Source organism: Talpa occidentalis, unplaced genomic scaffold (genome assembly GCF_014898055.3).
Source record: "Talpa occidentalis isolate TD23 unplaced genomic scaffold, MPIMG_talOcc4v2.1 talOcc4.3, whole genome shotgun sequence".
Classification (NCBI taxonomy): Eukaryota; Metazoa; Chordata; class Mammalia; order Eulipotyphla; family Talpidae; genus Talpa; species Talpa occidentalis.
The window spans coordinates 26,158,705-26,302,883 of record NW_023603184.1 but is presented as its reverse complement, the minus strand read 5'-3'; the positions used below and the strand labels follow the sequence as shown (position 1 = coordinate 26,302,883).

The 144,179-nt window shown below is 41.5% G+C and overlaps 2 protein-coding genes, 1 long non-coding RNA gene and 1 other non-coding gene across 7 annotated transcripts in view; 1 reads left to right on the top strand and 3 right to left on the bottom strand.

The window, feature by feature from the left end:
• Nucleotides 1–6,432, bottom strand: part of LOC129146588 (uncharacterized) — a 10,277-nt gene extending 3,845 nt beyond the window's left edge. The window contains exons 1-2 of the long non-coding RNA XR_008553475.1: nucleotides 6,383–6,432; nucleotides 369–418 (exon numbers count right to left, since the gene is read on the bottom strand). This is a non-coding gene — a long non-coding RNA (uncharacterized LOC129146588). The remainder of the gene's footprint in view (nucleotides 1–368; nucleotides 419–6,382) is intronic.
• Nucleotides 1–49,867, top strand: part of SBF2 (SET binding factor 2) — a 388,242-nt gene extending 338,375 nt beyond the window's left edge. For 2 of the 3 annotated variants that reach the window (XM_037522653.2, XM_054699369.1), the window contains 12 exons: nucleotides 2,463–2,647; nucleotides 5,517–5,693; nucleotides 7,582–7,683; nucleotides 8,221–8,406; nucleotides 34,544–34,670; nucleotides 37,578–37,705; nucleotides 38,824–39,057; nucleotides 40,019–40,123; nucleotides 41,083–41,276; nucleotides 41,910–41,997; nucleotides 45,386–45,517; nucleotides 46,493–49,867. In XM_037522653.2, coding sequence (XP_037378550.1) covers nucleotides 2,463–2,647; nucleotides 5,517–5,693; nucleotides 7,582–7,683; nucleotides 8,221–8,406; nucleotides 34,544–34,670; nucleotides 37,578–37,705; nucleotides 38,824–39,057; nucleotides 40,019–40,123; nucleotides 41,083–41,276; nucleotides 41,910–41,997; nucleotides 45,386–45,517; nucleotides 46,493–46,591 — 1,757 coding nt within the window. In that variant the 3' untranslated portion in view covers nucleotides 46,592–49,867. The remainder of the gene's footprint in view (nucleotides 1–2,462; nucleotides 2,648–5,516; nucleotides 5,694–7,581; nucleotides 7,684–8,220; nucleotides 8,407–34,543; nucleotides 34,671–37,577; nucleotides 37,706–38,823; nucleotides 39,058–40,018; nucleotides 40,124–41,082; nucleotides 41,277–41,909; nucleotides 41,998–45,385; nucleotides 45,518–46,492) is intronic. The other variant, XM_037522656.2, reaches the window with a different exon arrangement.
• Nucleotides 49,868–68,631: 18,764 nt separating this feature from the next.
• Nucleotides 68,632–138,932, bottom strand: SWAP70 (switching B cell complex subunit SWAP70). Of its 2 annotated transcripts, XM_037522651.2 has the most exons (12): nucleotides 138,736–138,905; nucleotides 121,358–121,498; nucleotides 107,128–107,301; nucleotides 98,273–98,500; nucleotides 96,253–96,399; nucleotides 94,700–94,808; nucleotides 92,343–92,524; nucleotides 82,604–82,711; nucleotides 80,890–81,056; nucleotides 74,790–74,988; nucleotides 72,211–72,307; nucleotides 68,632–71,898 (listed from the first exon to the last, which is right to left on the bottom strand). In XM_037522651.2, the coding sequence occupies exons 1-12, from the start codon at nucleotides 138,832–138,834 to the stop codon at nucleotides 71,792–71,794; spliced, it is 1,758 nt and encodes a 585-aa protein (XP_037378548.1). In that variant the 5' UTR covers nucleotides 138,835–138,905; the 3' UTR covers nucleotides 68,632–71,791. The 2 variants fall into 2 exon arrangements, with proteins under 2 accessions (XP_037378548.1, XP_054555343.1); XM_054699368.1 differs by lacking the exon at nucleotides 107,128–107,301 and having other exon boundaries at nucleotides 138,736–138,932.
• On the bottom strand, nucleotides 93,694–93,831 carry LOC119256447 (small nucleolar RNA SNORA8). Its single transcript, XR_005127777.1, has one exon. It is a non-coding gene; the product is annotated as a small nucleolar RNA SNORA8 (small nucleolar RNA).
• Nucleotides 138,933–144,179: the final 5,247 nt, after the last annotated feature.

The window sequence follows — 144,179 nt, the reverse complement described above, 5'->3', positions numbered from 1 at the left end:
TGTGCCATATTCCAATAGGAAAATTCAAAACCTTGGCAGGAAGAGGAGCAGTCAGCTAGCACAGAAGAGGCCTTGTGTCTTTGCCATGTCTTTGTTCTGTCTTGCTAGTTTTTGCATTCTTTGTGCATTCAGCCAGTGCTGTGCAACCCCTTGCTTTCTGGCTTACCTTGACCTCTAAAGTCATCAATGTCCTTCATTTCCTGCTTCCAAAGGAGTAAGGCAAATCATGTCATATTTTACGTAATTTTGGAATGTATAGCTTACTAATACCACCTTCAAAGTTTTAATCCTGAATATGGAATCATTTTCCTTAATTGACAAGAGCAATTCCTTTGCTCAGAAAATAAGCTGACTAACTTTCTGCTCACCATTTTGTTATTACCAGGTAAATTTGCCATATTCATGAAGCAATTTCTTTCTGTTGGGGAAAAAAATCAATATTACTCAAATTACAAAAATATCATCTCTAATACTGCCGATCATTTTGGTGCAAGTAGGAATTTTAGAAGAAATCATCACTTCAATCATCACAAGCTATATTTTTAGTGGCATTGGGTATTGTCACAGGGTCATGAATTTTTGCTGCTTGTTACTATGTAATTATATATAATAAATGTAATTTTTAAGGAAAAAGGAAAATAGTGTGGCAATGCTTAATGCTCTACTGCAAAAACTGCCCTTAGTTATTCCAAATGGTTGCTAGAGCTTCATTGTTTCCTGGTGTGATGGCTGAACAAGTGTGTTGTATAATACGTAGCATTTACCAACCAATCTGCCTCCTTAACTACTAGGGCCAGTGTATTCCTAACATTAACCCTCCCCAATTTCTTAATTTTATTATATAAATTTGCTTCTCATCAAATGATAATCTATAAAAGCTTAGTCCATTTGGTATAATTTTTTAGTGGCACTCTGCTGTGCTGTCCATTTCATTGTGCTTGTAATATTTATAAACTGGTGCTGAAATTTCATTTAACAGGCACTCAGTTCATCTTTTTGTGTGTGACTGTGTAATAACATTTTTGTTAAATTGTTTACTTTTATTACATTTACATTTTCCCCTATGCTAACTTAATTTACAAAATGATATAACCTATTCTTCTGTTCCACAATTTACTCTGATGTTTGCTGCTGTATACATTTCATCCCTCCTTCTGTCTTTAATCTTACCAACCAGTGCATGGGTACAGAGATAAATGTTTTACTCAGTCAAATTCCAAATCTTCAACTAAGGGAAGAGTCCATAATGAAGGTACTGTATTATCTGTCCTGATATGTCACTCTTTTTAACCATTTTCATATGTGATACAGGTGACTGTTTTCACATTTGTCAAATTTTTATTTTCATCTACATTCTGAATTTTCTGATTCCATTTACAAAAAATAAAACACCATAATATTTAAGAAAAGTTCATGTGTTATATAGAAAGATTCATCCATGTTAAGCAGATATCACCTACAAACCTTTTCTAGGGAACTGGTCTCTTGACCCTATAAGTGCTTATAGAGAGAGAAGCAAATGTGACATTATGGTGATTTCTAGTCACCTAGAAACATGGCTTCATTTAACATTTAGCAAACATTAAAATTTTTCAAAGACCCTTTCCAAATGTGGAGAAGAAAACCCTCTTTAGGGAAGCAGTTGGCAAAGTGTGAACCTTGTTCACTGGGATGAGCACTACAACCTACAGGCTCTTTATAAGAGGCTCTGTTTTGAGTGTGCTGTGGGACTTGTCAAATTCAAGACTTATTAAATATCCAGACATAAAGATATATACTATTTAAGTTTCATTTACATATAAAAATCTATTTTTCTAATTAATATAATTAAGGTAAATTTATAACATGAGATTCTTATTTTGGCCTTTCCCTTAGAAAACATTTGCTTTTGACTATAAATTTTAAATAAAACTTCCTAAGATGCAATGAAATATGCATTGTTAACATAATTTCTCTCTATTTTTCATGGATGGGGGGGGGGAACTATAATAGACTCGAGTTCAAAATTACATCATTTTGGCCTACACTTTAATTCTTAATCCAACCTCAGATTTTAGTAGGTTTAGTACATTTCTAGTTTATTTCTTGGGAAATTATTGAATTAAGTGAATAAAGCCCTGAGAAATTGAGTTACTGCTGCTATTCCCCTCTCTACCACTGTCAGTGAACTCTATAGGATTTCTTATTTACTAAAAAAAACTGAATTTACATCAATACAAAAATAGAAGTGACATGGGTGACTTCTTAGGTACCTCTGAGCCTAAGATGATGTGATTTTGAAATTCATTATTGAAAAATGCTTTTAATATTGCAAAAGTAAATATCAAGTGAGCGGTATGATCAATTACTTTAACTAACTTGCTAGTACCTCTAAAACTATCTAAGGAGCATGCATCTTTTTCCCTACTCACCGGTCTTTTCAAATCAGATTATCTCACTCAGTTATTTTGACTTTTGTAAAGGTGTCTGGGCAAGTCTCCGCTCCAGCACTCGCTTAATCAGCTCTCCAACATCCTTCATTGATGTTGGTGCCCGGCTGGCAGGCAAGGATCACTCAGCCTCCATTAGTAACAACGCCTATCTGCAAAACCAGCTCTTGAAACGCCAAGCCACCCTTTATATATTTGGTGAAAAGTCACAAATTAGGGTAAGATTTCTTTTTCTTACTTAGAAACTTTGTGGATACACAGAGGCAATTTATAAAACTTGTCTCATAAACTAGTTTTCCTAGAAATATTTTTTTGCAGCCTGGATTCCTAACCTAGAGTTAATAATCCAAAAAAAATTTTAACTTGTATGTATATGTTTGCTGCATATATTTATATGTACATATACATGCATATACATATATGCATATTTATTAGCCATGAATATAAGAACTTAATCATAATGGTTAAAAAAATCAGCATAAACATCACGAGTATTAAGACTTGTACATACAAAAAAGAAATAAAGTTTATTCAGGCTATGTTTTCCACTGTTCTAGTTCAGCTTCTCTATGAATCTGTGCTCTTGACAAAACAGATGGTTCTGTTACTATAAATCTACTGTGGTACTACATGTAAAGGCAAGGGAAGGCCAAGGCTATGTTTTCTAAGTTACATTTTTTAAAACTTTGTTAAGACTGTATATGCATGTGGTAATACCTGTCAGAAAATTCAAAATATTAGATGCTGATCAACTTTATCCTTAATTATAAGTAATTATGCCAAAGAACTTCACTATGCTGAAATCCCATAGTCTCTTTGTCCAAAATCATCATTGTTTTTGCAACTCGCACATTCCAAAATATCAATGTTTCATTACTACTGATAGGTGTGTAAGAAATAAAAGTATTTAACTCAGAAAGCTCCACAAGGTTTAGTCCATTGATCCAGTCAGCACTGGACAATCTAGACCTTCAGCTGAACTGTGGAGTTCAAGGCTGTGAACAGGATCCCACATGCTTGGCCCTGAAGAGGCCAGTGAATGAGCCAACTCTCTATGGCATACTGGTTTTGCTAGCTCTGCATAGCAAACACTGCCGCAGTCACTTAGTCACCAACATTTAGGGCAAAGGGCATGAAACTGCTAGGCAGTGCTTATTTCTTTAATATGCACACTTGTCTTCTGATACAGCAAATAATTTTATATAAAGAAAATAGGAACACTTTGCAATAGCAACCCAGGGCTGCCTACACAGCTGCCTTAGCACCAGTGTCTTTTCCAGAACACAGACTTTCCACATTTCAGCATACCACTTATTTGTGATCTGAATCACTCCCTGAGATTTATCGCCTGAATATTCATCTCGCCATTCCTTTCACACCTAAGTCCTCAGATTAGCTCTTTGATCATGTATAGAGGAGTAAGAAAGATAGACCACTTTGGGACACACCCCCTCCCTTTCTTTCATCCAATAAAGTATTAGCTACATTATAAAAGTGTGCTATATTATAGCTAGCACAGTATTCTCTAATTGCAACGCTACTGCTTTTATCCCAGTAGGAATGCAAGTAATTAACTTATTCTAAGTAATCTTGAATTAGCCTTTTTTTTAATCTACACTCTTGAATACTTATACTGAATAACAAATTCCTATGACCTAACATTGTGTCTCAACACTGATTGCTGACTCCTGGTTTTATAAGATAGTCACACCAGCTCATATATAGCTGGGAAATAGAAGGGAACCTAGTTTTCCTGAAACACACATCTTTTATGTGTTATGAGTTTAAAAAAAAGAAAGAACTTATATATTCTCCTAAGTTCTTTGTCTCATAACCACATTTTTCCATGTGTAGAATAGTCTTCATAATTACTTTAATACATAATGATTACCTTTTATCAGTATTATACAGAAGATAAAACTACAGTCACATTTTCAAGCATATAGTTTTATTATTTTTTTATTGAGATACAACTCTCTAGGTTTTTTCCCCCTACATTTTAGATTACTACTTCAGGTTAGCTTCCTACAAGTAGAATTACTAAGAAAAACTTTTCTTGATACTTATAATTTTTTTAAAAAACTTGAGTTTTCACACATTCTTTTGAAACTTTAGTAGACCTTTTTTAAAAATACTCTAAAATAACCACTATAAAACATAAAACAGACCTGACATATAAGTCCAGTCCTTGGTAGGTTGGTTATATTGTGCTAAAACAAATCTCATAACATCTTAACATGTACAGGTCAGTAGTGTTATGTGCATTCACATTATTTTGCAAATAATCTCCAGGAAACAGTTTTATTAGAAAAGTGTACGATGCAATAATTTGGGAAGAATGAGAAGAAAGTGGTAAGAAGATGAGAAAATTCATTTTTTGGCAGGAGAAGTTACAGAACTTCAGGCATCCAGATTTTCAAAATGCGTTGTTTAATTACAAATGTAACCTCAACATAGAAAAAAATGCATATGGATTAAAGATATAATGCTAAAAGTATTAAAATAAGTATACGTGTCATATTGCATGAAAAAAATATTGTCTCAAAGCTAGAATTTGCTTAAAAGAGTTACTATAGTGTTAGTACTGTGAAATATTGATTTTTATTTCCTTCCCAGTGGTTATCTCTTTTTCTTCATTTTTATAACGAATGTTTTACTTAAATAATAAATATTTGTGTATCAAAAAATTTTTCTTAAAATGTGCATCTTAGGGAGACTTTAGTCTAGAAAGCATGATTAATACATGATATATTATGTATCAGTATATTTTATTATATTTTAATCATGCTTTCTAGACTTCCAGGTTTATGGCCTATCATTATATAAATCCCATCAGTTCCCAGCCTACCTATACACCCTTAAAGTTCTATCAGAGTAGCAGCTAGCCAAGTCAAACTACTACACCTATTGCCTGACTTCTTCCAGCAATACTGACACATTTACCACACAAGATTGACCTTCATATCCACTGGGAGCCTCTACAGTTATTTGGTTTCAAATAATTATATATCACTAAATATATTGCCCTGTTGAAAATAATGTTCTGTAGCTCTTCATCTACCTGATTCTCTGCATTTTCACCCATAGAACTTCAAGTTAGAGTTTGCTTTAAATTGTGAATTTGTTCCTGTTGAATTTCATGACATCCGACAAGTGAAAGCCAGTTTTAAAAAGCTAATGAGGGCTTGTGTCCCAAGTACCATCCCTACTGATTCAGAAGTGACCTTCCTGAAAGCCCTGGGAGACTCTGAGTGGTTCCCACAGGTAATGTCTGGAGGAATTTGTCTTATAATTCAAGGAAAGAGAAGCCCAACTGGATACACAGAATTGATATTTGAGATAAAAATGTGTTTCCCCTATTACCTGGTTCTTCCCTTTATTGTGTGCCCTCTTTGAAGGCCTTTCAGTTCCAAGAAATTGTACGATACAAGAGATGAGATGGTAGAATTTCTAATCCCTGGATTTTTATCTTTCTGTAATTGAAAGGTTGGTCTTTACAGGATGCTACAGAGGAGATATTTTTAGATGGAACCTTTTAGAAATATATGGTCTCTGCTCTGTTGTCAGCAAAGTAAGGATCTAGAACAGAATGTGATTTTTAGATGACCCCAAGTCTTTCCCTTACTTTCTCACGTATTTGTTTTGCCTAGAATGTCTGAATATCTTAAAAGTTATCCAAATTCAGGAAAAACCATAGTCATCATCTTTCAGCTAAGTCAAGCTTGGGATGTTTTTAATTGGACTTCTAATGAAAAATTAAGGGGAAATGGATATGCCAGCAACACACACATTTCTTACAAACCACAGAAAGAAAAATATGATATGCATGTTTCAGAATTTGACGAAGAACACTTTGGTAGTATATCCCTGTCTTTAGGCCACTCATGCTATGTCCATTATTCCTTCTCCCCCTGTAGAACCTCCCACCTCCTTTAGCCCCTGCCCCTATGTACCTCCAAGTCTTCGGCCTCTCTTGAGGAAAAGGGGTTGTTTTCCACAAGAGTAAAAGGCACTAAAACAAACAGAAAATTATATGACTACCCAGGGCAATGACTTGTCTCAAGGTACTTAAACTATGGAAAAACACAGCCACATATACAATTAACTGTAAGTCTGTATCAGGGTAAGTTAATTACCACTAAAAGGAATTTAGGACACTTTACTCATGGAAGGAGCTGATCAATACCTTCTTCTGTCCCTAAGTTGTGGATGAGCTCCAACCCCAGACTATCCCCACCACCCATCCTATGTGTTTTTCGTATATTCTGTGCTCTACTCTTTCTCCAAAGTAGTAGACCCATATCACAAGTTAGGGACCAAAAATAGTTGAAAATATTGCTCCACTTGGGCTATTGGCATTTTAAAAGTTAATTCTTAGAGCAAATGCTGAGCCCAGGGGAATTAAGATCTGAAAATACTGTGCTATAGAAACAACAGGAGATCCCCATTGCTGGAGAGGACCTCTGCTTTGTTCCTGTGTGTAAAATAGCCTTGCTCTGCTTAAAATATGAGAGGGAGGAATAGTTTTCAGTTCAGAAATAAATCTGTTCTACAGATTATATCATATGATACTTAATACTAGAACAATACACACTTAGGGTGTAAGCAAAGCATATAAACTTACAAACTAATTGTTCAATGGGGACTTGAGTTCATTTACTTGACTTTAAAAGTTCAGCACAAATACAAGTTTTCTTCCTATTTAATAAAATCTCTAAAATTTTTTCTTTTTAAAAAGTGTAATTCAGTGGTTTCTAGTATATTCACAAAGTTGTGCAACCAGCCATACTATCTAATTCCAGATAATATATCTGAAATAGAACTTAATACATTATAGAAAAACAATTTTTAAGCCAAATAACCATGTTTGGAGACCACTTAGAATCTGTCTTTTCCATTCTATGGAGTTACAACTCTTCTACTTTTGGGACAGTTATATAAGGTCTATTTCATTGTGTCACATGAACACTTAAAATGGGCATTGGTCTAATTTTTACAAAGAACTTCTAAGTACTTTAAAACATTATGTGGTCATTTTTGCCAGAATACTCTATTCCTAACTTGTTTAATTCTCTAAGGTTGATAGCAAGTCTCTGTTCTTGATGCTCAGAGAGCACTTGGCCTAATTGTGACCTCCTTTCATTTTTCTTAGCTTCACAGGATAATGCAGCTGGCTTTGGTTGTGTCAGAAGTGCTTGAAAATGGTTCCTCAGCTTTGGTCTGTTTGGAAGAAGGCTGGGACATCACTGCACAAGTAAACTGTTACATATATTTTCACATTTAGCTTTATATTTGTATTTCAATTTAGTTAAGATTTGCAGGTAAAATTTTCTATATAACAATAAATGTATTGACAGACAGTCCTATGTTAAACATAGGACTTCTTTTGTCCTTTGTCACTTCTTTCCCTGGCTCTCTATAAGCCCCTCTTTTATTCCAGTGTGAAAAGAAAAATGTGTGTATAAAGTACAGTAAGGCCTACTGAAGAAAAGACGTAGGTTTGAACTGATCCTCTCGGCCTCATTAATTAGACTAGAAGGCCACAGTCATCAAACTGGCAAGGTAAAGATTAAAATCTTAATTCCCTGAAAGAAACACATGTTTTTGTGGCCAAAATGAATTTGAGATTAAATTTTACTGGATAGTGTGAAGAATTTGATTGGCTGAGCAAATTTCCTGCTCTGGTAACTTGCTTGTAAATTAGCTATTATCAAAAGGAAGTGTTTTGTCTTAGCAATGGGATTTTTTTCAGGACAAAAAGTAAGAAGATTCCATTCTGTTTGTGCCCTAGGTGACATCCCTGGTTCAGTTACTTAGTGATCCCTTTTATAGGACCATTGAAGGCTTCCAGATGTTGGTTGAAAAAGAGTGGCTCTCTTTTGGTCATAAATTCAGTCAGCGGAGCAGTTTGACCCTCAGCTGTCAGGGTAGCGGTTTTGCTCCAGTTTTCCTACAATTCTTAGACTGTGTACACCAGGTAAGTAGAGCAACTTAAACTGACTTGATATGAATGAATGAAACTAGCTTTATTGTCATATTGTATCTTCCTGTCATAATTCTGATGGATTCATCTGAAAGACTTGCTGAAATCATAGCAGTAGATTGCTAGGAATAGAGAAGAAAAAGAGCTTGTTGGCTTCAGAAACTAGGACAGATGAACTGCTACTGGACTGGCCCCCATGTGAAGTGCCAGCTCTCTAAATTGCCAACAAGAAGTATTGACCTAGGATAGAGAAAATCCCGACATATTAGGAGTGCCTGAAATCCAGCACATGATCTTCCCAGTTTGAGAGAAACCTAGCTTGTGCTTAGGAATACAGGAGGTAGAGTTTAACCCCTGGAGAAAGAATAAGGGTCTAACCAGGCAAGTTATGTGGTTGAAAACACTGACTTAGTTCAACTGGATGACCTAGTCAGGGCTAATCAAGAGACCAAACAGAAACCTAGTATAAATCTAGTCAAACCTAATAGGGGATAGGGTGTGGAGATGTGAGTACTCTAGACTTATTCCTACCTTCATCTCAGGCATCAAACATTTACTTCCTCGTAGGGCCTTGGGCTTGAGAATTGGATGGCCTGGGTATGCAAATTGAAGGTATTGGTTCCAGTGACTAAATTGGCCTAGGAAAAGGAGGACTGATAATTCCATCTGTTTCATCTGTACCACAACAATGAATGGGTTCTGATGGGGTCTGATGTAACAAACATATTTGTGGGAACAGGGAGCCTCTGAAATACATGGCCCCCCCAGATAACTGTTGGAAGAAAAGATGGAAAATGTTTTCAAGAGCTAGAATTGGAACTAGGTCTGCTGGCAAGTTGGTATATGGTTATATTGTTTGTTAATCACTTGATCTCTGTGTTTAAAGTATGTGATTCAATAGTTTTTATTATATTTAGCTGTGCAGTTACCACTATCAATTTAAAACATTTCATCACTCAAAAAAACCACTCCATTCCTATTAGCAAAGACTACACATACATCCCAATAGTTATGTTTTTGATTGCACCAAATAGCTTCTTAAAGAAAAGACCCATTGATTAACCTCAGTTGATCCTCTCTGAGCAGCATGTGGAGAAGATAGGCACAAGGTTGATCTTACACTTTTAAACTCTTGGCAGCAAGTAATCTTATTTGTTTCCTCTTAGAATATTAAGGGAGAAGCTTAGAGACCATGGTCTCAGAAAAAAGAAACCTTAACTGAGAACAAAAAAGGGAAACAAGCATCTTTTCTCACTTCTAGATAGGTGAAAGCATAAGTTCTTCATGAAAGCACTTACTGTCTGGCTTACTGTTGTTGTATTATGCTGACCAACTGCACTAGGCCATTTCCTGCCTCCATGCTTGTATATACATACACCACAACAGAACAATCATTACCAATATTTATTGACTCAGTATGGACCAGGAACTATTCTTAGAATTATTAAATAGAATATAGTGTGCTAAGTAACCTTTTTCTGACCCTGTTACTTATATTTATAATGAGAAACAAACTAAATGATCAAATTTTGGTATAGCCATACAATTGAATACTAAACAAGCAAAAGGAATGATTAATATACACAACACCGCAGATGAATCTTATGATCATTGTGATCAGTGAAGAAAATAGATAAAAAGACTACATACTAGATAATTTCATTTACATGTATTTTACAAAAAGCAAAACTACAGTGACAAAACAAATTAGTGGTTGCCTAGAATGAGTGGTCAGGGAAAGGACATGAGCAAATGTTTTAGGGTGAGAGAACTGTTCTGAATCCTGACTGTGGTGGTGGCTACACAACTATATACAATGACCAAATCTAGTAAATTTATATGCTTAAAATACTAAGGCTCAGTAAATTGGAGTTTCAGAAAAAAAGAACAGCAGCTATCTCATTTTCCAGAGAAGAATTTGTTAGTCAGGTGCCCAGAAAGTACTTAATAGCCTGGCTCCCTACTTTCTGGAAGAAGGACAAGCAATGGTTCCAGGGAATAGTTAAAAATGTGGAGATTTTTAACTTTTTCTATTGCTGTTTTCAGTCTCAAGCCTCATAAGTCACACAGTTGTGTTGATGTTAGAAGAATAGCTAGCTAATAAGTAATCACTAACTTCAAAAAGTTACTGAATTTTCTTGGCTTGCTACTGTTTCCCCTTCTATTCCCCCGACCTCCTTTTGTGTTTTCTTTTGTTGTTGTTTCTTACCTTTTAAACGTTTCTTTAATTGGGGCAGAGTAGCAAGGACTGAGTCTAGTTGGATAAATTTAGCTTCAGTGAAATGCTCTGTTAAATATGTTAAGTACCTGTGTTCATCATACAGATTTATATACAACAAAAGAATCCACTCACAATCAGCAAGGGTAGAAGATTCTCATATAAATCATACTGTCCTTACCAATGGGAATATAGTATATACGTTCAGCAGTGTGTCCCAAGTATAAAAAATAATTACTTGGAATGTAATACTTTTATTTTATTGGGTGGGTGGGATGAGGTGTGTGGGAGAGTGAGTAGTTTAAAATGTTGGAAAGTAACCTGTATTCTGTGAGTACCTCTTAAGTGGTATGAACATAGAAGCAGTTAAATGTAAATGAAGTATAAATTACATTCCTGTTATCTTTAGAATACATTATCATAGATGGTAAAACAATGTAAAATATATATGAAAAGCAATTTTGAGTTTCTTTAATTTCTTGTTTATCTCCTTATTGAAAATAAATTTCAAATGTTCTGTGTAAACAGTTCTGAAATTGAAAGCTTACCCTTTAATGAAAGATCAGTTATTTGAGATGAATACCTCACAAACTCTAGAAAATATTGTTCAGTGTCTAAAGATCTGTTTGTGATTTCAAATCTAGTTGTACCACATTAACATTTTTTAATTAAAATATAAAATTTTAATATTTACTATATATTATGTTAACCTTCTTTGACTTAGCACCTCATCTATAATAACCTGAGTGCAGGCAAGTCAGGGCAAAACAAGCTGATGATAACCTTAATTGAAATATTTAAGGATACTTGACTATGTATGATAGGTATCAGCTTTGGTGAAGCAAATTATTTCGTGCTAAAGAGTGATGATTGTTCATTCAAAAACAAGACCACAGTTAAATCGTGTTTCTCACTCTTATGACTTAATTATAAAAGGTAGAGTTTCCTCATCTCCTGCATACTGGTTTTAGGCATCAGAAAATCCCTTCCTTGAATACTTTTCAAGTTGAACAGTGGTGCTTTTGTGAAGCAATTCGAATTAGTGCTATCCTCAGTCTCTCAGGGGCACAGAAGACAGCCAGACCCAACAACGTTAAAAATAAGTGCTAAATTGCACAGCAGCAATCAAAATTTTCTTTGGTGGACTGTGTTCACTCCTTATTAACTGTTTCAAACATGCTGAATGCCGAAAAGCAGTCCATGAACTATGCCTAGACTTGTCTAGGAGTACTAATAGAGTTACAAAGAAAACAGATGAAGCACTGAACTTAAATTAGAACTGCCTCATGATATAAAAAGTCATTGTTTATGCCAGTGTATCCAGGTGTCAGATGAATTATAAATGCTAGCTCATTGTTTCATAATAGCAACATCTGGCAGATTTTTTGTTGCTTCTAAAAGAAATTGGCTTAGCTCAAATGATATCATTAGAGGATATTTCCTTTTCTTAAAATAGTTGAACCAAATTCAAAAGGATAATCCATCCAAAATGCAAAGATGAAACCTTTACCTAAAATTTCTTTTGGGGGAAAAATGCATGCAATATGACTGAAAACATGAAGTATACGAAAGCACCTCCTTTATTTCAGCATTAGAGCGAATTTTTTTTTAGGACATTCTAGAACTTTTTCATTATTCCCTACTTTGAGATAAATATTATTTTACCTTTAAAGTTTACTCATATTGTATATTGACACTCAGTCTGATCTAGCTTTGTCATGAGTCTCCTCACAGTTACTATAGGCCAGCATTATGCTTGGTCCTGTTCCAAAGGAAAAAATAGCCATCTGCCTTTTGAAGATATGAGCACATGTAAGGAGCTAAGCTACCCACATACAACTTGGTTTCTCTAAAATTTATCCATGAATATTGGCAAAACAGTTGCAGTTAATGGAATCACAGTATAGCCAGGAGTTTATGGTCTCTGCCTGCTTTCCGTTTAGCTGAAAACTGACAAAATATGACATAATCGCAGCTCTTTTATAACAAATATGTGTTGCATTAAAGCTTTTAATATTTAAGCCCATAAAATAAATCTCAATTTGCATAGCAGTCTTATTTTTGATCTTTAACAAAGTGCTTCTGTGTGGGTCCACTTATGTGTGGATTGTTTTCAATCCACATTAACGACAGTTGACCCTCCATACCCACAGGTTCACATACATGAATTCTACCAGCCACAGCTGTTGGTCTTAAACCCATTCCCCAACAGATTCCAAGGGATAACTGTAGTTCATTTCTGGGGAGGAAATCAGAAGTTATACATGTATTCCAAATGCATGGGAGGGCACCAGTGGTGTTCAAGGGTCACTGTATATGTGTAATCTCAGAGAAATTTATTTTGTCTAAAGTGACTAGCACAGTACAAGGTGCACAATTGTTTATTAAATCAGTCTGTAAAATAATAAAAACTAAGCTGCTTATTTTTCAAGGATGTGTTTATAACCTATGATTGTAATTCCTGAAAACAAAATCCAATTTTAATTTGTTACATTTTATTCCCAAAATGTTGCTCTTCCCTGAGATTTGAGTCATAGCTTACTTTTATAGGCCTTTAAATTTTACAAAGTACTTAATGGCATATGGGCAAAAAATAAGATCCTATAAATTCATGTTTCTCTAAATTCCATTTCAGATTGTCTTCTTGTAAATAAATGAAATTGGCAAGTTTCACTCCATAAAGGAAAATAAAACTAAAATGCCTCATACAACTTAGTTTTTTAAAATCTGTATACTCTTGGTCTTCATCAGAGAAATACAGAACAGAATCCAGATGATGTGTGAGAGCTCTAAAACTCTAGTCATCAGCCAATTTCAGGAAATTCCCATAGACTTAATTTATTGCCTGAGATGCCTATCACTCTGAGACTTTGCCTTATTATGTAAAACTATTTGAAGCAGACTTTGCCTTTAGACTCCCAAAATCTTGTGGCCATCAACAACAAAAATAATGACCCCAAAAGCTGTACTTTGAGAAGACCAGTAAGATTAATAAACCTGCAACCAAACTGATTAACAAAAGAAGGCACAAATTACCAATACTAAAAATGAGAAAGGGTGACATCAGCATTATGGCAGCATGAGATGCTCCCTTTGTCGCTCCAATTCAACCTACAAATACACATCTCTAGCTCATCTAAGGTTCCTCTGCTCAACATACAAGGATGACCGAGAGCTCCACACACTTGTACATCTGAAGGTAGGTGGATTGAAACATACAGAGGCAGCAGAAACCAGGGAACAGTGAGGGTAGTGTTCATGACCCCAACCTCCCAGCCTCAGCCATCCTGCAGCTCCAGTGAGCCCAGTAACAGAAACAGTAGGACTTGCAACTGCAGACTGTGGCCCCAGAGGAAAAAAGTACAGCATTGGCACCCAGAACTACCTCTCTGCCACCTGACCTGTCACAGAGCCCTTGGCCCTAATAAAGTAACCAGCGGTGGCAGTAGGACTTGTAATTCCAAAACCCTCACCATAGCTGCAGTGGTGCTTGTGCTTCAGCTGTGGCAGAAGGGTGCTTGATCATAGCCCACATCCTCAACATAAAAGGCAGCAGCAGAGACAGTGCCTATAACTCCAACCACCCCCCTCACCTTACCACAGCAACTATAGCAGCAGCAGCAAGTCACCAGCAACCCTGGAGGTAGGTCAGAAACAGTGCCAATGAGCTCACTGATGACACCTCTGGCAGAGGCATTAAAAGGTGAAAAGTCCAACTCATATACCCAGAAGCAGCTCAGATAAAACAAAATTTGCATTATACTGTCATTTACTAAAAAAAGAAAGGCCTCTAATTATCAACCTATTGAACAGTTAGAGTCAAAGGAAATAAAGCTTTACCTTAGTAAGAATGGTTCTTGCTACTTCATATGTACCTGCAGAGGAACCACCCATCAAACAACATGAAAAATCATGGTTAACCTGAGAGCACAAAAAGAAACTAACACACAGAGAAATCAATCTATAAATTCAGAAATCAGTATATAAAGTCAGAAAAGATGTAAATAATAGAGAATTCAAAATAGCTGTTAGGAAGAAATTCAGTATGCTACAAAAAAACTCAAAAACAATTCAAGCAACTCAGGGATAAAATTAGCGAACAGAAATACTATACTGAAGAGATTAAACTGTAAAAACAACCAATTGTGGAGCTAAAACATTCAATAAGAAAGATGCATAATGTATTAGAAACCACTGAAAATAGAGTGGACCATATGAAACAGAAAATTAGTGAGATTGAAGAAAAAAAAACTAAGAATTATTCATGTGGGAGAGAAGTTTTTTTTTTTAAATAAACCCTATTAAGAACCCATTAGGAGGGCCTCCCCAGTGGCGCAGCGGTTGAGCGCCGGGTTGCGAAGCTGCCCGCGGCCTCTGCAGCGCTGGTTCGATCCCCGGCTGCTCCCCGGCCACCGAAGGAGGGTCCCACATGGCGCACAGACCTCTCCTGCCGCCCACTGCTCCCCTCAGCGGTGTACTTCGGTCCTTCTGCCTGCTCTGCTCCCCGCTCTGGTGAATTCTCTCACCCCCCGCGCTTCTGACTGTACCCACTGCTTATATGAATAAATAAATAAATCTTTTAAAAAAAAAAAAAAAAAGCTAAGCTGCACTCAAGTCAAATGTTAAAAAAAAAAAAAAAAAAAAAGAAAGAACCCATTAGGAAAGACATAAGGATAATGGACATCCCAATGGGAGAATGGAGCATCGAACTTATAGAAATAATAGCTCTCAGGTGTTCCCAAACTTGAGTAAGAAAGTTTATATGCAAATTCATAAATCTAATATAACATCTAAATTATCTAATTGCAAAAATACCTTCTCCAAAACATTGTATCAAAACTGTCAAGAGTCAATGATAAAGACTATAAAAGGTAAGGGGTGGAGGGAGGAGGAAGATAGTAACCTACAAAAGTCCCCTCATTGCTGTTAGCAAATGTCTCAGCTAAAACTCTACAGTCCAAGAAAGAATGCAATGATATATTCAAAATAGCGAAAGAGAAAAACTGTCTGCTAACCGTACTCTATCCAGTAAAGTTATCTTTGAGATAGGGATGAGAAATGAAGGCAAAAAAGTACATAAAACTTTGAGTGAGGTGATTGATAGGCAAACAGAATTAGTGAATTGCAACTATTTCAGAATAGAGCACTAAACAGTTATACCATAAAAGTTAAATAAACATTAAAAACAGTAGCTACTGGGCCTCCCTGGTGGTGCAGGTGGTTGAGCGCCACACTGTGAAGCTGTCCGCAGTCTCTGCAGTGTGGGTTCGATCCCAGTGGGCCGGCGAGGGTCCCACGTGGCGCAGCAGACCTTTCCTGTCTCTTCCACTGCTCCCCTCAGCAGTGTGTTTCTGCCTCTTCTGTTCCCCGCTCTGTCTCTGGTGAATCCTCTCACCCTCCCGCGCATCTGGCCTGTACCCCAGTTTTTGCATAAATAAATCTTAAAAAAAAATAGCTACTTCAATTTGTAACAGACTCACAGCATTAAAAGGGATAATTTGCATGACAACAAAACATAAAAGGGGAGGAGGAGAAGGGCAGAAGATAAATGAAAAGATGTCATCAACAGAAAAAGGACTGTTTTCTATGAGATAGTTTTAATAAATCTCATGGTAACCATAAAACAAAAATCTAGAGTGAGGACATGAAATAAAAAAGGGGATACTGAGAAAAGCATAGAAAATCATCAATGTAAAATATCAGAGACATGAGGAAAAAGGAGCAATGGTGATATAGAGCAACCAGAAAACTAAAGAAAATGGCAGTATTTAAGTCTTCCTATATCAGTAATCATAAGTGTAAATGAAAGAGTGGCTGAATGAATCAAAAAATAACACCCAACTATATGTTGCCTTCAGGAGACTCATTTTCAAGCCAAACGTAGGCTCAAAGTGAAAAGGTACAATATGATACTTAAAGCAAGTGGTAGCCAAAAGAAATCAGGTATAGCTATACTTATATCAAACAAAATAGACTTCCAGTCAACCTAGATAATGAGACAAAGGTGAACATTATATAGTGATCAAAGGAAAATCTATCAAGCACGCTTACCTCTTAACTATTATATATATGTACCCAACATAGAAACACGAAAATATATAAAGCAGATATCAACAGACCTAAAGGGGAAAATTGATAATAGAGGAATTTGACGCTGTGCTTGTATCAATGAATAAATAATCCAGACAGATGTCAACAAGGAAACACTGGCTTTAAATGACACATTAGATCAGATAGACTTAATAGATGCATGTACAGAACATTCATTCTTTTTTTTTTTTTTTTTTTTTTTTAAATAGAGGCATGTTTTTTTATTTATTTATTTATTTGTTTGTTTATACAAGCACTGGGTACAGTCAGAAGCGCGGGAGGGTGAGAGAATTCACCAGAGCCAGAGCGGGGAGCAGAACAGGCAGAAGGACCGAAGTACACTGCTGAGGGGAGCAGAGGCCGGCAGGAGAGGTCTGTGCGCCATGTGGGACCCTCCTCCGGTGGCCGGGGAGCAGCCGGGGATCGAACTGGCGCCGCAGAGGCCGCGGGCAGCTTCGCAACCCAGCGCTCAACCACTGCGCCACCGGGGAGGCCCCAGAACATTCATTCTGAAGTGCACATGGAATGTTCTCCAGGATCAGTTATATATGGGGACACAAACTAATTCTCAACAATTTAAAGAAGATTAAATATCAAGCATTTTTATCCAACCACAAAGGCATGAAACTAGAAGTTAACTATAAGAACAAAGCTAGAAATTTAACAAATAAGATTAAACATGCTGCTGAACAGCTGTTGGATCAAAGAAATCAGAGAAAATAAAAAATACTTGAAGATATGAAAACACAACATACATAAGTCTATGGGATGCCAGAAAGATAGTACGCAGAGGGAAGTTTCTAGCAATACAGGCCTACTTCAAAACAAGATAAATTTCAAACTAATCCAACACCTAAAGGAACTAAAAAAAGAACAAATTAAACCTAAAATGAGTAGAAAGAAGGAAATAGTGGAAATGAATGTATTTCAGAATTAAAACCTCTTAGATCAATGAAACTAAAAGCAAATTCATTGAACCAGTAAATATTTAGCTAGACTTAGCAAGAAAAAGAGAAGGCTCAAGTATATAAATTAAGAAACCAAAGAGGAGAATTTACAGTGAATGCCATAGAAATACAAAGGATTGTGAGAAAGTAGCCTGGATATCTATATAGAGCAAAGTGGACAACCTAGAAGAATTGTATAAATTTATAGACGTATACAACCTTCCAAGACTGAATCAGGAAGAAATAGAAAATCTGAATAGACTGATTATTAAGAAGATCGAAACAGCAATCAAAAACCTCACAAAAAATCAAATATCGATTGGGGGGCGGAGCAACATGGCGGCGAGGAGACGCTGCGAGTAAGATCTCCCATTAAAAAAAGTTAATAGGGAGGAAAAGCGGCAGGTCCCAGTGAGAACCGGGACACGGAAGATAAACGGGTGACGCCAGCAAACTGCCCGAAGAAGAAAGAAGCCATAAAAGAGGACCAGAAGGGAGGGAAGGGCAGAACCCTGCTCCCCTCCCCCGCCCACAGAGGCGGCACTCTCCGACCGGCAGAGAGGAGGAAAACAACAAACCAAAACGGCCAACAAGAACAAAGGACGCAGCAAGCGGGACTGTGAGTGGAAAGGAACTATTGCAGCCACCACACCCCGTGAACGGGAGCTGTGGAGAACCCTGCAGGATCCGCCGCGGAGGCGGGCTCCAGGCGCCATTAAAGAGAGCCCCGCCCCCCAGGAGGAGACCAGCACCAGCACACAGCCCCGGCCGCCCGGTAAGCTTGCGCGGAAAGCGGCGCGCTGGAAAAGCAGACGTGGAGCGGGATTGCGCGGAAAGCGGCGCGGATCGCGCTGAAAAGCAGTGCGGTTGAAAAGCAAACGCGGATCCGGATCGGATCGCAGCTGCCCAGGTCCCCGCACCTGCGACCTAGGCTTGCGGGGAGACGCGCGGAGGCCCTCCCTGAGTGAGCAGGAACCAGGCGCCCAGGCAGGGGAGCGGGATTCAAAAGGCGCCATTCCCGCGCCACTGAACTGAGCTACAGCCCGCGTCCTGGAACTGAGGGCTTTGGAACTGAGACCCGGGGCACGAAATTAGGGGCGTGCGTTCCCCACGACGGTGGGGCACAAGGCAGACACAGCACCCCAAAGCCGTTGAGGTGTACCCTACCATCCCTGCTCTGCTCCCTGTCCCACGGGGTGGAAAATCAGCTCCCCAAGGGCTCTAGGAGAGATCTCTGGCGCCACCTAGCGACTTGAAGCCAGCACAGGCTCCTGAAGGAGCTAGTGGCCAGCTGGGGAGTTAGCCCACACCGGGCCCCTTCCGAACAAGTAGTCTGAGCCCACAGGGAGAGCGAGCACCCACAGCCGGGGCAGACCAAGCGCGCAGAAGAGTGTGCCTGAGACCGGACGCGCAGGGAGTGTGTCCCACATCGCCATTATAGAATAGGGACATTTCTTCAGTAAAGACTACCTGCAGAAGGCTTCCTCAGGAGCCAGAGGTGAGCGGGGGAAGTTCGCCCACGCCAGAACCCCTCTGGCCTGCAGTCCAAGCCCAGAGGGGGAGCAGGAACCCACCGCCGGGGCAGACCAGGCGCACAGGGGAGTGTGTCCCCACATCGGCATTTTAGAACAGGGACCTTTCTCCAGTAAAGACTGCTTGAAACTGACAGATGACTCCTGGAGGAACCAGAGGGGAGCAGAGAAGCCCACCCAAGATGCCGGCCAGTCCCAACAACACAGTGTCCCAACGCATACGGCAAATTAGAAAACAGACAGTAGGGAGGAGAAGAACCACACGCAACCTAGCAACTCTCCAGAGAAAAAGCACACCACAAAAAGAAAACCAGCCCCCAGATGGCAACGACAGTAACTTGGAAGAACTTCTGAGCCTTCCAGAAAGAGAATTTAAAATTGCCGTGATTAAAAAACTGACAGAAGTCATAAAGGAAAACAATGATAAGGGAAAAATAATCAACGATCAGAAGAATGAAATTGAGTCCCTAAAGAGGGAAGTAAAAGAAATGCAGGAGATCAAAGAATTAATGGAAGAACTAAAGAATTCTGGGAAAAGCAATGAAAGCAGAATTGATGAAATGGAAGAACGAATAAGTACTCTTGAAGACACAGAAATAAAAAGAACCAAAACAGAAAAGGAAAGAGAAGTACGAAGGAAAAAGAATGAAGAAAGACTTCGGGAACTATCTGACTCCATGAGGAAAGGAAATATAAGAGTTATAGGAATACCAGAAGGAGAGGAGAGAGAAGTAGGAACAGAGAAAATATTCAAAGAGATAATTGAAGAGAACTTCCCAAATGTGAAGAAGGAGCTGAAAATTGATATACAAGAAGCAAGAAGAACACCAAACTTCCACGACGAAAGGAAAAATACAGCAAGACACATAATAGTAAAGCTCCCAAGAATCCAGGACAAGGAAAAAATAATGAAGCTGACAAGAGGGAAGAAACAGATAACATTCAAAGGAAAGCCAATCAGGCTGACATCAGACTTCTCCGAAGAAACACTACGGGCAAGGAGAGAGTGGAGGGACATAGTCAACAGACTCCAAGAAAACAGATGCCAACCAAGAATACTCTATCCCGCAAAGCTCTCCTTCCTCTTTGAAGAAAGAATATGGACCTTCCCAGACAAACAGAAACTCCAGAATTTCATTGCAACTAAACCCCCACTCCAAAAAATACTACAAGGAGTCCTAAAGCCAGAACCTCAGAGGGACGAATAACAATGAAAGAAGGCCAAAAAAAAAAAAAGTTATTAAAAGAATAAATAAATAAAATCAAAGGAAAGACAAACACAATGGCAAATACAGATGTTAACATATCAATATTAACTCTAAATGTAAATGGACTAAACTCTTCAATAAAAAGACACAGAGTTGCAGCCTGGATTAAGAAACAAAACCCAACCTTTTGCTGTCTCCAGGAAACACATTTAGCTACAAAAGATAAAAATAGGCTCAAAGTTAAAGGATGGAAAACAATCCTACAAGCAAATGGACCAAAAAAGAAAGCAGGAACAGCTATACTTATATCAGATAAAACAGATTTCAAACTCAAAAAGATAAAAAGAGACCCCAATGGTCACTACATTATGATCAAGGGGACAATACTTCAAGAAGAAATAACACTCATTAACATATACTCACCAAACGAAGGAGCACCAAAATATATCAGACAACTGTTGTCCTCTCTGAAAACAGACATCAGAGAAAACACATACGTAGTGGGAGACTTCAACACACCACTATCAACAATGGATAGATCAACAAGACAAAAAATAAGTAAAGAAACCAAAGCTCTAAATAAAGACCTAGAGCAATTGGGCTTAACAGACATCTATAGAACACTAAACCCCAAAAAAACGGAGTACACATTTTTCTCAAGCGCACACGGATCATTCTCCAGGATCGATCACATACTGGGGCACAAGACAAACATCAACAGATACACCAAGATTGAAATCATATCAACCATCTTTTCTGACCATGAAGGCATCAAACTAGAAATAAACCATAAAAAGAAGGCAAGGAACTTTCCTACCTCATGGAGATTAAAAACCACACTACTGGAAGACCACTGGACTAATGAGGAGATCAAAGAAGAAATTAAAAAATTTTTTGAATTGAACGACAAGGAGGACACCAATATCCTAAATGTATGGGATGCAGCAAAAGCAGTAATAAGAGGAAAATATATAGCAATAGAAGCTCACATCAAGAAACAAGAAAGAACTCAAACAACCTAATCTCGAAGCTCAAAGATCTAGAAAAAGAACAACAAAAACACCCCAAAACCAGTAGAAGAAAAGAAATAATAAAAACCAAAGCAGAAATAAATGAAATTGAAACTAAAAAAACAATCCAAAAGATCAATGAAACCAAGAGCTGGTTCTTTGAAAAAAATCAATAAAATAGACAAACCCCTAGCCAGGCTCACAAAGGAAAAAAGGGAGAAAGCACAAATAAACAGGATCATCAATGAAAGAGGAGAAATCACAACGGACACAGCAGAAATCAAAAGAATAATCAGTAACTATTATGAACAGTTATATGGAAACAAGTTTAACAATCTAGAGGAGATGGACAAATTCCTACAACTCTACAATCACCCAAAGCTAGATAAAGAAGAAATAGAGCACCTAAACAGACCAATTACAATTAGCGAAATTGAAATGGTAATCAAAACTCCCCAAAAACAAAAGCCCAGGACCTGATGGATTTACAAATGAATTCTACCAAACATTCAGAGACGAATTAGTGCCTATCCTTCACAAACTCTTCCAAAAAATTGAGAAGGAAGGGACAATACCAAACACATTCTATGAAGCCAACATTACACTAATACCAAAACCGAACAAGGACAACACAAAAAGGAAAACTACAGGCCAATCTCCCTAATGAACACTGATGCAAAAATCCTCAATAAAATTCTAGCCATCAGAATCCAACAATGTATCCATAAGATAATTCACCACGACCAAGTAGGATTCATTCCAGGGACACAAGGATGGTTTAACATCCGAAAATCAATCAACGTTATCCAACACATCAACAAAAAGAAATATAAAAACCATATGATAATATCAATAGATGCTGAGAAAGCTTTCAACAAAGTGCAACACCCATTCATGATAAAAGCCCTTGAAATTCTTGGGATACAAGGAACATACCTTAACATCATAAAGGCCATCTATGACAAGCCAACAGCCAGTATCATTCTCAATGGTGAAAAGCTGAAAGCAATTCCATTAAGATCTGGAACAAGACAAGGATGTCCACTCTCACCACTGCTTTTCAATATAATACTGGAAGTCCTAGCCAGGGCAATAAGACAAGAGAAAGACATCCAAGGAATCCAAATAGGAAAAGAAGAAGTCAAACTATCACTATTTGCAGACGATATGATATTATACATAGAGAACCCCAAAAACTCCACAGAAAAGCTAATTCAACTCATCAATCAGTTCAGTAAAGTGGCAGGATACAAAATCAACACGCAAAAGTCAGTAGCCTTCCTATACACAAACAATAAATCTGAAGAAGAAGAAATCAAAAAAACCATCCCTTTTGTTATTGAAACAAAAAAAATCAAATATTTGGGAATAAATCTAACAAAAGAGGTAAAGGACCTATACAAAGAAAACTATTAAACACTGTTAAAAGAAATAGAAGAAGACACAAAGAAATGGAGAGACATCCCCTGCTCATGGATTGGAAGAATAAACATTAAAATGGCCATCCTTCCAAAAGCAATATACAGATTCAATGCTATTCCAATCAAAATTACAATGTCATTCTTCAAAGAAATAGAACAATTATTGATGAAATTCATATGGAATCACAAAAACCCCGAATAGCCAAAGCTCTCCTGAAAAAAAAAGAAGGGAATGGAGGCATCACACTCCCAGACTTCAAACTCTACTACAAAGCCATAATCATCAAAACTGCATGGTATTGGAACAAGAACAGACATACAGACCAATGGAATCGAATAGAAAATCCAGAAGTAAACCCACAGATTTATGGTCAACTAATCTTTGACAAAGGAGCAAAGACTATGCATTGGAGCAAAGAAAGTTTGTTCAATAAATGGTGCTGGGAAAACTGGGTCGCTACATGCAAAAGAATGAAGCTTGACCACTACCTCACACCATACACAAAAATCAACTCAAAATGGATTAAAGAACTAGACATAAGACCTGAAACCATAAAATATATAGAAGGAAATATAGGCGAAACACTACGTGATTTGCACATCAAAGACATCTTTACAGACACATCACCCAAAGCAGTGATAGTGAAGGCGAAGATAAATAGATGGGACTACATCAAATTAAAGAGCTTCTCCACAGCAAAAGAGACAATAACAAAAACAAAGAGAAACCCCACCAACTGGGAGAACATTTTTGCACCCAACACTAATGATAAAGGACTGATCACAAAAATCTGCAAAGAGCTGATGAGACTCAACAACAACAAAGAAAATAATCCAGTCAAAAAAATGGGCAGAAGAGCTAAAAAGAAACTTCTCAGAAGAGGAAATGCAAATGGCCAACAGGCATATGAAAAAATGTTCAACATCACTTGTCATCAGGGAAATGCAAATCAAAACTACCATGAGATACCATCTTACACCAGTGAGAATGGCACATATTAAAAAAACTAGCAACAACAAATGTTGGCGAGGGTGTGGAGAAAAAGGAACTCTTCTGCACTGTTGGTGGGAGTGCAAACTGGTCCAACCACTGTGGAGAGCTGTGTGGAGATTTCTGGACCTACTAAACATAGAGCTTCCATATGATCCAGCAATTCCACTCCTAGGAATTTACCCAAAGGACACAGAAACATCAATTCCAAAGAACACCTGCACCCCTATGTTTATAGCAGCACTGTTTACAATAGCTAAGCTTTGGAAACAACCCAAATGCCCAAAAATAGATGACTGGATCAAGAAGATGTGGTACATATATACCATGGAATATTACTCAGCATTCAAAAAAGATAAACACATGCAATTTGCAGCAACATGGATGGCGCTGAAAGGGATCATGCTCAGTGAAATAAGCCAAAAAGAAAAAGAAAAATACCGGATGGTCTCACTCATAGCAGGAATCTAGAAAACTTAAATAAGGGACCAGGAAAATGAATAACTATAAGAAAGTGAAAATCAAAATCAGCAAAAAACTATGAACCAGAGACACTTTTAGGGGGGCGGGGGCGGAGGGGAGGGATTGGGGTCAGAATGGGGGGGCTGCAATTGTATGGGGAATATAACAATAAAATTTATTATCTAATAAAAAAATAAATAAAAAAAATAAAAAAGAACTGTTGACTAAAAAAAATGGGAAAAAAAAAAAAAAAAAATCAAATATCCAGGATCAGATGACTTCACTGGTATATTTGGTCAAACCAAACATGTCACTACCAAACATTTGCTGATTTAACATCTATTCTAAACAATTCACAAAACATGAAGAGGAACGATTGCTTTCTAACTCATTTTACAAGGCCAACATTATCCTGATATCTAATTACAAAAGGACATCAGAAGGAGTAAAAGTTATAGGCCAATATCCCTGAGGAACATAGCTGCAAAAAAATTCTCAGAAATATTAGCAAATTTAATTCAATATATTAAAAGAATGGAATTTCTTCTTGCAGGTGGTTCAGCATCTGAAAGTCAGTGTAATAAACAGCATTAACAAAATAAAGGATAGGGCCTCCCTAGTGTTGCAGGGGTTAAAGTCTCAGCACTATCAAGCTATAGCCAGTCACTGTAGCAGGGGTTAAATCCCCTTTTACGGAGCTGGCCCACATGGTGCAGCACACCTCTACTGTCTCACCTGCTGCTCCCCTCAGCAGTGTATTTCAGTAGATCTGCCTGTTCTGCTCCCCACTCTGTCTCTGGTATATCCTTTCACCCCCACACCTCAGGCTTATACACCAGTTCTTGTGTGCATAAATAAAAATAAATCTTTAAAAAAAAAAAGGATAAATGTCATTTCACTAGATACAGAAAAAAAATTGACAAAATACAAACAATAAAATGAGCCTATCATATAAACACAATAAAATCTTCTAAAAGAGGAACAAGTATGGCAAGACAAGGAAGACAGATTTTATTCTAGAACGTATTGGAAGTCCTGGCCAGAGCAATTAGGAAAGAAAAAGATAAAAGGGATCCTGTTGGAAAGTAACTAAAATTGTTACTACTTGTGGATGACACGATTTTATATATACATATAAAGCCTAAAGAATACACATATACACACACACAAACACCTATGCAAAATAATAAATGAATACAGTAAATTTCTGTACCTATAGAAAAGGTTCAAAATCATTATACAAAAACCAGTTGCTCTCCTATACGTTAACAATAAATGTGCAGAAAGAGAAAGAAAACAGTGCCATTTACAATTGCATCAATATGAATGAAATATCAATATGAATTAGAATAAGTATAACCAAGGAGGTAAGAGAGCTATACATTGAAAACTACAGGCACTGTTGAAAGAAATTGAAAAAGACAAATGGAAAGATAGTCCATGCTCATGAATTGGAAGAATTAATAGTTTGTTTCATTTACCAGTAGCATTCCTTCCCACCTATGTCTATGCAGGCATCTCTTTCTTACACCTAACTTCCAAACACAGCTCTCCTGGCCATATGTGACTATGCAGGTGCTTCCATTCACCAGTCTTCTGCCTTTGCAAAGCAGCAGAGGCAGCTCTCCTCCCAATCCTGCCTGCCTGTGACTATATGCAGGCCTCTCTTCACAAACCTGGCCCCTTAAGAGATAGCTCTTTTGCCTGCTTGTGTGTCTTTTCCTTTCCCTAGTCTTATTTTTTATATCCAAAAGGGCAGGTTTATTATAAAAGTAAATTTTATTTACTTAAAACATTCTTTTTTTTTTTTTGTGGGACTCTTGCCGGTGGCCGGGGATCAAACCAGCGCTGTAGAGGCTGCTGGCAGCCTTGCAACCCAGCGCTCAACCGCTGCGCCACCAGGGGAGGCCCTTATTTACTTAAAACATTCTACAGATATAATGTAATCCCTAGCAAACTTCCTTTTTTTTTCCACAGAAGTAGAACAAAAAAACCAAAATTTATGTAGACCCCAAAGAATCAAACAATCCTGAGAAAAAAAGAACCCCCCCAAAAAAAAAAATCAAAACAACCTGATTTCAAACTATATTGTAAACCTATAGCTTACTGTAATCAAAACAGAATGGTACTGATAGAAAAACAGAATCGGGAGTCCAGAAACTAAACCCATACATATATAGAAAATTAATTTACCAAAAGAAGCCAACAACATACAAGGGAAAAGGAAAATCTCTTCAGTAAATCATGTTGGAAAAGGAAAGTCCCTTCAGTAAATTATGTTGGAAAAACACATACACAAGAAACTAGACCACTGCCTTATAGGATGTACAAAAACTCAAAATGGATTTAAAGGTATGAATATAAGGCCTGAAACCATAAAATAGAAGAAAACATAAGTGGTAACTTCCTTTCCATTGGTGTTGGTGATGTTTTGTAAATTTGACTCTACCAGTAAAGGAAACAAAACCAAAAATAAACAAATTGACTAAAAAGCTTCTGCACACTGAAGGAAACGCATCAAAATGAAAAGACAACCTACTAAATGGGAACAGATATTTGTAAATCCTACATCTGATAAGGGATTAGTATCCAAAATATATAAGTATTCCTACAACTCAAAAAAAATTTATTCAATTTTAAAAATTGATCAAGGATCTATATAGACATTTCAACAGGCACATGAAAGATGTTCAACATCACTTATTATTAGGGAAATGAACCTCTTTAAGTGGCTATTTAAAAGAAAAAAGACAAGAAATAAGTGTTGGAGAGGATATAGAGAAAAGGGCACCCTCATATACTCTTGATGGAATATAAATTGGTGCAGCTACCATGGAAAATGGTATAGAGATTCCTTTAAATTTTTGAGAATAGAATTGTCCTATCATCTGGCTATTCAGCTCCGGAATATTTATCCAGAGAATAAAAAACATCCTATAAGTTCCCAATAGTTGTTGCAGCATTATTTATATGGTCAAGATACAGAAACAATCTAAATGTCTATTTATGGATAAATGGACAAAAATGTGGCATAAACCCTTTTTTACAAAGATCGTGCCAAAAGCAAAGAAAGCCCCTACCCCTACCAAAACCAAATCAAAAGCTTTGATTGCCAAGAAAACAATGCTAATAGGTGCCCACAGCCACAAAAGAATGTCTACATGTCACCCACCCTCCAACAGCCCAAAACACTGCTGCTCCAAAGGCACCCCAAATATCTCATAGTGTGCCCCCAGGAGAAACAAGCTTGACCTATACTATCCCATCATTGGTTTCCCCCAACCATTGAGTCAGCCATGAAAAAGATAGAATAACTTATTTTCATTGTGGATGTCAAGACCAATAAACACTGTGAAAAAGTTCTATGACATTGATGTGGTCAAAGTCAGCACCCTGATCAGACTGGATGGCTAGAAGGCTTATGTTCAGCTGACGTCTAACTATGATGCTTTGGATGTTGCCACCAAAATTGGCATTGTCTGAGCTGAGTTTTGCTGGTTAATTTTAAATATAAATTTTTCCCATGAAAAATGATGATACATATTGTGTGTACAGGCACAGAGGAATACAACTCAGTCATAAAAAAATATATTTTCCCATTTGCAACATAGATGGTCCTAGAAGATATTAAGTCAGATAAAGATAAATATCATATCCTTTCACTTGTGGAATTCTTTAAGTGAACAAATACAACAAAGCAAAAGCAAAGCAACCTTATAGATACAGAGGACAGATTGTTGGTTACCTCAGGGAAGGGAGAATGGGGCGTAAGTGAAATGGGTAAATGTTGCCAATTGTATGGTAATGGATAGAAACTAGACTTTTGGTGGTGATCATGTAGTTTAGCCAGATGTCAAGATTACAGTGTTGTATACTTGAAACTCAAAATGTTATAAATCAGTGTTACTTCAACTTTTTTAAAAAGTTAATGTACCATGGTCAAGTGGGGTTCAGCCCAGTAATGTACTATTCAAAATCAACCAGCGTAATTGCCATATTAACAAACTAAAAAAGAACCATATAGTCATCTCAATAGATGCAGTATTTGACAAAATATAACATCCGTTCCTTATAATCATGAAACAAGGAATGGAAGAAAACTTCCTCAAACTATGCATCTATAGCTAACATCATACTTATTGAAAGACTGAATGGAATGATTCCTCCCTTAGGTCAGGAATAAATGTGAATGTCTGATTCACAATTTCTAGTCAACTGAAGGCTCCAGCCATGCAACAAGGCAAGAAAATAATAAGGACCCCCCACATTAGAAAAATAGTAAAACTATCTTCATTCACAGACAACATGATTATCAATGGAATCTACCCAAAAAATTAGAATGAGTTTAACAAGCTGAAGATTACATATCAGTAATCTATAGAAATTAATTGTATTTCCACATAATAGCAATGAATACGTGAAAAACTGAAGTTTAAAATATTTATTTACAATAGTATCAAAAGACATGAAGGAAATCTAAAATTATGTTAAAGACCTTGACACTGAAACTTTCATTCTTCAAAAATCACTGTTAAGAAAATGAAAAGGTAAATCAAAAGTAGGAGAAAATATTTGCAAATCATATCTGCTGAAGGACTTGTAGCCAGAATGTGTAAAGAATTCTCAGAACTCAGAAGAACTTAAAAGACATTTCTCCAAAGAGGAAATGCAAATGGCCAACAGGCATATGAAAAAATGTTCAAAATCCCTTATAATCAGGGAAATGCAAGTCAAAACCACATGGAGATACCACCTTACACCAGTAAGAATGGCACATATCAAAGAAACTAGCAACAACAAATGTTGGTGAGGATGTGGTGAAAAAGGAACTCTCCTACATTGCTGGTGGGAGTGCAAATTGGTCCAACCACTATGGAAAGCTGTCTGGAGGTCCCTCAGTCTACTAAAAATGGAGCTACCATATGACCTGGCAATTCCACTCCTAGGGAGCTACCCAGGGGACACAAAAACATTGATTCAAAAGAGCACCTGTACCCCTATGGTTATTGCAGCACTAGTTACAATAGGTAAAACCTGGAAACAACCCAAATGCCCAGAAATAGATGACTGGATCAAGAAGATGTGGTATATATACACAATGGAATATTATTCAGCAATCAAAAAAGATAAACTCATGCCATTCGCAGCAACGTGAATAGAGCTAGAAGGAATTATGCTCAGTGAAATAAGTCAGACGGAAAAAAAAAAAAATCAAATGGTTTCACTTATAGGAGGAATATAGGGGAACCAAATAAGACATCAGTGTAAAGAAAAATGGTAACAATACAAAACACAACAAAGCAAAAACAGAAAATTATACATCAGAGACATCCTGCAGGGGAGGAGGGGAGAGAGGAATGAGAGGGAGGGAGGAAGGAGCACAGGGGACTGAGGTGAGGGTGCACAGGTGCACTGGTGAAGGAAATTCTGTGTGAACTACACCTGGGTGGGGGTGGGGGGAGGAGCAAATATTGTTTAAAAATGAACAATGATGTAAAAATTTTTTTTTTAATTTTAAAAGAAAAACAGAACTCAGTTATAAGAAAACAGCCAACTTTTTGGAGACTTCTCTGGTGTGGTATGACAGAGAATCTAGGGGCCCCATTAAAAGGGGGGCCAATCAATTGGACAAACTGAGTCCCTGGGATGTTGTGCTAAATGGAGAAAATGTAATTATTCTTTCTTCCTAGAAATCTTTGCACCAGATTTTGTCTTGTGAACACAAGTATTCATTTCTCATTAAAATAGACATTTCAGAAAACTCCTTGTGTTTCTTAATGTCAGATTCCAAGCATGGTATCTAGGTTGTTTGGGTCAATCTGATTTGTTTTTCCATTGAAGAAATTTTCACATGTTCTTTGCTTAAACTGTTCTTGAAATGTGAAAAACAAATTGCTCAGTATCTTCTCTTATACTTCCAACAGAATTACTAATTAACCCCAGTTTAGGAGCAGATTGTTCTTTAACCCCAAGCAGTGGGCAACTACAGGTGCCATTGTGTTACCCAGATGCAAACACACACTTGTACCCCCCCAAGCCCTCATACCCTGATGCTCTCTAAGCATCAATTCCAGTTCAAGCAGGTAAGTGCCAGACACCTTGAGAAGAGCCTGACCTTTCTAACATAATTGTAGAGTGCAAGGTTTGTGGTGAGGCTCGTCACTCAGTACAGTGGGCTACGAAAGCATTTTTCCACTTGTAAAGGAATTTTGCCTCTCGTCCTAGCATATGATTGCCCTGAAATGCCTGTAAGTTCAACTTAAGGTCACAATATCATTTTTACTCAGAAGTGGGTCTTCAAAACTGTATTCCTAAGAATATCAAGTAACAGAATCATCAAGGAAAGATACAAATATATATGAGGCAGGTGGTTTTTATGGAGAATAGTCATTGAGAGAAATGTATTATTCTGGTTATTTGTTTAAAGTTTTTATTTTATTTTTTTTAATTCCCTATTTTTTTTAAGATTTATTTATTTTATTTATATAAGCATTGGGTACAGTCAGGAGCGCGGGAGGGTGAGAGAATTCACCAGAGCCAGAGCGGGGAGCAGAACAGACAGAGTGACGAAATACACTGCTGAAGGGAGCAGCAGGTGTGGCAGGAGAGGTCTGCGCGCCATGTGGGACCCTCACCGGAGGTCAGGGATCGAACCAGCGCTGCAGAGGCTGCAGCTTCACAACCCAGCGCTCAATCGCTGCGCCACCAGGGGAGGCCCTAATTAAAGTTTTTATACTTTATTTATTTATTTTTAATAGAGGCATGTTATTTATTTATTTGTTTGTTTTTGTTTATACATGCACTGGGTACAGTCAGAAGCGTGGGAGGGTGAGAGAATTCACCAGAGCCAGAGCGGGGAGCAGAGCAGGCAGAAGGACCTAAGTACACTGCTGAGGGGAGCAGCGGGCGGCAGGAGAGGTCTGCTCGCCATGCGGGACCCTCCTCCGGTGGCCGGGGAGCAGCCGGGGATCGAACCGGGGCCGCAGAGGCACGGGCAGCTTTGCAACCCAGCGCTCAACCGCTGTGCCACCAGGGAGGCCCCCTAATTAAAGTTTTTAAAAGTTTTTAGAACCTAATGTGGACTGGATCAGTGGAAATAGCCCAGAACACTTCTACGCCTTTTCCCTAGAACAGTGAGCCAGGGGGGCATAGGGGGGCACTGGCCTCTGACTACTGAGGTTTATTCCAAGGACTCTTACAGCATGGCTGTTGTTGGAGTTTACCCTGCCCGAGCACACTTGCAGACTCTCCTCCCCGAGACTCACAGATGGTAGGGAGCCAAGTTCCATCCTCATGGGCTTGTCTCCTCTGCCCTATCACCCACGATCTGAGTCCCCTCAACCCCCATCATATACACCATTCCCCTGGGGTAGTATTGATCCCAAACCAGCAACTCAAACTAGAGAGCTTTGTGGCCTAAAAGGATAAGTCGTGAGGGAAAACACAGGAAACATTAGGTATGAACAATGCTAAAGAAAGGAACCAGGAACACCAGAAAATCAGGTCTAATAGAGTCAAACCCAGTGCCTATGTCCTCTGGTGTGCTTATGTATCAATAGGGGCAAGTTCTTGAAAAGATTGCTAAGCTGGCAGACATAGTTGATGAATGAGACAAAGACAGGGCTAACAAAACAAGGAAAGAAAAACTAATTATAATAACCACTTCCATCAACTTATGCTCATGCCTGGTTATAATGCCACAAAACAATAACTGCTGATCATTAAGTGTGTGTCAGATTGACTTAAGTTTTATTTAATTATAACTGTAAACCCTTCAGGTATGCTGTGTAATTAGTTGCTCATGTAGAGTAATCACAGGAAATCCATATTGTGTAATCCCTTCATTTTCACTGATAAGAAAATTCACAATATATATGGTTATAGGTCTAAAAACCTAGAACATGGCACATGCCCTAGTTATCCAGAGCCATGTCACAGTTCACCCGTGGAAAGCCTCCTGTCCTGTGGAGCCCAACACAAGGACAGTGGCCCGGGCCAGGGAAGCAGCTCTATTGCACGAGTAAAATGCTTTTAAAATGTCTTCCTAAAATTATTCTTATTTTGTATTACTTACAAGCTAAAAATATTAGTCCACTTAAAAAGCCAGGAAGATGTTGCATATAGAAAAACCTTTCGTAGTCACAGAAAACTAGGTTCTAATCACATGATAAATTGATAAATTAGTGGTATCCAGGTCATGACTTTAAATTCCCATGTATCTATCGGACAGTCAGCATATTACACATATGGCTCTTCACGTTGGCTGACCAAGTGTAAGTCCATATGAACAAAACACAGAAAAACTGATTTTTAGACAACCTGCCTGCGGTATTCACTTGAAGCGACTTTTTAAAGCGAGTAGTTATGTGTGGAACTTGCCTCAACCAAACGAATCTCCCTAGTTGGTTATGAGAGATTAATTGAGCAATTTGGAGGTGTGTGCTAGGTGAATTGGCAAGTGTTCCAAGTCATCAGCCTAACTTCTGCCAATGTAAGATTACTCCGCACAGCCTGCATTCAGCTTGCGAAAGTATTGCTGCCGCTCAGTTACCATTCAGTCTCTGCCTTGCTCCCTCCTTCCCAAATCATTTCCTCATCCATATTCATTTGTTCAGTGGCCTCGTTGTTTATTTTACTAATGAAAAATTAAGGTTAATGGTAAACTTCCCCTTGGCACTTGAACTTACCTTTTTAACCTGCTCTTCTATCCCTTCTCATTTTCCAAGGCTGTTCCCAATCTCTGCACCCTTTTACCCTCATTCATGCTTGCTTTCTTGGGCCTTACTTAGTTATCAGTTTTCCACAATTTGTTCCCTCTGTATTGGCTCCTTCTGCATTGCCTTCAGACAGGCACACATTTCTTTTGTCCAGAAAACATGTTTTATGATCCCCCTAAACAACCACCTTCTCAGTACTGCCAGATTTCTTTAAGTACAATTAGAGCATTACATATTATTACACCACAAGTGCCTGGAATGCAAGAACAATAACTTATGCTAATTTGTATTTGTCAGGTACCTGGAACAGTATAAGATAGTGAAAGGGGCACAGAGACCTAGGAGCCTAATCTCGCTCATCCTGTTTGTAAAATGGGGATAGTAACGCCTGTCTTGAGGATGTGAATAGATATTTTTTCCCAAAAAACACACGGGTTCCCACTAAGTATATAAAAATGTGCCCAATGTCACTAATTCCCAGGGGACATAAATCAAAGCCACAATAAGATATCATCTTAGTGTTAAAGTGGTTATTATAAAAGTGTTGGCAAGGATGTGAAGAGAATCCTGTACACTGATAGTGGGAATGATAAATTGGTATAATTACGGAAAATAGCATTAAAGTTCCTCAAAAAAAAAAAAAAAAAAACAAAAAACAGAATTGCCTCATCATTCAGCAATCCCTCTTCCGGATATCTATTCAAGGGAATGAAATCATTATCTCAAAGAGCTATCTAAATTCCCATATTCAATGCAACATTATTCACAATAACCAAGACATGGAAACAACTGTATGTGCCCTACCATTTAATAGATTGTTTTAATGTTTAAATATATATAATACCAACTGAATATTACTCTGTCATTTAAAAAAAACATGCCATCTGCAACATCATAGATGGACGTTAAGGGCTTTATACCAAGCGAAATAAATCAAAGGAAGATAAATACTGTTTAGTCTCACTTAAACAGAGAATCTGAAAAAGTCAAACTCAGATTATTTTGGCTGGTGGTAGAAGGAATGAGGATATTGGTCAGGAGGGACAGTCTTCCTGTTATAAGAGGAATAAATCCTGGGATCCAATGTAGAGCATGGTGTGGATAACAACATTATGTAATATACTTGAAATTTGCTGAGAGTAGATCTTAAATGTTCTTACCACACACACACACAAAGCAATTAGTAAGGTGATACAGGTGTTAACCTTTTTGTGGCAATCTTTTTGTAATGGGATGTTTTTCAAAGCATCACGTTGTTCATCTTAAACTTTAACAATGTACTATGTCAGTTACATCTCAAAAAACTGGGGGAAATATGCCTGTGCTGTGTTATTGTTGTGGAAATTAAATAAGATTATGTTTAGAAAAACTAGTGTGGCTCATCAAGACTCCTTCCCTTCCCTCCTCCACTCAGCAATAGGGATTCAATTGAATGAGCTACCCCATAATCTCCTGCATATTTCAAGTCAACATTTTGTGCCTTCTGCTTTTTGTTCACTTGATTCTTACTCTTTTCTTTGCCTTGTGTATTTCAGGTTCACAACCAGTACCCAACTGAGTTTGAATTCAATCTCTATTACTTAAAGTTTTTGGCTTTCCACTATGTATCTAATCGATTTAAAACGTTTCTCTTGGATTCAGACTATGAAAGACTAGAGCATGGTATGTATTTGCCTGTCCTTGTACCATCTTTTTATTTAGCTTTGCATGGACATACATACTGGAATATTACTCAGCAATCAAAAAAGATAGACTCATGCCATTCGCAGCAACATGGATGGAGCTGGAAGGGATCATGCTTAGCAAAATAAGCGAGAAAGAAAAAGAAAAATACCGAATTATCTCACTCATAGCAGGAATTCAGGAAAAAGACTAATTATAATAAAGTAAAAATCACAATCAACAGGCAGCTATAAACCAGAGACACACAGAGGGGGGAGGGAGTAGGATCAAAACAAGGGTGGGGTGGGGATTTTACAGGGATGATAACCAAGATGAAAATGCATACATTGTACAAAAATGAAAAATGATGTAAAAAAATTTATTTAAAAATATTAAAAAAAAAAACAACTCCAGTAGCATAGATATCCCCAAGTATGGCCAGGACACTTTAGGGTTTGACTTTGCACTACAAAAGTAGAATGGAGATGAATGAGTACCCAGATTCTGAGATTATATGCTATGTTAATTCTTAGGGACCAAAAGTGGTCACCCCTTTCGCACCTTTGAGCAGTTAGATCAGCTACTGTTTTAATGCCTCAAAGTGAGGAGAAATGTCTGACTCAGAATTTTTCCATCCCTGCTACACTATAGTAGGAAAGGTGCCTGCCCTTGTAGGCAATTTGAATAGCAGTAAAGGTCATGGATTTTGGAGCAAATAGCCCGGTATTAAATGCTAACACTTCCCAGTTACCCACATAAGTACACTGTGCCAGTTAGATACCTCTCAATCTCAGTAGTCTCTTCTTTACACTGAGGACAATAGCAGCATCCACCCTCTGGGGCCATGATTAGAAATATTAGCACAGTTGCTGACACATAGTAAGTACTCAATAAGTTTTAGACATCACCATCATTGTTTTAATTTTTAAATAGCAGTGATAATTGTAAGGGGTAGATTATGAAAGTCAGCCTGCCCATGTGAAAACCTCTTCCAAGGAGATTTACATTCTTTTGTTGTTAAAGAGAAAGGGGAGGGGAAATTATATATGGTTGTTAGATATTTTTTTAATTGGCTATTTTCAGTATATATACCTAAATATTTAAAGAGAACTCTTTCAGTAGCAAGAAAATATTGACTGATGTTCCCAGTTTAAAATACAAAATCAGAAAAATAACTGTTTTCCGTGCTTGCTATTAAAATTGTCTAGTATGATATTTTATACTTTTGATAAGGGAGTTGGCTCTGATGAGACCATTTCCCATTCTGTTTACACATCTAGACCTTTGTTGATTCTTAGAATTGTCATTCCACACATCATAATCAGGAACCTTAATTTCTTTTTTTTTTTTTAAGATTTATTTATGCATACAAGAACTGGGGTATAGGCCAGAGGTGTGGGGGGGTTGAGAGGACCCACCAGTGACAGAGTGGGGAACAGAACAGGCAGACTGACAGAAATGCACTACTCAAGGGTGCAGCGGTGAGACAGGAGAGGTCTGCCGCCGTGCCATATGGGCAGCTGCCTGGCCGGGGATCGAACTCATGCTGCAGTGGCTGTAAACAGCTTCCTAGGTTGTGTCTCAACCCAGGAAGGTTGTGTCGCACCACCAGGGAGGCCCAGGAACCTTAATTTCCTAAGCACTTATGTGTTGGGAAGCCATTAAGTAGAATTAGTTACATTTGAGTCACTTGGAAGACTTTTAAATTTACTGCCTGGGGCCCGGCCTCAGAGATTCTGATTTAAATTATTCTGGGTGAGGCCTCAGCATCAGGATCTTTTTTGAACTTTGGTTTTTCTATTGTATGGCCAAGGTTGAGAACTGTTGTACTGCATTCTTGCAGTTAAAAGATAGAGAAAACATATTGTTGTGTTTTTGTGCAGTACTGGACTTGAGACGTTTCGTTTCTGATAAACTGGTAAAATGCTTGTTGACTTTCACTGAATCATTTCATTCAAGGCAAGTTATAGACACACTGTATTAAAGAAATACCTTCTACCTCAACCCAGCACATCTTCCTATTAAAAAAAAATGGACTCATGTGATGGATTGACTGTTTGAAAGGTACAAAGATAGTATTAAAAAATCCCTGAATTCTCTAAGTACTACTTTAAAGTCACCCAAGGGGGCCTCCCTGGTGGCGCAAGGGGTTAAGATGCAACCTGTGAAGCTATCCGCAGCCACTGCAGCACGAGTTCAACCCGCAGGCCCGCCAGGGAGCAACCCATATGGCACAGCAGACCTCTCCTGACTCGCCCTCACCCACTGCTCCCCTCAGCAGTGTATTTCGGTCAATCTGCCTGTTCTGTTTCCCACTCTGTCTCTGGTGAATCCTCTCACCCCCGACACCTCTAGCCTATACCCCAGCTCTTGTATGCATAAATAAATAAATCTAAAAAATAAAAAAATAAAGTCACCCAAGAACACAGAGCTCACCCCCTGTCTTCCAAAGGCTCCCCAAGCATAATTTGTGGTGTATGTAAACTACTTAACAAGAAAACATTTTAAATGGTTTCATAATAATAGCCAGTGACTAAAAAAGAAATATAAAATTATGTTTGTAACTGAGTTCCATCAAATCAGCACTAAATTCTTCCACTTTCTCTTGAAAAATGTGTGGAATGTCTAATGACATGGACCTATGTGAATCTAATTACAAATGTAGAATGCAGATTGGAAGAGAGTCATGATATACTACTGCTAAATGCTTGGGAGAAACCTTACCTGATGTTTTCTATATAGCTGTGAAGTTCATTCCTGTCTTTAGCTTTGCGGTTATTATCTAAAGTTTCTGCACATACAGTGCTATTTCTAAAGCCCTAAGAAATTTTCCACTTTCTGTTCACTACATGCATATTGGTTTACTTGACTTTGGTTTTACTGGATTTTTTTTTTTTTTATTTACAGGAACTTTATTTGAGGATAAAGGAGACAAACATGCCAAAAAAGGAATTTGTATTTGGGAGTGTATTGATAGAATGCACAAAAGGAGTCCTATTTTCTTTAATTATTTATATTCTCCAGTGGAAATAGAGGTACAATAAGAAAGCATTTTCTGAACAATTTGTGTTAAATTTTCTTTACTTCTAGTGTTTATAAGCTTGTTGAAGCTTTTTATAAATATTTGCTAGGTATACTGTTGATTTATGTCATGATGGAATAAACTGTTCTCCAAAATCGTGACACAAAAATTAGGAGCTTACAAGGGATAACCTCATGAAAATAAAAGCAGGCAGTTTTGCCCAGGGAGAAAGAACTAACAAAACTTGAAACTTCAACACAACATCTAAGCTAAAAAAATCAAAAATACTGTAGGTTTCCATAAGTCCATTTGTAACCAAAGCCATGAAAGTAAGGCTTTGGTTACAAGAAGGAGTGTTTGGAACCCAGCCAAAGAATGACATCTCAGGAGCAGCCAGGCTCCGCCATGCACATCTGTATGAAATAGGCACTGGGATAGGAGAAACGGGGTTTGATAGTGTCCACCTTAATCAGGAGCCAGAAGGCCTGTCTGCCCTGGGGCACCGTGCGCTAGTACCCTATTCTTGCCTTTCCCCACTGCACCATCTTCCTGAGGTAAGGATTTAGAGAAAGCAAGGGTACATGCCTAGATCCCCATCTTTCATCTAAATCATCCTCTAATACCTCCAAATTCCTTGCCCAAATTCAAGTTAATCACCAGGACACTTCTCCATGTGTATCTCCGATGCAAGTGCCCAAAGGATGGCTAAGTAGTAGTAGTTTGATAGGGAGTAGATAGAATACCTGTGAGGGCTGTGGTATACACACACATATTCACAAAGACCCCAGGATATAGGACAGAGCCAGATTGGGTGGAGATGGGGATGCGGGGTTAGGCCAAGTAGCCTCCCTGGTGCTACTGCTTTCTGGTGTAGAATTCCAAGGAGTCCAAGAGTTTTCTATTTGAGTTTAGACTTGTAGGTCATTAGGAAGTTATATTTGTCAAGGTAGGAAGATAGAACATATTTTTATTTACTAGTTTATCTTATAACATTTAGATAGCATTATGGTATACAAACCTCTGTTCATACTCCTGCCCTGAACCCTGTAAATGTTAGGGGCTGGGCTGGCATTAAGTTTGCGTTACTTTGGGGTTAAGATTAAACTATATTTCAGAATTTTCTTTAAACAGGCCTTGAAGCCCAATGTTAATGTCTCCAACCTCAAGAAGTGGGATTATTACACAGAGGAGACACTGTCTACAGGGCCTTCATATGATTGGATGATGCTGACCCCCAAGCACCTACCCTCTGAGGACTCTGAACTAGCCGGAGGAGCTGGGCCCCAAAGTGGGAGGAAGACAGTGTGGCCTTGCTATGATGATGTCAGCTGTACTCAGCCTGATGCACTCACCAACCTTTTCCGTGTAAGTCAGCCACAACCTAGGGCACCACGGGCCCTGGAGGCATAGCCTAAAGAACTAAGCTAAGACTCATTCACAAATGCCCAAATATGTTTCTCCTCACTCAACAGTACACTAGGTAGCACTCTAAAGAGTACAAGGAAACCAAATTTGCCCTCCAGCATCAGTGGGGAACCAGACTCAGCTCCTGGAAAAGTCTCAATAAAGTGAGTTTTGTGGCATTATGAGGAAGCAGTCAAGCAAATGGAGCAATTTGCAACTTCTCAGCTATTTCAGCTGCCCAGGCAGCCTGAGTCAGGCGTAGGTTATGGCTTTTGTGGGTCAGTAGTATGGGTAGCTAATGGCCTGATGGGAGTACTACCAGCCATTTACTGCAAGGAATATACTGAAGTGAAAGCATCCTGATAAGAACAGCAGCCCTGAGCCAGACAGTTCCTGAAGTTTTCTTCATCCAGTTTTATAGCCCGAAGGAACATGCGTCAGTGAGAGCACTGTCAGGGGCAACGTTCTGATCTCTGGCTTCCCTATCAGAAGGAACCTCCATTCCTTGGACTTCCCTTGGTTCAGTCTTTCCACGTCTGGTTTGAATTATCAGAGTTCATGGGTTCCTCCGCAAGAACAGACTTCTCATCTACCTCAGCTGTTAGTGCTCAGCCCAGTGCTCGACCTTTTACTGGGGCCATCAGATTCCTGCAGGTTAAGGGTGAAGGTGTTTGAGATACGTATTTCATCTCTTACAACTTCCATACAAAATGGCCAGGTTACAGTTGCTAATAACCATCTTTGCCACAGTGCATTATATACTAGGGTTCCCAGCACTATTCCTACTTTAGGAATTTATCACTTTCTCCAGCTGCCCTCTGGCCATGCTATTTATCTGGCCCAGTACAAAGGAGATGTGGCTTTGGACACATCGTGATTTCTATGAAACACTGATTTGTGGAAAACTCCTTTTAATTTACAGGAAATTGAAAGATTGGAGCATAAATTAAACCAAACCCCTGAGAAGTGGCACCAACTATGGGAAAGGGTAACTATGGACATTAAAGAAGAATCCAGAGCAGATCAGGTGAGTTTATAAGACCTTCGAGGAACTACTTCTGAGCTGTTTGAGGTTGCTAAGTCAAATCGGGCACAAAGTCGCAGGTAACCCAAGCGGAATTACGGGCAAAAGGAAGAGTGAACAAGAAGGGTCATGTTCCGGGGCTCCAGGGCAAAAAGTTCCCAGTGACTGAATACTTCCTGAGTGTCTCACTTTACCACAGTGACATAATACTTATGTTTCGGGGCCCATATCCAGGGAAATTACTGGGTTCTTTTCTATCTCTGTGTCTCTGTGGTTTCAGCTGATCTCCACATGCGGGGAGAGGGGAACTCCAAGACCATGCTTGCTCTAGAGAACTAATCAGAGGGAAAAAAAAAAATATTTTAAAACAACAAACTATGCTACTTTTTGTTGCTCACTCCTTTTTCTGGGTTAACATTTATCAAGCACGCTTATTAACACACTAGCATCCTTTTTAGCACACGGTTAGGGGGTGTCTCATTTCCTATGTGAAATCACACAACTAGTGGTTGGTGCAGCCACCAGTCAAACCCACATCAGTTTGCCTCCAATTGCACCAGAAGAGAAGTTATAACAGATGAGTGTTCTGAAGAGCACTTCAGGAAGGAGAAGTCAGTAGGGTCAGATGTCACAAGAGGGTTGAGGACAATGGGATGAAGAAGCCTCTCGTCCTAAGAAGGATGATCCTTCAGGCACTGTCTCTTGCCATGAAATAACAATTCAGGAGCTGTTATCACACCAGCCACAGGTGGAGATTTATTCTTTTTAGCCAGTGCCCTATTGATATTTAGGTTGTTTCCATTTTTTTACTGTTCTAAACAACTCCAGGATAAACATGTTCGTAACATATTTTATTTATTGGCTAGGTTTTTTCCTTGGGAGAAATTTTTTAAATGAAATTTTCAGATCAGTTGCCTAAAATCCTTATAAAACTTTCCTAGCTCCAGTTCTATCTTTTTCAGCCCCAGAGACACCCTGCAGGCTCTCCAGGAATTGTGTCTACCAACCTGCCTTCCTATCAGAAGAGGCCTCTGCTGCATCTCCCAGATAGCAGCGTGGGGGAGGAGCAGAATGCCAGCACCTCCCCATCCAATGGCGTGGACCGAAGAGCAGCCACCCTGTACAGCCAGTACACATCCAAGAACGAGGAAAACAGGTGGACCTGCTGAGCCCCTGGGAGTGCAGGAAAGGCTTTCCCACTCTGCCTAAGGCCGCACCACAGGCCTGTGTAGTACAGCCTTCTGTAAACTTGAAATGGGTCTGCTGTAATTCTTGATTTTTGTTTTAAATGCATTAGGTAGTTCTTTAAAGAGGAAAGATCAAAAATACTGCCAAGAGGTTGTAGTTATTTGTGGTTGAGTCCTGACTGTTATTATCTCATGTCTGCCAGATATTTTGAGGGAATGTGTGTTCGTCAACACTTATTCAGTGACAGACAACACAGATCCAGCTCATGCTCAGTCAAGCAAAAAAGGGTTTTACTCAAACTGTGCCAGTTTCTCACACAGTATCTCTGGGTTGCTGCTTTCGCCTTTGGGTTGCATTTGTCTCAGCAGGTCACAGACATGGCTCTTCATGAGGTTTGAGAGTGCCAAACCTCACAAGCTTGATATCCCAGCACAAAGAGGCAGTCTTTCCCTGAAAGTCTAGTAGAAAATTTCCTGGGAGAATTCTGATTGGCCTGGCATTACCTGAGGTGAAGAGGGACTTGACAAAAGCAGCAGACATCCCCTTTACAGCACTTTTTAAGTAGAAATTCAAAATTAACGACCACATTAATTTCCTCTAGGTCCTTTGAGGGAACGTTGTACAAAAGAGGAGCTTTACTGAAAGGTTGGAAGCCTCGTTGGTTCGTTTTGGATGTAACAAAACATCAGGTAATACTCTAAAGCCTTTAAAAATGCTCTATTTACAATAGCCAATTTATAGAAACAACCGAAGTACCCAAGGACAAATGAGTGGATCAGAAAGATGTGGTATATATACATAATGGAATGCTACTCAGCTTTTTTTTAAAAAAAAAAAAAAAAAAAAAAAAGCATGTACTTTTGCCATTTATGGCAACATGGATAGAACTGGAAGGAATTATGCTAAGCGAAGTAAGTCAGAAGGAGAAAGACATATACCAGATTCACTTATATATGGAATATAGACAAAGGGTCCGATAAAGCCAAACCAGTTAACAAACCCTGCAGATCTGATTACAGAATTTAGGCTACCAAAGAAGACTGGGAGTGGGAGAGCTGGGTGTGGCGGGGGCCCAGTGGACTATGTAGAGGACTATGGGTGACCTGGTGGTGTGTGTGGTGTGGTAACATCCATCTGAAGAGGTGTGATGATCATGTACCTCTGAATGATACACAGAGTTGTAAACCACTGTTAATACAATAAAAAGAGAGAGAGAGAAAGAAATCATTTCTTTCTATGCTTGTCTCAGTCCCTAACAGTTGTGTAACTGTTGGCAAGAAGATACCTTTCACATACAGACTGCTTTCCTAAGGCCTCTCAGGTATTGCCTGGGGGCTCCTCTGGGGACCTGTGTGTCCCTGAGTGAGGTCAGAAGCTTTCTGAGGAAAGTTCTAAAGTAGCTCTGCCTGCTGTATACAGGCATAGGCAGTGACCCCTGAGTCCAGACCGTTAAGAGCAGTAGAGGGCCCTCCTGGTAGCCTAGGGGTTAAGTCTCAGTGCTATCACTGCCATCGCCTGAGTTTGATCCCCAGCCAGGGAGCTAACCCACATGGCACAGCACACCTCTCCTTTCTCGCCTGCTGCTCCCCTTAGCAAATCTGCCTGTTCTGCTCGCCACTCTGTGTCTGGTTAATCCTATCCCCACCTCGCACCTCTGGCCTACACCCCTGTTCTTGCATACATAAATAAAATAAATCTTTAAAAAAGAGCAATAGAACTCTGCTTTTTAATGTTCGTATATCTCCTACTGCCTGCTCTTAAAACCCAGGTCAGGAGAGGACCATTTTAAATGGCCTTTTTGCCTACCACACAATACATAAAGCCTGTGCTTGTGAACACTCCCCAGAGTACAGATCACCTTCATCCTTACAGCATAAGGATTCAAAACAGAGTATTCATTTATTTGACATTTATTGGACATCTTCTCTGTCCCCACCACTTAACTGGTTACCGAAAGCGATATTATTATCCCTCAAAGATGGCAGCAACAGAGGGAAGGGGCCCCGAAACAGGCAAAGGGGATGTTCTCATCTAAGCCTGGAACTCAGGTTGTGCATGCACTAGACTAAACCTTGCTGAGCATGTCCGGAAGTCTTTTGCCCATTATTTAGGTCCTTAGCTTCTGCTGTGACCCCTGCAATCCTTAGTGTGATAATCCTTGCTCCAGGGACCCCAAGGGAGAAGGACCTGACCCAAACCTGGCTCCTTTCAACCCTTCGCTTGTGAGACTTGCCGGCCCTCCTGTGTTCTCACTACAGGCCTCGCTAACCATGGGACTGACCGGCCAGCATTGAGGCTGAGGGGTATACATTTTGATTCTCAGTGAGTTCATCTCTAAAATGCAGTACTGGTCTGTTAGCCCTACACAAAGCTCTGGTTGAACCTGCATCTAGAAAACTCCTTCCAAATGAAGACTCATATGGGGAGCACCTTTTCCTCTGTTCAAGGGGTTTCAAAAGTTTACAAAGTCTTTGCGAAAGGATACAGAGATTTTCAAATATGCAATAGAAGGTCTGTCTTGGGGCTATACTTTAAAATAACAGTCTCTAAAATCATAGCTACTGCAGTATATAGCAGTGTCTCCTCAAACCACTGTAACATACGAAATGTCATAATTTTTCTGTAATATATAGTTACATCAAATTATGCTTGCATGCTTAGCATTCTTTTGGATGTCTTCAACATGAAAGAAATAGTTTTTCTCTTTGCCCTATCTATACCATGCTTAAAGGTAGAGACAGAGAAAAGTCTGAGGCCAGAACTACAATACAGAAGCCCCAGACACATTCCTGCCACATTAGTGAAATCCAGACTACAGATCACTAAGGCTTTTTTACCAGCAGTCTCTTTTATCTTTAGAATATTTTGTCCTTTCTTCCTATTTTTCAAAAGAAATATACCAATTCAAACATCTCATGAAGGTGGAAAAGTTCCCTGTGCCCCCAGCTCCCAGAGATAACTAGAAGTTGCATATATTTCTCTAAATTTTCCTATTTTTATGTATATATTATTACATGTGCTATATAATATATATAGTTTGAGTTGTCAGGAGGGTTCAATGAGTTATGTAAAACAATCAGAATAGTACTGACACATAGTAACCATTCAGTCAAATGTTGAGCAGTTTATTATGTTTTTCAAAAATCATTTTATATCTACATGCTATTTGGCAATGTGCTTTTTTAATATACTGTATCTTGATCATATTTTTCTACCAGTTTCTGTAGCTATTTATCATTTTTGAAAATCTCTATGGTATTCCATATTATTGATATACTGTCATTTAGTTAGGAATACCCCATTGAAAGACAAATACAGCTTTTCAAATTTTAGATGCTAGAAGTGATGCTGAAGGAAACTTCTTGATACATGTTTCTTTGAATGTTCGTGGGAGTGTTCCTGCAGTACAGATGTCTAGGGGTGGAGAAGGTATATGTGTAGACATAAACATCTTAAATTTTAGTTGATCTTGCCGAATTGTTCTCCAAAAAGTTTCTAACAAATTATATTCCCACTAACAGTGTTTAAGAATACCAAGTGCCTAACCTGGGCATTATCAGCCATTTTTAGTATTTTTTTAATCTAAGTGAAAAGTGAAATCTCACTGATTTTTCTTTCTGCTCATCCTTTCAGATGTTTAAAGGTCACTGTGTTTCTTCTGCAACATGCCTACTGACATCTTTTTCTATTATTTTGACTATCTTTTTCTTTTTTTAATTTTATTTATATATATTTATATCATTGTTCATTTTTAAACAATGTTGACTTTTTCTTAATCAACTTCTAAAATTCTGTATATATTCTAAACCCATTTCTTATATTACATAGATTGTTAGTTGACATTATTTTTAATATTGCATATTTGTAATATGTAATATATTTGTTCAAATTCCTAAAAATACCTTTCTCCTCGTTTCTCCCAGCCACAGTTCTCCTTCCTACGGCAACCAGTGTGTTTAATTTCTCATCTGTACTTCCAGGCATAGTTTAGAAAGAGAAAATATTCACATACAGTGTGAAAAGTCATTTTTCCTTTCTGTGTCTCTCATGTCCCCATCTGTTTCCTTTCCGTTCCAGTTGCGATACTATGACTCAGGTGAGGACACAAGCTGTAAAGGCCACATTGATCTGGCTGAAGTAGAAATGGTCATTCCTGCTGGCCCCAGTATGGGAGCCCCAAAACACACAAGTGACAAGGCCTTCTTTGATGTAAGTTGCTCTTGCTTGGCTTTTCCTGGCTCTGTCTTTACATGATTTGCCTCCAAGAATTGTGAGACCTCAGACAATTACTGGTGACTACAGATAGGTCACAGACTGCCTGGCTTTGGGAATTGCTCCACCACTTGAACTCAGCACTCTTGATGTCCAAACCTGACATCTCCCAGCTGTCCATTCACCTCAAAAAGGCTATACATTGTTTTGCAAAAAGGACTCCTTCAAACGGTGTCCAACCACATTTGGAAGCAGATAACCGCCTTGTTAAATATTGTTAGTTATTTCAGTCACCACCTGTTGCCAAGAATAGATGCTGCTTCCCTTCCTATCCAGTGGATGTCATGCTTGACCATCCACAAAGGGCTGTTTTCAGTGACATATGATGACTTCTGCCCTTACATCTTCAGAAGCCCTTAGTTTTCTTAGGGAGCTTTTTGGATCGTAATAGGGATTTTATCTATTCCCTGGAGCCAAGGCTTCATAACAAGCAGGGGTCATACTCAAGAGCCCTGCTCAGGCCCTAGGCTATTTCCCTGACTTTGGACTAGAGGAGGGTATGGGAAAAAGGCCAACTTCATCATGGCATGGATGAATTGCAGGCTTCTCTTAGAAGCACAAATAGCGTCCTCAGCATCTTCACTGTATTGGTGTAGTGTGTGCAAGAAGCCAAAACCTTTAGCCATTCTTGACTCTCTTTAGCCAAGGAAGTCTCCAGAAAGATACAAAGTAGGCTATCGTGGTGTCTCTCCTTTTTCTGCTAGTACCCTTCTATTAACATTCTCTATTGCTTTGACTAGAAAAGTAAAGTGACTATCAAAGCAATGACAGATGATAGTGGAAAGAAGAGGAAATACAGAGTTTCGAGGGCAGTACAGAAAGGGAAGTACGCAGGGATTGATTCGCATACTTGCCCAAAGCCATAAAACAGCCCTTCCCTTCATTTCTCATTCTCTTCACTTGGTTTTATAGCTCAAGACCAGCAAACGTGTGTATAATTTCTGCGCACAGGATGGGCAGATTGCCCAGCAGTGGATGGACAGGATCCAGAGCTGTATCTCTGATGCCTGAGCCATTGGTCAACCCAAGCGGAAGAGAGACTCATGCTGCCAGATAGAAAAGTGCATGAAACCTTGAGGAGCTGATAATGTCCCAGAGCCTGAGGTTCTGCTGCTCAGTCCTACTCAGTCTGCTCATTCAGCAGTTCGTATGTCTGCCTAGCTTGAGTGGATGTGTTACCCAAGCTTGGTCAAGAGTTCCAGGCACCCCCCTCTGCATCTTACAAATTGTTATTACAGAGTCTTAGTGGTTAGGGATCAGAAGAATGCTACTGAGCCAACTGTCCTCCATCCCCTTGACAAATGGCTACCATCTACTGGGGCTCTTCAAGAAAACTAAGTTCTTCCTGTTCTGCAAGGTCATAATTTCCTTGGAGAGTTTCCTGACAAGCCGAAATCAAAACCCTCCAAGAATGTCTCATTTTCTTCTAGAATGGGTTCCTATCACAGGAACTCTCACTCCCTGACCTCAGAGATGTTTAGTTTTCTGGTGCTCCAAAAGGTGCTTCCACAGTCCCTGCTTGGTCATTAGGGTCCAGAGCAAAAACATCAGTGCTTAGTGGTGAGCACAGAGGAGCACACAGGATTATCCTGATGGACAAAAAGGTTGTCCAAGAAGTGATGAAACAATGACCAGGCCAATGCAGGAAAATAACTGCTTCCCAAATACTGAATTCTCTAGGACAGAGGTCCTCTGAGGATCCAAGACCCTGTTTTCCTATGTATTCTTCCGCTCCCTGGCAGCTTACATAAAATAACATGCAAAAAGCTGAATGCACTAACACTTGGAACAAACACTTGCACTGAACTCCTAATGAAGAGAAGGTGTTGGAAAGACAGGCGCCAGGTGTTCGTGACACAAACCTGTGGCGAAAAGCCGTGTCGACAGTGCTTGGTGCCCAGACAACACTTTTGCACGTAAGAACTACTTTTTAGATTTGCTTTTCTTTTGATAACCTCGTGTTTGTTCAGCTTAAGATCCAGGGATGCTCGCTAGTCACGGTAAACAGAACAGCATCTCTGCTACAGCCACTGCAGCCAATCAAGTCCTAGGTAACCGATCATCGCATTTGTTTTGAAATGTTAATATGTTAAATACCAAACTAATATTTCAAAATATGTATATATGATTTCTATATCCTTGTTTTTCAAGAAGTCTGCTTATAATTTAATATAAAATTAACTGACTCAGTCATGAGTTTCAATAATGAAGTGATTCCCTTTTTAAAAAATAAGAGACCACTTTGTAGATTAAAAATCAGATTTTCAAATTTAAAATTACACGGTAGGAAATAGAACTGTTAATATATAAGAAATTGGGGCAGAAGAAGAAGAATGAAGGATTTTATATCATTTTCATTTTATAAATTGACACCTGTGAAAAATGGTTTTTGCACATTGTTTGTATTTTTTTCTTTGTATATGAAATAATTTTTGTACTTTGTAAAATATGGAGCCCATTGTACGTTCAGCTATTTGAGACTGTACACAGTGCTTCTTTTGTAACTGGATTCTTTTAACTTTCATGAAGGCATCACATGCCTTACATTCACTAACCACCTTGAATTAAATTTATTTCTTAAGAAAATGCGCCCCTTGTTTACTGTGAAATAAAGTTCATTCTGCAGAGCACAGCACTCAGGAGGCAACATTCAGGACTCACAGGGAACTAACAGTTCAAGGCTAAAAACACAGCACTACCCATTTCATGTCTTGATTCTGTTACTGTCCTCACTGTTCAAGAAGTAGCCAGAGAGACTCGACATGCTGGCTTAAGACTGTAGATGAAACGGGGTAAGCCCTTTATCTATTCTGGGTCACATTTTCACCATCAGTGGTGAGAGTATTCTGTGAGAGTTTTAGGCAGAAAAAATTGAACTCTAGTTAGACGCTTTTTTGTTTCAAGAAATTGTTCAACAGCACAAATGAAAGATCAATGAATTCTGTTCTGAACATTTCCTCTAGTTAACTGGGGTTTACTGTGGGGACCTTGGCCACATCTGGACATGTAGCCATTTGAATTCAGATTCTCATCTGAGGGCCGAATCGCTAAGTCTTTTGATACCAGACGCTCTCAGCCAGGTGTAAAGGGCCACAAGGCTGAAGGTGAGGCAGTGACCAGCCCTCAGTCTCGAGGGCTCCTGTGATCCAGGCAAGAACCCTCGACCTCGTTGGTCCCAGCCATCTTTAATAATTGGCCCTGGAAACTGCCATTCTATCCCTGCTGTGCCCCTAAAATTCAATTAGGAAGACAGCAACTAGAATTGGGGTTTGAGTACAAGAATATCTGAATGTTCTTTTTTCCTCGTGGCTTAGCTGTGGTGGGACAAAAACACTGGGTTCCGAGGAAGAAAGACTAGGATAAGAAACTCAACAGCCCCTCCTCCCCTGTGGCTCTGTGACTAGGCCTTTCTATGGGTGGGCTCTCGAAAGAGCCAGACCCAACAGCTACCAAGCCCCACCCCCTTCAGCCCAAGCCCTTAGCCCTCCATGCTCCAGTCGCTACTCCAGACCTAGAGCTGAAACTTAAGAGTGGCTTTGCTTCTCAATGCAAATTGACGTTTCTAGATATTTCACAGTTCTTTTAGGACTTAACCCAACCATCCCACAAAGAATTCCTGAAAGATCTCAAGCTGATAACCAGGAATTGCCATCAGCAGCCAGGTGAGGTAAGCAGAGTATTAAGAAAGCAGTGTTGCAGGGACAGGGCTCAGAGCGACAGTGCCAAATACATCAGTGGCTCCCATTCTTTTTTTTAAACGGTAAAAAGAAACGAGCTAATTTTAGTAATAGTTTATCTTATTTGTAATATATTTTAGTTAACCCAGTATGTCAGACTATTGTTTCAACATGTGATAGTAAATATTCTTAATGCTGCATTTTATATTCTTTGTTCATACTGTCCTCAAAACCCAGTGTGTATTTTACAGTATTCAGTTTAGAGCACCATGTTAGCTTTTTTTCTGTCACTACTTTTCATAGCAAATACATGTCATTTTTCCACAAACCAAGAGGGTGTCCAACGATTCCATTCAAGTCTAACACTAACTCCCAGAGTTAGCACAGACTCCATACACAGTTAAGGACTCAGTCCCACAACACTGCCCTCGTTTTATTTATTTATTTTAAAAAAGATTTATTTTTATACAAGAGCTGGGGTACAGGCCAGAGGTGCAGGAGGGTGAGAGGATTCACCAGAGCCAGAGCAGGGAGAAAAACAGGCAGACCCACCAAAATACACTGCTGAGGGGAGCAGCGGGCATGACAGGCGAGGTCTGCCTCGCCATGTGAGAATCTCCCTGGCTGGCTGGGAATCGAACCCGCGCTGCAGAGGCTGCGGACAGCTTCACAGCACTGCGCTTAACCCACTGTGCCACTGGAGAGGCCCTGCCCTTATTTAAGATGCCAGTTCCAAGTCCTAGGGGCACCCATACTTCTGATAGACTGGCTATAAATTTGGATTTTCCCATAACCCCTTCCTCGGGTTCAAGAATTTTCTAAAACAACTCACAGAACTCAGGACAACACTTTTATTTACCAATTTACCATGAAGATAGAACTCAACGACAACCAACTGGAAGAGACACATGAAGACGGGTGTGGCACAGCACTCCTTGCCCACCCTGGGCGTGCCACCACCCCACCCTACCCCCTCAGCACCTCAGTGTGGTCACCAGCGTGAAAGCTCCCCTTTGTGTTTGAATGGCTGGATCTAGTCTTTGAATAGTTTTTATAACCCATTCTCCAGCCTCCTTCCACTTAAAGTTCCCACCCTCTATTCACAAATTTGGACTTTCGGGAGACCAGCCCTCATTCTAAAGTAATCCAGGGACCCCACCCCATTACTTAATTTGAATAAACACAGGTGTAGTCCATGGCGCTCATTATGAATAATAGAAGGCACTCCCATCAGGAATTTTTAAAGGTTACAGAAATACTAGGCCAAGAACCCAGGATAAAGCCCCAATTTTTTTAAATTATACCGCAAAACGCAACTAACCAGATTCCCAGTGCTACCACATACTAGGCAGTACAGATTAAGAGCAAGTAGCCAGTTCACAGCAGAGCCTGCAGTGGGAAGAGCTGGGAGCCTGGAGACCTAGGGTGTGGCTCCTATTCTATTTCACTGTATGACCTTGACCATTCCCTTCACTTTACTGGGCTTTTACCTACAAGATGCAGGACCCAAATAATCTGTGATTTTGTGGCTGCAACTGGTTACTTTTTCAAGGACAATTTCCAGAATTAAAGGGTTTGCTGAAAAAGACCCAAATCATCTAACACCAGTGCTCACATTGACAGGCACATGTGAATCACCTTGTTAAAATGATTCTGATTCAGCAGGTCTGGGGTGGGGCTTGACATTCTGTGTCTAATGAGCTCCCAGGTTGTGCTGAGACGGCTGGTCCAAGGACCACACTTGGGAGAACAAAGATGGGTTCGTCCCAGTCCTCTGAGAAGCAGACACCAAATGGGAAGAAAAGCAGAGAGTGGGGAAGGCAGCGGAGACTGGAAGCGCCAAGAACCCGCGATGCAGGTGTGACCGTCGTGAAGGGGAACAGGAAGGAAAGTTGGCTGGGGAGAAGAGGCTTAGACCTCAGTGCAAATCCTCAAGCCATCGAGAATCATCAGAGGAATCCCATAGCTCCCCAGAACGGGCCTGCCCAGGATCCCCGTCACGCTTGGTCATTGGCCAACAGCTGCCCTTGGGGAAGCATGACCCTAGACAAGCACAGTCACAGATTCCAGAATACAGCAGCTGAGCCGAGCCATCACCCCTGCAGTCAGAGACGTGACAGAAGCATTCATGGTTCTCATGATCCACCCCTTGCCACACAAATCTGCCTCTCCAGGCTCAGAGAGCAGCACCTCCGTTTCCCCTGGGCCTCTCTTCCTGAGGGAAACTCTGAAGTGGGGGCAGGGAGGACATCAGATTAACTGCAGCCCCTGTCAATGCAGTTAAATTTCATCCTCTGCCTCCTCCACGCTCCTTCCTGAATTCCCCTTACCTTCAACAACCTCGGCCCATGCTGATGGCTTGCCTGTTGGTTTGACCCAAACTTTCATTCCAGGGAGGAAAGCAGAATCTAAATCCTTGGAAATCAACCCATCTCCGGTGGGGATACTGCACCTGTCCGTTCACAATTGCAGTGGATCCCCCGAGTTCCACACACATGGTTCTCGTCGGGGAGAAGCACCTCTGCATTCTCCTGCTGTCAGGATCAAGTGGCCCTGCAGGCTCCTGGACCAAGGGATCCAGAGTGCCCTGGTGACAGCCATAGACTGGAGTTCAGTGGGACCCAGTCAAAAGCTATGCTTGTGGGATTCCAGGTCTTTCTCTCAGTCCCTCGGCAGGAGTGCTGACTGAGGTGCTATAGTCAATAATTGCTTGGTTCCTACTGATGCCGTGTGGAGGACTGAAGAGGGACAGTGGGCCACTGACAAGCAGTCACCGGGTTAGTGTGGAGACCTTCTGAGGGGTTGTACCAGAAAACTTTTGAAACTACTGTTCCTCCATGTTTTTCAATTGCTTGAATTATCACACCTGCCACAGCATTCCTCTCCTCAAGGGCATTTTCCCGGTCATCACCAGTGAAATATTCCGCATTTGAGCTGCTTTCTTACTCCAGGAGCGACCTGTGCCCCCCTGTGAACCAAGATGGCATCCTCGTCCTCAGCCTCTGGGGTTGGGTCACAAATCCCCTTCCCACCTCTGCCTCCTCAGACCTCTGTGTTTCTTCTGAACCTTAAAGATATACACAGACAAGCTTCCATGTACAAGATGTTTCCAGGGGAAATTCCTGTGAGGGAAGATGAGCAGGAAGTGGGGGCGGGATCTGGGCACAACAGCAGTCTGTGGAGCAGGTCAGACCCCTGGGAAGGAGAGCAGGAAGGGTGGCACGTGAGTGGAATACTTCCGGGCTCTGGGTCAGAGAGTGGCAGGGCCAGTGGGGTGTTCTTGTGCCAGAATAGCGGGTCAGGGGACTCCTGCATCTGCCAAGAAGGGTGTTGCCTGACCGTGGCTGGAGCAGCCAGAGGCCTCAACACAAAGCAGGGGAGTTGGGAGCACAGCAGGGGGCAAGTCTGGGACCCAGTGGTGCATTTTTATGGCCACCACCAAAGGTCCAGAAGCTGCTCTCTTTCGGAGTCCTAGACCCAAAATAATGAATGTGTCAGCATTTTCTATCTGGGGTCTGTGGGCACCAAAGCTCTCTAGCCTTAGATGGGTCCTGACCTTTCTGGGCCTCATTTTTTTCACCTATAAAAAGGGAATAAGGGACTCTCTGGTGGCACAGGGGTTAAAGACAGCACTATCAAGCTATCACCAGCCACTGAGGCATGAGTTCGATCCCCGGCCAAGGAGCTGACCCACATGGCACAGCAGACCTCTCCCGTCTTACCCGCTGCTCCCCCTCAGCAGTGTAGTTTAGTCAGTCTGCCTGTTTTGCTCCCCACTCTGTCTCTGGTGAATCCTATCACCCCCTCACCTCTGGCCTACACTCCAGTTCTTATATGCACAAGTAAATCTTTAAAAAACAACAACAATAAACCTGTTATAAAGTACCCAGCAAAAAATGAATTCTCAATAAATTGCTGGTTAAATCAGATTTATACAACAAATATGGAATAAACACCTATTTCAGGCTGAGGGATGCTCTGCTGTGGGGAATCCCTGGCTAAGACTGAGCACAGACCCAGAGAGCTCACCCCCAAAAGGAGGGGCTGCCTGTCTGTGGGGCCCAGGATGAGGCTCCCAGAGATGCCCACATTCTAATTCCCAGAACTGGTGAACATGCCACCTGCTGTGGCGATGCAGAATGGAGGCTGCAGATGGTGTGAAGGCTTCAAATCCACTGGCCGGGAGATGACCCCAGGTGGGCCAGTGTTGTGACGAGGGGTCCTACCAGTGAGAGGGGGGCACCGTGAGCATCAGAGTGATGAGCTCCGAGAAAGACACGGACAATCACTGCTGGCTTTGAAGACGGGAGGTGCAGAGGGGCCCCTGCAGAGGGCGCAGCCACTGGAAGCTGGGAAAGGCAAGAAAACAGATTCTGCCCTGCAGCCTCCTGCTGACACCTTGCTGCAAGCCTAGGGGATCCATTTGGGATTTCTTATAATTTCGTTTCACAATTGTAAGACATTAAATCTGCATTGCCTCTAAGTTTGTAATGAGGCCAGTAGCAGCAGTTTCTTACAGCAGCAACAGGAACTGGTGCAGCAACGCACAGGTGGACTGCAGTGATGCCTGTAAAGGGAGGTGTGCAGGGCCGCAGAGCCCAGGATGGGACACTGGGTAGGGGATGGCCTAGGAGAGGAGGGAGGCAGAGGGTAGAGGTTCTATGAAGAGTGTAGGCTTGGGAGTCTGGGCTGGGCCATCTTGAAAGGCCCCAAGAGGGGGCGCTCGCACATGCCCACTGACAATGTCAAGGGCATAGGGCATGCATGTTTGCACACGTATACACCCGAGGGACAGAAGCACGTATACGTGCAGACACTGCTGGTCACAGGCCCACCCATTGCCTGGTTCTGCCTGTTTGGGGTGGCCTCTTTCAACATCTACCTTTCCTGGGGGCACCTGGATTTAGCAGGTGGAGCTGGTCATGCCTGCTGTGGCCCCATCGGTTGAACCCAACCAGCAGGAGGCCCCTGCAAGTCATTTCTCTGCCCAAGGCCTGCATGTGAGGTGCCAGGTAGACTAAGCCGCCTACCCCTCAGCCTCTTCTCCATTTACTGATGCTGCTGAGGCCTGTTCTGACTACTTGGGACCCCAAGTAAAACAAGCCATTTTCCATACCTGCAAGATATGAAATCTCATGTAACCAGAGCTGTGACAGGCCCAGGACCGCTAGGGGCCTACAGACAGGAAGAGATCCTAGACCTACCGCCCTGGAGCTCAGTCTTCCCTAAGTCAATGATATTTATGCTGAGTCATGACAAGGCACCAAATGGGCCAAGGTAAAGTGGAGGAGGGCAAGGAAAAGAGTTAGGCCAGGTAGTGAGTAATTAGAAAGGTGTCCCTGGTGAAGGGTGCACAGGAGAGACAGGAGGGAGGGTGGCGCAGGACTATTGCATTTGTTCAGACTTGAGAAGGGCGCAAGGCTGGACAGACCCGGGACATAACAGATATGCGTCAGGCAGCACCTGGAAGTGGGGTGGGGTGAGGACTGTCAGGTGGATGCTGGGACACCCGAAGCACCCCAGCCCCAGAGGCAAGTGTGGGGCATGGAGATGGGGGATGGCCAGGCAGAGATCAGAGGCCCTGGCCCTGACTCCACAAGGAAGCCACAGGCATCTTCATCCTTGGGGTGCTGGTGGGGAGAGGGGGGCAGCACTTCCAGGCTCGGGGCAGGTTGTATACCTCGGCAACAGGCAGAGCCCTGCCCAAGTCAGACCCATGCACAACTTGATGACACGAAAGAAATGGAGTGGCCCTTCCCCTCTTGAGTTCATGGTTTAGAGGTTAAATGCCCGGTCCAAGGTCACACAGTTGTGGCCAGTGGAGCTGGGTGTGAACCCAGGTTTGAGCGACTCGCAGGCCTCAGTCATCACACTTCAACCAGGCCAGTCTTGGCAGCAGAGAATCAAAAGCACAAGGGAAGCCTTGATGTCAGCCTCTCACCCAGTCTCACCAAGAGCCTACCTCATGGCCTCAGTCTCCTGGGTCTGCACCAGACCAAAGTTTTCTCTGTGGGTGAATGAATGTGGACCCTCTAGAGAGAAAACACAGGCCCTGCCCGACTTGGAGCCCATACCCCTGCCCACGGGCTGCCCACCCGAGAGGTGAGGCTTCCTGCCTCCCTTGCCCGCCTGGCCTGTCCCCCAGTTCAGCAAGGCCAGGCCTTCCAGGAAATGCAGGCTGACCAGAGGAAAGAGCATGCAGGGCCCGGAGTCAGGTGCACGGTTACCCCGTGAGAGCCCATGCTGCCGGGGCCTCTGCTTCCTCATCAGTGAAACATGAGGTTGGACTCACTGCTCCCAAAGCCCCAGCAGCTGCGAGGGTCTCGCTGCGTCTGCTCTACATCCCTGGCCCCATCCCAGCCTAAGAGCTGGACAGCAGATGCCTGGTCCCTGCAGAGAATCCCCAATTCTGGCCTCAGCAGATCCACCTCCTCACTCCCCACAGGTCCCCCGAGGCTCAGTACAGCCCCAGCCAGAGGAATGTGAGCCATTCCCGGCATCTCCTCCCCTGTGGCCAACCCGGAGAGGAGCTGGAGCCCCTGGGCCATTCTGACAGGAAATTAGCTGGGCCTGGCCTTCCCCACTACCAGCTGCTCTGCTGACCCTGACCCTGTGTTTTCCGAAATCTGATACTGCAAATTTCAGAGCATCTTCTCTAATCCCGAGGAGGCCTGGCTGAGTCTGTGTCTACTGGGCCTCCAGCCTACACACAGGGCTGCCTCCCGCCCCGGAACGGGGACGCCTGAATTCCAGCCCCCGACTGACCCCAAGCAGGCCCAACCTCTGGGCGAGCAATCTCCCCTTCTCTGAGCCTTGGGGCAAAGCCTGTGTGGGGAAGTGGCTATAGCATGAAAAATGGGTTGGAGGGACACAAGAGTGACACAGACCATGTATGAGGCCATTGAGATGGGCCAGAGAAGAATGGTTGGGCTTAAGAAGGCACAGTGACCATGTGAAGAGCTGTGCGGAGATCAAAGCTAGCAAGGAACCAAGATGAGAGACACTGGTGTGGTCGGGCCATGGAAGCTGGGGGAGAAGGGCCCCCGGGTTCTAAGCTGCCCAGCTGGGTAATGGCAGTACCTGTCACCGTGATGGTGCAGACAAGGCAGACCAGGGCCGGTGGGGCTGGGACGGGCTCCTGATGTTGGCCTTAGACACAGGCTGAGGAGCCTTTCAGAAACCCTAGAGAAGAGTCCGGATGGCAGATATTCAGAGGAAGGAGCGGGAAATGCACACCAGGGAGGCAGAAAGGCAGACGCGGGAATCCCAGCGGAGACGAGGACAGAGATGCCAAGGCAAGAGCTGGGAATGAGAACAGGAAGCCATCTGTGCCCTGAGGACACCAGCGCTTACAGGCCGTCAGACCTGGTGGGAGGGAGGGAGGGAGGAGCAGCAGCCAGAGATGTAGAAAGAGCTAGAATGCTGTGGCCTGTGAGGAATGGAGAAGAGCTTTTCAAGGAGGCAGGAATTCAGAGAGCTGGACAAGCAAAAGAGGACTGAAGAGCGGACCGAGGATCTAAAGGTCGCAAGTGACGTAGGGGTGCCCTGGGGGTTGGGGAGTGGGTGGGGAGTAGGGGGTTGTGAGGAAACAGATGTGGATAAGCAACTTTGTGGAGGAATTTACTGAGAACGAGAGGGAGCTGGGCCAGCAGCTGGAGAGGGAGGTGGAGCCAAGGAGAGGATTTTTTTTTTTTTCGCCCCAATGCAAGTGAGACTTGAGCATGTCTAACTGAGGAAGATCCTGTTGAGACTAGATGTTGACAACATCTGAGGAAGAAGGGATGAGGAAGGAATATATTGTGAGGGCCGCTGCGCAGGTTGAGGACTGAGCTAGAGGGAGCAGGCACTCCATGGTCCCCCCACCCAGTGGCAGCTGCATCTCCTGCTCTGCCACACGGCCTCTCAGGAGCGCAGGGAGCCTGAGAGTCACCCCGCCTGGCCTGGCCTGCGAGGAAACTCTCTGGGCTGCTGCAGAGAGAGCGGCTTCCAGGAGTCCAGAGGGCGGTTTCTGAGGTACGGCAGGCACTAGGGGCTCAGAGGAAAGGTCTTTGACCTGGAGCACTGGGCTGGCCCGGGCACTGCCCAGGACTACTCCATGTGCCCCACAGGAAGGTCAAGCACCTTGGGGGGCCAACCACACACACTTATGGACCTGACTTACACCTAGTTCTGAAAGGTAGGGATTGGTGAGACAGAAGTGGGTCATGATGTCCTAAATAAGGGTGCTCCATCTCCAGGAGACGAGCTATGGGCTTCAAGGCCTATGGAGGACATAGACCCCATGGCCAGTGGCCAGAGGCCTGGAGACCTGTGGAGGGCATCTGTGGTCCCTCCACCCAGCCGTGCATTACCACTTGGACTCTGCTGGGGTCAGACAGTCCCAAGCCAAGCATAGGGCAGTGGTTCTCAGAGGGTGGTCCCTGAACCAGGAGCATCATCTGAAAACTTCAGAAATGTATATTCCAGGCCCACCAGAGAGGAGTGAATCCAAAACTCTGCAGTCTGGCTGTTCCCAGCAGTGAGTGTTTAATAACATTTCCTGATGACTCTGAGGCACCATTGCATTAAGGGAACAAACCATCTCTCCCTCCTTTCGCTGTCCATCCATTAATGTAAAATTCACACAGGCATCCATCTAGAGAGTCATCCAACTGACCAGCGCACCAATTTAACCTTCCAGCTACCGTACCAACTGCCCATTTGAACGTTCTGTCCAGCCATATGACCTGAAGCGCATCAGTCTAAATATTCTTCTCTTCACATGGCATATGTACCTAGTACTCTACTCTTCTCTCAATCTGTTTATACCAGAAAAGAGCAATTCAATCTCCAGTGCCCATCACACCCATTTTCCCTCTCTGAGGAGAATGGACCTAAGTATTTCTTTCTGTAGAAAGTCTCAGGCTTATATGTATTCCCTGAAACCAGGTCTACTTCCCTGGATAATTCTCACTAAACGACAGCCTGATACTCAACTTGTTTCTGCATGTTACATATACCTGTGTGGGTTATACTTGCGTAAACACAGACACACACATAGCACAGATACACACACACACACGACTAGCTTGGCAGAAGCCTCTGCCCACAGAGATTGTCTGTATCAGAGCAACAGAATTAGCAAATCGCACACATCCTGTTCCTCAGAAGTATGAATATTGGGTACTAGTGAGTTGTCAAGTCACTTCAAACTCCAGATTCCATCCTGAGTGGCGGTAAGCTATTGTTCCATTAAGCTTCTCATCTGTTTTGAAAAGATTGGGTTCCAGAGCGGCTCAGGAGACCGGGACACAGTGGGGACCCCCATGTCCTTACGTTAAGCCACCTCTGCTGACAGGTGGAGCTGCACGGCCACCTTGAACCCCAGGGCCTCCCTGCCCACCGTTCTGAGCAGGGTTTCCTTATCCCAGGGAGCACTGTGAGGGAGAGCTAATGAACTCTAGAATGTCTTCTAGAAACCACTCACTTTCCCCTACTAGAGTATCAACAGATTTGACAGCTTTCATGCCCTCTGCCTTCATTTTCTTCGTTCCACTGTCTCTCGGTTTCCTCCAGCCTCCCTGGCCACAGCTCTGTCATGGCAATCCTCCCAAGCCTCTGCCTCTCAGGCCTATTCCCTCTCTGTCCACACTTTCTCCTGCATGAGCTCATCTGGCAGGGCTGGAAATGCCATCTTGCCGGAGATGAGTCCCCCATCAGGACTCCTGCTTCGATCCTTTTCCTGAACCCCAAACTACATTTTTAAAAAATTTATATAGATTTTATGTCATTGTTCATTTTTAAACAACCGAAACTACCTCTTAACATCTCCACTTGAGTGTCAACCAGCAGGCATCACAATCTGAACACGATGAAACTGAAATCCTTCTCCCTGTACCCCCACCCCTGTACCCCCATCCCGCCATAAAAGAAAACTTGCTTCTCTTCTTCAGAAGCAGGCCTCCGTCTTTACCGCTGCCCTACCAAAAATCTAAGTCATCCTTTCATTCAATTTCCTCTCTCCTCTTACCCATAACCATCCATCAGCAAACCCTGAGGCCTCTCGACCTTCAAAATATGCCCTAAACTACAACACCTCCACCACTGTCCCCCCAGCCACCCTGGATTTCTGCAGGAGCCTTAACTGGTGACCAGCCCCACCTGTCCCCTTCAGCCTGTTCTCAACTCAGCAGCCAGAGCAGCCTTTGTGAAACGAAGATCACATCACTTCTCTGCTGAGCACCCTCCAGTACCCGGCCTCCCGGTCATCAAGACAGTCCCCTGGGCCTGCTACAAATCTAGCAGTCCCCTGGGTCCTTCACCCCTAGAAGTTTTCCTCCAGCGAGGGCCTGCCCAGCAGCACGGGAGCACTGCCCCTCCAGACAGCAGCCTCTCAAAACATACGGCATGGCGAGTCACATGATGAGGGGCCTCAAGCACCAGGCCGAGATGAGGGGTCTCAAGCACCAGGCCAACTTTACTGCTACACGCAGGGAGGCGCGGAAGGAGTCTGAGGAGAAAAGTGACATCCTTAGATCTGTAGTTTGGAAAAACCATGCTGGCAGCGGTGAGCAAGAGGAACTAGTGAGGGAGGTCGAAGGCAGGAAGGCCAGGGGGGCAACACTGCGGGAGTCCAGGCGGGGTGTAGGCCAGAGGCACGTGGTAGAGAAAGGAAGTTCCCAGGGGCAGCCCTGGGCACGGCCACAGCCAGACTGGGGAGGGCGAGATGGGGGCCTCCGCGGGCAGCCCCCGCCCCCCAGGCCCAGGCGGTGTTCGCACCAGTGCTCAAGCAGGGCTGTGCCTCCTGCATGTTCAGCCCTCGACATCCAGGACAAGGAGTTCCCAGGAGGCCCAACCCAGAACCAGTCTTACCACTCAAGTCCCTGACCTGAGTGCTATTTCCAGAGCACACAGCTACCCCCCGATTCCAGTCTCACAGCACAGCCTGGGCTGCGGACAACTGGGGCCTCTTCTGTTTCTCCAGCTCCTCAGAGCCTGGGCCCTGGGCCCAGTGAAGTCACAGTCTGGGAGGCAACCCTGGCTCCCGCCCACAGAGGCTATATTTGGAGCAAGACGACTCCCTTCTCCCTCCAGACACAGACCTGGGACCCACCCTGCAGCGCCGCCCCACCCGACTTCACCAAGTCCCCTGGCAGTGTGCTGTCACTCACACTTCGTTTGTTTACTCATTCATTTCTTCACGCATTTGTTGGTTGCACAAATATTTATGGATCCCCTAGTACAGAGTGACGGGCACCGGGAAGCCCGGTGGACATCTGGGCAGATGGGAACCTACGCAGGTGTCTGTGTCTAAACACGGTGCCCTCCCTCAGGGCTCGGTGACTGCAGGTGACTCAGAATCAGGTGTCTCGGGCATCTGTGGCACCGGGGTGCATGTGCATGCAGACACGTGCTCTGAAGATGAGGCTGTGACTCAGATGTGCACGCATCTGTATGTGCCTGTGTGGCTGTGCCTGTGTGTGCAGGCTCCTGCCCCCAGGGCATGGGGCAAGTGGCTGGGACTGACTGAGTGGTATGTGGTGACTTCATAGCTTTGCACACTTGCCAAGTTAAACAGGCAGTGTTGGTGCAAATATTTTATCACAGAGTATGCAGAGAAGTCCTAAAACAGGGGCCTCCCTGGAGGCACATGGGGTTAAGACACAACCTATAAAGCTGTCCGCAGCCTCTACAGCACGAGTTCGATCCCCCTGCCAGCCAGGGAGCATCCCACATGGCACAGCAGACCTCTCCTGACTCGCCCGCTGCTCCCCTTGTCAGTCTGCCTGTTCCGTTCCCCACTCTGTCTCTGGTGAATCCTCTTACCCTCTCCCCACACCTCTAGCCTGTACCCCAGTTCTTGTATGCATAAATAAATCTTTAAAAAAAAAAAAAAGTCCTAAAACAGGGCCTCTGGTAAGCAGGAGAAACTTAGCAGGCAGGACCCAGTTGCTTTGTCCCTGGGCACCCCTCCAACCCCTGCAGGTCTAGGGCCTCCCCGTCTCAACCTCTCTGGCCTGGCCTACTCTCTGGCCTGGAGGCCCTAAGGTCATGCTCCACCTACCAGTTCCCAGGTTGACAAACATCAGAAACCAAGAATAGAGAAGCAAATTTCCAGCCCAATCCATTTTCCTACCACACACACAGAAAAAAAAAAAAAACCTTCCATTTCAACCCTTAGGATGGCATCTTTGGCCCACATCTGCGCCTAGGTGTAGCCTTAGCAGGCACCATTCAGGGGCCATTTCTGGTCTCTGGGACCAGGATCACTGCCCTGGCCCTCCCCATCTTGTCCCCCTGGTCCTGGCCCCACTGCCCCTGGCTGGCTCTGTGCTTATCTGTGCTGGAGACGACCCTGTCTCTTCCCCAGGCAGGCTGTCTGCAGCGCAGGCTTCACAAGAGTCGAGGTGCCGACAGGGTGGGGGTGTGAGGAGGACACTGTGTGTCCCTTCTTGAGTCTTATCGGGAAAACTTGAAGTTACTGCTCAGGGCTCAGGCTGGAATTTCCCCCTGGATGACCTTGTTCTGTTTGCTGGGGCCTCCACGGGGACAGCCAGGGTCAGACCAGTCAGGAAACAGGCCCCTGCTTGTTGGCTGCTCCTCGTCCACCTCACCCAGTCTCATTCCCACAGGCCTGCCGCCAGACAAGCCCTCCACACGCAGGCAGTGCTGCACTTTTCTGGGCACTCACAGAAGCAGGCCCAGGCTGCGTCGGTGCTGGGGGCAGCGGGCTGTGGTGCCTCATGACCCACATGTCTCAGGGTGCGAAACAGGGCCCTCCTCACTCAGGCCTCCAAGAAGAGTCTCTGGGGCCGAGGAAGAGGCTCCTCGCACTTTGACCTCTCACTGCCCCCAGGCAGGCTGGCACTTGCTGGCATCTGGTCCAATGCATGGCTGGAGAGGCCCTGGAGTCAGATCCCTGGGCTCTGTCCCAGACCCCTCATTGCCTGCGTGCCTGGGGCAGCTTGTCCACCTCAGCCTCACTGTCCCCATCCGTAGAATAGGAAGACAGCGCAGCTCGCAGGCTTGCTGAGAGAGATGACAGCAGCGCAGCTCCTGGCAAGCCTGGGCGCCTGTGGGTTTCCTCGCCCCTAGGCAGGACTGCAGCTCGACCCATTGCTCCCTCGGGGGCCCCGGAGAGGCGGGCTCCCGCCCGTGGGCCCCCAGGACCTCGCCCTGGCAGAGCCGCGCCCCCGAGGCGGGTCGTCGGTGGGACCGCGGCGCGCGCCTGCCACCTAGTGGCCCCCGCGGGCCTCGCCGCCTCCCGCGCAGCGCCGTCCGGGCGGGCCCAGGGCACGAGGCCACTTCCCTGCCCGCTGGGCTATTTCAGGACCTGCCCCCGAGGCCCTGGGCGGTGGGATTGGCCCTTCTGGGGGCGGCGCAGTTCAGGAGCTCAGAGAGGACTGCGTGTTCCACATTAAACCCAAATGTAGGCCTGGAGCGCTGCACAGGAAATCCCAGATTATCTCTGGAGGGTAGGATTATAGTGAAGTATTTTGTTTTTGCCTGCCTGTTTTTTGTTTCTCCCCCCACACACACAATTTCCACACTGGGTATGAGTTATGTTGTAGTAAGATAAGTAATTACCCACATAACTTTTTTTAATGACAAGAGCAGGAGAGAAGGGGCCTAAGGCCTCTCCATCAAGGAAATGCCAGTTTTTGAACGTCTGTGTCTACCTCTGCAGTGTTGTGTCTGTGGAACTAACATCTCCAGTGGTTCCCTGGGGGAAATGAAGACCAGAACTTGAGGATTCAGGGTTGATAGTGCATCCGTCACATGTTCTGGGATTGACTCTCTTTAAGAAGAAATATTACTCAGCAATCAAAAAAAGATAAACACATGCATTTTGCAGCAACATGGATGGCGCTGGAAGGGATCATGCTCAGCGAAATAAGCCAGAAAGAAAAAGAAAAATACCGGATGGTCTCACTCATAGCAGGAATCTAGAAAACTTAAATAAGGGACCAGGAAAATGAATAACTATAAGAAAGTGAAAATCAAAATCAACAAAAAACTATGAACCAGAGACACACTATGGGGGGGGTGGGAAGGAGGGATTGGGGTCAAAATAAGGGGGTTGCAATTGTATGGGGAATATAAAAATAAAATTAATAATAATAATAATAATAAAAGAAATTAATTTGTCCCCAACCTTAGGATGGGGCAAGGTAGGTGCTGCAAAAGACCTGGAAACTCTCGAGAGGGGAGATGCCTGACAGTCATTGTTGTCCCCTGCAAGCGCTGATCAGGCTCAGGGGGACTGCACCCAGGATGTATTTGAGGACAAGGATTTATTTCAAAAAGGGGCCATAAAAAAGCTGGCATATCCCAAAGACCTTGCTGCCATGTGCTGGCAACACAGTCGTGAGGAGGCTCCCTCCCTACCCTTGGAAAATTTCATCAGAGCTTGACTGCTGGGGGCCGTGGGGGTCACCCAAATAGTGTTGAAGCAGAATCAGCATGAACATCAAAAGTGGCTGTGGGGGCAGCAGCTGCCAGTGGGTAAACAGCTCTGCTCGCCACAGAAAAGCCTTAATGGCCACCCAAGAAGGCACAGGAGCCCGAAGGGGGAAGTGAGATCAGGGTCCTCAAGGATCTCGTAGGAAGCAGTAGTCACAGGCCCTTCCAAGAAGTTACACCTGTTACAAATATGCAAAGAGAAACCCGTGGCTACTCGGCCTTGCATGACTGACCTTCAGTTACCCTTGAGATTTTCTCAGAACTTGCCAGAGCATCAGCAAGAACAGGTTACATGATCTGGCCCAACCAAGATGGAAAGTCCCCTTGCCACATGACTTCCTAAAGAAAATGCACCAAGAAACACTTTGGGGAGGAAAGTATATTCTGCGATACGGAGAAACCTGAGCTGGTTGTGTGTTCCCTCGCCAGTGAGGGACAGATGGACAGTGTCTCTGGATGTGACATCCTGAGCACACACATTATCTGTGTAGTGTTCCCTCCGAGTACACTGACCCTGACTGTCAAGGTGATGCAGTAAGGTAGAACCCAGGTCTGTGTCCCTCAGTCAGCCTTCTTGCCACCGCAGAGCTTTTGAAGGTCAACCATTGATTATTTAGAAGCTCAGCCGCTCCAGAGAGAAGTCACTCTCTTTTTATTCACAACTGTGCTATGAGTAGAAGGCCTTGGGAACTTCTACCTTTGGATAACCTGTTTGTTCCTTGTAAATAAATATTTTGAGCTCAAATTCCCTCAGAGCAGGAACAGAGGCCCACTTGGGCTGCGTTGGACTGCTCTCTCTTCCCTCACGGAGGCGAGGGTTGGGATCTCATAGACCCATCGTGAGCTGCCCGTCAGAGCAGCCAGTGTGGTGGAATGAGGAGGGTGAAATAGACAGGAAATGAGCCTTCAGATGAGGGGGGGGGGCAGGCTGCTGGGCCTTAAACCAAACAGGGGTTGCTAGACAGCTATCCTCCCTGGACTCCTCACGACCTACTGGCCCTGGTCTGGGCATGGGACTGCTGCTGAGGAGTGGACGGAACAGGGAGGACGGTCCATATTCCTGCGGATGCACAGCCCTAAGCAGCAGCAGGCTTCCTCTGAGCAGCAGGGACAGGAAAGGAATCTGAGGTTAGGCCTGGGTGGAACTGACCTACTAGCCAGGGCCAGAGTCAGCAACCTCAGAAAGCAACCTCGGCCTCCACGGAGGCTGAGCAGAGGATGGGAAGGGGTCGGCCCACGTGTGCCCTCCCCCATGGACTGCAACTAGCTGGGTGATGGGGGATAGACCCACTGAGATAAAATGTTTAGCACCAAAATGTCTTGAAAGGACCCAAGAGGAGGCAGGTGGGGTAATGAGCCACATCCTAGACAAGGGTCGGGGGCTCCAGTATGGGTTTCGTGTATTTCCTTCCAGGTCCTTTTCTGCCAAGTAAGGGGTTGGAGCAGCTGACCTCCAGCTGCCAGTCAGTGCTCACATTCCAGAGGCGGGACAGTCACGGACAATAAGCCGCACACATCTTGGGTGTAAAGGTGATACATTCACACTTAAGTAACCACTGCCCGTTTCCTGAATCCCAGAAGGCCCTCTTTTCCAGTCAGCCACCACCCTTCCCACAGGTTACCACAATTCTGACTTGCCAGTTAGGTTTGCCGGTGCTAGAAATTAATGTAAATGGAATCAGGAAGTTCTGCGCTCAACATCCTCTCTGTGAAGTTCACGCGGCTGCTGCCTCTCAGTGACACATGGTACCTTTTGTCGGAATAAACCACTTCTCTACACGGGCTGTTTCTGGTTTGGGCCCATCCGAAACATAGGCTGTGACCCTCCTTGTAGAGTCTTTTGGAGGACACATACCTTATTTCTCCTGGGAATGGAATTGCGGGCCTCTAGGGCAGGTGGTAACTTTAGCTTTTGTAGATATTAGCAAATAATCTCCCAAAGTTCAGGGGTGATTTCTACAGGCCTCAAAATGAATATAAAGTGGAGAAGGGAGAGGAAAGGAGTAAACAGATATTCCTTAAACTATTCCCAAGACAATTTTTTTTTTTTTTAAATAAACCTTGACCTCCTACTATGAATTGGTGACACCAGCACTTTTAGGAGCTCCTCCAGGAGGCTGTGCCCTGCCCGAAGGAGCCAGGAAGATTTTGCAGAGTCCAACAGTCCCTGTCTCCCTGTCAGGCACATCACCTGTGGTCAGAATCTCAGAATGGTCCTGACAGACCCTCCCCTCCCATGTTTAGTCCCTTCTGGAAGATATCAAGGCCACAGCAGCTTTTGCACTTCACACCTCAGCAACCTGCATCACAGAAAGAACTTTCAGACACATTCAAAGCAGGTCCCTTTGGGTGCATGTTGAAAAGGTGCCCACAGAGCATTCTGAAGCTCAAGGCCCCACAAGGTTCATGGAAGCGTGCACCTCTCTCTCTCTACCAGCTGGCACCTCATTGACACCAAAGAGGTCAATTCCTGGGACTGCTTAAAGGGAAACCATGACTTCAGAGTCTTCTGTGTGCGCGACGATAGGACTCACCTGCTCTGTAAAACAGGTTTGCTCCATCTCGGCATTATCCGCATCTTCGGTCAGCTCAGTCTTTGTTACAGGCACCGTCCTGGAACTGCAGGCTGTTTGGCAGCAACTCTAGCATCTACTCACCAGATGCCAGTAATACTCCCAGTTGAGACACCAAAAATGTCTCCAGACCTTACCAAATGTCCCCTGGGGAATAAAATTGTCCCTGATTGAGAACCACTGCAGTAAAGAACAGTTTTCAAAACACCAACCAGTGTGTTGTCTCCCTCTAGAAAGGAAAGATCAGCTTTTCAAGACACACAACCTGGACAGAGTAGGCCTGCCTAGTCCACAATAGGCATTTTAATTTTGGCAACCATGTAAAACCCAACAAAAAATAACCCACACTGTTTACTCTGGCAAAACGGAGAAAAAAAAACTGAGAGGCATGAACAGAAAATTCGGGAAAGCAGAGGTAAGAGGACTTGGAGGTAACAATAACAGAGAAATCATCTTTGTAAGTTCCCGTTCGTGAGCTGACACATCGGCCACACCAGTGACTCAAACATAAAACCATGGCTAGCTGCGTGGCAGCGTTGGTTTTGAGGGTCCAAACTTCAACACACTGTTTTCAGAAGTGCCCCTAAAACCAAGTCCATCTCTTATGAAAATATGCACACATACACACAACCACAACCTACTGCTAAGTCACTTTAAAATATACACTGTTCGGGCCTCCCCAGTGGCGCAAGGGGTGAAGCACTGCACTGTGAAGCAATCCGCAGCCTCTGCAACATGAGTTCAATACCCCGCTGGACAAGGATCACCCCATATGGCACAGCAGACCTCTCCTGTCTCATCCTCTGCTCCCCTCAGCAGTGTATTTCAGTCAGTCTGCCTGTTCTGTTCCCAGCTCTGTCTCACCCCCCATCTCTGGCCTGCACCCCAGCTCTTGTATGCATAAATAAATCAATCTTTAAAAATAAATATACACTGTTCTTCTGAAAGACCCTGAACACATCTTCTCCCAAGGACACCGAGTCCACAGCTCCCCATGGAACACTTTCCTCAGAAAACCCCAAGGCTGGCGGAGGGTCAGTCACACATTAGGCAAATGAGAAGAAAACACATGGAAGTAAGTAGCAAGAGGCCAGGACGCAACCCCCAAGCGCCATTCCAGGCCCCAGTCCCACAACCCGGACGTACTCAAAACTTCTCCCCGAGGCGCAAAGGGTTGGAACCCCACATCAGGCATCTTAGCTTTTAAGACATACCACCTGAGAGATGAAGATCTAATGGGGTTCACTTCCCGAGACCCACTATTCTAGCATTCTGGAAACCCCAATTTCAGACTTACCCGCCAAAGGCGCAACTCAGAGGCAGCCGACCACGTCCAAACTCGAAGAGGCGGCGGCTCACCAGCTTTTATGGAAGCGGCAGCCCGAGGGCCGGGCCTCTAATTGAACGCACCTGTGCGGCACCCGCGCTCCCTCTACCACACTGCAGACCACCCATGTCTCCTGGAAGGGAGCTTTTACGTGTGTCTGGTGCCCCATTTTTGCCCATCTCTTTGTGTGGCGCTCTGAATTTCTGCCATTGCTGCCGGGGTACACGTCTCCAGGCCTGGCTTTGGTGGTCAGAGGGGCTCACGCTCTGCTAGAGGACCCGAGTTGGTCAGTTTTTCACCGTTAAGCCATAGCACCCAGGTGCTCCCTCTTTCTGCAAACGAGGCCTATTAGTGAACCAGCAGGACTAAGTCTGAGGGGCTGGATTCTAATTAAACATACCTCTACACTGACTGCATACACTCCCAGAGGCCTCAGGGACTAATGCCATCTTTCGTCATTAGCTCTCAGCCAGTGTCTTTTGAAGGGGTGCCCTACACGTGTGGTACCCTGTTTTTTATGCGTGGTGGCACAGTTCTTGTGGCTATTGCCCTGGAGACGTCTCTTAACTGCCTGACTCTGATGCAAGGTGGGGAAGGTCTGTGTTTCTGGATCCTATGAGTATGTGGCAATGAGAGACATTTCTCTGGCACTGGACAGTGGCCTGAAGCATACTCCCTGAGCTTTCTGTGAAGGGATACTTTAAATATTCATCGTCCCATGCTTAATCATTAACCGTGATGGATGGAATTTATTCAGGGGGTGTGGGGAAGGTTCAATATTGGCAATTCAGTGAATGTGATACAAAATTAACAAAGGATAAAAATCATATGATCATCTCAATATATGCAGAAAAAGCATCTGACAAAATTCAGTGTCTATTTATAATAAAAACTCGGGCCTCCCCTGGTGGCACAGTGGTTGAGCACTGGGCTGTGAGGCTGCCAGCAGCCTCTGCAGCGCCGGTTCATTCCCCGGCAGCCATTGAGGGTCCCACAAAAAAAAAAAAAAAAAAAAAAACCAACAACAAAAACTCTCTCAACAAAGCAGCAGGTATAGAGGGAACAGAGGGAACATACCTCCACATTATAAAGGCCATCTACGACAAATCCACAACTAGTAACATACTCAACAGAGAAAAGCTTTTCCATTAAGATCAGTAACAAGACAAGAATGCCCACACTCATGATTTTTATTCAACAATACAGTACCGGAAGACCTTGTATGAGCAATTAGGCAAAAAAAGAGAGATAAATGGTGTACAAATCAGAAAGGAAGGAGTAAAACTATCGGCATTTGCAGGTGACATGTTGTATGCAGAAAATCCGAAAGCCTCCATCAAAAAACTTGGGATAAATGAATTAAGCAAGATATAGAATCCAAATACAGAACCTGATGTGTTTCTATACACTAATAATGAATTATCTGAAAGAGAAATTAAGAAAACAATTATATTTACAATTGCATCAAAAAAAGAATGAAAAACCTAGGAATAAATTTAACAAAGGCAGTAAAAGTTCTGTATCTTAAAAATTATAACATTAATGAAAGAAACTGAAGACACAAATAAATGGAAAGAGATTTGGAGTACAGAATCTCTTTATATAATGTTATATGTGCATCCTATTCAAAGCAACCTGTTGATTCAATATGATCCCTATAGATTTCTTGCAAAAATAGAACATCCTAAAATTTTATGGAACCATGAAAGACCCTGAATAGTCAAAGAAATTTTGAGAAAGAAGAGCAAAGTTGGAATATCACACATAAAACTATATTATAAAGCACAGTACTGACATAAAAACACATAGATCAATGGGACATACTAGAAAGTCCCGAAATAAACACACACTCGTATGTCAATTAACTTATGACAATGGAGCCAAAAAGATACAATGGGAAAAAAAAAATCTCTTCAATAAATGGTGTTGGGAAAATTGGACAGACATATGCAAAAGAATGAAGCTGGACCCCTCTCTTACACTATACACAAAAGTTAACATGGATTAAGATTTGAGTATGAGACCTGAAATTATAAAACAACTAAAAGAAAACATAGGCAATAAGCTCCTTAACTTAGTGATGATTTTTAAAGAACAAAAAGTAAAAGCAACAAAAGCAAAATTAAATAGTGGAACTATCAATACATCCAATAAAAACTTCTACACAGCAAGGGAGACCACGAAATGTCAACGTAGTGAATGGGAGAAAATCTTTGCAAATTATAGATTTGAGAAGAAGCTATTTATCCAAATTATATGAGCTCATACAACTCAATAACAACAACAAAAAATCCCATTTTTTAATGGGCAGAAGATGTGACTATACATTTTTCCAAAGAAGGCACACAGATATAGATGGCCAACAGAACATGTAAAGATGTTCTACATCATAAATCATTATGGAAATGCAAATCAAAACCATAGTGAAATATTACTTCATACCTGTTAGAATGGTTATTATTCAAAAAACAGAAAAAACAAGTGATGAGGATGCAGAGAAAAGGGAATCTTTGTGCACTGCTGGTAGGAATGTAAAATGGTGCAGCCACTAAGCAAAGCAGTATGAAGATTCCTAAAAAAATTAAAATAGAACTACCACATGATCCAGAAATTCCATGTCTGAGTATCCTGGGCTAGGAAAACACTAATTCAAAGAGATAAATACACCACTGTGTTCAAAGCAGCATCATGTATACTAGCCAAGATATGGAAACCACCTAAGTGTTGATTAATGAATGAATGGATAAACACACACACACACACACACACACACACACACAAAGACTATTATTCAGCCATTAAAAATGAAACCTTGCCACTTGCTAAATGTAGATAAATGTTGAGATGTTTCCTTGAGCTCCATCCATTTGGTAGATATGCTAAGTGAAGTAAGTCAGACAGAGAGAGAAAAATACCATATAATCTCTCTTATTTGTGGGATCTAAAAATATATACACGTGAAAAAAAGTTCAGAACAGATTGGTTGCCAGAGGTGGTGGGGTGGGAACTGGGAGAAATGAATGAACTGTTTCTGTTCCTCTCTCTTTTTTTTTTTTTTAGTGTAAGTAAATTGGGAAAAAATATCAATTAAGTTAAAAATAAACAAAATACAAGTTCTTGGTATTTTTTTACTTTCTTACTGAATCCGTTTTACTAAAAAAAGAAACATACAAAACACTTTAATGTATCTTAGAAAATCAGAAAAAAATTAAGTTGAGCATATTACATTGTAAAATATTTAGATAAGGATGTTTGAAAATTATAAATATTTTGTTCCCTCTGAATACAGCACATCACAAAAATACATTTTAAAACTTTTTTCATGAGTGATTGCTATAAATGATCATATCCCTATCTTGAGGAAAAGGCCTGATTATGATAAACATTCATATATTCCTGAAATTTTCTGTACAGTAACTACAAAAGGAAAACCAAGAGGTCCATGAGCACTTTGACAGTTGAAACCATTTTAAATATTAGAAGTTCAGTTAGTATCAAAATATCATTCCAAATGGGATTTACTAAATTTACTTCTGTGTTCTGATTCACAAGTATATTAGCCAAAACAATTTATTGAAAGGATTTTTGTCTCCTACACAGTGCCACTGAAGCAAGCACGCAAATCAGTAATGCTGTGTGTTAAACAGAAATCTCCTGCACAACTAACCACATGAACTGGAACCATTCAGAGTGGAGGTAAGGTCCATCCGCTGCTAGGAACTTCTCTATCAGAGCAGCAAAGGTCAAAGGTGTGCCAGGTCAACTGGCATGGAATGGCAAGTAGGCTGACCAATCTGGTCTAGAAACATGGACTTGGGGAAAGAAGCAGAGGCTCTGATTATCTCGTGATCGTGAGCACCTCTTGCTCCCTTCCAAACACTGCAGATGATGGCACAGACTGCACTGTGTGTACCCTGCCTCATCCCACAGGAATCTGAGAAAGCTAAAAAGGAATTTTCAGTAGCTGAAGTTTTCAAAGAAAGCGTACATAAAGAGCTTGATAATGTCACTTTTTTTCTTTTCAGGTAAACGCTGATTTGCAAGAAGATAAATAAGAAGGTTTCCTCAGAATATTGACCCGATGGCAGGCACTGAAGAAAGAGAAGCAGCAAAGCCAGTTTGTTTTGTCTTTATCATAAAGCTCTCTGGCTACACGTGGAATCTACAACTGATGCTGCTCCTGCTGGCTCTGTTACTCTGTCGTCTTTTTTCCTTTCCAGTTCTTCTCTCTCTCTTCAAGTTCTGCTTCTGTGAAAGCTGCAGGGCCCCAGTTAGTGATCAGGTGAGGATTTTTTGAACCTAAAAGACAAACATATTTTAAACATAGGAATTATTATTATATTCTTCAATTTACATGATTTCTTTTTCACAGACAACACAGTAATTTTTCTACTTAATTTCCTCGCTGTGAGCATCCACAAACTACCAGAAGATGGGGGGGATTAAGTGGGCCTTCTTATCTATTTGAGGCAATTTATTCAAGAGAAATTTACCCTGAACAGTTTTGTTTCTGTATACATGGATTTTAAAAGTTTTTATTAAATTCAAACATACAAATAAAACCAGAAAAATAATTTGAATAAAAATACGATTGCTCAAAGAGTACGTTACCTGGTTCTATCAATCGAATTAATCCTTCATGCTGGGCCACTTTATCCTTCCAGCTCTTGGTTTTATTAGTTGCCATCTCCAACTTCTTTTTAACTCCCTGGAACAAAAGTAGATTTTATACTGTGCAAACATACCAGTAGGTTAAGAGCTAAGTAACAGTAATTGGGCACTTACTATCTACTTGCAGTTTATCTCACTAGAACTTCAATAGCTCTAAGAAGCAGGAAGCACTATTACTTCCATTTTACTAATGTGGAAACGAGGATTCAGGGATGTAAAGTAACCTATCGGAGATATCACACAGACAACCTGATGCACACTGATGATTGCTAAATGGACAAGGTATCTTTGTGTGCAGTAAGCCTCCAGGCTCCAAATCTACTCTTCACCGGCCTGCTCATGACACTAGGATAATTTTCCCTCCCTAGCTGGCACCACTTAAGCATCCTCAGTTGAGGGGGCTGAAGGGACACTGGAGGAAGAAAGAGCTTTGCCTCGAGGGTCCACTCTGCTCTTCTTAGTGGTTCCTGCGGCACACAGAATAGCCATGGTGCTCACCCAATGAGTTTTAGGGCACCTAACTTGTGGGCAACTTCCACCAGCCCCAGAAGGCAGCATTCCAGTGATTTCAGTTGGCACAGCAACTTGCTGAGCTTTTCCGCAGTGCCTTCAGCCACAGTCATGCCCTCTCTAAGGAGAGGATCATGGTACTAGGGTTATAGGCAAAGGACACTAGGATCCTCTTGTATCTGTGTTCCTTCCCTGGGTGCCCTGCCTTAGTCCGGGGGGCAGTGGCTACTTCCTGTATCTGCCATTCCTTGTTCTTAGTTATTTTTACCACTTAGTAGGTAATCCCCTGTTACAGTTAATAATTGTTTAAACTTTCCCCACTCAAATTACTGTGTGATATTTGTCTTCTGCTTGACTCCTGACTGATATGCTTGATCACTTATAAAATCCTTCTTTCGGACCTCCCCGGTGGCGCAGCGGTTGAGCGCTGGGTTGCGAAGCTGCCAGCAGCCTCTGCAGCGCCGGTTCGATCCCCGGCTGCTCCCCGGCCACCGGAGGAGGGTCCCACATGGCGCGCAGACCTCTCCTGCCGCCCGCTGCTCCCCTCAGCAGTGTACTTCGGTCCTTCTGCCTGCTCTGCTCCCCGCTCTGGCTCTGGTGAATTCTCTCACCCTCCCGCGCTTCTGACTCTACCCAATGCTTGTATAAATAAATAAAAAATAATAATAAATGTTTAAAAAAAAAAAAATCCTTCTTTCTTCTTACTCTTACTTCTTACTCTTACTTCTTAGCTCTTAGAGCTAAGTGAATTCTTACTATAGCTTCTTATAACAAAGCAAATATTCTATTATTTAAAACTATTTGTTTTTAAAATTTTAAATGCACATTTGCAGGGATAAGTTTACCTCATATGGGAAGAATGATGGCATCACACTTCCAGACTTCAAATTATGCTATAAAGTTATAATAATTAAAACAGCATTTTCTAGGCCAAAAACAGACACGGACTGATGGAATCCAACCAGAAATAAACCTAAACTTATATGGACAGTAAATATATGATAAAGAAGCCAAGAATATACGCCAGAGCAAGGATATCTTCAATAAATGGTATTGTGTTGTGAGGACTGGAGAGCTGCATGCAAAAAAATGAATCTAGACCATTGTCTCACATCACACACCAAAATCAACTCAAAATGGATAAAATGCTTTGATGTAAGACCTGAAATTATAAAACACCTAAAAAAACCCACTTCACGACATAAGCTTCAGTGATGTTTTTGCAGATTCATCTCCAACAGCAAGGAAAACAAAAAAGAATATAAACAATTGGGACTATATCAAACTGAAAACCTTCTGCACAGTGAAAGAAATTGTAACTAAAATGAAGACACCCTACTGAATGGGAGAAAATATTGACACACAATACATTTGACAAGATCTACAAATAACTCACACTACTCAATAAAAAGAAAAAAAATTTAAAAATGGGGGGAAGAGCTAAATAGGCACATCTCCAAATAAGACCTACAGATGGCCAAATGGCACACAAAAAAATGTTCACCACTTATCATCAAGGAGATACCACTTCAGGTGCTGTGGTGGTGGGTGCACTATGGCAACAACACCTGAAGGAGGCTCCTAGACTTCCAAAATACAAACAACAATGTAAATCAATGTTACCGCAATGAAAAAAAAAAACCCAAAAATTTTTTTTTAAAGAATAGTATTTAATTGACAAAGGAAATATTAGGGAAGGCAATCAAAAGAACATGACCATTGAATCAATCCTCAAACTGGACAATCTGCGGTTTCACATCCCTCTTCCTAGGGAACATGTATTCCCAGAAATTATTCTAAGGATATGGCTTTCAGAAGGAGTGTTATGGTGTATGGTGTGTTGTTGAGGAGATCTAGATTGTAACTGTGACTGACTAGTTAAAGACTTTATAAAACTCTAACATTTGGTGAAGGATGGTGCAGAAAACCACTTGTCTTATGGACACCTAAGACAAAGTCTTGCAAGTTTCCCTGTTCATTAAAACTATCACCTATCAAAAAATAATTACCTCATACTGCTCAAGCGCTTGTTTCCGTTCTAACTCGAGCTGCTCCAGCTGTCGCATGGCCTCCTGAAGGGCCTGCTCTTTCATTACACGCTGATTCTCCAGCTCCTGCTTTTCTGCCTCTGTTGTCTGAATGGCCTGCTGCTGCTCCAAATGCCACTTTTCCAGTTCAGCCCTCTTGCAAGACTCTTCTTCTAATAGCCTGCAAAAGTAGAAAGCTCAGGATCACATCTGTCTGGGTCACTACATCTGCCTCAGCAGATGACAGGGCACTTTTCAGACAGGAGGGTGTGTGAGGTCATCCCCATACTCCTCTCTTTCTCTACACCAGGAGGAAACCAGGAACCAGAGAGGCCCATATTCACAGGGCTGCCAAGGGGACCCACATATCCTGCTCCAAGCTCTGCTTTATCTTTTTCTGGGGAAAAAAAAAATTAACATTTACAGAACTTACTGTGCCGTGAAGTAAGTTAAGAATATTTTCTCAATAAATCCTCAAAGTAAACTCAGGTACTATTATTATATATATTTTAGGGAAGTGAAGCACAAAGGTGAAGTGACCTGTAGGGGGTCATTTACTCGCAGCTGGAGGACCAAGTCTTGAAATTTCCTGGTTGCTATACCATTAAACATGCTTTCATTTAGTAAGAATCTATACTAAGGAAAAAGCTAATAATTAGACTAATGGAGAGAAGGAGCTAACAAAAGGTAGAATGATTATAGTCACCATTTACTAAACAATTCTAACATGCCATTTACTAAACATTTACTAAACATTTACATTTACTAAACAATTTACTAAACAATTCTAACAATACCTTTAGTATTAACAATTCTTCAAAGCATTACTATCCCTACATTACCGACAAAACAACAGAAAACCAAAGGACTTCAAGGCATGTTGCATAGGTAGCAGTGAATTTCCACCCAGGTCTGTGTGACTCCAAATGTAATTTTTTAATAATAAGCTACTTATCTGAGAATATCCAGCTATGTGGGTATTTAAATAAATAAACTAACATACAGCCCCAAGTATGAACAATGTGGTTAGATGTCAGCTCAGAATAGGACACACTGCATCCTGGGGCTGGCTTATCAATATTACAGTAAAAAGTTACTACCTAGTAGGATTTGCTCTTCCAGAACCAACAACAAAGGAAGTAACAGACTGTACAGTCCTTGTAGGATGAACCCCGTATCTCAAGCCCTCTGCCCCCAAGCCCCACCTGCACCACTGTTAGGGTTCCTGCTACAACATCCTGCACAGTGTCAATCCAACTCCGTTCAAATACTGTGTCATTCACCACTTCAGAGATCAGGCCATTATATTTATGGGCAACCTCAATCCTTAGAAAGTTCTTCTTCATGTTTAGATGAACTCTCCCATCTACTATGCCTAGTTCCTTAGATGTCTCTTGGAGTGTGATGTCCCCAACTAAACACAATCCTACAAATGTGGTCTAATCAATAGAGTTTATCCATTCACTTAACTTGTATATATTATGTGCCTTCTATGTGATTTTCGAGGCCATGGGTATGTAGCAGTGAAAAAGACCAGAAGTGCACCGTTTCTTTCATCCTAGAAAATTACAGAGGGGAGGAACGGACATTTTCAAGTGTTTTCTGTTCTTTCATGTGTCTAGGGAATCAGCCACAGGAGGCGTCTTGATGGAGAATAGGGCCCATCGCCCACTACAGAAGTCACAGGTCCTCCCTGCCCCTGACAGCCAGGGCATGGTGGAAGTCTGAGCTGGGCTTGGCTAAGCAGCTGGAACTCTATGAAGCATGTGACACAAAGGCAAAGGAATTTACCTTGCTGGTGGCAACAATACCCAGTGTCATGTGACAGAAGAGCAATGGTTGAACTACTTACAAACTTGGCAAGAAATTCTTTTTTTGCTATAGCTAACAGAAGTTGAATTCTGTGGTTTAAAAACAAGACCCTTGACCAAAGACTAACCACTCTGAACCTCTGTATTCCCACCTATAAAAAAAAAAAAAAGGAACAGAAACTGCACCTAACACACAAGATTTGCTGATGCATTAGATGCAATAATGCATGTGAGGTCCTTAGAACAATGCCTATCACATACTAAGTACTGAATAAAATTATTACTTTGAGACTATGACCTCATTTGCTCTGGATACTTCACATCCATTAAGCTGCCTGAGAGCATATGAGGGTTCTGGATATCATTTCAGAGAGAAGTAAAACTGAATCTTTTCAAAGGAATTGCTATTAAGCCAAATCTTCTAGATCCTGTACTTATTCTATTGCTATATTAAATTGTCTTCTTGGTCTATCATTCCAGCCTACCAATATTGTTTATGAATGCTTATTTTGACATTCTACATATCACATGTCTTTCTTATCTGCAAGTAAGATAGAGGAACAAAAACCAAGTGACTGAGTGACTACCCAAAGTCAGACATTACACTAAGCCATTTGCATGCATAAATCTCATGTAATCCCCACAGCAACCCTCAAAGGTTAACAAGCATCCTTATCTTATTGGTAAGGAACTGAAGGCTCAAAGTAGTAAATTGTCTAAAATTACACAGTTAGAAAGTAGCAGAGATGTCTCAGATGTCCTCACAGTTCAGTTCCTTACTGCCTTCAAACACATCAAAAAGTATTATGGGAAAGAAATTGCTATTCCACAGTGGCTCCAATAAGTAGAGCCTGGATCCATTCATTCATTCAAAAAATACCCTTTGGAGGTTAACGGTGTCAGGCACTGCATGAGTTGTTGGGCATACAGGCATGTATGCCCCCAGATATTACAGATCCAAAAAATTAGCAGGTGGAAGTTTATTTTTTTAATATTTATTTATTTATGCATAGAAGAACTTGAGTGTAGACCAGAAGTGCAGGGCATAAGAGGATCCACCAAAGACAGAGTGGGGATCAGAACAAGCGGATTCACTCACATACACTGCTAAGGGGAACAGTGGGAGAGACAGGAGGGGTCTGTTGCGCCTTATGTGGGTTAGTTCCCCGGCAAGGGATTGAACTCAGGCCGTGGCACTTATAGTAGTGAGACTAATCCCTAGGCCACCAAGGTGGCCCCTAGCAGGTGGAAGTTAAAATGGGATCTAGTATGGCTCAGCTTCAAAAGCTTCAATAATTGAGCTGTCTAACTGATAAGTGAAAAGTTTTTTTTGTGAGTTCCCAATCAGGAGAGGCTAGATAACCTTCAGAACTACATATCAAAAAAAAAAAAAAAAAACAAAACAAAACAGAACAGAACAAAAACAACTTCAGTTTTAATTAAGGGAAAAAAAAAAAAAAAGACAAGCTCCAGGTGGTGGCTCAGGTCAAAGTTCTTGTATTTAAACAATTTGCTATAAAAAGTACCTCTAGAAAAACTTAAGGTACTGACAGAGAGAGGGCCATCACTGGAAGGACATGACATGCCAAATATTCCATGGATGACTTGCTATCACTTATACAAAGAACAGGGAAATTAAAAAGTCCTCTGTACACTCCCTGGGCTATAGACTATGTTTGATTTCATTAGTGCCAGACTTAAATGTTTTACCCTAACCTAATGACATCTTTTCTTGATTTTATACCCAGAAAGGCCTACTGTGAGGAGTGAGAGCTAATTGAATGTCGCCTTTGTCAATCTGACAAAATCATTATTTTGGAAGGGATGAACTCCCCTTACCTCAAAATGACCACTAGAGGGGGCAAATAGGTCCATTTCTAGTTCTAAAAACTAAACTGAAAGAAAAATAATTAAGACTAGTAAAACAGAGATGGGGAAGGGAGAGGCCCAGTGGTGGAGATTGTTGGGGCACTAACTGGTGGTGGGCAGGGTGTGACAGCAAACATTTTCATAGTTCTGAAGCTATAAACCCCAAAGCAGATATAAAAATATAAACCTACTTTACACAATAAACAAAAATTGGAAAAAATAATAATAGTAAAATAATATCCATAAAGGGTCTTTGCACACCAAGAAAAAGTTAAACTTAGCAGCAATTTTTAAGCTTACTGGAACAGAGCCCGAGGTAATATATTTGCATCAAAAGGCTGAAACCTACTTACTTAAATCAGTGTACAAAATAATTAGCCAGTGCTTTTTAAATAACATTACTTATGCCTGGCTCCTATCCATAGATATTCTGATTTAGTATATGTGAGACAGGCTCTATATGTGCATTTTTATAAAGCTTTAGAGGTGATTCTGATGTATACCTCTAATTAAAAATTTTAAGTTTCATTGTCCAAAATTGTCTCTTATTCAAAACACCTCTCCTTCTTAAGTACAAAATAAATAATACTTTAACAAATTGCTGGTTAGTTGAATCCCTATGACCTAATCTCTGCTGTGTTATAATCAACCTCCTTAAAACCACAGGAAAGTAATACATAGAGCAAGCTCATCTGTGAATTCTCTGTACAATCTATAAACTCACAACATATGACAGATGATAAAAAAAACTCAACAACCATCCAGTGTATCTTAGAATGCCTCTCTCTAGAAGACACCTGATTCTGTATTAACATCACTGCCCAGAGATGGCTGTCCCGAGAACTTAGCTAACATCACAGCTCAGTGATATACTGTGGGATCTATAGATGCTGGGAATATGCTAAGCATTTCATTTTCTATTTAGAAGATTTTTTTTTAACAGAATTAAAGTTTTGAAAACCTAATTAACTTGTTTTTGAGGTCATTTTGGTAAAGTACACAACAAAGAAACCTTTGGTATTTCTTCCTAAATAAAGGTTAAACAAACACCTTTTGCTGTTCCACATGTGGAAAGGCAAGCACTGCACAGAAAGCACTGCAAGCTCACCTCACAAACGGGTCCATAAACTAGGTCAGACCTCAAGGTACGCCTGCACTGACCCACTGCTGCTACACGGCAAATACCACTTAGTGTTGTGGCCCCTGACAAGTCATCTTAAAGAAAGTAAGTGGAGAAGCAAGTTAGAAATGGAAGAAAATAGCTCAAATTTTCCTTTGGGCTCTTGAGTCTACTTTGTTCTCCCTATTACAACAAAAGTCAAAAATGTAGAGTTCTCGGGCCTCCCCGGTGGCGCAGCGGTTGAGCGCTGGGTTGCGAGGCTGCCCGCGGCCTCTGCAGCGCCGGTTCGATCCCCGGCTGCTCCCCGGCCACCGGAGGAGGGTCCCACATGGCGCGCAGACCTCCCCTGCCGCCCGCTGCTCCCCTCAGCAGTGTACTTCGGTCCTTCTGCCTGCTCTGCTCCCGCTCTGGCTCTGGTGAATTCTCTCACCCTCCCGCGCTTCTGACTGTACCCAGTGCATGTATAAACAAAACAAACAAACAAACCAGCAAACAAATAAATAAAGCATGCCTCTATCAAAAAAATAAAAAAAAAAATAAAAAAAATGGAGAGTTCTCATCTGAGAACAAGACTACCATAGACAGTACACCTGACTTTAAAAGTTCTAAGGGAAAAAAAATCGAGAACTTTTAAAAACTAAGATTTTCAGTAAGGATTTTTTTAAGTAGGCAGCTCTCCTGCCTGCTTGTGAGTATATATAGGTGTTTTGTTTTGTTTTTTTCAGACCTTTCCCTTTGCAAAGCAGCAGTGGCAACTCTCCTGCCCACCTGTGACTGAGCAGGTACCTCTCTTTTTCTTTCTCCTTTTCCTAATAAACCTGTCCTTTTAAAATGTTTAAAAAAAAAAAAAAAGGATTATTTAAGTAGTGTCACCAATCCCTGAATCACCAGATGGAAACTGCTTATTTCCTCCTTATCCTCAGAGCAGTTGCAACTATGGCCTAAAGGAGACCTCTTCTTCCACATAAGAGCCCTTTCTGGTCTGGAACATGTTGAAGAAACCAGATCTGATCCTGGGTCCACAGACATTCTAGAACATGACTAAGGGTACCACATCAAACACACCCACCAGATTGTCCTAAAATAGATATATGGCCAGTCCCCAGCCCCAGAAACTAGGGTCTTCACTGCCCCAGACTGACAATAAGTAACCAGCCATCCAAGCCTCCCTCCAATCTGACAGGGACATAGCTCCCTTTCCATCAGAGTGTTGATCGTTCACAGGAAGTATTTTAGCCCAAGCGAAGAACATAAAGACACAGTGTACAAACTGATTGGGCACCTGGCCTGAAGCTTCCGCACCGTCTCTTCATCTTGCCGGGCCTGTCTCTCATCCTCAAGTGCTTCTTGCAGCTTTAGGTACATGTCTTCCAGCTCTCGTACTCGCTGCAAATACTGTTCCAGTTCAGAGGACTTCTGGGCAACCTGTTCTTCCATCTGCTGTCTGATCTGGTGGTATAAAAGGGTCATGTTTAAAGACAGGTTGACTTTGCCCTCAGGAAAAGCCTCCCGCTCTACCACCATCCTGAGGGATTGCTCAGCCCACAGAGGCAGCCCTTCAGGGTCACAGGTCTTGTCCCTCACACTTTGAATCTGGGATGGAGGAAGCAAGAGCACCACACCCAATACCAATTAAGACCACACCCAAGCACTGCAGGAACCAAACTATAACCCAAATGCTGTTTCCCTGCCCTGGTATATTTCCATCCCTTCCACTTCATACTTTCAGGCTCAGGTCAAGAAAAAAAAAGTTTCCCTGCATAATTTCTCTTTAAATTTCTTTCTGTCTTAAAATTATAACCTTTTTACCAACTAAGTCTTCTCTAAAAGTAATAAACTAGTCACATAGGAACAGACAAAGGTTAAATTAAAGCGGAAAGGAATGATTGCTCTGCAGTGACTCTTTCTGAATGCATCTGGCTGCCTTACCTTCCTTTTCCCCTCCCTAGAGCACTTCCCATCCTGGGGGAACTCAAACGGTTTAGTGTCCTAATAAGTCCTATGATTTCTCCCTTCTGGATTAAAAAGTTTTGAATCTCTGACTTAAAAAGTAAAAGACATGGACATCTTAAATGCACTGTCATACACACTAGCATAAGTCTCTGCAGTTTACAAAATCTTTTCATTTGTATTAGCTCACTTCATCCTCCCAAGAATCACAAGAAATCACATGATAGCCCTCCTAATTTAATTAAGAGAAAACTAATGCCCATCAGAAAGAGCTAAGAAGAAACATATTCGGATCTCTTGGATGAGTACAGAACTCCTTCAATTACAACTGCCTTCATCTATGTGCTTTTCTCTCATACCACAACCACATTCATTTCATCTCTAAGAAAAAAAAGTTGCTGAAGGAAATGCCAAGAGTATCTATTTAACAGGTACTGGACTCAGCACTCTCCCACACACGACAACTCAATGTGAGAAGACCTGTATTCCAATTAACCAGCAAACTGCCTAAAGCAGCCTGCCCTCTAGGTCTCTTGAAGATGGGAATCTCTGAGATGAATCAGAGCTTCCAGGAGCAGCAGACTAGAATTCATATGTTCTCATGATTTCAGAAAACCCAACTTTGCTCATTACTGAGGAGCAATGTCATGGAAACTGTGCTTACTTTTTCCATAGCTATTTATTTTCCGAGACAGGGCTCTGAGAAGGAAAAGGGATACTATTAATAATTATACCAGATTGGCAGAGACTAAGCCAGACAAACCAGGACAAACAGGCACCCTAATCACAGAACTTATCACCGCATCTCACAAATTTCTACTTTGGGATCTTGAAAGCAAAGTCTATGGCTTTTACCTTTACATCCCTGGTCTTGTTCCTGGCATACAGAATGTGCTCAATAAACTGATAATGGATGCATAAACACATAACTTCCCCAACAGCCCAGCAGCAGAACTAAGCTTACAAAAGGTAGCTTCACTTTAGTCCCCCAAGTCTTCACACCTCCACAGACCCAAGCAGGAGTTCCTCAGTCACATGGTACTCACAAGTTTCTCTCGCTCCAACTCTGTGCTGAACCTGGCCTGTAGTTCCACTTGAGTCTGAAGGCGTTTCTTTTCTTCTTCTGCTGCGCGAGATGCTGCTTCTTCCAGTTTCTAACCAACCAAGAACACATTCACAGAAAAGCACGAATTACTACAGTGGATATACACTTACAGCAAAATGACAAGAGATCTGTTTTTGAGTTCTTTCTGTTCAATTCTGCCATCTTACAGAACTGAACAGAAAGCCTTGATAGAGCCTGACTTCAGTCAGGATGGCACAGGAGCTCCAAGGACCGTTTCACCAGCAAAACCACCGTAATTGGTGAAAATTATTTTAAAACAACCTGGGAATTATCCTAAGGGCATATAACAAATGGGGAACATTTATCCAAGAAAATCACTAACTCTCTGTAAGAACAGTGCCACAGCAAGCCACAGCAAGCCCCCTTCCACCAGAAGAACTAGGGAGAGATAGCAAAGAAGAACCCTCCAGTAGTAGGAATAAGTCTCAAACTTTGGTGTCAAAGACATTATGGGGTCTGAATTTAAGTATCAGACTGGGGGAATTTAGGTCCCAGGGCATCGTGGAAAACAACAGATCAGCTGGAAATTAGTGAGATCTAGCAGCTGGGTAAGACACCAATAGAGGAAGACAGTTTAATGGAGATCAGAGATAGACACTGAGAGCCGAGCTAATCACCTAGTTATCCTGGATACAGTGGACTTGCCCAGGGCTGTGTGTCTGAGGAGCCTGCGAGAAGCTTTACACCGTAAGAAGAGCAGACACTACAATAGCCCAGCCAACTCACTAAGTAAACAGACAACAAGAAGCCACTGGGTAAGGGGAGGAAGTCCTATCCAGAGTTACTACATGTAAATGTTCAATTTCCAACAAAAATTATGAAACATGAAAGAAAGAAGAAAGTGTGATTCATACACAGGGGGAAAACAGGCAACAGAAATTGCCTCTGAAGGAGCCCAGGTGGTGGATTTAGCACTGACTTAGAAAAAAGTTATTAAATGTCCAAATAACTAAAAGACAGCATGCCTAAGGAAGTAACAGAAGACATGATGCTATCCATAAGACAGACTAGCAATAAAAAAAAATTATAAAAAGAATCAAATGGAAATTCTGGATTTGAAAATGATGATAACTGAAATGAAACATTCACTGGAGGGCCTCATAGGTGTATTTGGGCTGCAAGAAGAATGTACCAAAGGTAGAGTAATAGAAATTATGCAATGTATGACACCTTTAAGTGCACCAGCATTCACATAATGGGGGCATTAGAAGGAGTAGAAAGTGAAAAAGGAGTACAAAAAATATTTGAAGAAAAAATGGTTGATGACATACCTTGTTTGAAGGAAAACATTACAAAGTTATGCAGCACATACTGGTACATACTGACATTTTGGTCTGTGATGGACCACTTATTTGATGTAGTCCCCAGATTCCTACTGCCTCCTGACACTACAGGAGCAATACGAGGTCAGGGATGACCCAGCTCCTCATCCAAAATGGAGCAATGTTTAGAGAATAACATATATTCTATGATGTTTGCACAACTGTGAAATCACCTAATGGGGTATTTCTCAAATATGAGATTATCAACAAGAAGAAATTATAAAAAGTACTATAACCAAGGCTAAATAGTTAAATTGCTTTCAGGTCTTAGAGAACAAAAGAAAAAAAATTACTTAACTTTCTCTTTGAGGATTGTATTTAGAGTTGTTTATCTACGCCTGAGTAAGCAGAAGTGACTAACTTGAAGTGAGTTCCAAGCCTGGCTAGAGCCAGAGCCAGAAGACCACAAATGCAGGAGGGTGGGGGGAGGAAGAGGACTACCCAGAGGCCGAGGGCACACCAACAGAAACTCAAAACCCCGCTTATTGGAAGAAAAACCTCTTCATCCTTATCCATGCATGAACTGCCTTATAACTAGGCAATGGATTTCAGTCAAGTACACACTTCTTTGCCTCTAACCTGATTTTCAGCCAATATAATTTAACTCCTTTGTTTTCAACCCTAGCCTCCAATATCTGTATTACCTCACTCCCTTTCTTATCCGGAGAGGTAGATTTGAATTTGTGTTTTCTGTCTCCTTGTCAATCAATTCATAACAAAACTTCTTTCTTTTCTCAGAACCCTGGTGTCATAATAATCTGGTTTCTATGCACAACAGGTACCCAGCCCAATGCTGGGTAACAGAACTATACCTGTTGTTAATCAATGCATGATTGCAATCTATATATCCAACAAGTTCAATGAACTCTAGGAGAAACGGAGACCCATTCCCACACATCACAGTAAAATGTGAAACACAAAGACAAAAAGAAAATCTTGAAAGCAACAAGAGAAAATGTATTCATCACACACAAGGAAACTGCAGTTTGACAGCTGACTTCTTATGAGAAACATGTGACTAGTTAGAGCCAAAAAAGTGAAGTGTGAGACTTTCCGGCTGGGGTACTTAATTGTCAAACCCTAGAACACCTTTCCACAACACAGTGAATACCAAAACCTAAAAGGGTGGCTGACCTATGAGCCTGGATTTCATAATTATAGATGTAAACCCCAATCCAGCAATCCCACCTGTGAGAATTTAAAAATACGTACGTATGCATTTGTATAAAATTACCAGGTACAAGGTAATTCTGTGTACCATTATCTATTAAAACACCCAAGTGTTCATCTATAGGAGATGTGGTTAAAGAAGTAAAGATACAACCATCTAATACAGTATTATATAGCTATTATAAATGAGGATTAATAAAGAAAATTTTCAAAAAATATATAAATTTAGTGGAATAAACTAGACACAGAACAGTGAGGATGAATATGTATTTTCGGCGTTTTATAAATGGGAAAACAAGAATAGATTCTTATTTTCATATATATGTATATTTAAAAACTCTAGAAGGGGGGCCTCCCTGGTGGCGCAGTGGTTGAGCGCTGGGTTGCGAAGCTGCCCGCAGCCTCTGCAGCACCGGTTCAATCCCCGGCTGCTCCAGGGTCCCACATGGTGCGCAGACCTCTCCTGCCACCTGCTGCTCCCCTCAGTAGTGTACTTCGGTCCTTTTGCCTGCTCTGCTCCCCACTCTGGCTCTGGTGAATTCTCTCACCCTCCTGCGCTTCTGACTGTACCCAGTGCTTGTAGAAATAAATAAATCAATAAATCTTTAAAAAAAAAAAAATAAATAAATAAAAACTCTAGAAGGATACACAGAAATGAAATATAATGGTATTCTTTCTAGGTAAGACTGGAAACTATGATTGTATTATCTATTCAAATTATTACATTTTTTAAAAGAAACAAAAGTATAAATAAAAATTATTTGGTGGGGGGGGTTAAAGAGGTCAAGCACAGAGGATTTTTAGGTCAGTGAATATACTCTAGATGATATTGCAATGGTTGATACATGTTATTACACATTTGTTTGAACCCATAAAATACAGAATACCAATACTGAACCCTAAAGTACATTATGAACTTTGGCTGATTATGAGTGTCAGTGTAGCATCATCAATTGTACTAAACGTCCTGCTCTAGGTGGGGATGATGGAGAAGGAAAGATGTCCCCCAAAGTGGAGAGACTGACACCGGGACAGGCAATGCATCTGCGGGGATAGGGAGAATATGGGAAATCTCTGTACTTTAATTTTATTATTAGAACCTAAAATTGCTCTAAAAAAGTAAAGTCTTCTTAAAAATTATTTGGGGGCCTCCCTGGTGGCACAAGGGGTTGAGATGCAACCCATGAAGTTCTCGGCAGCCACTGCAGCACAAGTTCAATCCCCGGCCAGGGAGCAACCCACATGGCACAGCAGACCTCTCCTGACTCACCTGCTGCTCCCCTCAGCAGTGTATTTCAGTCTGCCTGTTCTGTTCCCCACTCTGTCTCTGGTGAATCCTCTCACCCCCCACACCTCTAGCCTGTACCCCAGTTCTTATATGCATAAATAAATAAATCTTAAACAAAATAAAAAATGAAACTATTTGGGTAAACCCTTTAAAGCAATCTGTTAATTTATAAAAAGGATATGATTTCTTATTCCTTCTGAATTAAAAGAGGTCTATTAAATGTTACAAATTCCACAAATATGTAGCCTAATTTTAGGTGATTAAAATACTTATTTTTTTTTTTTAATTTTTTTTTTAAATAGAGGCATGTTTTATTTATTTATTTATTTGTTTGTTTGTTTGTTTGTTTATACATGCACTGGGTACAGTCAGAAGCGCGGGAGGGTGAGAGAATTCACCAGAGCCAGAGCAGGGAGCAGAGCAGGCAGAAGGACCTAAGTACACTGCTGAGGGGGGCAGCGGGCGGCAGGAGAGGTCTGCGCGCCATGTGGGACCCTCCTCCGGTGGCCGGGGAGCAGCCGGGGATCAAACCGGCGCTGCAAAGGCCGCGGGCAGCTTCGCAACCCAGCGCTCAACCGCTGCGCCACCGGGGAAGCCCCTAAAATACTTATTGAAGCAGTTTTTTAGAAACATACTTCAATGAAAAACTGAATAATTCTATCTCTTGACAGAAAAGTAAATTAAATATTATTAAAGGATCTATAATAGTTTTCTAACATTTATCCATCAAACCTGAAATCAACTGCTTAAATAATTCTGTAAAGCTAGGTAGTGGGAAAGCTAGGTAAGACTAGGCCTTCTTAACTCCAGGGCATACATTCACATAACAGCGCAGGCCACCTACATTCTCCTGGGAGGCAAAGTTTGAAAGACTCTAAGAGGTTAAAAGGATGCCAGGTGGATGAGTCTCAAATGCATGATACAACGTGAAAAAAAATCTTGAAAACATACATACTGTATGATTCCATTTATATGACATTTTGGAAAAAAACAAAAACAAATAAAACCAAATCAGAGAACAGATCAGAGGTTTCCAAGGGTGAAGGGTGAGGGGTGGGTCTCAATGCAAGCAGCTGCAGGAAAAGACCTCTTTGAGTGTTTGTAGGGTAGGTAAAAGGTATCAGGCTTTTCTGACCTGCCGCCATTAGATAGATGAGGGAACCCTGTGGTCCTGAATGCATGCCTGATGGCGGGCACCTGAAGTGGGTACACCAGGGCTGAGAGACAGGGCTTTTAAGGGCGGCGTCACGGGGACACCAGCAGAAACCAAGAACAAATAGAAGCGGAGAGGAGCAGAGAAGCCGAGAGAAGAAGAGAGAACACGAGAGAAGGCCAGAGAGCCCAGATAGAGTGAAGACTTGCTGGGGTCTGGGAGGCCTGCCAGCCTTCTGGACCCCCAGCACCCTTGCCTGCTCTGTACCAGGTAAATCCCAATAAAATCCTGCAAAAGCCACTGAGGACTCTGACTCCTTCTTTACCCGGTCTGCTGGATCATAGAAAACCTGCACTGTGTCCATTCCTTTCCCTACAGTGTTGAAATTGTCCTGTATTCTGTATGTGGTAGTTACAAAAATCTAGGCATGTGTAAAGACTCATGAAACTATATCTAAAACTGGGCTTCCTTGGTGGCACAGGAGTTAAAGTCTCAGCGCTATCAAGCTATCACCAGCCACTGTGGCATGAGCTTGATCCCTGGCCAGGGAGTTACTCAAAAGGCTCAGCAGGCCTCTCCTGTCTCACCTGCTGCTCCCTTCAGCAGTGTATTTCAGTAGATCCACCTGTTTTGCTCCCCACTCTGTCTGTGGTCAATCATTGCACCTCTGACCTATACCCCAGTTCTTCTATGCATAAATAAATAAAAAATAAATCTTTAAAGAAAAAAGCTATATATAAACCACAAATCTTACCTATATAGCTTGTCAATAGTTTTTTAATTAAAAAGGAAGGAAAAAAGAACAACAAACTTATTTTTTTTTTTTTTTTAGAAATACTTCTTTTTTTTTTTAATTAATTTATTTATTTATACAAGCACTGGGTACAGTCAGAAGCACCGGAGGGTAAGAGAATTCACCAGAGCCAGAGCGGGGAGCAGAGCAGGCAGAAGGACCGAAGTACACTGCTGAGGGGAGCAGCGGGCGGCAGGAGAGGTCTGCGCGCCATGTGGGACCCTCCTCTGGTGGCCGGGGAGCAGCCGGGGATCGAGCTGGCGCCGCAGAGGCTGCGGGCAGCTTCGCAACCCAGCGCTCAACCGCTGCGCCACCGGGGAGGCCCAGAACAACAAACTTTTAAATAACAAGCAATATTCCACCTTAACTCAGGTAATCATTTCATGAGTATTCACTTTATGATGATTTGTATACACATATTTCATGCTCTCTTCTGTATGTGTGACCTATTTCATAACTTAAAAGATTATTAAAAAGAACACTAAGCCCCAGACCCCTGCTCCACTCTTATGAACTCCATTTCTGCTGTGTACACAGAGGATGGAGGAAACAATGATCACATCAAAAGCAGGAGCCCGCCCTAGCCTATGAAGGGAGTGCTAAAAGAAATTGTATTAAGCAGAAAGAGGCAAAATGCAAGAATGATTCAGGGGGAAGAGCAGCAAGACCTGAGGAGCTGCTTTTAGAAAATAGGTGTGCTGGATAAGAAGAACTATATCTAAGATTGTATGCTGTAGGGTAAAGAAAATATCAGGCTTTTCTGCCCTCCCACCATCAGGATAGATGATGGATCCTTGTCCTGAATGCATGCCTGATGGCGGGCACCTGGAGTAGGGTGTGGGCATAGGTAGATGGGATTCAGCTGAGCTGAGACTGTGTTTTAAGGGCGGCGTCACGGGGGGACGCCAGCAGTAGCAGCAGCAGCAGCAGCAGCAGAACCTGAAGGAGAAGCCGAAGCAGAAGCAGAGAATGCCAGAGAGCCCAGATAGAGTGAAGACTTGCTGGGGGCTGGGAGGTCTGCCAGCCTCCCAGCTCCCCAGCCAGCACCGCTGCCTGCCATATGCCTGGTGAACCCCAAATAAAAAACCTGCAAAACTACTGAGGACTCTGACTCCTCCTTTACCCGGTCTGCATGGGATCAGAAAACCTGCACTGTGCCCAGTCCTGCCCCTTACAATTGGCGTAAGTCGGCAAGATCCATGCAGACGGGTATTGGAGCCCTCCGAAGACCTGGAGGGACTAAGGAGTAAGTGTTTGCCTGTGACGACGCTGGAGGCGCCAGGGCGGCACAGAAGATGGATACGGTCCGGGAGCTGCAGGACGGGACCTGGCATGAAGGAGACGCCCAAGAGGACCAGCCAACGACACTGGAAAGGACCAGCCAATGACCCCTGAGGCAGCAGGCCGTTGCTGACGCAGGGAGAGGCCAATGGACTTGAACTGATGGACTGATGGACTGACATTCCCGCCAGAAGGCGGAGGACCTTGCAGGTTGATATGTTTTGGGACCCTGGGGGTGGAACAGTTTTGTTTGTAAACCCCAAGAGATGGGAATCTGGGGGTGGCCTGTGGGCCTAGATGGCCAAAAGCAGCCTGTGCATGCCCAGCAGCCAGGTGGAGGAGAAAAGCCAACTAAGTAGGCAAAAGCTGGTGCTGATGCTAAGTTGAGAAGCCCTAAGTGGCTGTTAAGCAGCCTGGGTATGCTGAAGAACTGTGAGTCTCGTAAAATCACCTGTGGGTGATGCCCTGCTCATTCTTGAGCGAGGGTGAGGAGCTGAGGAACCTGTCCTTGGGGGATGGGTGGGGAATGTGGCTTGGGGTGGAGCCCAAGCCACATGCAGAGTTTGGATCCCCGACCCATGTGCTTGTGCAGTGGGTTGGCTTGAGTGCAGGGGTCTGTGAGTCGCATAGGTGGCTGTGAAGGCCGAGTGTTGGAGCGACTGCAGAAGCCCTGAGGGTTGGCGATTACCCCCAACAGAATAAAATTGCCAATCCCAGAGCTAGTGCCTCCTGGGGGTGGATGCTGTGTGTGCCTTGTAGCCGAGACTACAGCCAGAGAAGGCCAGGAAGCCTGACGGCTCCTGGTGTGTTACAGTAGATGCCGTGAGTGGTTCCCCTCCCTTGTATGAGCAGTGCCTTCGGCAGCAGATTTGGTGGCTCATCTGCTGGTACCAATAATTGTCTTTTGCACTAGGTTGGGGCCCTGCCTGGACTTATTTGTGTTTTGTTGTATTTTGTTATATTTGACGTATTTGCTTTTGTGGGCCATGGCTGCATTGTTTGTTTGCTTAGAAAATTGTATATATGTATATAGACTGTATGGCAGAAAATCCTGAGGGGGTGGACTGTAGGGTAAAGAAAATATCAGGCTTTTCTGCCCTCCCGCCATCAGGATAGATGATGGATCCTTGTCCTGAATGCATGCCTGATGGCAGGCACCTGGAGTAGGGTGTGGGCATAGGTAGATGGGATTCAGCTGAGCTGAGACTGTGTTTTAAGGGCGGCGTCACGGGGGGACGCCAGCAGTAGCAGCAGCAGCAGCAGCAGAACCTGAAGGAGAAGCCGAAGCAGAAGCAGAGAACGCCAGAGAGCCCAGATAGAGTGAAGACTTGCTGGGGGCTGGGAGGTCTGCCAGCCGCCCAGCTCCCCAGCCAGCACCGCTGCCTGCCATATGCCTGGTGAACCCCAAATAAAAAACCTGTAAAACTACTGAGGACTCTGACTCCTCCTTTACCCGGTCTGCATGGGATCAGAAAACCTGCACTGTGCCCAGTCATGCCCTTACATATGCCCACCTGGTTCCTAAAATTATAAAAGTGTTTAAAAATACTTTGTTAGTCTACTCAGAGAAAGTCAGCAGAGTGTGGCATTTCCATGGGCTGCTAAGAGAGAACCCCATGTGGGATCTTATACCATGAGCAACTCCCCATATCCCAGGACAAAGGTGCTGCACAGGACACAGAGGGTCTTTGTTGTTAGAGGGTACTCATTGACTCAAGGAAGACAAACTCAACCCACAAATGCCCCCAAATAAGGCCATGCCCACACACTGGTAGGATTCACCACCGCCACCAGAATTGTGTTATAACAAAGGAAAAAGTTCTCCCGGTGAACTTCTACTATCCTTGCACAGCCTCTGGTACTTGAACTCTTGGCTCTGAAATGAAGTTCTCCTTCTGATCCAGAAAGTATCTTTTACTCCAAATAGTAAGAAAAACCCACAGTGCTATGCTGAGGGTCTTACAAGGTATTCATGAGAGAAGGTGGGGGCCAAGAGGGAAAAATTTCAAAAGCAACATGTCCTTTTGAAATGTTGGTCACCAAAAATTCCCCTGGGCCTCCCTGGTGGCACAAGGGGTTAAGACACAACCTATGAAGCTGTCTGCAGCCACTTCAGCATGAGTTTGATTCCCTGGCCAGCCAGGGAGCAACCCACGTGGTGTAGCAGACCCCTCCTAACTCACCCACTGCTCCCCTCAGCAGTGTACTTTAGTCAATCTGCCTGTTCTGTTCCCCACTCTTTCTCTGGCGAACCCTCTCACCCCCCACACCTTTGGCCCATACCCCAGCTCTTGTATGCATAAATAAATAAATCTTAAAAAAAAAAAAATTCCCTTAGCGTCCTCAGAGGAATTAAAATTTCTCATCTTTCTCTGATAAAATTTAATTGTGTTCATTGTTCTAATAAATATGCTTAGTTCTGGTCAATAAACATCCTTAATATGCTGAGACCCTCATGCTTTCAGAGCTGAGAAAAACAGGGTGTCTCACTCAACAGTCTAGCTATACTTCCTAAGAACACAGTTCACTAAAAAACCTCCCCACAGTTGCATGAACCCGATCTTTGTACAACCAAAGCTTATTAGTAAAGACATTGGTTTCTGCAATGAAGTAGAGTGCCCTGCCCACCCCCAGCCCAGAGTCCACTCCCACCTTCCTGACGGTCTCCAGCTCCTGTTGTTTGTTTTCATTGGCAGCCTGCAGCTCCTTCATCTGTCGCTCCAGTTCCTCCTGCTCAGCCAGCAGCTTCTTCCGGAGTTCTTTCCGACGCTGGCGGGCTTCTTTGTGTGGTGGGGGGCTGCCCAGCTTCAACAGATGAATGGTAGAATGAATGGCTGTAAAAAAGATGTAGAAGGGAAAAAAAGGGAAATGCCCTTTATTCATTGTAAACCTGACAGGTAAATGACACAGTGGGAAGACAATGGACGGAGACCCAGTGTAGATTGTGATTGAGTAGAGGTGTGACTTAGACAAGCCACATAACCTTTTAGAGCATCAGTTTCCTCATCTCTAAAACAGAGATGCTTTCTAAAATCCCATCCAGCTCAAAATTCCACAACTTTGTATTATGTTTTCAAATAGATTCCAGACTCAGGATTATTGTATATATTTGAAAATTTTATATTTTCAACTCCCTTCTCCATACTTTTCAAAGGGCTAAATAAGAATAAGACAAAGGAAGGGCTAAGATCAAAATTACTGATATGATTTGCTACCTGGCTTGTTTAGTCTGCCCTTCATTTATGTCTTATCTCCCTAAACACTCCCTTCCTGATATATCAGAGACTACCAATTACTGAATATTTGCTATTATGCACATTATCTAATTTTTATATGAAATCTGATTTCTTTGCGTATTACTTTAATCATTTAAATTTAATTTTCCCAATGTTTAATACGTTTATACTGGTCAAATTCAATAGCATGAAAGTCTCCCTCCCACTCCTATCCCCAAATACTAGCTTCTCCTCATCAGCAAATAATGCTAATAGTTACTTGTGCATTTTTCCTGAACTATTTTAAAGCCTATAGAAAAAAATATGTCTATTTGATCTCTACCTTCTTTTGAGAAAATGGTGGTATAACATGCACTTCTGAATGCTGGTTTGTTCACTTAAGCTTTCTTGGAGTGCTTCCCATCCATAAAACACAGCACAGCACTCCACTCTGTGGCTGCGCAGCAACTTAATCAGCCATTTCCCCATTAACAGCCTGTTAGCAATCCATCACAAACATTTCTGCAATGATGTGACATTTTAAAATATGTGCAAGAATATCTTCATTATCTAAGTATGAACTCTCACAAAAACACTGAGCTAGGTGCCACTACTACTTTTCCACAGAAAAGAAAAGCAGCTACTCAATATGCAAGTGACCCAGGAAAGATAATTCAAACCAGATGCAATTTCCTCTAACTCTTTTTTTTTTTCTTTTTTCTTTTTTCTCAGCATTAGTTCCTATTGAACCTTCTACCCAACTTGTCAGTATGAGCAACTATCAGAAATAATGTATCAATAGAAATACCAGGTTTTACATGCACAAAGCCAAGAAAACAAAGGATGCCAGATACTGACTTGCTATTGCACTGGCCTTTGAACCCCCAGCAGGAAGGCACTGCTGAGTGCAGATACCAAGCAGTGCAGTCCTCAAACTCTTAACATAAAAAATGACCACAATTTTACCTATGTCCAAGAACATAACATTCTAAATTTTCTTCAGTGATTTTTTAAAAATCTCATATATTGTGTTTTCATTTTTTACTGATTTTAGAATAATTAGCATAAAAGAATAATTAGTATAAAATTATTAACTCAAAAGTTCATGTTTCTTGACATAATCTCGTGAAAGTAAAAGATCCTGAAAATTAGTTTAAGTATTCAAAATCTATTGCATAATTCCTCTTCTGTTTTTCATGCTACTAAAAACTCAAGATATCCACTTAATTTTTCATAGTCCTTTCTGAAAGGGAAATTTCAGAGTCTTTAAATAGTAAGAGTAGGGGCCTCCCTGGTGGTGCCAAGGGGTTAAATTGCAGCACTATGGAGCTATCAGCAGCCACTGCAGCACTCCCTCGCCAGGGAGCTGACCCACGTGGCACAGCAGACCTCTCCTGTCTCACACACTGCTCCCCTCAGCAGTGTATTTCAGTCAATCTACCTGTTCTGTTCCCCATTCTGCCTCTGGTGAATCTTCTCATACCCACCCCCACACCTGTGGCCTGCACCCCAGTTCTTGTATGTATAAATAAATCTTAAATGAATCAATTAAAAGTAAGAGTAAATAAAAACTTGTCTGTCCAGTTTACAATTTTACCCAAGTTCATGAGGCAAATGAAATTGATAAAATACTTGAAAAGTCCTCTTAATTTCTTCCCTTTCAGCTACTATATCACAGGCAGAAATAACTATAGAGAATGAGAAAACACTGCCTTAGTCTCGTCAATGAAACTCAAGAATAGAAAGTCAGAGCTCTCAAGTTATATTCTGACAAATAATAAAAATTACCCTTACCCTGAATCCACTCCTGCTTCTTCTTCTTATCTGAAGCACTGATTTCAAAGGTCTTATCAAAACATTTTATGAGAAATAGACATTTCTTTCCATCTTTGTCAGGCAAGGACTAAAACAGTAAGCAAAATAAGTATTCAATCTTAATTATTTAGGCAAATTTAGGTAAGACTCAAGGTCAATGAAAAATATCTATAAATGCAATTACTGATTTATTAAACCTGTTTCCTAGGCAACATTAATTATGGTAACAGTGACCCCTGAACAGTATACTATATCTGAACCAGAAGAATCAACATCTGATGGGGTGCCATGCTTTTCCTGAGCAGGCATTCATTACTGGAACCCTGGAAGGTATTATCCAGAAACTGTTATAACTAGATATAGACTCCTATGGGCTAGAGGCCTCTAAGCCAGGTTAATTCCCAGAACCATCTTATGTAGCATTCCTCTCCGTGCACCAAATATGGTGTTGACAAGTTGTGGTTCCTGCGTTATATCCTTGCAAGGAGACAGGTACGGCCTAATCTTCTGAGTCTCCATGTTCAGTTGATTCTAAGAAGACCCCTTGGTGGGTGTTGCACAACCTAAGGAATTAATACATACCCATTTCATCCATCATAATATAAATGAGATCTAGGGTATTTTATATGTGCTTCAACAATATAGATAAAAGTTCAGATATAAATTAAAAATTCAAAACTTTATGTTCTTGAGGACTTCCTTAAAGAATTAAAAGGCATGAATAAAGTGTCCTGAAAGGTACCCAAAGTATTCAAAAGGTAACACTCATATCTTCTTTTGTCTTATCTATTGTTTTCAAAATGGCCCAGGTTTTCCGATATATTCATGATGTTAAACACTGCCTTAATGAACATTGGTTTTATTTTCTTTTTATGACTCCGTTTTATTCCAAAGTTATTACTTCAATGTATAAGCGAGATTTTATCCCTACATTTTGTTTACAAGCATAAAACATAAAAGAAATTTACTTAGAAAAAAATGTCAGTTATCTTAACTTTTGGTATAGAAAGTATGGCAAAGAAATTCAGGGCTTGTTTAAAGGCTCTAGAGTCGGGGCCTCCCCGGTGGCGCAGCGGTTGAGCGCTGGGTTGCGAAGCTGCCCGCGGCCTCTGCGGCGCCGGTTCGATCCCCGGCTGCTCCCCGTCCGCCGGCGAGGGTCCCACATGGTGCGCAGACCTCTCCTGCCGTCCGCCGGCGAGGGTCCCACATGGTGCGCAGACCTCTCCTGCCGCCCGCTGCTCCCCTTAGCAGTGTACCTCGGTCCTTCTGCCTGCTCTGCTCCCTGCTCTGGCTCTGGTGAATTCTCTCACCCTCCCGCGCTTCTGACTGTACCCAGTGCATGTATAAACAAAACAAACAAACAAACCAGCAAAACAAATAAATAAAGCATGCCTCTATAAAAAAAAAAAAAAGATTTAAAAAAAAAAATAAATAAATAAAGGCTCTAGAGTCTAGAGGAAGATGAGAAACTGCTTGAGCAGCAGAGGGCAGCACCAGGTAAACCATGCAAAGAGGTAACAGAAGACTCCTACCTCCACACAGCAGTTTTCATCCAAGAGAATGTCTCCTTTCTTATCTTTCAGATCCTCACTCACATAATAAGAAATTATATTGGGTTTTAGTACAAACCAGCGTTCTGTCCAGTTTTTCCGTTTATGGCCTTTTTTCATCATGTAACCCTATGAGAAATTAAATTTGGTATAAATGCCTATCCTTTCATTTTAGAAGAGCTGATGTCTCTTCCTTAATATTTTTGCCTACTCCATTGCCTGATATAATATCCTGAATACAAGAATAGCAGTGATTCTACCCCTTTGTGGACCATGAACCCTTTCAGGATCTATGAAGGCCAGGCTCATGATACCCAGTCAAGTTCATACAAGCACATGCAGAAAAAGTTTGCATAGAATTTTAGACAGAGAGATAACTTCCCCCCAACAGTTATATACAGATAACAGACTTAGAACACCACAATGTTAACAGCGTGGTGGTTTTTATAGATAAAATGTAATAGTTGAGGTTTGTTTCAAGATAATACCAGAGAGTCAAAAATAGGATTAACTATGTATTGATGGTTACTGGGATAGGTACTGGGTATATTGAAGTTCAGTATACTATTCTATTATGTTAAACACACACACACACACACACACACAAGTGATTCTTAGTAAATTAAAACCTCAATCAATAAAAATGCTAAAAGGTATCAACTTAACCAAGTATATCTTCTCAACCAGTCACTTTCTGCATTTTCACCTAACCTGTTACTACTCTGGAAAATGAACTCTACTACAATGAGCAGAAAAAGAACTGGTCCAGTTGTTAGGATACTGTTTTCTACAAGTGTCTTCCATGCTCACAATCACAATCACTGTGCTTCTTTACCATATGTCAGCCTCAAAGATGTACAGTTCAAATTTTTACTTCAGCAAAACTACACATTATTTTAGGCCAAAGTGCTGCAGGTTCAGGTTTAAGAATTTTAAATGTTAACTCTATTAGGTACTGAGAGACTATAGTAGATTATATATATATCATTAAATATACTAGCTCTGCTGTAAAAATCATTTGATTATTCTATTTCTAATTCATGGACATTTAAGAAAAAGCTTAAATACTGAAATTCATCTGTAGTACTATATCCATCCTATTGAATGGATATTCATCCTATTGAATCTAGAAGTTCTCTTTGGATAGGAATCATGTCCCACACTTCCTGATAGCACCAAAATGCTATACCTATACAACTAACCCTCAATTAAAATTTACTGGTAAAGGAACAAAACAAACCACTTAATAAGCAAACAAAGAGAAATTTGAAATTGAAATTATTCAATATAATAATGTAAGAAGTTTGAAAGATTACTAAAAATATATAAACATATAATATATAAACATACATGTAAGTATATATAAATTCTTTTTAATAGTCATTAAGCTTGCCATATGTATAGCAGATGTATGCAGGTGCTAAGAAAATAATCTAATAAGAGAAATGTCATTTTGCTATATTAAAGGTTTCTTTTTTCTAAAATTAAGAGTACTTTTCTGATTTTATTAAAATAATACAGAATAATACAGAATCAAAGTTAATAAGTCCAATAATATGAAAGGAGTAATGAAAATTTACAAAAAACCCAGAATACAGAAACAATTACTTTTTAACATTTTGGTGAGCATCCTTCAGACAACTCTACATCTACATACACATCACATTCCATGAACAGGATTACAAGATATCTGCTGGGCAACAACCTGGTCTTTTCACTGAGCAATCTGCCATGGGGGTCTTCTTGGTTAGATGTGAGTGTGAATGTATATAGGACATGAAAACATTTTTAAGACGGTTTAAATAATCATAGTAACAATTCTTTCAAACAGTAACTTCTGAATGCTCGACTGTACTTCAAAATTGTGCCAGTAAATCTTTAAAATGAAGCTTTAAAACAGTAAAAACGAAAAAAGTATATGTTCATCTTTGTGATGAAAATGTATTTCATTTCAAAAATCAAATTAAAGAGGGAAGGAGAAACACAGTAATACAGGACTCACCTGTTTCAACACATCTAATATAAGTTCATTAAAGACTTCATTAATTGCCATGGAGACTGTCTGCCGATCCATGCCTTTGCTAAACTGTCCATTTCCAATAAGCTCAATAAGTTCCCATGCAGAAAGGCCATCCTTATTGTCATCAAAGTTGATTTTATAATGTTCAAATTGTTCTTGCTGCCAACCTCCTCCCATCGCTTCTGTAAGTTTCTTAAGCAGGTATTCAATCTATACGAAAATTTAAAAATTATTATTTTTTAGTTAAAAAACTTTTTAATGTATATATGTATCTATGTTACATTGATGCAGTCAATTTAGAAAATATTCTTTTATAGTTCAAGTTTAAAAAGTACAAGTTTAGGGCCTCCCTGGTGGTGCAAGGGGCTAAGACACAACCTATGAAGCTATCTGTAGCCACTGCAGCATGAGTTTGATCCCTGGCCAGGGAGGTGACCCAAGTGGCACAGCAGACCTCTCCTGACTCGCCTACTGGCTCCTCAGCAGTTCACTCAATCTGCCTGTTCTGTTCCCCACTCAGTCTCTGGTGAATCCTCTCACCACCCCACCCCCAACACACCTCTGGCCTATACCCCAGTTCTTATATGCATAAATAAATAAATCTTTTTTCTAAAAAAAAAAAAAGTACAGGGGCCTCCCCGGTGGTGCAACGGGTTGAACGCCGCGCTATGAAGCTGTGTGCAGCCTCCGCTGCGCATGTTCGATTCCTGGCCTGCCAGGGAGAAACCCACATGGCACCGCAAACCTCTCCTGCCTCGCCCGCTGCTCCCCTCAGCAGTGTCTTCGGTCCATCTGCCTGTTCTGCTCCCCACTCTGTCTCTGGTAAATTCTCTCACACTCCCATGCCTCTGACTGTGCCCCAGTTCTTATATAAATAAATAAATCTTAAAAAAAAAAAAAAAAAAGCACAAGTTTAAAAAAATCACAATACTATCAGGGAGAAGGTATTTCCAATATGCACATTAAAGTTTGAGAAGCACTATTCTAGCGAACCTATGACCAATCCTGACCCAGGTCAGGTTTTCCTCTTCTATGTCATTGCATTTAGCACACTGTTTGAAATTGTCTGTTTAGTCATTTACTTCCCCACCGTTTTCTGAATTCCTTATAACAGGAGGAAATATGTTTCACTCATCTTTGAATTTTTAGAACTTACCATGGTACCTAGAATTTAGTAGGATCAGTTAATGTTTGCTAAGTTTAAACAGACTAAGCGCCAATTTTCTCATGTATGAAGGGGCATAATAACACTCATCATATATTATGTCATCTACCTTCGGTACTGAGTGAACTATCATTCAATACTTAAAATTATACTGAAAAAGTATTCATGAAACAACAAAGCAAAGAAGAATCTGAAACTAAATTTATCTAAGAGTTCTACTGCATAAAGATCATGTAAATATTTCGACAAATGCTAAAGAAAAACAGAAATAGTAAGTATAATTTGTTAATACTGTGAATTGATTTTTTCCTTTCTCTTCCTTTTACTTCCATCAACTTGACTATTGTTTGTGAAAAAGAAAGCCAGGAAAAACATGTTTGCAAAGAAATGTACATTCACACATTATCACCAAGTCAAAAAATATCAAGTACTTTTGATTTAATTTGATGATACTATAACTGCTCTACTATGGAGATTATCTTATCCCCTATATCTAGCATGTGGAAGGTGTTCAACAAATGTTTACTTGCTGGAGAAAAATACATTTAGATCTTTCCTTTCTCTTGTTGAAGATATATCATCTATTGTTAAGTTTATCAATTATTATTATCATCTTGCCCCTTACCAAGTATGGAAGGATAGTCGGTGAAAGAGAAAAAAAGGAAATGACTAAGGAAAGAAAGGCAAGAGGAAACTAGAGAATGTATAGAAAAGCAAGGAGGGGGATAATGTCAAGAAGAGACTAAAGAAAGATGAGAAAGGGAAAAAAATTTAAAAGGGTATAAAGATAAAATATTGCCCAAGCTATAATATTGTAGAGCCATTAATATGTACAGAAGTTCAATAGCCAGAAGGCAGCAGAAAGAACCCAGGCTAATGATAATTTGGGGTAATAATAGTATAGGCCCAATGAGCAGTTTTCATAGTCAGGCCAATGGAGGCATATGCACAAGGCATGTGCAGGATGATGAAAAGTGGGCATGAAAAGACAGTGCAGTGCTTGACCACTCCACTACAAGTTAGGAAACAGCCATAATTCTTCCTCACCACTATGAACAAACCCAAGCTCTCACACTCTGAGCTTCAGAGCCTCTTGTATATGGGATGGTCTTTCATGTTTCTAACTCATGGTAGCAAGCTATTGGTTAGCTTGCTGGAGGCAGCTGCTCATCCTGAATTTTCCTAAAGGTGCTCTTCCAAATCCTTCTGAGTTTATCTGCAGTACCTAGCATCTGCTCAGCATTCCCAGTGATTGTGCCAACAAACTAATCTAGATTCATTTCCTGTTAACTTTCAACACAATTATATACTTATCATAATAAAATAAGGACAACTTAATTCATTATATTGGACCAAAGAGAGTCAAACATTGCCATTCTCTTCTATTCAATTGTACTAAATAATAAATCACGTGCTGCCCTGTTAGTCTCAAGTGGCCTGCCTCAATTCTAAGAGCTCATTCAGTTTCAGGAAGCAGCTTACTTCCTCCTTCCAACCAAGTTTCACCAAAAATAACAAAGAATAAACTTTCAAGTTGCATGTGATTTTTGAGGCCTTTGGCTCCACAATTTATTTTGTTAAAAGTTTCTTTCCCTGTCATCATTTAAAGGGGCCTTTATTGGTTTAATAACAATTCAGGTTTTATTTCATTGAGTCTTCTTAAAACTATTTCAGGTTTGATATTTAATTGCATAAAAGCAGTTCTACCAAGTAAGCCCACAACAGACACATCCTGTTTTGTTCTTGACTCTGTGGAAAATGAATACTAATGTGAAAACTATAATTTACAGACACATATTTCCAGGAATATCATTTGAAAAGTTATAAAACCATCCCAAAGGGGAACATAATATTTTTTAACTTTTGTGTAGAAAACAGAATCAAAAGCAGACTTATTTATACCACTTATGCTATTCAGATAACTACCACTGATATATTTCTTATATTGTATTAATTGAAGCTAGAGAATAAAATCTTACTTTAAAAACACCCTGGATTTAGACAAAATGTAAATGATCATTATCGTAGATGGAATAATGAAAACATAAATTTAAGCAATTACTTCAAATTTACTAAGCCTAAAAGCCATTGGTAAGATTATAAATTAAACTTATGTATACACTCATGAAAAATTAGAAATAACTTCAAATGCATGTTTTCACATTTAACTTTGTTAGATCCATTAAGTCTAAAATGAGGTCAAAGTAGTTTTTAAATGTTATTACACTATTTAGGAAGAAAGCAAACTAACAGAGAATGGCCACCTTAAGAAATATTATGACTCTAGTGTTTTCCACAAAATAATATGACCTTGAGTTTGCAGTGCTTAGTCAAAGGCCAGGAGATGTGCTAAGAGCTCAATAAATACAAGGCTGTTATTTAAACCTCAGGGGACTGGTTCAGCAGCCTGACAAAGCAATTCCACATAAATCTGTGGCAATGATCCTTTCTTTCCCCCAGTCAAGTACTCCTGGTCACAGGGGAATAAAATGTAAAACTAACTCTAATTCTACTTCTAAACATAAGAATGTTGAAGGAGTTAAGGACATCAAAATCCATAGTCTGAAGGGTAACCTGACGAGATATGCTGCCTGGCTGTTCTAACAAGTCAAAGAGGCTGTTCTCTTCTCAAATGAATGCCGCTTGTTTGGAAACACTCCTGCCAGCCTGCAAAGATGAAGGTAAGCATGTTGCAAGGTATTGGCTGTGCTCTGGAGCACAGTAAAGAACAGTCACAGACACACCAGGCTCATGAGGGTCCCTGTTCTTTGTACCAACTGGAGCAGAAATCTTTTGAGCTTCTTTAGTAAAGCAAACAGGAAGCTGATACTGACTGACTCCTTCCACAGCCTGAGGCTTCAGTGATGACTGAAAGTCAGTGACAGTCCTTCACATCCAGTAAGTGCTACCTGGAGGAATAAGTCTCCTTACTCATTAATTTCTATTTCAGAAATAAGGACAAGGTCCCTTTCAAGTACACCATGATGGAAAGAACCAAAACATCATGGGTTAGAGACCCACCCCACCTCATATTTCCAAAGAAAATACAAATGATTTTGGAACACTGAGTGTAACTACAAAATGTCTTAAAAGACAATACTGGAGATTTTATCAGCGTAATTCTTCCAACCAGCAGTTAGGTTGGAATATTGGTATATTTTTTCCTATATCTAACAATATTCCATTCTCTTCTATATATCTCTATACTAAGTAGGATCAAAAATTTCATGAACAAAAATTTCACAGCACATTTTTTATTTCTCCTTAACATACATGTAAAATTTCTTGTTATTAAGCACTAAGAAACTATTTCCACCACTACAGTGACACTGCTTTTTCCTTGATTACCAATGACTATACCTCATTGTTAAATCCAAGGGCAACTTCTCACTCATCACCCTCTAATTTTACTCTAACATCTAAAACCAGTAACTACTTTTTTCCTTTTTAGAACTTTTTCTTTCTTTGACACCTATGACTCAACATCTTCCCAGTTCTCCTACCTCAGACTGTTCAATTCAGCTTCCTTCACCAAATCTACTTCCTCTTCCTGCTACAGAAACAAGTCCCAAGGTTCTGTCCTTAGCACTTACTTCTCTCATTACAGCCTCTTCCTCTCTGACCTAACCTGCTCCTTCTCCCGCCCTGGCCTCTTACAAGCTTAAGATGTGCACTTCAGTTGAATATGGATAGCTCCACAAGGATGCTCAACCTAAAAAGCCAAATGAACCAAACCCATCATCATACATCACTTCCCCAATTAGTTGATTATCATATTATTCATTCACACACACACACACACACACACACACAGCCATTTAGTGAGCAGTCCTATATTAAATGCTTCATATATACCAACTATTTTAGTCCTCACAAGAACCTAGTGGAAAAAGTGGTCATTCCCATCCCCCATAGTTGAGGAAAACAAATACAGTAATCAAGTAATAAGTTCAAGGACACAGTTAAAAAATGGTAGAGTCAGGATTTAAACCAGGTAGTCTGATTTCAAAGGTCGTGCTTTAAACAACTACACTATATTACCTCCTGATTTCCCAGGCCTGAAACTTGTCTATAGTTTCCCACCAGCAGGCACTAAGAGCTTGATCCTGTGACATCTACATCCTTCCCATCTGGCCATCTTCTCAACTCTCACTGACACTATTAATACTTTAGTCCTCAATGCCACTGACCTTCTCTAACTTCCCATCTTTCACACCTCCATATTTCACCATAAATATACCTGTCACTCAAAAAAATAACAACAACAATAATAATAATTAGCAGGCAACTATAAATCAGAGCCATTCTGCAAGGGATAGGGAGGCAGAGGGATCAAATCAGCAGAGGGAAGAGCACAAGGGACTATGGTGATGGTTCACAGGTGAACTGGTGGTAGAAAATTTACAGGCACTACACCTGAGAGGAGAAAGTATACATTGTACAAAAATGAACAATGATGTAAAATATATATAATTTTTTTATAATTTTTTTAAAAATGAACAATGAGGACCTCCCCAGTGGCACAGTGGGTTGAGTGCAGTGCTGTGAAGCTGTCTGCAGCCACTGCAGTATAGATTCGATCCCAGCCAGCTGGTGAGAATCCCACATGGCGTGGCAGATCTCCTGTAGCACCCACTGCTCCCCTCAGCAGTGTATTTCTGTCGTCTGCCTGTTCTGCTCCCTACTCTGTCTCTGGTGAATCCTCTCACCTTCCCGCACCTCTGGCCTATACCCCAGCTCTTGTATAAAAATAAATAAATCTTTAAAAAAAAGAACAATGATGTAAAATATGTATACTTGTCACTCTTCTACTCAAAAATCATTAATGGCTCAGAGCTCCCCACAACCTTCAGGGTAAAGTCAGAACTCCTTCCAGCTTCATGTACCACCATCTTCTTTACAGTTATCATGTTCCAGTTAGAAAGGGTCATTCTTTTTGGCTGCCAAGTATATAACTCCCTTCTTATACCTATATTGGGAGTTCTTTACCTCCCAATATAGAAGCAAAATGTGCAAATGTACCCTTTCCAAACCTCTTCTGCAGCTAGCTTATAGAGCCAGATCAAAGCCATACCAATTACATGACTCATCACCTGACTGTGAAATGGGATATGGTTGGTGGACTCTGTAGAGAACTCTCCCTGGCAGCAAGAATAGATGCAGAAAGATCTGAGTTCCCAGGAGGCACCCAGTGTGCAAGGCTGGAGGTATGCCATGGCACCAGTGAGACACCATGAGGGTCATGACAGCAGCATTTTCCTCATGGTTCTTCGCTGGGATCACCAGCTACCTTTCCTCCCTCCACATTCAGCTTTTTAGTCATCAAGGTGATACTGTAAGGTACCCAACATCCTTTTAAAAAATTCCTTTTTGGCTTTAGTCAGTCAGTCCATTTCCCAATAAGCATCCTGACAGGCAATTCAGTCAAGCTGCACAAATCCCTCATCTTTTACTTTCTTGCTTCATATAACCTTGCCTTTTACTTTCTTGCTTCAGGTAACCTTGCCCACTATTTCCTCCACCCAGAATTCTCATCTGCCTTCTTCTCCATTAGTCAAAATTCTTCTTGACTACTAAGACCCAGCACAAATGCTACTTTCCCCACAAATACTCAGTGAGTGTTTTCTAAGGGTCAGGCATTCTTCTCATTTGATCTTTACAAGAATGGCAGAGGTAGATACTTGCATTATATTAGTTGAGGAAACTGGAGCAAAAATAAATTAGGTAACTTGCCCAAAGTCACGTAGTTAGTGAACAATGAGTCAGAATTCAAATTCAGGAAATGTGGCTCCAGACCCCTGCTCTTAACCAGGTAATAGAAATTAAGGCCCACAACTCAAATAGCACAGAGGCCAAATCTGACCCACAGCATGTTTTTATACATCCATGATCTAAGGACAGCTTTTACACTTTTAAGCGACTAGGTGCGGGGGAAGAGGAATCAAACGAATAATATTTTTAACCCATGAAAAGTAAATAAAAGTAAACTGAAATGTCAACATTCATTTCACTGAAGCACAGAAACATATGTGGCTGCTTTCATGCTCAAACAGCAGCTGAGTAGTTGCAACAGAGGCAATATGGGCCCACAAAGCCCACAAAGCCTCAAATATTTACCATCTGGCCCTTTACTGAAAATGTTTAAGACCCTGCTTTTAACAACTATATTATATTGACTCTCTTAAAAAGCATTCCCTCAGAGACATACTGCAGGGGAGGAGGAGGGAGAGGGATCAGAAAGAAGAGCACGGGACGGTGGTGATGGTGCCTTGGGGAAGGAAATTCTATGGGGACTCAATCTGAGGGGTGAGGGAAGCAAATATTGTCAAAAAATTTTTAAATAAAAAAAAAAGCATTCCGTGATGCCTTTCTTCCAACCAAGCTGGAATAAATCTTTATCGTCTGTATTTACATCTATCGCTCTTAAAACAGGTAGTCTCTTTTGCTTTGAATTACATTGACTTGTTTTTCCCCTTTCAGCAAACTGTAAATTCCTTAAAGATAGGGATAACCTTTTGAAAACATGCCTATTTTAGTATCATAGCTTCAGCTTTAAACAGATACCCCTAACATGAACACTATCAGAGAAATCATGGAGTAGGCTTCACATTGGTAGGATGGCTAATAATGGGCATCCTCAACTACTACTGGTAGCTGTATAAATTAGTACAGTCTAAAGGGCAGTTCTGCCTTGTTGATCTAATACTTTGAACTGTGCATTTCTTAGTACAGAAATTCCACTGCTGGAAATTTATCCTAAGGAAATGAGCAGATTAGAGTGCAAAACGTATGCAATAATAGTAGTCTTAAGAGTTAACCTATTTATTGAGCTAAGTCCTTTAAATGCAGAACTGAGCTAAGCACTGAGCTAAGTCCTTTAAATGCAGAACTACACACTCTGAGGGTAAACAATGTTATAAGGATTTTTTCCCTATATTTTATAGATGAGAAAATTAAAACTCAAAATGGCAAATAATTTGTCCAAGATTAAGGAATTACAGATAGCTTTTTTAAAGGGAGTGACAACAGTTGATTTTAAGTTTACATATTATTAGCCCTTTCTAAATTTACTATTGTAATAAGTGTGTATTACATTTATAATAGAACAGTAAGAAATCACAGAAACCTTACTCTTGTATTTGCCCTCTACCCCACCTCCCCCCCGCCCCCAACCGCTTTGGGAGCTCAGGGAAAATAGAACAAAAACAGTTTTTCATTTTTTTGGAAAGATGGTAAAAAAGTCACCATCCTGGACTCTGAAATAAAAATAGGATTTCCTCACAGATCAGCCTTGGAAACAGCATTTTGGATTCTATATGTTTCCCATATAGCGGCACTAAGCCAGCTTTTCTGATTTTTCCAATATGCAAGTAGAGAGAAAATTATGTTGTGCCTTATACTGAATAAAGAATCTTTTGACATGAGGATGAATATTTATAATTACAGCAATTTAGAAAGGAAGAGCCCCACCCTATCTGCAAATCTCCAGGGGTATCACATGATCCCAAATCACTAAGTTTTAGACTTTTCTGAATTCCAGCTGTTGTGTCTGATTAAAAAAATAGCAGTCCAGGACCTCCTATATCTATACTCAGTTAATATAAATATTTCTGAGCTAGGTCTATTAAATGTTGAGATGGTCATTTTAAAACTTCTGAGAGCCACACCTTACCTCTTCTGGAACAATAATTAATGGATACTTGTCCTCTGATAAAAAGTTGAAAATAACCCATACTTTAAATGCATCTTCTTCTGTAATGAGCAGGGGACTTTTTGTGAGGTTTTTTTTGACACAGAGGGTCCAACACATTCTATTAAATTCAATCTTGTCAAAGTTACCTTGAACCTAAAAAGGAATGAGAAAAAACTCCTAAGAACCAGTCCAAAATAAGCGATATGTAAGCCAAGTAAAACAGAAAGACAAAGCTACAGATTTCCATGTATAATCAATTCACTTGCCCAATAACTATTTCCAAAGTATTTGCTTAGGTACCACATTTTTAATGGCTCAATTAAGAATGTTATATTTAGTCTGATACTGAAATATCTGTCCATAACACTCACTCAGCACACAAAATACTGGCTTCTTGAATCATTGTATCTCCTAAATAGACTACCAATCCTCACACACAGAAGAAGCTGAGGATGCCAATACTCAATATGAGCCACATGCACATATTTTTCATCTTTACCTAGATAGTCAGATACATTCTTTTGGGAAAAACTGCTAAAATGAAATTTTAAAAAGACAGCCCTGCCACTCAGTTAATTATACATTCAGCATCCCCTCAGTGTCTACTGTGAGCAAAGTACTATGCTACCAATTAAGGATATAAGATGAAGAACTTGGTATCTGCTCTTAGAATATTCAGTTTAATAGTGAAAAGAGATACAAATAAATTTTCATGTAACACCATGTATAATGCAGCAGATTTTCAGTCATTCAGCAGTAAAATATTTGGACAGTAATAATCATCTGCAAGGGACAATGTACAGATATTTAATATAAAACTAGTCCACATCTCCAAAGAATGTAAAGATAATTACAATATAGTAATACGTACTGTAACAGAAGAGCAGAGGGTTTTGTGAGAACATTGAGGAGCTAACCCAATCTTAGAATTCGGGGAAGACTTGCAAAAAGAGTGACAAAAGAACTGAATTCTAGAGGAGCATCTAGAGTCAAACACACCAAGAACAGAGTAAAATATTCCAGGTAGAACAGAACGTGAAGACCAGAAGCAGAGACAACCATGGAGTCAGTTTGGAAGAACTATAGGAAGTTTAATGTGAATGGGGCACTTGGTGCTGGAGGTGGTGTACGTCAAGGCTCTTCATAAGTGCAAATAACAGAAACCACTTTGGATTTCTTTAAACAGAAAAGAAATTTAATAAACAATGGGTAACTTCACAGTTCCAACACAAGCACTGAAAAATCTAGGATCTGAAACTACGCTGTTACCAAACTAGGCTAGGCAGTCAGACCCACAGCTGAAAATCTGGGAACAGCATGGTGGAGACACCACCATCAGTGCAATATGACCCTGTTGCTACTGACTCAGTCCTAGATCCTCTGTGTCACTCACTGAAGATTCAAATCCCATTTACTGAGCCTATTCCTATGCCCAGCTGTCCTATGCTCCAGCTGTCAGGAGCAAGGAAACTGAGTATTTGAACATTTCCATCTCTGAGATATGAGACCTGTCACCCCTCAAGATGCTGTGCAATTTTCCAAACATGAGAAAAGATTTCAAATGCTGGACAGTCAACAATGACAAATGGGCACTGTGTGTGATCCGGTGAAAGAAGACCAGATCACAAAGACTCTTATTTATATTTCATGTTAAGAAGTCAAAATTTATTTGTACTTAAAGAGTGGAATGGACTAACACACAATCAGCATTTTCTGCAGTGTGGAGCCAAATTCTGGGACAATATGGTAGATGTACTGGAGTAAGCAGAATGGATGACAGGACAATATAAGCAAAGCATCTCTTTTTTTCTTTTTTTTTAAAGATTTATTTATTTATTAGATGACTGGATCAAGAAGATGTGGTACAGATACACCATGGAATATTACTCAGCATTCAAAAAAGATAAACACATGCAATTTGCAGCAACATGGATGGCGCTGGAAGGGATCATGCTCAGCGAAAAAAGCCAGAAAGAAAAAGGAAAAATACCGATAGTCTCACTCATAGCAGGAATCTAGAAAACTTAAATAAGGGACCAGGAAAATGAATAACTATAAGAAAGAAAATATCAAAATCAACAAACAACTATGAACCAGAGACATTCTATGGGGGTGGGGGACGGGGAAAGGAGGGGTTGGGGTCAAATAAGGGGGTTATAATTGTATGGGGAATATAAAAATAAAATTTAAATAAATAAAAAAAAAGATTTATTTATTTATTTATTTATTTATTTATTTATTTATACACGCACTGGGTACAGTCAGAAGCACGGGAGGGTGAGAGAATTCACCATTGACAGAGCAGGGAGCAGAACAGGCAGAAGGACCAAAGTACACTGCTGAGGGGAGCAGTGGACATGGCAGGAGAGGTCTGCGTGCCATGTGGGACCCTAGCCGGTGGCCAAGGATCTAAAGGGCACTGTAGAGGCTGCGGGCAGCTTTGCAGCCCAGCGCTCAACCGCTGCGCCACTGGGGAGGCCCACAAAGCATTTCTTTTTAGACAGACAGGAACGAAGTGTTGTGAGTAATATAAGGAAGAAGTCACTTGATTCTTCCTTGCAGAGAGAAGTTTTTCTTGATTTCTCACTAGAATTTGTGGTTAGGAAACCAGTTTCTGTGGGATCAGAAGAAATGCTTTGCACGCTCCCTCTAGCACCAGAGCTCAGCCTGTCACCATTTCTCATGTCCCTAGTGCAAATAATTGATCCCATGAAGAGAAAGCTGTGCTGCTGTTTCTTTTTCTTTTTTTTTCCCCTTTTAACACCATTTATTGAGGACTTAGATGTTCCTGGCATTTATATGCAATTTCTCACTTAAACTTCAGATTAGCCCATGCAAAGTTAAATATTGTTCCTATTTTACAGGTCAAGAATCAAAAAAATCAAGTACCAAATTTACATAATTAGTAAATATCAAAACCAGAGCTTAACTCAAAGCTCAAATGCTGGCTCTTTTCATTATAGCAAACTACTTGCAGAATTCAGTAGATGTGGCACTTTTACATGATGGAAGAAAACTGCAGAACTAGTTCCAGAGGCCGCCACCATTAACTCTATCCACCCAAACCCCTAAAAAGCAGTAAGTGGAAGCTAGGCCACACAGGGGAAATGACATGAGCACAAAAGGATACTGCCTTGCTCTGAGGAACAAGAAGTGATTCCATGTGGATACTGTGGTAGATAACAGGGTGCCTGAGGGGGAATAGAGGATTTGTGACTGGAAAAGCAAACTCAGATCAAATTCCAAAGAGCTTTATAATTTTAAGAAATAAGCTATAGGAGAACCCCCAACTGAAAGGTTTTAGAGGAGGGGGCCTCCCTGGTGGCCTAGGGGTTAAGTCTCAGCACAATCAACAAAGCAGCCTGAGTTTGAACCCCAGATCAAGGAGCTAACCCACACACGATGCAGCAGACCTCTCCTGTCTCGCCCACTGCTCCCCTTAAGTAGTGTATTTCAGTAAATTTGCCTGTCTGCTCCCCACTTTGTCTCTGGTGAATCCTCTCACCTTCTGCACCTCTGGCCTGTACTCCAGTTAGTCTACGCATAAATAAATAAATCTTTTTTTTTTAAAAGGTTTTAGAGAAAAGAATACACAGGTTACATTCAGCCCAGATTAGCACTTTGCAGAAAAGTAGATATTTAAGGCATACCTTATTGTATATTGATTGAAGACTGCAAAGAAAAGTTTTCCGAAAGACAGGAAAGGAAATTGCATGAGCAAAACCATGGCAGGATAAGCCCACATTTTGTAGAACAAGCACATTCCACCATGTTTAGAGAATAATAACAGGATGCAAAGGACAAAAACATAGGAGGAGGAGAGATAAAGTGCTCAGTCACAGGCATCTTCAACTTGAAGTGCTGGTAAGACGTTTGGATAGAGGAGCCCAAAAACTATCAAACAAATGGAACTATAAGCTAAAAAAAGGAAGAGGCATAGATGTGTGAACTGTCTGTAGCCATGATGGTCAATGAGATGATTGAGACAATGTAAAGTACGAAAAGAGCTGAAATTGGGCCTCCTCGGTGGCGCAGTGGTTGAGCGCTGGGTTGCGAAGCTGCCCGCAGCCTCTGCAGCACTGGTTCGATCCCCGGTCACTGGGCAAGGGTCCCACATGGTGAGCTGACCTCTCCTGCTGCCCGCTGCTCCCCTCAGCAGTGTACTTTGTCAGTCTGCCTGTTCTGTTCCCCGCTCTGGCTTTGGTGAATTCTCTCACCCTCCCGCGCTTCTGACTGTACCCAATGCTTGTATAAATAAATAAATCTTTTTTTTTTTTTTAAAGATAACATTGCATGCATTCTTCTGCAACTTTTTTTTTTTTTTAAATAGAGGCATGTTTATTTATTTATTTATTTGTTTGTTTGTTTGTTTTATTTATACATGCACTGGGTACAGTCCGAAGCGCGGGAGGGTGAGAGAATTCACCAGAGCCAGAGCAGGGAGCAGAACAGGCAGAAGGACCGAAGTACACTGCTGAGGGGAGCAGCGGGCGGCAGGAGAGGTCTGCGCGCCATGTGGGACCCTCCTCCGGTGGCCGGGGAGCAGCCAGGGATCGAACCAGCGGCGCGGAGGCCGCGGGCAGCTTCGCAACCCAGCGCTCAACCACTGCGCCACCGGGGAGGCCCTAAATAAATCTTTTTAAGAAAGAAAAGAGCTGAAATCAAAAACAGAAGTTCAGGGACTACACACATTCACAAAGTGACAGGAGGAAGAGGAATTATGATGACTGAACGAGCAGTCAAAGTGGTAGAAGAACCACAAAGACATGAAAACTGAGTGAAGAAACAATTAAGAAGGTTGATCAACAGTGCCAGTGCAATGAGATTATGTATCCCTGAAACCCACAGTGTTATTGTTACCTCAATTTTTTAAAAGCATATTTAATTTCTCATAAGTTTAGACATCATTTTTAAAACGGTGCTAAATGCCACAGAGAGATTAAGGAGAAGAAATTTAAGAAAAGACCACTAGTTCTGCAGTTCAGTGGTCACTAGTAACCTTGAAGAGAGCCAAATAGGGCCTCCTGGGTGGTGCAGCGGTTGAGCGCTGGGCTGTGAAGCTGCCCGTGGCCTCTGCAGCGCCAGTTCAATCCCTGGCCACCAGCAAGGGTCCCACATGGCGAGAAGACCTCTCCTGCTGCACCCGCTGCTCCCCTCAGCAATGTATTTGGTCAGTCTGCCTGTTCTGTTCCCGGCTCTGGCTCTGGTGAATTCTCTCACCCTCCCACGCTTCTGACTGTGCCCAGTGCTTGTATAAATAAATAAATAAATCTTTAAAAAAAAAAGAGAGAGAGAGAGCCAAATACTTTGAGTAAAAGCAGATTGCAATGGGATCAGAAAACAAACAAATTCTCCATAAGCTAATTTATCCAAGAAATATGCAGTGTTTTTTAGGTCCAAGTTCACTGTATCTTTCTTAATTGTATTAAGTTATCTGTTTGGCTCATTCTTCTAAATGTAATTTATTATTTCATTTAATCATATTCAAAGGTAGAAAGCATGTTGAATGACAGCATTTACTTTTTTTTTTTTTAAGTACAAAGTCAGATCATATACAAAAAAATCTAACTAGGGCCTCCCTGGTGGTGCAAGGGTTAAGTCTCAGCACTATGAAGCAATCCGCTGTAGCACAAGTTCAATTCCCCACTAGGGAGATAACCCACATGGCGCAGCAGGCCTCTCCTGTCTTGCCCGCTACTCCCCTCAGCAATTTATTTCAGTCAATCAATCCACTTATTCTGCCCTCCACTCTGTCTCTGGTGAATCCTCTCACCCCCTGCATAAATAATTTTTTTTAAAGGATTTTTTTTTTTAAGGAGAACTCTTTTTGTTTTGTTTTGTTTATTTATTTATTTACTTTCTTATTTATTTATACATGCACTGGGTACAGTCAAGCACGAGAGGGTGAGAGAATTCACCAGAGCCAGAGCAGGGAACAGAGCAGGCAGAAAGACCGAAGTACACTGCTGAGGGGAGCAGCAGGCGGCAGGAGAGGTCTGCGCGCCATGTGAGACCCTCCTCCAGTGGCCCGGGAGCAGCCGGGGATCGAACCGGTGCTACAGAGGCTGCGGACAGCTTCGCAACCCAGCACTCAAAACCGCTGCGCCACCAGGGAGGCCCCATAAATAATTTTTTTTAAAAATCTAACTAATATATTCAATGGTTAAAAGCTTTTGCTCTTAGATGAGTAACAAAATACCCATTCTTATCACTTCTATTCAACACAGTACTGAAAGTCCTAACCAGGGCAATTAGGCCCCCCAAAAAATTATTTATATATATATATATATATATATATATATATATATGGCATCCAAATCAGAAAGGAAAATTTTTAATTATCTTTGTTTAAAGATTACTTGCTCTTATATGAAGAAAACCCTAAAGATTTCTCTCTCTCTCTCTCTCTCTCTCTCTCTCTCTCTCTCTCTCACACACACACACAGAGCTATTAGAACTAATAAATTCAGTGAAGTTGCAGGATACAAAATCAACACTCAAAAATTCAGTTGTGTTTCTATATACTAACAATGAACAATCTGAAAAGGAAATCCTGAAAACAATCCTATGCACAATAGCACCAAAAAGAATAAAATATTTTAAAATAAACTCACCCAAGAAGGCAAAGACTTAAATCTTTTAAAAACTATAAAACACTGCTGAAATAAATTTAAAAAGGTATAAATAAATGGAAAGACATTCTGTTTTTGTGAATTGGAAGACTTCATATTGTTAAAATGTCCATATACCCAAAACAATTTACAGATTTTATGCAATTTCTACAAAAATTCCAATGGCATTTTTTTTCTTTTTGCAGAAACAGAAAACACCCTAAAATTTATAAGGAATCTGAAAGGACCATGAATAGTCAAAACAATCTCGAGAAGAAGAAAGCTGGAGGTTTTGCACTAACTGATTTCCAAACATATCACAAAACTACAGTAATCAAAACAGCATGGTACTGACATAAAGATCAAATGAAAGGAGAGCCCAGAAAGAAATCCACAGATATGGCCAAATAATCTTCAACAAAGGTTCCAAGATACCAGAATGAGAAAAGGATAGTATTTAAGTATAGAGATAACAGAGATTACTGATGGAAATTAAGGGAAAACATAATTTATTAAGAAAATATGTATCTTACCATCTAGAGTATATCTCTATTAACATTTTGATCTATTTGCTTTCAATCTGTGTTTTTAAAATATGTTTATTTTTCAAGTTTAGATCACAGTGAGCATTACATTACTATTGCCTTTCCGGGTCATTAAATTTTTTTGTAAATGTGAGTATTCAAATAAAAATATTAAATGTGTATAAAAAAACACCAACATTTATTTAGAACCTTTGTTGTACTGCCACTATGTTAAATGTTTTAACAAGTGTTCTAATTAGGTCTTTGTATCAAATTTGTGGATTTGGTACCATGATTACCACCATTGTAAAGCTGAAAAGATTGCGTCTTGAGTTAAATTGCTTGCTTAAGGTCATCCAGCTAATAAGTAGTATTCTAATAATATATAATAGTTTATACAATACTTTGTAAGTATTCTCTTTTGGGTGGAATTTTCATTTTTTATACTCTTAAAATAATAGTGACTCTCCAGGTAAATCTTTACCTAACTCGGATTCTCTTTTTAAGATAGAATCTTTGAAGTAGAATTATCAACCAGAACATGAAATTTTTCTGAGAAAATTAATTCTGTAATTTCTAAAGCATCAAATTGGTCACTTTACTCATGCAGAGAACTGTCTCTCTGTACTGGAATTAGATGAAAATTCTAATTTAGAGAACATGTGAGTTTAGTTAGTTCAGTTCTGTAAATATTCTGACAGTGAGTCAGAACTGTGGTCAACAGTATTATCTTCTTCACATGTATGGATTTTGGTGAAAAGCAAAAATGTTAAAAATAGAAACAATTATATGTATTTCTTTCTAAGAAATTATCTTCCATTTGGATGCCTTGAACTAACTGGCAGTTGTCTTAGTTTTTTGAAAGATATGGACTATTGACTTAAAATGTGAGATATCAACTAGAATTTTGGAGCATTGTTTGTATCTTAGATGAGATGGAGTATGGAATCACAGACTTCTAAACCTTCTAGAGTTACATGGGACATAGAGCTCATCTCAATTCATAGTTTTATTTTAACTCAGAAAGTGTTAAATATAGAATCCATACTCTTCAGTAACTTGCTATGCTATTGCTTTTAGGTGAAAGTCGAACATTCTTACCATGGCCTCAGGGTCACATTTGATTTAATGCCTATCAGCCTCTCTAGCCTTCTCTTCTACTCTCCCCTTCTTGAGTACTCTACTGCAGTCACACTGAGCTCACTGTTCCTCAAATTAGTAAGACCATTCCTGCCACTGCATCTTCACACAGGTTTCTTCCTCTGCTGTAAGGGCTCCTCCACCCATTACATGTAGCCAGTTCCTACTCATCCTTTAGGTCTCAGCTTGATTATTACTTTCTAAGAGATGTTTCTCCAGGTCTTCCCAGAACTAACCAACTCTCCCCTATATTGTATTGTCACAGCATTCTGTGCTTTTCCTTCATAATACTTACCAGTTTTCATCATAGAGGTGGTTGTATTTTTGCTGTATTAGAAGTAATCAGATTTCCTCTCTACAGTGTAATTTCTGTTATAGCAAGAAATTATGCACTTTAAATAGCTAAACTGTGTGGTATAGAAATCATATCCGAATAAATTTATTTTAAAAAGTAAAATTTCTTTAAATTATCTCATTCTTAAATTACATTGTTAGCCAAAGTGCTCAACATAGTTATCCATAGCCCTCAGCATGAAACTTCTTTATTCACTCAGAAGTTTGTAATCCTGTACACTTCACAAATATGATGGAAATGTACAGTGATCAACTTGGCCACTGTGCCAAATCAATATTATATGACTTTCTAGCAACAATAAAATAATAAAAAATAATATAGGCTAAAGGAACCATGCAAAAGCAAGGTTTAGGGATATTTAAGAGCAGTACCGCTTCCCATTAAATGACCGTTGCTAGGCACATACCAGAAGACATTATGAGTGTTCAAGGCATATTTATCAACTACAGAAGAAATTTGAAACCTCATTTTATGGAAAAATATAATTGACTTAAAAACAGCAAGCATCAGGTAAGAGAGCATACCAAGGAGAAAAACATGAATGTCAGCTAGGAAAACAGAATGCAGAGACTGCTAGTCTCTAGAAGGGAAATTATTTGAACTGATATATTTCTTTTTTAAAAAAAAAAGATTTATTTATTTATGCATACAAGAACTGGGGTACAGGCCAGAGGTGTAGGGGTGAGAGGATTCACCAGAGACAGAGTGGGGAACAGAACAGGCAGAATGACTGAATTACACTGCTGAGGGGAGCAGCAGGTGAGTCAGGAGAGGTCTGCTGCTCCATGTGGGTTTGCTCCCTGGCTGGGGATTGACCTCATGCAGCAGTGGTAGCAAATAGCTTCATAGGCTGCATTTGAACCCCTTCCACCACCAGGGAGGTCTCTGAACTGACATAGTTCTTAGTGTGTTTTTCCTTCATTTGTGCATGTGTTTCCAAGAAACAAACAAACAAAAAAAAAAAAAGGGTTATGTTAGAAAGCAGTAGATTCCCCAATTAGGAGTTGGTATATTACCAATGGATTATTGTTTTTAAGCATATAGCCCAAACCAACTTTTAACATACAGAATCAGGGGAAAGAATTGACAATGTTTGAGACCAAAAAGGCTAAATGGCTATTAAAGAAATCTCATGGGCCTCCTTGGTGGTGCAAGGGTTAAAGTCTCAGCTCTATCAAGCTATCACCAGCCACTGCAGCATGAGTTCAATCCCTGGCCAGGGAGTTAACCCACATGGTGCAGCAGACCTCACCTGTCTTCCGCTGCACCCCTCAGCAATGTATTTCAGTCAATCCACCTGTTCTGCTTCCCACTCTGATGAATCTTCTCATCCCTCACACCTCTGCCCTGAACCCCAGTTCTTACATGCATAAGTAAATCTTTTAAAAAAATCACATGAAAGAATTAGATTGCTCCATAAACATGTTTTGATATAATCTATTGGGACTCAGTACTAAAAATATAAGAACTATAGGACTTTCTTCAATTATTCACTGTTAGATAATTGGTATAGTGTTTCTTTGCCTCCCCCATAAAAAAATGCCCCATAAACATGTTTTTGATATAGTCAATTGGGACTCAGTAGTAAAAAGGTAAGAACGATATCACTTTCTTCAATTATTCACTTAGATAATCAAGTATAGTGTCTCTCTGACTCCCCTTCCCCCCAAAAAAAGTTCACAAAAAATACTTCCCAGATGTTAACAGAATTATATCCTTTAGTAAAGAAAGAATTTAATAAATAAGAAAAAATAATAGATAACGGCATTCTGGGAAGGCAAAATATTTAGTATAAGAACAGACATGTTAATCATCCGAAATTACAGAAAAGCTGAAAGTAAATTCTATCAATGTGAAGAACAATAGGAATGATTGTGAACAAGCAAACAGAAAAATACATGGAATTATTTTTTGAAGTTGAGTTTCAATAAAATTTCTTTCTTGGTCCCAATCCCTTCAGAATAACCTCTGAAGGCAAAACCTCTAAACCAACATAGGGGAAACCAATCAAATGAATATTAAGGCACTTATTAAGATGCTTGTTAAGAAAAAAGAATCATCTTAAAATATTTGTAAAAGAACCTAAGAGAACTGGATAGAGACTGAAACAGTTTGAGATTATCAGAAAGACTTTTAAACTGCTCCACTTCTGCCCTAATCACTCCACCTCTGTCCCTATATATCCAAATCACTGGAAAATATAATAATTCTGGAACAGTTAATCTCTCAACAGTATGATCAAAGAAAGCTGGTCAAAAAGGTAAATACTTAGGTTTAAAATCTACCCATTCTTAAGCTAGGTTCTGTTTTTCCTGATTTAAATGGAGATATAATTCCAATTATGCATCACAGGATTAACATGAGGATCAAGTGAAGCAACACATAGCTAGATATGTCTGTGTGTGTATCTGAAAATGTTTAGTCATTGCATCTTACTTTCCTTGTATAACTAATATCAATCTCTAAATTTTATGCTAACATTCAACAGTTTACTATTGGCATTTTTTCCAACCAACTTTCAAAACAAGGCAGTAATCCTTTGCTCAGAATAAACCCACACCATGGAAACTTTGGCTGCTTTATTTGGATTGAAGGTCTGGCAAAATTCCACTCCAGGTGGCTAACCAGTAATAAACAAGGACTCACTGTTTCATCACATCCTCACTGACTCTGTGTATAAGTTTTTCTCCAAATTTAGTGACTTTTTAAATGCTGCTATATTTATCCCAGTTAAGAAACTATAAAATACTTAAATACTAAAACAAAGAACATTTTAAAAATTAAAATTCAAGATACCTGAAGAAAGCTACACTAAGGAGAACAAAATGCAGTATTAGGGTACATCAGTGCAAGACATTAAATCATGCTTCTCTATCCACTGGCCTAGTTCATACAAATTCTAGCTCTGAGGATGCAACGTCCAGACTTCTAAGAATTTCCCAGTATTCTATAATATTTTAATAAGATATACTTCTGCCTATTGTCTGCACTTTCTAAGATTAAACATACACACAGACAGTCATCAAATATTTGCTGAATAAAGACATATTTACTTATAACTATACTAGACAAATAAGCTACCTGATCAATGAACAGAAGTTGAAAATAAAAACTCCAGGAAATAATACATCATCATAGTGTGAAGGTTGAAACTTCACACATCAGTTTATGTTCAATTTGATTAAATCTTTCTATCAAGCTATAACATATACTATAACTCTTAAACTGTAAAATTCAGTAATTTTTAGAATAGTGACAAGGTTTTGCATCTATCCAATAACAGAGCATTTCCCCCAAAAGAAACTGTACACCCATTAGTAGTCATTCACCATTCACCAATTCCCCTCAGCTTCTGGCAACCACCAATCAATCTCCTTTGTAGTCTATGTTTGCCTATTTTAGAAATTTCATTAAAATTATACAATATGTGGCTTTTGTGAGTCTAACTGAATCCGACATTTTATTATGATATGGTTTCTCTCTTTTTTTTTAATCACAATATGATCAAGGCAACACACATCTCTATAGGGGAAATAAATTTTTTTTAAAAAACTCATAAAAAATAAACATATACACAGAGAAAGAGAATAGAAAATTGTATTGTGAGACCAATATAGAATAACACACATACTATATAAAAATATATATGAATACAACATTTTGACATGTTCACATTTTCCAAACTTAAATTATTATTACAAATGTGTTTACATGTACATTTAAAGAGAACACAAAAATATTCACCTGTTAGTAATAGTTAATCCTAGAAAATCGGACTAGAAAGGGTAAAGGAACACTACATTCATTTTTTTATTTAGTTTATTTTTATATATCAATTGCCTATTTAACAATAAGGATGTGCTACCTTTTGTAATATTTTAATCACCCATTGTTTAGTCATTTATGTATCATCAGTTCAGATTATTTTCTTTTGATAGGAAATAAAAAAACATTAAACGCAACACATTCATGTGTTAGTTTTTATTTATGCAAACTAAAGAGAAACTGAACGTGGCAGCAAATGCCAACAGGTTATATTTGGCTTGCAAACACATGTTAGATTTGTGAAGCATCTTTTCTCCAGAGGAACCATCCAAGTGGTATCATGAAAAGGCTAGGATGAAAAGTTTGCTGTATAATATCTAAATAGTAAAGATAATTGACATCACCTTTAGTATTTACATTTTACTGCATTATACCCAAACTAACAATCATTGTCACTCCCTGTGGAGTCCCTGTATTAAGGAACTGAGGGCAATCCCCATCCAACAGCCAGTGAGGAATTGAATCCTGTCAGGATGACTGAGTGAACTTGGAAGCACATCCTTCTCCAGTTGAGCTTTCAGATGATCACAACCCTGGCTAATACTTTGTATCTGGGAAAGAGACCCTGAGGCAGTGGCCCCCTAAACTACTGTCTGCCTTCTGACCTACAGCAACTGAGACAATAAACACGACATTTTGGGGTAAGGTTTAACACAGCAACAAAAAAACTAATATACATACAGTTTCCTCAAAGGAAAAAAAAAAACACACACACACACACTGACAGTACACATAGAACAAGGACTCTAAGAGAAAAAAGTATTGTGCCCCGGGGTTAAAGACAGTACTATCAAGGTATCAAGCTATTGCCAGCCACTGCAGCATGAGTTCAATCCCTGGCCGTCCACCCCAGGGAGCTACCCACATGACACTGTGGACCTCTCCTGTCTTGCCCGCTGCTCCCCTCAGCAGTGTATTTCAGTAGATCTGCCTGTTCTGCTCTCCACTCTCTCTGGTGAATCCTCTTACCCCCCACACCTCTGGCCTACACTCCAGTTCTTGATAAATAAATAAATAAATCTTTAAAATAAAATAAAAAAGAAAGGTACTATGAAAACAAAGATTTTTTTTTAATTTATTTTTTATTTATACAATAGCTGGGGTATAGGTCAGAGGCTCGGGAGGGTGAGAAGATTCACCAGAGACAGAGTGGGGCGCTGAACAGGCAGACGGACCAAAAGCACTGCTGAGGGGAGCAGCGGGCACGACAGGAGAGGTCTGCCATGCCATGTGGGAATCTCCCTGGCTGGCCAGGATTGAACCCACTGCGCTGCAGAGGCTGCAGACAACTTCACAGCACTGTGCTCAACCTGCTGCGCCACCGGAGAGACCCAAAGATTTTTTTAACTTAAAAAAAAGGGGGGGCAAGGGGTTAAGACGCAACCTATGAAGTTATCTGTAGCCAGAGTTCTGTAGCATGAGTTCAATCCCTGGCCTGGGAGCTACCCACATGGCGCAGCAGACCTCTCCTGACTTGCCTGCTGCTCCCCTCAGCAGTGTATTTCAGTAGATCTGCCTGTTCTGTTCCCCACTCTGTCTCTAGTCGTCTCACCTCCCACACCTCTGGCCTGTACCCCAGTTCTTATATGCATAAATAAATAAATCTTAAAAAAAAAAAAGACTGGAAAAATATCAAACCAAGTTTGCAATGCTCACACCTGAACTCCTTAGTGTACTCCCCAACAGGGGCTCTGCAGCCCATATGAAATATGCAAATCCAACAATGCTGTAAGCAGGAAAGGTTAGAATCATACCTTTTCCAAAATGAATTTGTTTAAATATGGCATGTAGCCCTGATTGGAGACGGGCCCCTCATCATCATCCCTGAAGTGCTCTTCAAGGGCTACAGGGTCATGTGGGACCTTCAGCACCGTGCACAGATTATGGGAAAGGACCTAAGGAAAAAAAAGAGAATAGATTAAAAGACATCCACTAACCAGACTTGGCACCTTCACTGTCTGAACACAGCTGGCTGCTACCTGCCCTGGAGAAAGATGGAGAGTACTGCTCAGCTGCCTGCTCCCCACTTGTCACCCATAATTCTCCCTTATTCCTCTCTCAGTTTTGGTTCACTTCAAACAAGTCTCTCACACATGGGCACAAAGAGCCAGGTGCTAAGCAATAGCTGTGAATTTAATAATACTTGTAGCTTTTTAGTTGGCCCACATTAGAAAGAAAATGGTGTAAAAAGCAAAATGACATGTTCAGAATTAAACTTCTCCCCAAATAGAGCAGTGTCAGTCAATTAGAAAGTAAGAGAAAAAACACCTGCAGCCAGGTGTTCTGGACAAAGTGGCTAACCAGGGCAGTCAGCCTTTCTGCATATTAGTTTTCTAATTTGTTGAATACTAAGGGTCACATTAATGCAAATAAAACAAATGTTAAATAGTAATCTCTAAGTGCCTAAACATCTCTAAAATTCCATGATTCTAGCCTAAATTTTCAATGTGAGCATAAAAGAGTACAAATACAAAAGAGAAAGAAATTGAGGGCCTGGTTTAGAAATATGATAAAATCAAGACCAAAAACAACTCAGAAGTCACCAAAATGGTTAAAAATGTTTTGCAGAAAATATGCTTTCCATATATAAAAGGTTACAAGCCTTGCAGATAACCTAAGCATATTTTAACATTGGTCTTTGAATTAGCAAGCTCAATACCAATCCTGTTTCACATTAAATAAAGAATATAAGTCGCTCCCATTTCACTTGTGCATTCTAGACAGGTCATATTACATAGCTAACGCTGTACTTTCTTCAGCAGAGAATCTTCTTAGATACTAAATCCTAGTTTAAAATTCTCCTTATTTTCCTCAGCCCTACCCATTTAACGACTTAGTTGAGCCAAATTCATCTCAACGAACACTTTCAGTTCCACTAAGCAAGTCACTTTTTCTGCACATACATATTTCTGTCAGGATTTTTTAAGACTGAAATTTTTTTCTATAAAAAGAACATTTGCATATCTTCTTTCTACATTTGTTTTGTTTCTCAAAGCTTCATTTATGTGAAGATCCTTTTCTACATGCTCTACTGATTTTAAGGAAGTAAGTAAGTAAAGGAAGTAAACTCACAAATGGTTATAAATGAAGTAATGAAGACTTTTATCAGCCCCTACAAAGCAGGCTGTGTTTCTCAAGCAAAACCCCTATTTGCCAGTTGTAAAGTACATGAAAAGAGCAGGGTTGGAGCTTTTATTGAAGAATCTTGTACCACAGTCAGCAAAATCCAAGATAATTTCTCTTTCTATTTACCTAGTAAAACCAATAGAAAAATCTACCTCCAAAGGCATTTTGTAAGGATCAACTTCAAGAATGTAAAGAGCTTAAAAAGTTGCAAGATACTACAGAAATATAAGGAGCATATTTGTCAGACAAGACTAAAAGGTCATTCAAAATTTGAAATCATTTGGGACTTTACCAAAGTAAAAATTCCCAGTCGCTGGTTAAATTATGGTACATCCATAAAATGTTAAAAACAACACAGAAGTCACTGTGTAGTGTGATATGAAAGTATCTCCAAGATAAATGAAGTGAAAAAAATACAGACCTAAGACCATATATAGTATACCACCTCTTATAAAAAAGGAAAAAAAATAAGAAACAACAGTGGAGGAAAGCCTAGTTTGATGACAGATGAGAAGCAAATGAAGACTTTTCTCTGAACTTCCCATGTTTTTATAATGTTTTGGGGAAAAAAAGTACCTATTCAAAAATGTACTACCCATTTTTAAAAACAAATGTAATATTTTTAAAAAGCGATGAGCCAATGATCACATAAATAAATCTAATTATCTTTAATGTCTTTTTCTTCCACATTAACACACTCCCTAGTTATATGGTATAAAAGGAGACATGTTCCACAGCAATGTACCACAATGAATGGACTAGTGAGTTTGAGGGCAATAATTATTGAGTCCAGAATGGAGAAACTGGGTGTTGCAGTGACTTCATAGAGGAAGTGAAATGCACCCAAAGTCTTAAAATAAGGATAGCTTTTGCACAGGAAAAAGAGCAATTGGAAGGCTTTCTAAACTGGGGAATAACATGAGAAAATAAATTGATTAATGAAAGTCCTCATGGGGGAAAAAAAGACACAAACCTCTCCCACTCCCATACCTTTTTGCTGTCTTTGGGCGTCACTAAAGTTCTGGCAGAGACCTTATATAATTAAGCAGTACTTTTGTTAAATATAGGGAGAGCTAAATTTAGTGATAACTTTCTTAACCACCTTTATGTAGTTAAGCAAACTGTGAGATAGCACAGTACAGTAACAAGGACCCTAGAGGAGGAGGCCTGAGCACCAGGCCTGCTTGTGTGGTCTGTTCCTGCTCAGTGGTTTGTCACTTAACCTTTTTTAACTTTTCATATTTTGCTACTTACTTAGCTCAGGATCCTCAATGTAAAATGAGGAGCTGGATTTGTCTCTAAAATTAAAACAAACAAAAAAACCCTTAAAACTCAATCCTTAGTAGATAGCTGAAAAGGTTTTGTTATTAAAAGAGAAAAAGTGAGCTTTTTAAAAAAAAAATTACCAGTGGTTTTTTTAAAAGCCTAGAGAGTATTTCAATTTTTTTAAATAAAAAACAAAATGTATAAAGAAACCAATATCTTAAAGGCCTAATATATACTAGTAAAAAGGAAAAGTTCTATAAGCTTCACACAGCATTTTATGCTTTTTAAGAGAGATTTTTATCTCCCATTAATCCATTTTAGCCTCAACCCTGGGAAGAGATGTAACTGCTAGTTTACACAGAAAGAGGGTGAGTCAGAAAAGAGGAGATGAGCACCAAATCCCAGATTTATGTGTAGTGAAACCGGTACTAGAACGCAAGCCTTAGGTTCCAGTAACAACTTTTCATACTGGGCCACCTTCTCTCTTTCTGGAAAAACAGATAGACCTGGGCCTACCTGGTGGCGCAAGGGGTTAACATACAACCTATGAAGCTATCCGCAGCCACTGCACCACAAGTTCGATCCCCGGCCAGGGGATCTTGTCTTGCCCGCTGTTCCCCTCAGCAGTGTACTTTGGTCAATCTGCCTGTTCTGTTCCCCACTCTGTCTCTGATGAATCCTCTCACCTCCCCACACTCTGGCTTGTACCCCAGCTCTTGTATGCATAAATAAATAAATCTTTAAAAAAAAAAAAAAACAGCCCTGCCTATACAAAAGTGAACCCATGGCCATGCATGTACTTGCTGCAAAGATGCAGTGATGAACTGGGGTGTCCCCACCCCTATTACAGTTCTCTAGCACCCAACAAGATGGCTGGCATAATTTAGCAGAACCAAGCTAAATTCAGTGGCAAAGATCTAGGTATGTCTAGAAATCTGGGGCTACTCTCCGAGAGCTCCTATCATCTACCACCCACCCACCTGTGGGGGAAACTTGTCCAGGAGACACTAGCCCCTTTCCAGATAAGGAGGCTTAAAAGCAGATCAGAACAAAAAGCAATCAGGAAGAAAGAGGACTGTGAGTTCTAGATTTGTAAAAAGACTGACCCTGAATCACTCTACTCAGGGTGTTTGCAAGTTTCTTAAAAGAGCTGAACTGATCCCACTTCAAATGTCTGCTCCTCCAAAGGTCATTCTTTTTGCACCCACATAATTGCTAAGCAACTCTGCTCTCATTCCCAATTTGAAGAATTAACTACTGTTACGACAATAAAAAGGTCCATATCCAGGCCAGAAACTCATCTCTCCAGTACCTTCATGGCTGTCTGCTACTGCTTCTGCAGGGCCTCGGCTGATAAGAGATGACTAACTAGCTGTAAGAGTCCTGCTCGTGTGGTCTGTTCTTGTTCAGTGGTTTGCCACTTATCCTTTTTAAGCATTTTGCCCCAACTACAATGAAAATGAAGTCAAGGATGACGAACAATAAACTGGTGTTTTAGCATAAGAGTGTCATGCTCATTCTCCTCCCTCCCAAGATACAGCAATTATAAAGGTTCTCTGAAATGTGCCTCTGTACTCACACACAGCTTCCCTTCACAGGATGTGCGTAATGGGCAAAGTTCAACACAGAAAGAAAGGGAGGTGGGGATTTCTATTCCAACAAGTTTATCTGAACCGACATAATCATAGAATTATGTTCATAAAGGGCAATCTTTTTTTTAAATATGAAAATTCCTGTCTGACTTATAAAATTTCAAGCTAATGGCAAGTTACCAGAAAACTCTTCCTAACAATGAACAAGAATGACCAATTTCCTACCGTGGGTATGCCCCCTCCTGAAGAGCATTGTCTTAAGAGAAGCCCTGCCCCTTACCACATGGAGTCATTTTCCTCCCTTTCCTGAAAATATCCTTTCTTCCTGCTTGTCACTGCTTAAGTCTTAGCTTGCTCTCTCTTCAATTACCTTTATCGGTATTCTGCCTCAAAATTCTCAATGTCATTACTGACAATGCCCTCTCAGGTTCTGAATGCAATCAATCACTATCCTAGACACTTTTACCAAATTAATCTTCTAGAGCTGCTTTTGTCACATTATAATTCCCTTGTCTAAAAATCATAATAGCCTACGGAAATAAAAAAAAAACCTCAAGTACCTGAGTTCAGAATTAAAGTCGCTACACAAGCCAGCTCCATTTTACCATTCTAGACTTATTTTTCCCTTCCCTTCAGCACCAAACAAATCCAGCCAAACAAGTTTATTCACTATAAACCAAACACTGTACCAATCCCCTTCCTCCTCCATATCCTTGCTCTAAGCTGCAGAACTAGTGCGCTTATGGTGACCAACGCAAGGAATGTTACTTTGGGCTGGTCAACCGCGGGTGTAACTTGGAAACCACGCTGGGCGCCAAACTGTTGTAGAGCAACCCCGATACAAAACGGGGTGCCTGACTGTGGGTCCTCACCCGCGCGCTTAAAAGGACTTATCAATGCTCTACTGCAGGCACACGTGAAAGGTTAATAAAAGGTTTATTTACAAGGGAAAGGGAAATGAGGAAATGTACAGCTCTGGGAGAAAAGTGGGAGACAAAGTTTTAAATGAGTCCTACCCGATCCGCCGATCAGGAATCCCAAAATGGCACTCTCAGAGTTGGCCGCCAGCCAGGAGCGGTGAAGCCAGGAGGCGAGCGATCGCGAGCCAGAGAGGGAGCAAGGCCCACGTGTCTGGTTTTTATATCCAACCTGGCTGCCCAACTCCACCCTCAGGTCCCAGCCACCCTCCCCTTGGTGGTGATGGGATTTGTCTTTCCCAATGTCCTGATGGCTTTAGTCTGGAGTGGGGGTGGAGTCCACAAAGCCTGTATGAGATTATCTCAGGACATCCTTTCCCCCTAACATAAGCACCCCAACTGGTGGCCTTTTTACCTAACAAATGCCTTCTCTTTCTGAAGCCTCCACCCCTAAAACCAAGACATTTGATTTGGTCTTGAAAATTCTGTGTTTTCCATGCTCTATTTATTTTATACTACTACATGTGATTTTTCTCTCCCATAACACTGTAAATTCCTGAAAGAAGAGCCCATGTCTTATTCACCTTTGCTTTCCCATAGTATCTAGAGCATGCTGCCCAGAATGCAGAGGGCTTTCATAAATGCCAGATGAATTTTTCTAAAATTCCCATGTAACAGTAGAGCCATAATACTTTAGTAATGGCAATCTTGGCAAATATCCAATTCCCTGTGCTGGAAGGATTCCCTTCTGCCTAGTCACATCCTTCAACACTGGGTCATTCTTCATAAACTCTAGAAAACTGCCCATAGAACTACTCGGCGTTTAGCTGTATTCCGGTTCATATGCTAGTGATACCTCAAATATTCAACTCCAGCTCAGCGGGGAAGGAAACCCTGCCTGCAGGGATTAGCACAGGACTAAGGACTAAGGGAAGACTTGGTAGGAACATAACATTTACAGATGGATTAAGGTAGGATATCTAACTCAAAACCAACTGTTGTGATGTCCATAAGACATATGCCGCTAAATGACAGTATATGTCACTAGTTACATTCTAAATGAACCACCCTTAATAAATTATTTGGATATTTCATTAACTTAGCCCTCTTTCAGAAACTAAACAGAAGATACTGGTAAATTTTACCACATAATTTTTTAAAATTTCCTTTAAGAAGATACCAAAAATTTAAAAAGGTGAATTGCTCCAATACTCAAATCATTCTTAGAAAATGTTAAGTAAAAGATGAATACCTAATAGAAAAAAGGACAACAGGACATTAATAGAAATTTCACAATAGAAACTATAGGGGAACAAAAATCTGCCACCCCACAATATGTCTTTTTGGCGAAAGCCTGGTTTAATTGTAGTAAAAGGTGTGAAGACAAGGTGGAAGTTGTTAGAAAAGAAAGGAGACCAAGAGTATCAGACAAAAGTGGGCTTTATTGAAAGTCCGTGAGGTGACTCTCTGCAGGCCAAGAGTTGCATCCCAAAATGGGAGCAAAGGTCTTTATAAGGTCAGGCTACTGTGGGAGTTTTTTGGCCAGCAAGGGCGGAGGGCGGCAGGGACTCTCCTGCACAGAAGGTCTCTGCTGGGATTTACTGCCAGGGGCAGGGGTCTCTCCTGCCAGGAGGGGATGTGCTGGGATATTTATTGCTGTCAGTTAATCTCTAGTTTAGCTTATCTCTGGCATGGGCCGCCGGGAACAGGGGTTTTATAATTGTCCTGTGTGTGCTCTCTTCAGAAGTTACTTTTGAAATTTACAGATAAACTTCCCTGGGTAAGGGTCTTCCTCTGGAAGATTTAATCTCCTTATCTCTTTTCTATGGAGAAGGTTTAAATGGAAAGCTTAATCTTGAATGAAGAGTTTAAATCTGCCTACCTTTGTCTACTGCGCCTCCTCACTTCCCCCATGCTGCAAAACTACCTAACTGATTTTCCCTTTCTTCCCCCAGAGTCTTTCTTTTTTAGTTCAGCTATTTAATATGGCATCTGAAGTTGCGTGCACAAGTTACTCATTCATGGTGGGTTTCTCCCATGTTATATGTGTTAATTGTGAAACTTAATTTTTTTTCTCCTTTCTTTTTTAAGTTTAGTTTGCTTCTCCATCATTCTTATGTAGATTTGAATTTTTAAATTTATTTCATTATACTGTTTCTGGAAATAATTTTTGTTTAGGTGTACTGTCTAATTCAGATCACTTTCAATAAAAAAAGGAGGAATAAATGGTTCCATTAATTATTTACACCACTAGAATTAGCAGGTATAACTCCTCAGTAAAATAGTTCAGCTACTCAAAATTCAAAAAGAGATTTCTGAGGAAAAAACTCAATAAGAATAAGTGTGTGAGAGAGAACTCTATAGAAAAAAATCAGATAGTTCAGTTTAATACATTCCTCTTTAAGAGAAGATCTAAAACCACATTCAAGGGGCTGATAAATATCATGGATCTGAGGTTTGTCTTTGTTGCCCCACTCTGACCACTCTATCCTGTTTATGATGCTAATAATATGGCTTCTATCCTTATCAACCTGTGAAATTGCTTTTTCAACAGTATTCTGTGACAGACACAGATATTCAGTGTACCACTCAGATCTCTCCTCAAGAAAGGAACTGCCAGGGCCTCCCTGTGGCGCAGCGGTTGAGCGCTGGGTTGCGAAGCTGCCCGCAGCCTCTGCAGCGCCTGTTCGATCCCCGGCTGCTCCCCGGCCACCAGAGGAGGGTCCCACATGGCGCGCAGACCTCTCCTGCCGCCCGCTGCTCCCCTCAGCAGTGTACTTCGGTCCTTCTGCCTGCTCTGCTCCCTGCTCTGGCTCTGGTGAATTCTCTCACCCTCCCGCGCTTCTGACTGTACCCAGTGCTTGTATAAATAAATAAATAAATCTTAAAAAAAAAATATTTAAAAAAAGAAAGGAACTGCCGGCCAGCTATAAGAGCTATGGTTACCTGACAGTCTTCAGCTATTAAAACCTTCATGGCTTACATCAGTCAATGACTAAGCAAGTTGGCTCAGTTTGCACCAAGGTCACACTCTTCTCAGGTCAGTCCCCAACCAGTCAATGACTGAGCAAGGCAGAGGCATCCTTTCAGTGTGGGAATCCTCCAGTAGGCCAGTTTTGCTCTAGAGATCTTGGTTGTGTCAAGTCCATATCATAGTTTGACAGCTCCTTTTCCCAATCTTTCCCACCCTTCTCTCTTTTTTTTCTATAGTTGTTTCTCCCCAATAACCCTGTGACTCCAGGCTCTGTCTCAACATCTGCTTCCTAGAGAACCCACCAGGGTGAAATATCTTTTGAACAAGTCACTCTCCCAAGTCTTTGCACTTGGTAGTCTGGATCATCAACTTTTTTTAAAAAAAGATTGATTGATTTATGCATACAAGAACTGGGGTACAGGCCAGAGGTGTGGGGGATGAGAGGATTCATCAGAGACAGAGTGGGGAACAGAACAGGCAGACTGACTGAAATACACTGCTGAGGGGAACAGCGGGAGAGTCAGGAGAGGTCTGCTGTGCCATGTGGGTAGCTCCCTGGCTGGGGATTGAACTGGTGCTGCAGTGGCTCCGGCTAGCTTCATAGGTTGCGTCTTATCCACTTGTGCTACCAGGGAGGCCTGGATCATCAACTCTTAAAGAGTTTTCTTGGTCCTAAGACATATTAGCGGCATACCTCATTTTACTGCACTTCACAGATACTGCATTATTTACAAGACCCTCCACCAGCAAAAAGATTATGACTTGCTGAAGAACTCAGATTATAGTTAGCAGTATTTAGTAATAAAGCATTTTTAAATTAAAGTCCACATTTTCTTTGAAGACATAATGCTATTTGACAGTTACTAAGCTACAATATTGTGCAAACATAACTTTTACATGCACTGGGAAACCAAAAAACTCATGTGACTACTTATATTGCAATATTTCCTTTACTGTGGTGGTCTGGAACCAAACCTGCAGTTTGAGGTGTGCTTGCATTTTCTAAGCTCTTCTTCCTCTACAAAGATGCGTTGATAGTATCACTTCCTTCCCCTTCATCCTCCTAATCTAGATATTTCCCGAAATCCAACTTTCAATCCTGAGTTCTTTCTCCTCATTCTCTTCTTAAAAAGTGCTTTTATTCTGACAATTTCAAGTCACCTGTATCCTAAAGACTCTCAGCTCTCTTTCTGGTCTTGATCTCTCATTGTGCTCTAGTTTATATCACTAATACTAAAGATTTCTACTCTAAATTTGTCTCACAAATGACAGATCCAAAGGGGACAAAACAGATTCTGCACGCTGATTCTGACTTTCGAATTACCATTCCCCCAACATCACAAGTATGAAATCTCCTCTACTTCTACCTCTTTTACTTATAGTTTGTTCGATTTCCAGCTCTAATTCAAGGCACGCACACACACACACACCCACCCCTTGCCAACTCCTCTCCACTGAGTGAGCTGCTCTGTTGGCTCAAGGCTAACCAAGCAAACACAAGGCTAGGAAACAAGGGCTCATTGGCCTCAGTAGCAGGTTCCATTCTCCCTTCAGAGACTCTAACAAAGAGCTGTTTCACATCAACCACTCACCAGGATATGACCAAGGTAATACCCATCAAGTTAACGAAGTTAGAAGGCAAAACCTCTAACATCTCCACTACTCCACACTTTACAAAAAAAGAAACTGAAGCCCAGCAAACAAAACTGACTTCCCACGGACACAAGTAACAGGGTAGAGACAGTTTTCTGAGTCCCCAACCTATGCTTGCTCCTGACATATTTTACTGTTCCTCCAACGGTTACTTTCCAAATCTTTCATATAGAGGAATTTCCCACTTTGTGTAAGGTCAATGACCAATGGTTCATCCCTGAGAAACATTCTTTCACCCAGCTCCTCCAATCCTTGGTGCACTAAAGTATGTTCCCTTATTCCCTGTTGACTAGCATTTCTCTTAAATCTCCTTATATTTTAATAGCCAGTCTTTTTGGTCTACATCACTCACGAGACTTTAATATATCTCTTTTGAGTCCCACTGCCACTATCCTAGCCAGCCAGCCTATCCATGAACTTTTACAGCAGCCCCCCAAATGATCTTCCCATCTCCAGTCTCTCACCTCTAAGTCATCATACTGATATCATCAAAAGAACTTCAAAACTATACCTTGGGCCTCCCTGGTGGCACAAGGGGTTGGGATGCAGCCTATAAAGCTGTCCACAGCCACTGCAGCCTGAGTTCGATCCTCAGCCAGGGAGCTACCCAAATGGAGCCCCAGACCTCTCCTGACTGGCCTGCTGCTCCCCTCAGCAGTGTACTTTGGTCAAGGTGCCTGCTCTGTTCCCTGCACAGTTTCTGGTGAATCCTCTTACCCCCCACACCTCTAACCTGTACCCCAGTTCTTGATCGCATAAATAAATAATTCTTTAAAAAAAAAAACCTATATCTTTATCATACATCCACCCAAAAACTTTTAATGATTTTCCCTCTTTATAAGATCAATTTGGATTTGTTCTGACACAGACCATCAGTCAACAAATACATATATTAACCATCCATTCTGTACAGAAACAAAAACACCTAAAATGTTACCTCTTCTCCCTTCAAATCCTAATTTTCCACTATTGCCTCAAAATGAACTTTCTTCTTCACCCAGAATATCTCCTTATTGCTCACAGATATTTCAATTTTCAGTGCTTGCTCTTACGTATAACACTCCCACTATATTTGCCTGCTTTCTGAGACCATACTAGACAACGTCTGCCCCATTCCCTCAGAAAAAGCTGATGCTCCACCTCCTTCACGAAACCTTTCTTATCTATAAAATTGTCAGCATCTTTTCCGCAACTCCCTTTGAAATTCTACAGCAGCTCTGTCCAACAAGAATATAATGCAGGGCCTCCCCGGTGGCGCAGCGATTGAGCGCTGGGTTGCGAAGCTGCCTGCGGCCTCTGCGGCGCTGGTTCGATCCCCGGCTGCTCCCCGGCCACCGGAGGAGGGTCCCGCATGGCGCGCAGACCTCTCCTGCCGCCCGCTGCTCCCCTCAGCAGTGTACTTCGGTCCTTCTGCCTGCTCTGCTCCCCTCTCTGGCTCTGGTGAATTCTCTCACCCTTCCACGCTTCTGACTGTACCCAGTGCATGTATAAACAAAACAAACAAAGAAACAAACAAATAAATAAAAAAATAAACATGCCTCTATAAAAAAAATAAAAATAAAAATAAATGATCTAAAAAATATATGACCAAATAAAAATTTTTTTAAAGATTTATTTTTTTCTGCGTAGAAGAACTGGGTGTAGACCAGAGGTATGCGAGCATGAGAGGATTCACCAGAGAAAGAGTGGAGAGCAGACAGGCAGATTTTACTGAAATACACTGCTGAGGGGAGCAGCGAGCAACAGGAGAGGTCTGCTGTGCCATATGTGGGTTAGTTCTCTGACCAGGGATCGAACTCAGGCCACAGAGGTGATAACGCTGAGACTTAACCCCTTATGCCACCAGGGAGGTCTCAAATGAAAAATTTCAATGAAAGGCCTCATTGGGAAAAAAATATAAGCAACAGGAAGAATTAGTGAGACTGGAAGCACAATATCAGAGAACATACTAATAGAACAAAGAGGAAAAAGAACTAAGAAAAAACAATAGTGTAACAGCTCTTTGGGATAGACAAAAAAATCTACATCTTGGGGTTCCCTGAAGGAGAAATGAAAGATAAAGGCAAAGAGGGGCCTCCCTGGTGGAGCAAGGGATTAAGATGCAACCTATGAAAATACCCGCAGCCACTGCAGCACAAGTTCGATCCCTGGCCAGGGAGAAACCCACATGGTGCAGCAGACCTCCCTTGTCACGCCCGCTGCTCCCCTCAGCAGTGTATTTCGGTCACTCTGCCTGTTCTATCCCCCACTCTGTCTCCGGTGAATTCTCTCAAACCCCCACACACACCTCTGGCTTGTACCCCAGTTCTTGTATGCATAAATAAATCTTTTTTTTAAAGTCTATAAAGTTTAAAAAAAAAGATAAAGGCAAAGAGAAAATTTATTCAAAGAAATAATTTCTTTTTTTTAAAGATTTTATTTATACAAGAACTGGGGTACAGGCCAGATGTGTGGGAGAGTGAGAGGTTTCACCAGAGACAGAGTGGGGAGCAGAATAGGCAGATTGACTGAAATACACTGCTGAGGGGAGCAGTAGGCGAGACAGGAGAGGTCTGCCGTGACATGTGGGTATCTCCCAGGCTGGCTGGGATTGAACCCACACTGCAGAGGCCACAGATATCTTCACAGCTCTGCGCTCAACCGCCTGCACTACCAGGGAGGCCCCAAAGAAATAATTTTTAAGAACCATTATCAATCCGGAAAATGAACCAGATGTCCTGATCCAAGAGGGGAAAATGTAACCTATAAAGGAACACCCAATTGGATTGTCCTTGGACATTTTAGTAGAAACCCTACAAGCAAGAAGGGAAAGAAAATATTTAAAGTACTAAAAGAAAAATATTTCCAACCTAAAATACTCTATCCTGCAAGATTAACATGCAAGACAGAGGCAAGAGCATGGAGTTTCACTAGAACTCCATGAATTTCAAACTAAAAGAATGTATCAACATCAAACTGATCATGAAAAAGTGTGAAAAGGATTATACAAGATAATAAATACAGAGGTAACAAATACCTAATTTGTGCAGCATGGAGGAGAATAACAATGTGGCTCATCAGAAGACTGAGATCAAATCATCTAACAGGTCACATAAATAATCCATCAAACAGCAGATCCGTCAAATAAAAATCAATTGCAGTAACATACAAGAAAATGGAAATTAAATCTAAAGGTTGCTTGTTCTCTTAAGTTACCTCCCAAAGTTTACTGGGGGAGGCACCATTAAAATCACATTTATTTATATGGATACACAGGGTGTTTTGGGGGACCCAGGAGATACCTCTCTACCCTCCATGGCCCCAGGAGAAGAAAGAGAAGGACATTTCTCCCCCTGGGTGGCAGAGCTGTCCATGGATGGATGTTGGGAAGGTAGATCTGGGTACCTCCCCCAGGGCACTGCCTTGCTCCCTAGTCAGCTACTGGTCCTGGAGACATTGGGTAGAGTCTGGAAATTTGTGTTGAGGGACCGGAGAGAAAGGTGGAAAACCAGGTGGGTTTGAGGCTAGGCAGAGCCACTGAGGACAACCTGGGATCCAACTGGCTCCACGGTTCCCTAGCAAGCCCTAAGTAGGGTCATCTTGGGTTCCTCCCAACACAACTTCTACCCAGGTTAGGGAAGAGGGAAAAGTCACATGTTCAAAGAGAAAAATCTGACATCTTATTTGTTTTATTTCACCCACACATTTACTATCATATCACCCTTAGCATGTGGGCACAGTATCTAATATATGAAGTGTCCATTACATAGTGAAAGTATCCATTCACTGTGTAAAAAGTTGTGAAAGTAATACAAAAAAAAATCAGTATCAAAAATAGTTAAGAATGCCATATAGCTTACCAAAGCAATAAAGTTTAACCTTCATTCTGGACATGACAAATTTAGTCTGCTGTTTGATACATTATTTATATGATAGTTCCTCTAAGGAGATATTAACTCTTAAAAGCATAAAAATAGTTATCTTTTTAATGAAGCCATCATAGTATCTTACCAAGTATACACACAAATAGTTATTGTATAAACAAATGAACAAATTAGGCAAAAATTCTACTCCTAGCCAATGGATCAATGAACACAGAACTTCAGAATCAAAAACACCAAAAAAAGAGAGATGTAAATAGCAATTTTTAAGTATTTTCAATTCCTCTATCCTCAGAATCCTCCGAGCTTCTTCTCCCACTGGATGGGACAGAGTACAAAGAACAGGGATCTACAAGAGGCAACTCTTCTTTGTCTTTTAGGGTAAATGAGCTTAACCTTGTACAAATGGTAAGACCAAAATGCCTGACTTTTAATTTCCATAAAAAATATTAGAGATACGGGCCTCCCCGGTGGTGCAGTGGTTGAGCGCTGGGTTGCGAAGCTGCCCGCAGCCTCTGCGGCGCCAGTTCGATCCCCGGCTGCTCCCCGGCCACCGGAGGAGGGTCCCACATGGCGCGCAGACCTCTCCTGTAGCCTGCTGCTCCCCTCAGTGGTGTACTTCAGTCCTTCTGCCTGTTCTGTTCCCCAATCTGGCTCTGGTGAATTCTCTCACCCTCCCGCGCTTCTGACTGTACCCAGTGCATGTATAAACAAAAACAAACAAACAAACAAATAAATAAATAAATTAGAGATACATGTGTATGCATGATATACACGCATATTTCTTTAAAGTTTTGAGCCTTTAAAAAATTTTGAGACTTTGACATGTATATACAAACAATCCATTCCCTCTATTCTGAAGCCTTAGTGAGACACATGAAAAAGCTGTGCTTCGTTCAAAGGTGTTAATCAATTAATAGATTAAATCTTGAAAAAAAATTTTAATTTCAATTCCAGAAATACTGGCAAGATGATCAGAATTGAGTCAATCCCAAAGTCTCTAAGTATAGAAGAGAAAGACAAAATACATTTATTTGCCGGTTGCATTATCAACATCTTATGGCTGAAAGCTACGAACTAGGATTTAATACTGCCTGCCAAGCTTGTAGTCAAGAATCCTCTGGACACTTTTTCTATAAACAGCTACAAAGAAAACTTTGAATGGAGTGCAATAAAAGTAATAGAAAATATTTCATTCATGCATCCGTTGGAAGAAAAAAAAAAAAACCCACTGGCTAGAAAATTTGAAAATTCTGGTTCTAGATTTAGCTGTTCCTTACAACTATAACTTTGAACAAGTCCCCAAGCATCTTAGAAGCATCATCTACGTTGTCTGTAAAATTAAGGGTAATATAGGGATATGGAGGGGGAGGCTACTCTTAAGATCTTTAAAATAAAAGTGATAGTTGAGAGCAAAAAATTTTAACACTTTCTGACAGAGTTTTCAATGTGTAACATTAACAAATATAAACTACTACATAAATCAGGGAGGTCAAAAGGTTAAAAGTAATACAGTGAAAATATTAATATTAAGCAGACTATGAAAAGGTAGGTATGCATATTATAATCCCTAGGGCAGCCATTAAAAAACTATGTGGAAAAAATTGCAAAAACTTCAACATTAAAATGGAATACTATACTCTAGTTTCTCTTCAAATCATATAAATCTTTCACCATTTTTTTAAACTGGAATACTAAGATATATTTAAAAAATCTAAAAAATAGGAAAAGGAAAGAGAGGAACAAAAAATGAGAAACAAACAGAAACCAAATAATAAAATAGTAGCCCTAAATCTAAACATCAATAATTACATTACATATAAATGGTCAAAACATACCGATTAAAAGCCAGAGATTGTCAGGTTAAAAAACAACACCCAGGGGGAACTACACCTGAGAGAAGAAATCAAATACTGCACAAAAATTAACAAGATATAAGGAAATAAGTTTTAAAAAAACAAGACCTAACATGTAGATAACTATACATGTTATCTACAAGAAACCACCTCATAGTGGCATAGGTGAATAAAAAATAAAAGGAGTAAAAAGCAAAATATTGCTCTATTCATAATCACCAAAAATTGGAAATAGCACAAATGGTCTACAAGTTTGAATGGATAAACCATGGCGCATCTATACAATGGGATATTACTTTGTAATAAAAAGAATTCTGATATGCACAACAAAATGGATAAATCTCTAAGGCATTATGCTAAGTAAAAAAGGTTAGTGTCAAAAAGTTATACTGTACGACACTATTTATAGAACATTGATAAAACTACACCAACTGGGTCTCCCCGGTGGCACAGTGGGTTGAGGGCCACGCCGCCGTGAGGCTGTGCACAGTATCTGCAGTGCGGGTTCCATCCAGAATCCCACATGGCGCAGCAGACCTCTCCTGTCTCGCCCGCTGCTCCCCTCAGCAGTGTATTTCTGTCGTCTGCCTGTTCTGCTCCCTGCTCTATCTCTGTTGAATCCTCTCACCCTCCCGTGCCTCTGGCCTGTACCCCAGCTCTTGTATAAAAATAAATAAATCTTTTAAAAAAAAAACAAAAACTATACCAATTAAGAACAGAGCATTGGTTGCCAATAGTTAAGGGAAGGGGAGCAACGTAAAGAAGTTTTTCTGAATGACGGAACACTAATTTTGTTGTAATTATACAAATCTATTTATGTGCGAAAACTCACAAAACAGGACACCAAAAAAAGTCAAATTTACTGTATGTTAATCTAAAAGTAAATAAAGAGTAACTGGATGATCTCCCTGGGCACGTCCAGACTATGATTTTATAAATGAGAAATAGAGGCGGGAGAAAGGGGAATGTTAGGTCCCACAGGCATAAAAGCCACTACCCAAAAGAACCTCTTGATTAGTGCACAAAATATGCACAGAGCAAACCCAATCTTCAGTAATTCATTCCAGAAGAGGTTAAGGAAAACACTCAGGAGCAAAGCGTGTATATTTTAAAGTGCCTATGAATGGTTCTTCTTGTCTGCTTCCATATTTTATACTTTCCAGAAGCTGCCTATTTCTCCTGGCTAAATGCCACTTTTCCTGCTTGGGGTTACTCAACTTACAAGCATTCCTTTATTTATACCTCATATACTCCCCCTTAGTGGTGGGGTCTTTGGCAGTCACAACAAGGACTGCAAAAGCAGGGTGCCAGAAAGATCAGTCCTCCTCACCAGGAACTCAAGGACCCCAAAGAACACAGCACACCCCTCCACCAGTTCCAGATCTGAGGGCCCTGGGCGGGGAGGTCTTCAAAAGTCAGAAAGTGCCCCCAAAGGAGGCCTGGCCCTGGGGCACAGCCTGGGAGCTCAACTCCCCTCTCTGGGTGTGGGGTGTGCGTGGAGAAGGCGCTACCCCAGAGACTCTGGGCAAGTACCTTCCTCTCCCAGAGGGAAGGGGAAACTCTGAGAAGTTATCCTGGGGGGGTTCCCGCCGCCTCCGAAACGTCGGGGTCCCCGGCGCCAACTGGCAACCGGGCTCGCCCCTCACAGACCCCACCCCTGCTTTCCCCCCAGCTCGCGGGGATCCGGGGAGGGCTAACAGCCCGGCCGAGGGCACAGCCAGACCACGAGAGGGAGGCAGACATCGCTAAATCCCGGGCTCTGCCCTCCGCCCGGCCACATTCCGGCCCGGCCCCCCCTCGCCTGCGGCCACCGCCCGCCCTCCGGGTCCGACTTCCACGCGGCGCAGGGGAGCGCCCGGAGGACCCGGCTGGGGCGGGGGCCGCTCACCTTGAGCTGAGACTTGGAGACCTTGCCGCTGCGGTCCAGGTCGAGCGCGGTGAAGGCGTGCCAGATGGCCTTGAGCAGCTCCTCCTTAAAGCCCCCCATGGCCGCAGCCCCGCAGCACCAACCGCGGATCTACCCTGCCGGCCCCTCCGAGCCTCTGACGCCCCTCGGCCGCGGCCGTCGCCAACCGCGCGTCACCTGACTGACAGGCCCCGCCCCCTCTGGGCCCCGCCCCTCCAGGCCCCGCCCCGGTCCCGCCCACTTATCCCAAGCTGGGAGCCGCAGGCGCTGCGGCGGGAGAGCCGGGTCTGCGGGTCTGTCCGTGTTGCAGGCGGGAACACCAGGCCCTCTTCCCCAGCTGGGAGGGTCGACACCACCCCATATCCGTCTAGTGCTCCCCAGACCAGTCGGGGCCATTTTCGGTGGTCGCGTGCCCCCTAAATGAGCTCGGGGGAAAAAAATCTGAGCTTCGGAATGTGCAGCCTGCGGGGCTCCCCGCAAAGAAAGAGGGAGCCCTGATCCTGCCCTGGGGATGGAGTCACTGAGGGGACCAGCCAGGACCCGAAAAGCCTGTGGACATGATGGAGGACAGGAGTAGAAAGACTGGAAAGGCGGTGCCCCAAGGCCAAAACCTGACTCACACAAGGAGTTGGGGGTCGAGGGGAGTAACATGACCATTAAGGCAGCTGTAGAGGTCAGGACCCTCAGCCCTGTGCTCCACCGTCTATAGCATCTGATCCTGCTCAGGTCTCCTGCCTTGTGATAAGGCACCGGTGCCTAAGGGTCCTGACCTCTACAGCTGGGTTAATGGTCGTGTTATTCCCCTCGACCCCCACCTCCTTGTGTAAGTCAGGTTTTGGTCTTGGGGCACCTCCTTTCCAGTCTTTCTATTCTTGTTCTTCATCAGACACAGATTTAAGTGCTAGCGCAGTCCCTATAGGAGAGGATGTGTGTAGGGTAAAGGGAGGCAGGGAAGAGTTTTGAAGGGAAGTTGATTCATTCACCAAGGTTTATTGGCACCTGTCTTGCAGGGAGTGGGTGCCAGCCAGCACAGAAGTGAGGCTGAGGTGAATTTAGAAACCAGACGGTCAGGCAGCATCTTCTTTCTAACCCTCAGCTCTTGAGGATCAGTTCAGAACTTAGGAAGTGTTGGCTCAGCTACGCTGCTGTTCTTGGCTGCTTGCAGAATAGGAGATCTGGGAGGACCCCAGAAAATCACTCCACCCAATTAGAATTGGAATGGGTACTAATTAGAATGAGTGGACTATATAAAAGAATTTATCAAAGCCTAGAAGAGCATTGTAATTACAGATGTTTAATTAATATCTATTAATACTCACTTGACTCTGTGCTTCAAATTCTCTACAGCTGAGAATGGTTGCACCAGATGTTCTGGAAAAGGTCTTCAAATGATCTCATCTTAAGATAATAATTGGCTGACTCCAATTTAATTAAGTCACCAGGCACAAAGCCTGGACTCTCCAGTCCAGACCAAATCTGTACAACATGGAGAGAAAAACAAAAAACAAGAGTTTTCAGAGAAATGGTTCTCAGATAGTTTGCTTTTCTTTTCACTTTCTATATTCCTAAGTGTGTACCTTGTGAAAAATTAAAAGATCATCATAAAGAAGAGGAATTTGAACAGAAAAAGGACCTGCTTTAATATGCTGGAGTCAAAGGGAACTTGAGGAACTTGAGGGCAGAGGAAAGGATGACCCTCTTGAGAAAGAGCAAAATCAAAGGATTGTAAGTCCCTAAAGGCCTCACCCCACTTCATCGCCATTTGTCAGGACTTTTTCTGCCCTGTTTATATCACTTATCTTTCCTAACCCCAACCCAAGTATGCCAGCCAGAAAAAACATGTAATTTAACTTCTAATTTCTTCATGCCAACTCAATTTACTCTGGGTGGGGACAAAAAAGAAACCTTACTAATTCAAGGTTCAGCTTAACCACTAGATGACACTCCTCTTCTCTCAAACCTAGAAGCACCAAACAGATTTCAAGTTTGTTGGGTTTTTTTAAACACATGACCAAGACATTCTAAGCTTCACAAACTTTACTTCTCCCACAATCCCCATAAAAACTTCGAATTTTAAAGCAGAATAACGTCATGGAACGTGTGCTTTCAAACCTAATGTGTCCTCTCCCCCAATCAATGCAATTTTTCTTCCTGACTGCTAGACCTGATGACCTGTCAATTTCAGGCCCACTACTGGATACAAAGGCAACAACCTTGCATACACTTCTTCACTGACTTCAGTGATCCTCCAGCCACCTCCTTCCAGACATGTTCTTCCCTGTAATTGTGGGGTATCTAATCCCTATAATAATTCCTGTATTCCTTATTGGTGCTGCTTCCCTATTTGTTCCCTAACTGTTACTGCCATTGGTAAAATTAGATACAGCTAACAAAAACAAACCAAACCAAACAAACAAACAAAAAGTGTGTTACTGGCTTTGGAGATAGATGACAGAAGCAAAAATAGTTTTAAATGAAGGTTAGAAGGATAGGGAGGAAATTATTAATGAAGGGGGTGTTATGAGTTGAATTTTGACCACAAAAACTCATATATTGAGTCCTAATCCCCAATACCTCAGAATGTGATCTTATTTAGATATACAGCCTTTACAGAGGTAACTCAGTTAAAATGAGGAGATTAGGGTGAACCCAAACCCAATATGACTGGTTTCCTTATAAAAAAGGGGGATATGAACATAAATACTCATATAGGGGGAATGCCAGGTGAATACAAGGCAGATATCAGCGTTATGAGTCTCCAAGCCAAGGAATGCCAAAGACTGCCAGTAAACCAACAGAATCTTGGAGACAGGCATGAAACAGATTTTTCCTTATAACCCTTAGAAGAACTCAACCCTGCCATCACCTTGATCTTGTATTTCTAGCCTCCAGAACTATGAGATTATATATTTGTGTTGTTTAAGCCACCCAGTTTATGGTAATTTATATAGCACCCCTAGCAAACTAACAGAGTTGGATTAAAAACTATAGGTGGCAAAAAGTTTAGCAACACTGTGACATGAGGTATTGTGAAAAATAGAGCATCTAATGAAAACTATAACAGGTCCTTCACAATCTTATAATCTGGCTGAGATTTCCAATTAGAATGTTGAAATTGCCAATTGACTTCTATTGGTCTGAAACAAAATACAGGGAAGGAACTGAACAAAAGAAGAAGTTATTCAAATTTCAAGGAGAATTTAGAGGAACTATAAAATAGCCAACATTTACTGGGTTCAAAAATGAAACTATTTCTGGGCCTTCCTGGTGACACAAGAGGTTAAATCTCAGCACTATGAAGCTATCAGCAGCCATTGCAGCATGAGTTGGATCCCAGCCAGGGAGGTGACCCACATGGCACAGCAGACCTCTCCTGTCTTGCCCGCTGCTCCCCTCAGCAGTGTATTTCAGTCAGTCTGCCTTTTCTGCTCCTACTCTGTCTCTGGTGAATCCTCTCACTCCCCACACCTCTGGCCTGCACCCCAGCTCTTGTATGCATAAATAAGTAAAATAAATCTTTAAAAAAAAATAAAACTATTTCTAATACCCAAATCACAAAGCAGGAAAGGCCTAACAGCACACTTCAAGTAAAGTATAGTCTCTAGGTAAAAATTATCTCAGAATTTTTTTTCAGAGCAAAGAACAGATATAAAGACCTCCCGGGTGGCACAGCGGTTGAGCGCTGGATTGCCAAGCTGCCCGCAGTCTCTGCAGCACCAGTTCGATCCCCGGCTGCTGGGTGAGGGTCCCACATGGTGCGCAGACCTCTCCTACCACCCGCTGCTCCCCTCAGCAGTGTACTTTGTCACTCTGCCTGTTCTACTCTCTGCCCTGGCTTTGGTGAATTCTCTCACCCTCCAGCGCTTCTGACTGTACCCAGTGCTTGTATAAATAAATAAATAAATAAATAAATAAATAAATAAATAAATAAATAAATCAATCAATCAATCAATCTTAAGAAAAAAAACACAAAACAGATATAAGATAGACATACCAAAATACATGAAAAGGCCATAAGACTTTTAAGAACATTATCTCACAGTCTCTTGATTCCAAGCCCAAGGAAGAGAGGTGATTATCTTTCAAACACTTTTTTTTTTTTTAATTTATTTGTTTATTTATTTATACAAGCACTGGGTACAGTCAGAAGTGCGGGAGGGTGAGAGAATTCACCAGAGCCAGAGCTGGGAGCAGAGCAGGCAGAAGGACCGAAGTACACTGCTGAGGGGAGCAGCGGGCGGCAGGAGAGGTCTGCGCGCCATGTGGGACCCTCCTCCAGTGACCGGGGAGCAGCCGGGGATCGAACCGGCACTGCAGAGGCTGTGGGCAGCTTCGCAACCCAGCGCTCAACCGCTGCGCCACGGGGAGGCCCCTCAAACACTTTAGAATGTGGCCTTTGTCTAATAGAGTGAACCTCAATAGGGTTACTAGAAAACCTGCAATGGTGTTAAAAGAATTGTACTGGGGCCTCCCTGGTGGCGCAAGGAGTTAAGACGCAACCTATGAAGCCCGCTGCAACCACTGCAGCATGAGTTTGATCCCCGGCCAGCCAGGGAGCTACCCACATGGTGCAGCAGACCTCTCCTGACTCATTTACTGGTCCCCTCAGCAGTGTATTTCAGTCAGTCTGCCTGTTCTGTTCCCCATTCTGTCTCTGGGGACTCTGTCTCACCCCCCACAACTCTGGCTTATACCCCAGTTCTTGTATGTATAAATAAATAAATCTTTAAAAAAAGAATTGTACTGGTAGAAGCACCACCAACTTGTGCTGAGAAGAACAAACATAGTTCAAAATGAAAATGGGCCTCAGGGCTAATTTATATAAACAGGGAACAGGTTGAGAAAGAAACTAACTTGCAAACACAGGCTATTTCTTTTTTTTTTTTTTTAAAGATTTATTTATTTATGCCTACAAGAGCTGGGGCACAGGCCAGAGATGCGGGGGGTGAGAGGATCCACCAGAGACAGAGTGGGGAACAGAACAGGCAGGTCGACTGAAATACACTGCTGAGGGGAGCAGTGGGCGAGACAGGAGAGGTCTGCCTCGCCATGTGGGTTTCTCCCTGGCCAGCTAGGGATCGAACTTGTGCTGCAGAGGCTGCGGCTTGCTTCATAGTGTGATGCTTAACCCCTTGTGCCACCAGGGAGGCCCTCACAGGCTATTTCTTAATGGAAAAGGAAGAGTGAGTAACTGCCCAGCCAAGAACCCAGAGGGAAGAGCCAAGAATCCAGAGAAACACTTATGTGGAGTAGGACTAAGCCTTAGTCAAGGAACTAGAAACGTACTTGGATGGATTTCAGAATTGCTGTGGATCAGTGACTATTTACTATCTACTATCTTCTCATTCCTGTTCTCATTCCTGTTCCCCCCACTTTTTTTGAGTGCTTATTTTAACTATTCTGTTCCCATGCTACCATTACATGTT

Coding starts and splice junctions, on each gene's coding strand:
- SWAP70 (XM_037522651.2), bottom strand. CDS start 138,834: ATGGGGGGCTTTAAGGAGGAGCTGCTCAAGGCCATCTGGCACGCCTTC. Junction 92,525..94,699: donor GAAGCAGGAGTGGATTCAGG/GTAAGGGTAATT, acceptor TCTTTTTTACAG/CCATTCATTCTACCATTCAT. Junction 82,712..92,342: donor AGCTGGAGACCGTCAGGAAG/GTGGGAGTGGAC, acceptor TTGGTTGGTTAG/AAACTGGAAGAAGCAGCATC.